Source organism: Pan paniscus, chromosome 6 (genome assembly GCF_029289425.2).
Source record: "Pan paniscus chromosome 6, NHGRI_mPanPan1-v2.0_pri, whole genome shotgun sequence".
NCBI classification, from domain to species: domain Eukaryota; kingdom Metazoa; phylum Chordata; class Mammalia; order Primates; family Hominidae; genus Pan; species Pan paniscus.
In genome coordinates this window covers 59,048,771-59,192,949 of record NC_073255.2, presented here as the reverse complement: position 1 = coordinate 59,192,949, position 144,179 = coordinate 59,048,771, and the positions used below count along the sequence as shown (strand labels likewise).

At 37.2% G+C, this 144,179-nt stretch overlaps 1 long non-coding RNA gene across 1 annotated transcript; it reads left to right on the top strand.

The window, feature by feature from the left end:
- Positions 1–54,721: 54,721 nt before the first annotated feature.
- On the top strand, positions 54,722–127,476 carry LOC129398422 (uncharacterized). The gene is made up of 3 exons (XR_008626250.1): positions 54,722–54,962; positions 125,395–126,837; positions 127,015–127,476. It is a non-coding gene; the product is annotated as an uncharacterized LOC129398422 (long non-coding RNA).
- The last annotated feature ends 16,703 nt before the right edge of the window (positions 127,477–144,179 follow it).

Below are 144,179 nucleotides of genomic sequence, written 5' to 3'. Positions count from 1 at the left end.
AAGCAGTTCTTGTCAGTTCTCTTCTCTGCATAGTAACATTTTAAAAACAATTAATTTTCTATATCGTACTCTTTCAAAGAAGTCACCATGGTCAGCCCACACTTAAGAAGAGGGAGTATGCATTTGGAATTTTTCTGCATAGAAGATTTCTCCAGGGGATGGAGCCAAGATGGTCGAATAGGAACAGCTCCAGTCTACAGCTCCCAGCATGAGCAACGCAGAAGATGAATGATTTCTGCATTTCCAACTGAGGTACTTGGTGCATCTCACTGGGGATTGTCAGACAGTGGGTGCAGGACAGTGGGTGCAGTGCACCGGGCCTGAACCAAAGCAGGGCGAGGCATCACCTCACCCAGGAAGTGCAAGGGGTCAGGGAATTCCCTTTCCTAGCCAAGGAAAGGGGTGACAGATGGCACCTGGAAAATTGGGTCACTCCCACCCTAATATTGCGCTTTTCCGACAGTCTTAGCAAACGGCACACCAGGAGATTATATCCTGCACCTGGCTCAGAGGGTCATACACCCACGGAGCCTCGCTCATTGCTAGCACAGCAGTCTGATTTCAAACTGCAAGGTGGCAGCGAGGCTAGGGGAGGGGCACCTGCTGTTGCCGAGGCTTGAGTAGGTAAAGAAAGCGGCCAGGAAGCTCGATCTGGGTGAAGCCCACCGCAGCTCAAGGAGGCCTGCCTGCCTCTGTAGACTCCACCTCTGGGGGCAGGGCATAGCCAAACAAAAGGCAGCAGAAACTTCTGCATACTTAAATGTCCCTGTCTGACAGCTTTGAAGAGAATAGTGGTTCTCCCAGCACACAGCTGGAGATCTGAGAACAGAAAGACTGCCTCCTCAAGTGGGTCCCTGACCCCCGAGTAGCCTAACTGGGAGGCACTCCCCAGTAGGGGCAGACTGACACCTCACATGGCCGGGTACTCCTCTGAGACAAAACTTCCAGAGGAACGATCAGACAGCAACATTTGCTGTTCACCAATATCTGCTGTTCCGCAACCTCTGCTGCTGATACCAAGGCAAACAGGGTCTGGAGTGGACCTCTAGCAAACTCCAACAGACCTGCAGCTGAGGGTCCTGACTGTTAGAAGGAAAACTAACAAACGGAAAGGACATACACACCAAAACCCCATCTGTACGTCACCATTATCAAAGACCAAAGGTAGATGTAACCACAAAGATGGGGAAAAAATGAGCAGAAAAACTGAAAATTCTAAAAATCAGAGAGCCTCTCCTGCTCCAAAGGAATGCACAAAGCTGGACAGGGAATGACTTTGATGAATTGAGAGAAGAAGGCTTCAGATGATCAAACTACTCCAAGCTAAAGGAGGAAGTTCAAACCCATGGCAAAGAAGTTGAAAACCTTGAAAAAAGATTAGACGAATGGCTAACTAGAATAACCAATGCAGAGAAGTCCTTAAAGGACCTGATGGAGTTGAAAACCATGGCACAAGAACTACGTGATGAATGCACAAGACTCAGTAGCCGATTTGATCAACTGGAAGAAAGGGTATCAGTGATGGAAGATGAAATGAATGAAATGAAGTGAGAAGAGAAGTTTAGAGAAAAAAGAATAGAAAGAAACGAACAAAGCCTCCAAGAAATATGGGACTGTGTGAAAAGACCAAATCTATGCCTGATTGGTGTACCTGAAAGCGATGGGGAGAATGGAACCAAGTTGGGAAACACTCTGCAGGATATTATCCAGGAGAACTTCCCCAATCTAGCAAGGCAGGCCAACATTCAAATTCAGGAAATACAGAGAATGCCACAAAGACGCTCCTTGAGAAGAGCAACTCCCAGACACATAGTTGTCAGGTTCACCAAAGTTGAAATGAAGGAAAAAATGTTAAGGGCAGCCAGAGAGAAAGGTTGGGTTATCCGCAAAGGGAAGCCCATCAGACTAACAGCTGATCTCTACGCAGAAACTCTACAAGCCAGAAGAGAGTGGGGGCCAATATTCAACATTCTTACAGAAAAGAATTTTCAACCAAGAATTTCATATCCAGCCAAACTAAGCTTCATAAGTGAAGGAGAAATAAAATCCTTTACAGACAAGCAAATGCTGAGAGATTTTGTCACCATCAGACCTGCCCTAAAAGAGCTCCTGAAGGAAGCACTAAACATAGAAAGGAAAAACCGGTACCAGCCACTGCAAAAACATGCCAAATTGTAAAGACCATCGAGGCTAGGAAGAAACTGCATCAATTAATGGGCAAAATAACCAGCTAAGATCATAATGACAGGATCAAATTCACACATAACAACATTAACCTTAAATGTAAATGGGCTAAATGCTCCAGTTAAAAGACACAGACTGGCAAATTGGATAAAGAGTCAAGACCCATCAATGTGCTGCATTCAGGAAACCCATCTCATGGGCAGAGACACACATAGGCTCAAAATAAAGGGATGGAGGAAGATCTGCCAAGCAAATGGAAAACAAAAAAAGGCAGGGCTTGCAATCCTAGTCTCTGATAAAACAGACTTTAAACCAACAAAGATCAAAAGAGACAAAGAAGGCCATTACATAATGGTAAAGGGATCAATTCAACAAGAAGAGCCAACTATCCTAAATGTATATGCACCCAATACAGGAGCACCCAGATTCATAAAGCAAGTCTTTAGAGACCTAGAAAGAGACTTAGACTCCCACACAATAATAATGGGAGAATTTAACACACCACTGTCAACATTAGACAGATCAATGAGACAGAAAGTTAACAAGGATATCCAGGAATTGAACTCAGCTGTGCACCAAGTGGACCTAATAGACATCTACAGAGCTCTCCACCCCAAATCAACAGAATATACATTTTTTTCAGCACCACACCACACCTGTTCCAAAACTGACCACATAGTTGGAAGTAAAGCACTCCTCAGCAAATTAAAAGAACAGAAATTATAACAAATTGTCTCTCAGACCACAGTGCAATCAGACTAGAACTCAGGTTTAAGAAATTCACTCAAAACCACTCAACTACATGGAAACTGAACAACCTGCTCCTGAATGACTACTGGGTACATAACAAAATGAAGGCAGAAATAAAGATGTTCTTTGAAATCACCGAGAACAGAGACACAACATACCAGAATCTCTGGGCCACATTCAAAGCAGTGTGTAGAGGGGAATTTATACCACTAAATGCCCACAAGAGAAAGCAGGAAAGATCTAAAATTGACACCCTAATGTCACAATTAAAAGAAATAGAGAAGCAAGAGCAAACACATTCAAAAGCTAGCAGAAGGCAAGAAATAACTAAGATCAGAGCAGAACTGAAGGAAATAGAGACATAAAAAAACCCTTCAAAAAATCAATGAATCCAGGAGCCAGTTTTTTGAAAAGATCAACAAAATTGATAGACCACTAGCAAGACTAATAAAGAAAAGAGAGAAGAATGAAATAGACTCAATAAAAAATGATAAAGAGGATATCATCACTGATCCCACAGAAATACAAGCTACCATCAGAGAATACTGTAAACACCTCTATGCAAATAAACTAGAAAATCTAGAAGAAATGGATAAATTCCTTGACACGTACACTCTCCCAAGACTAAACCAGGAAGAAGTTGAATCTCTGAATAGACCGATAACATGCTCTGGAATTGTGGCAATAAATAATAGCTTACCAACCAAAAAAAGTCCAGGACCAGATGGATTCACAGCCGAATTCTACCAGAGGTAAAAGGAGGAGCTGGTACCATTCCTTCTGAAACTATTCCAATCAATAGAAAAAGAGGGAATCCTCCCTAACGCATTTTGTGAGGCCAGCATCATCCTGATACCAAAGCCTGGCAGAGACACAACAAAAAAAGAGAATTCTAGAAAAATAACCCTGATGAACATTGATGCAAAGATCCTCAATAAAATACTGGCAAACCGAAACCAGCAACACATCAAAAAGCTTATCCACCATGATCAAGTGGGCTTCATCCCTGGGATGCAAGGGTGGCTGAACATATAGAAATCAATAAATGTAATCCAGCATATAAACAGAACCAACGACAAAAACCACATGATTATCTCAATAGATAAAGAAAAGGCCTTCAACAAAATTCAACAACCCTTCATGCTAAAAACTCTCAATAAATTAGGTATTGATGGGATGTATCTCAACATAATAAGAGCTATTTATAACAAACCCACAGCCAATATCATACTGAATGGGCAAAAACTGGAAGCATTGCCTTTGAAAACTGGCACAAGACAGGGATGCCCTCTCTCACCACGCCTATTCAACATAGTGTTAGAAGTTCTGGCCAGGGCAATCAGGCAGGAGAAGGAAATAAGGGTATTCAATTAGGAAAAGAGGAAGTCAAATTGTCCCTGTGTGCAGATGACATGATTGTATACCTAGAAAACCCCATCGTCTCAGCCCAAAATCTCCTCAAGCTGATAGGCAACTTCAGCAAAGTCTCAGGATACAAAATCAATGTGCAAAACTCACAAGCATTCTTATACACCAATAACAGACAAACAGAGAGCCAAATCATGAGTGAACTCCCATTCACAACTGCTTCAAAGAGAATGAAATATCTACGAATCCAACTTACAAGGGGTGTGAAGGACCTCTTCAGGGAGAACTACAAACCACTGCTCAATGAAATAAAAGTGGACACAAACAAATGGAAGAACATTCCATGGTCATGGGTAGGAAGAATCAATATCGTGAAAATGGCCATACTGCCCAAGGTAATTTATAGATTCAATGCCATCCCCATGAGGCTACCAATGACTTTCTTCACAGAATTCGAAAAAACTACTTTAAACTTCATATTGATCCAGAAAAGAGTCCGCATTACCAAGTCAATCCTAAGCCAGAAGAACAATGCTGGAGGCATCACGCTACCTGACTTCAAACTATACTACAAGGGTACAGTAAGCAAAACAGCATGGTACTGGTACCAAAACAGAGATTTAGATCAATGGAACAGAACAGAGCCCTCAGAAATAACGCCGCTTACCTACAACTATCTGATCTTTGACAAACCTGACAAAAACAAGCAATGGGGAAAGGATTCCCTATTTAATAAATGGTGCTGGGAAAACTGGCTAGCCATATGTAGAAAGCTGAAACTGGATCCCTTCCTTACACCTTATACAAAAATTAATTCAAGATGGATTAAAGACTTACATGTTACACCTAAAACCATAAAAACCCTAGAAGAAAACCTAGGCAATACCATTCAGGACATAGGCATGGGCAAGGACTTCCTGTCTAAAACACCAAAAGCAATGGCAACAAAAGCCAAAATTGACAAATGGGATCTAATTAAACTCAAGAGCTTCTGCACAGCAAAAGAAACTACCATCAGAGTGAACAGGCAATCTGCAGAATGGGAGAAAATTTTTGCAATCTACTCATCTGACAAAGGGGTAATATCCAGAATCTACAATGACCACAAACAAATTTACAAGAAAAAAACAAACAACCCTATCAAAAAGTGGGCGAAGGATATGAACAGACACTTCTCAAAAGAAGACATTTATGCAGCCAAAAGGCACATGAAAAAATGCTCATCATCACTGGCCATCAGAAAAATGCAAATCAAAACCGCAATGAGATACCATCTCACAGCAGTTAGAATGGCGATCATTAAAAAGGCAGGAAACAACAGGAGCTGGAGAGGATGTGGAGAAATAGGAACACTTTTACACTGTTGGTGGGACTGTAAACTAGTTCAACCATTGTGGAAGTCAGTGTGGCAATTCCTCAGGGATCTAGAACTAGAAATACCATTTGACCCAGCCATCCCATTACCGGGTATATACCCAAAGGATTATAAATCATGCTGCTATAAAGACACATGCACACGTATGTTTATTGCGGCGCTATTCACAATAGCAAAGACTTGGAACCAACTCAAATGTCCAACAACGATAGACTGGATTAAGAAAATGTGGCACATATACACCATGGAATACTGTGCAGCCATAAAAAAGGATGAGTTCATGTCCTTTGTAGGGACATGGATGAAGCTGGAAACCATCATTCTCAGCCAACTATCGCAAGGACAAAAAACCAAACACTGCATGTTCTCACTCATAGATGGGAATTGAACAATGAGAACACATGGACACAGGAAGGGGAACATCACACACCAGGGACTGTTGTGGGGTGGGGGGAGAGGGGAGGGATAGCATTTGGAGATATACCTAATGTTAAATGATGATTTAATGGGTGCAGCACAGCAACATGGCACATGTATATATATGTAAGAAACCTGCACTTTGTGCACATGTACCCTAAACTTAAAGTATAATAAAAAAGAAAGATTTCTCCTTTCTCCATTTTGTTTGTTTTTATTTATTCAACCATTTATTTATATCTATATTGACATATGGATACTTAATTTATATTTAACGTTATTCTTCAAATAGTGCTTCGTTTTCTTGCTCCAATTGTTTCAAATTTGGCCCCTTGGAGCTCTCCAGCTTGCTTCTGAGTTCCTTTGATATGCTTGTATCTTTGTGGGCCTTTTCTGTTTGTTTGTTAGCACTATTTTACTTTCTGGCACAACAAGGTAATCCAGATTCATCTTGTGGATTTCCTACCACAGTACTAGAATCAGCCATTTCTCCAAGGATTCCTGATATTTTTTATTGGAGAAATATGTTAGAAACCAAGATCAAGGCACTAGACTGTCTCCAGGGTATTGTTTCCAGGCCCTGTCCACTGACAGAATAAAGAAATGTATGTGTGTATACATATCTGAAAAGATGTAGACAAACATATATCTTGGAAAGATATCTGCACTCCCATGTTCACTGCAAAATTATTCACAATAGTCGAGATATGGCAACAACATAAATGTTCCCTGATGTATGAATGGAGAAAAAAATGTCATACACAGATACAATGGAATAATATTCAGTCTTAAAAAGAGTAAGAGCCTGTAATCCCAGCACTTTGGGAGGCCAAGGCAGGGAGATCACGAGGTCAGGAGATCGAGACCATCCAGGCTAACACGGTGAAACCCCGTCTCTACTAAAAATACAAAAAATTAGCCGGGTGCGGTGGTGTGAGCCTGTAGTCCCAGCTACTCATGAGGCTGAGGCAGGAGAATGGCGTAAACCCGGGAGGCGGAGCTTGCAGTAAGCCGACATCGCGCCACTGCACTCCAGCCTGGGCGACAGAGCGAGACTCCGTCTCAAAAAAAAAAAAAAAGAAAAAGAGAAAGAAATTCTGCCATATGCAATGCCATGGATGAACCTGGAAGACATCATTCCAAGTGAAATAAACTAGTTACAGAAGGACAAATACTGCATGATTTAACTTGTATGAGATATCTTAAATAGTCAGACTCATAGAAACAGAGTAGGATGGTAGTAGCCAGGAACAGGTAAGAGGGGAAATGGGGAGTTGATGTTCGATGGGTATGAAGATGAATAAGTTCTAGAGAACTGTATGACACTGGGCCTAGATTCAACAATATTATATTGTGTACTTAAAAATTTGTTAAGTGTGTAGAGTTCATGTTATGTGTTTATACAATGAAAAATGAAATAATACAAACAAATAAAATATTTAAATATATCTATATTTAAATATAAATAAATAAAAATAAATGATAGTGAAGAAAACAAACAAAAAAATTTATGGATTTTGACACATACTTAATGTATTATACTCATCATTATATCATATAGAATAGTTTTACAATCTCAAAGAATCTCCTGTCCTTCACATATTTAACTTCACCCTCCCAAATCCCTTGAAACAACTGATCTATTTACTGTCTCTGTAATTTTGTGTTTTCCAGAATGTCATAGAGTTGTAATCACACAGTGTGTAGCCTTTTCAGACTGGCTGTTTCACTAAGCAATATGCATTTAAGATTCATCCATGTCTTTTCATGACTTATTTATTATAAAATTATTAATATTATTTCTTATATAAGTTTTTTAGCCCAGTTTTAGGTTCACAACAAAATTGAGCAGAAGTACAGAGGTTTCCCATATCCCTCTAACTTCTCTATGCATAGCCTATGCCATTATCAACATCCCCCACCAGAGTGCGCATTTGTCAGAATTGATGAGCCTACATTGACACACCATAATTGCCTAAGCTATGTACCATACTTTAGGGTTCACTCTTGGTAATATACATTCTAGAGGTCTGGACAAATGTATAATGACATGTATCCACCATTGTATCATACAGAATAGTTTCATTCCTCTATAAATTCTCCGTGTTTCACCTACACATCCCCCACCCAGTACCTGACACCATTGATCCTTGTAATATCGCCATAGTTTTCCTCTTCCACAGTTGCATATAATTGAAATTATACAGTATGTAGCCTTTTCAGATTTGCTTCTTTCACTTAACAATACATATTTAAGTTTCCTCCATGTGTTTTCATGACTTCATAGCTCGTATCTCCTTAGCACTGAATAATATTCCATTGTCTGGATGTACCACGCTTTATCCATTCACCTACTGAAGGGTATCTTGGCACATATGAATAAAGCTGCTATAAACATTCATATGCAGGTTTTTGCATGGACATAAATTTCAGCTAATTTTGGTAAGTGCCAAGGAGCATGATTGCTGGGTTGTATAGTAAGAGTATGTAATTTGTGTAAGAAACTGCCAATTCTCTCATTCTGTAGGCTGTTTACTCTGTTGATGGTTTCTTTTGCTGTGCAGAAGCTCTTTAGTTTTATAAGATCCCATTTGTCAAATTTTATTTTTCTTGCAATTGCTATTGGCATCTTTGCCTGTTCCTGTTTCCAGAATGGTATTTTCTAGGTTATCTTCTTGTGTTTCTGTATTAGGTTGATGCAAAAGTAACTGCTGTTTTGCCATTTCACTCTGTTGACCAGGCTGGAGTGCAGTGGCATGATCTTGGCTCACTGCAGCCTCTGCCACCCAGGTTCAAGTGATTCTCCTGCCTCAGCCTCCTCAGTAGCTGGGATTACAGGCACCTGCCACTGCACATGGCTAATTTTTGTAGTTTTAGTAGAGAGGGGGATTTCACCATCTTGGCCAGGCTGGTCTTGAACTCCTGACCTTGTGATCCACCCGTCTCAGACTCCCAAAGTGCTGGGATTACAAGCGTGAACCACCAGGCCCGGCCCAGCAATTACTTTTGCACCAACCTAATAGTTTTAGGTTTTAAATTTAAGCCTTTAATTCATCTTGAATTGATTTTTGTAGGTGATATAAGGAAGATGCCCAGTTGTAATCTTCTGCATATGGCTATCCAGTTATACCAGCACTATTTATTGAATAGGGAGTTTTTTTCTCTATTGCTTCTTTGTACTGACTTTTTCAAATATCAGATAGTTGTAAGTATGTGGCTTTATTTCTGGGCTCTGTATTGTGTTCTATTGGTCTATGTGTCTGTTTTTATACTAATACTATGCTGTTGTGGTCACTGCAGCCTTGTATTAACATTATAATTTGAAGCTGAGTGATGTGATGTATCCAGCTTTTTTGTTGTTGTTGTTGTTTTGCTCAGGATTGGGTATTTGGGCTCTTTTTATGTTTGATATGAATTTTAAAATAGCTTTTTTTTTCTAATTCTGTGGAGAAATGTCATTTGTAGTTTGATAGGAATAGCATTGAATCTGTGAAGTGCTTTGGGCAGTATGGTCATTTATCAATATTGATTCTATCATTGAGCATGGAATGTTTTTTCATTTGTTTGTATCATGTCTAATTTCTTTCAGCAGTGTTTTGAAATTATTGTTGTAGAGATCTCTCACCTTCCTGGTCAGCTGTATTCCTAGGTATTTTATTATTTTTGTAGCTATTGTGAATGGCATTGTGTCCTTGATTTGGCTTTCAGCTTGGATGTTGTTCTATAGAAATGTTACTGATTTTTGTGTACTGATTTTATATCCTGAAACTTTGCTGAAGTTATTCAGATCTAGGAGCTTTTAGGCAGAGTATGCAGTTTTCTAGGTATAAAATCATGTTTTCTCCAAACATAAATAGTTTAACTTCATCTCTTCCTGTTTGGATGCCTTTTATTTCTTTCTCTTGCCTGTCTGCTCTGGCTAGGATTTCTAGTACTATGTTGAATATGAGTGGTGATCAGGGGCATCCTTGTCTTATTCTCAAGGCAAATGCTTCAAACTTTTGCTTATTCCATATAAGGTTGGCTGTGGGTTTGTCATAGATGGATCTTATTATTTTGCGGTATGTTCCTTTAATGCCTGGTTTGTTGAGGGCTTTTAACATGAAGCATGCTGAATTTTATTGAAAGCCTTTTCTGTATCTGTTGAGACAATCATATGGTTTTGTTTTTAGTTCTGTTTATGTGATGAATCACTTGTAAAATTTTTGAGAGGACCTTATACTTAAAAGCAATAATACACTGTTAAAAAGAAACTGAGAGGGAAAAACATGTTTTACATGTGTTGAACCAACCTTCATTCCAGGCATAAAGCCTACTTGATTGCATTAGATTAGCTTTTTGATGTGCTGTTGGATTCAGTTTGACAGTATTTTGTTGAGGGTTTTTGCTTCTATGTTCATCAGGGATATTGGCCTGAAGTTTTATTTTTTTGTTGTGTGTCTGCCAGGTTTTGGTACTGGGATGATGCTGGCCTCATAGAATGAGTTAGAGAGGAGTTCCTTCTCATCAAGTTTTTGAAATAGTTTCAGTAGAAATGGAACCAGCTCTGCTTTATACATCTGGTAGACTTCGGCTGTGAATCCATTTGGCCCTGGCCTTTTTTTGGTTGGTAGGCTTTTTATTACTGATTCAATTTCAGAGCTCATTACTGTTTATTCAGGAATTCAGTTTCTTCCTGGTTAAATCTTGGGAGGTTGTATGTTTCCAGGAATTTATCCATTTCTCCTACGTTTTCTAGTATGGGTGAATAGGTGCTTCTGAGGGATATTTTGTATCTCTGTGGGGTCAGTGGTAATGTCTCCTTTGTCATTTCTGATAGTGTTTATTTGGATCTTCTCTTTTTTCTTTGTTATTATAACTAATGGGCTATTAATCTTATTATTCCTTCAAAGAACAAACTACTAGATTCATTGATCTTTTGTATGTTTTTTCTCATCCTTCAAGAAGAAGTTTTTAATTTTAATTCCAGCCAAATTTGTTTTTCATGAATTGTACCTTCATTATTGTAACCAAAATGTCAGCACAATACCCAAGGGCGGTAGGTTGCCTCATGTTATCTTCTAGATAGTATTTTCAGAAAAAAATTTGAGAGGACATTATACTTAAAAGCAATAATACACTGTTAAAAAGAAACTGAGAGGGAAAAACATCTTAAATATTAGGAACACAAATTCAAAAACATAATAAAAATTATATTTCTGAAAATTGGATTAGATATAAAGAATATCAAACATGGCCATTCTACCATACCTTAAAATAACAGAAAGAGTTCAAAATTAGGAGACAAAATTTGAAGGGAAATATAGGATACATGCAAGATATAGAACAGTACTCTATATTGTAAGAACATATGAGAAAATATAAAGAAGACAAAAGAAAAGGATGCTATCAAAGAAGCCAGGGAAGAAAACTTCACTGAACTAAGAATAGATGCAGTACTCAGATGGAATATGTTAATTGAATATTGAGGAAATTCTCACTTGATAGGATAAGGAAAACCAAGAGAACCTCCTATAAACTTTCAGAGAGGAAAGAAAATAAACAAGCACTTGCAAAAAAACAGTAACTAGCTTGGCACAGGATAAATGCAATAAGGCAATGAAAACATTATATAGAACTCATAGAAAAAATATATAATTTTAATTTATTATTCTACATTCCCAGCCAAACTTCCATTAAAGTATAAGTTTAAGTCATATTGTGACTCAATAGGAACACCACAATGCACAAATTTTGGAATCAGAAATAGATTTCTCAGTTTAGTAATAATGTAAATAATGTAATAATGAAAAATTTTAAAAATAATAAAATAGGAAAGTCTTGAGGTACAATTTTAATAATGAGAAAGAAATACACACTGATCATACTTACCTCTTACGTATAGCAGTAGAGGGTTGTGTTGATGAGTTATGACATACATCCTACAATTTTTTCTCGTACATACTAGACTGGAAAGAGAAGGGGAACATAAAAACTTTTAAGGGTCCGCTTGTGTGTTTCTTCTCCTGTAGGATAAGACTTGTTATAAATTACTTAGGAAGTGCATTTATAAGACACTTAGGTAAATGAAGCCTGGAGCCAAGCAGAGGTTATGCAAGGAGGGCAAGAGGGAGAAGGTGAGTAGATGTGAGTGTTAGAAGAGCTGTATTTTGTGGCTACTTTAAGCTGATTATCAACCCAAACAATTAGCAAAGTATGCTCAGATAACAATACCTCATGTGGGAGATTCTGAGGGATTGATGTTTGACATGATATAGAACTGCACTGCACCTAGACTGACCAGATGAATCCTACATTGGACGAATCTGGCAATCAACTAAAGTGGAGTTTTGATCCAAAAGTTGCAGGGCAGCTGTGAGGCACTACCACTGCCTTTAACACCCCCGCACCGTCCTTTTACCACACCTGGGAGAGGTCATCTAGGTTTAATCTGAACCACAAGTTGCAGTATACATCAGCTAACATATGAGTTGATTTTTTTTAAGTATAAGAAACATACTTTTGATCATATAAGTGTGATGCTTAATGCATTTGTCAAGCATATTTATAAAGTGAAAGAGGCATGATGCACAAATTGCTGACATAAACACAAGTAATAATCTGGAACTCAAATTTCAGAAGATTAAAAAAACCTCAAATGAAATAAGGGAAGGAAATAATTCTACATTCTTCTGTTCTTGCTTGCCTGGACTAATTTTCGAGATTGTTAGAAAAATAAAGACTGATAACAATTTGTAAAACATGGAGGGTATCCATTAGGAGAAAAAAATAACATCCAGAGCAGGCAAAGATTAGTTGTAGTCTAGCAAAAGCTGAGAGATGGGAAAAGTAAAAGTGTAAAATATATGTAAAACAAACTAAGAGCAGAATTAAGAAGTACATAATTACTTTGTTTAAAGGCAAATTATTTCTGATTGAATAGTTTTTTTAAAAGAGACACACACTACATGCAATGATTATATTTAAACCATAGAAAGACTAGTGTGAGAAGGTGATACGGTTTGGATATGTGTCCCCTCCAAATCTCATGTTGAAATGTGATCCCATTGTTGCAGGTGGGGCCTGCTAAGGGGGGGTGATTGCATCACAGGGACGGATCTCCCATGAATGGTTTAGTGCCATATCCTTGGTGATACCTGAATTCTCACTCAGTTTACGTGAGATCTGGTTGTTCAAAAGCCTAGGACTACCCCCCTCACCACTCACTCTCCATGTGACATGCCTGCTCCCCCTTCACCTTCCACGATCATTGTGAGTTCCCTGAAGTCCTCACCAGAAGCAGATGCTGGCATCATACTTCCTATACAGCCTGCAGAACAGTGAACCAATTCAACCTTTTTTTAAAAGTAAATTACTCAGCCTCAGATATTTCTTTATATATAGCAAAAATGGCTATAGGCAAAAGGACATATTCGGGATGTAATGGCCCAGAAAATAAACCACCTGTATTATTTTTTCCCATAAAATTAAACAAACAAACAAAAAATACCAAAGCAAAACAAAATGAACCATTATAGTTTAGCTCCAAAATTTTGGGAGAAGTTTTCTGTGTTTTGTCAGAATATAGAAATGTGTCTTCTATTTTGACTTAAAATATTTTGTACTCTGAAAACTTAAACTGCATAAGTATATATTTTCATTTCCAAAATGAAAAAAATAAAGAGGAAAAGGAGAGAAATAGAGAGTGAGGGAGAGAGTGCAGAAATGTCTCAATTACCCTGGTGTGCGGGTGGAGAAGCATTCCCAGAAGCCTACTTTTCAAAATTCAGCATTAATTTAATGGTAGATCAAAAGAGCAAGAGAAATGGAGCAAAGACAGCCAATTTGCTGCAATGTCTAGTCCCATAACTTGGAGCTAAATTTGCTTAAATCCTGAGCTTCGAGGAAAGATGGGCTTAAGGCCCTGTGAACCTATGTGTAAGGAGCACCTGGCACATCAGAACCAGCCTTGCATGCAATTTCTGTAAATGGCACCACTCAGTTCTGTTAGAATTAAATCTAGTTAAAAATCTATGAAATATCAGACTTGTTTCACCTCTTAGCTTTATCATTACAGAATCCTGGGTTATTTCTTTTCTATCCCACACTTTCTCAATAAAATCCCTTAATATCTGACTCTAATTTTGTTCTAATCTTTTATATTAAACCAATTAGATAATCCATTAAACAAATGGGAGGAAATAGCATTAATGATATGTTGCACTTGCATTATGAAGTTAATTGGATTAACTAAATTAGCTCTTTTATATTCAAGCTTGCATATGTTTTTAATGTCGAAAGCAAGAAATCATCAAGAAAACTCCCATTTCTGTGATTTTTTCTCTTCACTATAAAGCAGAGGTCAGTGACACCACATACTGCCAACAAGCCTAAGGTTTAAAGAAAAGAGAGAGAGAAAAAAATAAAGTTAAGGAGAATACAAAATAAACAAGAAAAGAATCACAGAAATTTAAATAAGATATAGGATCTGTAATTCCATCTAACCTTACTTAGGGAGTAAGAGTAGCAAAACCGTGCAGCAAAATGATTCTGGACATTTTCTCTGGCTTCAAAATAACATGACATTCCTGGATAAGACAGCATTGGGATCATGGATAAATTCAGGGTCCATAGTTTTCTATGGTGTGAAAGGGCTTTGCTTGAAAGTAAAACCCTACTCAGGAAATCTTGGATACCTTGCCTCAAGGACTGAATCAACCTTAAATTCAAGTTATCCAGACACTAACAACTGTGGTTGTTTCATGACACAGCCCAAGTTTTCCAGTCAGAGTTAATGCTGGAAATCTCGAGTCCAGGTGGAAGGTGATGTGTCCTGACTACCCGCTGGAGAAGCCTGATTATTCACCTTCACATCAAAGAGCACATTGCACTTGGAAATTGTACTTTCTAAAGTAGGTAGATGATCCATTACGTGGAGTGTTCTAAAATAATAGTCTGATTCTAAAATTTGTATTATAATATTCAATTATTTTATATTTAGAAGCAAAAATTGTTTTTGGATTGTATTAATTAAAATTTTCTGTTAAGAGGCAAACTTGGAATGTCTGTGAATATACAGTTCTTGATTCAGAGCAATGCTAGTCATCACTAAGGTGCACAAATATTCATTAAAAGGTAAAAACAGGTAAGACCTTATGATGTGCAATACTTTCATTTTATTATTATTGGTATAGTGAATAAAGCTTGGTGTTCTTAGTCAAAGAATGAATCTGACTTTTATAGAGGAAGGTAGTAAAATTAAGTGTCTAATTATGTATAATACTTTCAATAATTTGCCTAAAAATTCAGAAATTAAGATGTAAGTCTGAGTTATAAATAATAAAAGACTTCAGAAATTCAGAATTAAGTGTATTTCTATATTGTAGATAATTATTGGCTTTTTGTTCCGTAATTGTCAGACAGTATACATACATGTCTATTAGCATATACAGTTATATTGGAACACTTATTTTATTTACATAACATATAGGATATGTACATCTTAAAACAAATCCGGGATATCAATTATAATTTTTTTATCCAAATGATTACAATTCATAACAAATTACTTTTTTCCTCCCATTTTTTCACGTAAATAAAACCTAGGTTATGGCTACATAAAAATATAGTAGGTTGCCCAGATAATAGTAGAGTAAAATACTAATTCTGCTTCTTTTCGTTCTCTCAAACTAATCACGTGCAACAAAGATCACAAGAATCAGTAAACTCCTTTTACTCTGGAACCAGGAAACATTCATAAGCAGAATTCCATTTATAAGAGAGCTCTGACAAGTGCTTTGGAAATAGGCTAAATTGCAGAAATGCTGAGAGAAGACGGAAGCCTCCTGGGTCACAGACAGACTAGGCAGAGTGCAGTTTCCACATGCAGTGGGAATGTTCTGTGAGGCAGGATCAGTGACCCCCCACACCCCGAAGTTGCACTCATGTGGATAAGTGACAGGAGCTGCCTGAACCTCCTGTGCCATTGCTGATAGATGGATGTGTTAGCAGACACCATAAATGAAGAGTTTTATGAGTGCAATATTAAATTCTGGCAAGAGTGGCTTGAGGTTAGTCCTCCCATACACTTGAATTCTGAATAAACTATTCTAGTAAAGTGCAATTTGGTGAGGACTGAACTCTGATCATTTTTTCTCGCTCAAATTCCTTTCTAAGGGACCTGGGGAGTCACGTCTTACATACCATAAAATCTCATTAAGCAGATTTTTGTTGTTGTTGTTGTTGTTTGTTTGTTTGTTTGTTTTTTGACTTGGAATATTGTGGACGACTTTCTAACCTGACTCTGCTATGGCAGCACATGACAGATAGCAGACTCCCTTTACTCAACTTACGCATTCCTTTCTACTGAGCCCAAGTCTTTTTTTTTTTTTTTATTATACTTTAAGTTTTAGGGTACCTGTGCACAACGTGCAGGTTTGTTACATATGTATACATGTGCCACGCTGGTGTGCTGCACCCATTAACTCGTCATTTAGCATTAGGTATATCTCCTAATGCTATCCGTCCCCCCACCCCCCACCCCACAACAGCCCCCGGTGTGTGATGTTCCCCTTCCTGTGTCCATGTGTCCTCATTGTTCAATTCCCACCTATGAGTGAGAACATGCGGTGTTTGGTTTTTCCCTTGCGATAGTTTGCTGAGAATGATGGTTTCCAGTTTCATCCATCTCCCTACAAAGGACATGAACTCATCCTTTTTTATGGCTGCACAGTATTCCATGGTGTATATGTGCCACATTTTCTTAATCCAGTCTATCGTTGTTGGACATTTAGGTTGGTTCCAAGTCTTTGCTATTGTGAATAGTGCCGCTATAAACATATGTGTGCATGTGTCTTTATAGCAGCATGATTTATAGTCCTTTGGGTATATACCCAGTAATGGGATGGCTGGGTCAAATGGTATTTCTAGTTCTAGATCCCTGAGGAATTGCCACACCGACTTCCACAATGGTTGAACTAGTTTACAGTCCCACCAACAGTGTAAAAGTGTTCCTATTTCTCCACATCCTCTCCAGCACCTGTTGTTTCCTGACTTTTTAATGATCGCCATTCTAACTGGTGTGAGATGGTATCTCATTGTGGTTTTGACTTGCATTTCTCTGACGGCCAGTGATGATGAGCATTTTTTCATGTGTCTTTTGGCTGCATAAATATCTTCTTTTGAGAAGTGTCTGTTCATATCCTTCACCCACTTTTTGATGGGTTTTTTTTTTTTTTCTTGTAAATTTGTTTGAGTTCATTGTAGATTCTGGATATTAGCCCTTTGTCAGATGAGCAGATTGCAAAAATTTTCTCCCATTCTGTAGATTGCCTGTTCACTCTGATGGTAGTTTCTTTTGCTGTGCAGAAGCTCTTGAGTTTAATTAGATCCCATTTGTCAATTTTAGCTTTTGTTGCCATTGCTTTTGGTGTTTTAGACATGATGTCCTTGCCCATGCCTATGTCCTGAATGGTATTGCCTAGGTTTTCTTCTAGGGTTTTTATGGTTTTAGGTCTAACATGTAAGTCTTTAATCCATCTCGAATTAATTTTTGTATAAGGTGTAAGGAAGGGATCCAGTTTCAGCTTTCTACATATGGCTAGCCAGTTTTCCCAGCACCATTTATTAAATAGGGAATCCTTTCCCCATTGCTTGTTTTTCTCAGGTTTGTCAAAGATCAGATAGTTGTAGACATGCGACATTATTTCTGAGGGCTCTGTTCTGTTCCATTTGTCTATATCTCTGTTTTGGTACCAGTACCATCTGTTTTGGTTACTGTAGCCTTGTAGTATAGTTTGAAGTCAGGTAGCGTGATGCCTCCAGCTTTGTTCTTTTGGCTTAGGATTGACTTGGTGATGTGGGCTCTTTTTTGGTTCCATATGAACTTTAAAGTAGTTTTTTCGAATTCTGTGAAGAAAGTCATTGGTAGCTTGATGGGGATGGCATTGAATCTATAAATTACCTTGGGCAGTATGGCCATTTTCACAATATTGATTCTTCCTACCCATGAGCATGGAATGTTCTTCCATTTGTTTGTGTCCTCTTTTATTTCATTGAGCAGTGGTTTGTAGCTCTCCTTGAAGAGGTCCTTCACATCCCTTGTAGGTTGGATTCCTAGGTATTTTATTCTCTTTGAAGCAGTTGTGAATGGGGGTTCACTCATGATTTGGCTCTCTGTTTGTCTGTTATTGGTGTATAAGAATGCTTGTGATTTTTGTACATTGATTTTGTATCCTGAGACTTTGCTGAAGTTGCTTATCAGCTTGAGGAGATTTTGGGCTGAGATGATGGGGTTTTCTAGATACACAATCATGTCATCTGCAAACAGGGACGATTTGACTTCCTCTTTTCCTAATTGAATACCCTTTATTTCCTTCTCCTGCCTGATTGCCCTGGCCAGAACTTCCAACACTATGTTGAGTAGGAGTGGTGAGAGGGGCATCCCTGTCTTGTGCCCGTTTTCAAAGGGAATGCTTCCAGTTTTTGCCCATTCAGCATGATATTGGCTGTGGGTTTGTCATAGATAGCTCTTATTATTTTGAGATACGACCCATCAATACCTAATTTATTGAGAGTTTTTAGCATGAAGCGTTGTTGAATTTTGTCAAAGGCCTTTTCTGCATCTGTTGAGATAATCATGTGGTTTTTGTCTTTGGTTCTGTTTACATGCTGGATTACATTTATTGATTTGCGTATGTTGAACCAGCCTTGCATCCCAGGGATGAAGCCCACTTGATCATGGTGGATAAGCTTTTTGATGTGCTGCTGGATTCGGTTTGCCAGTATTTTATTGAGGATTTTTGTGTTGATGTTCATCAAGGATATTGGTCTAAAATTCTCTTTTTTGTTTGTGTCTCTGCCAGACTTTGGTATCAGGATGATCCTGGCCTCATGAAATGCGTTAGGGAGGATTCCCTCTTTTTCTATTGTTTGGAATAGTTTCAGAAGGAATGGTACCAAGTCTTTAGACAAAGCTGAACTCTTTCAACCAATTGCCAAATAAGAATTCTAAAACCCACCTATGACTTGTAAATTCCCACTTCAAGATGTCCCACCTTTTCAAGTTGAACCAATGTATACCTTCCATATATTGATTTATGATTTTGCCTGCAAATCCCGTCTCCCTGAAATGTATAAAACTAAACTGTAACCCCACCACTTGGGTGCTCTTTCTTAGGACCTCTTGAGACTGTGTTACCTGAACCACAGTCACTCATATTGGCTCAGAGTAAAAATCTTAAAATATTTTGGCAGAATTTGGTTTTTCCTTCGTCATTGGCAATCTGACCTTAAAATGTGAATCCAGCTGAGGATACGCACTGGGTGTTCTCATTTTGTTCATTTTGCTCCATTCTCTATCCTTTACCCCAAGCCCAGCCCTGGGAGGCTGACTTCTGTATGCTGTGTTCTCCCTTCTTGCTTCCAGTTGAATTTGGTCAGCAGCAACATAGGCAGAAGATTAGAACGTGAGAGAAAATTAAAGCTGCGCTCCTCCGGGGAAAGGGAAGCACCCGGGTCAGCTATGCGGTATGTGTGCCTTGTGTGAGAATGTTTAAAGGATACCTCCTTCCTCCAAGTGGAATTATTTGATGGTGTTTTCTCCCCACTTTGCCAAATTATAAGCAAGTAGTTCTTAAGAAATATAAACATATTGATACAAAATCTGCTTTTGAACAAATTGTTTTTGAAAATCTTAAAAAATCTTAAAAAATGTGGAAAACATGCTTTTACCTTCAACCTGTTTACAAGTTGCTTTTGTAATGTAAAGCAGCACAACTAAGCGGCTTGTGTTTGAGACAGCTGAAGCACTGACAAGGATCTGTGAGAAGACTCCAGGGGGCTCCTTAGCCAAGTTTCAGCACAAAGGCTTCATGACCATCACCGAATGCTGACCAAGCATCAGTCTCAGTACATCTCACAGAGAATAGAGTTTTCAGTGGCTCATCACACAGACTGGAAGAAATTCCAAACCCTTCCTGCAGACTAGAGAAAAATGTTATACAATGAATTCATGCATCAAAACATCAAATTGTACCACATAAATGTGTACAATTACAAAGTATCAATTCAAAAAACTAAAAAAGAATAAAGAAATGTTGTTAACAGAGGTCAGTGGAACACAGCTGAGGTCAGCAGCTGGGGCAGTGAAAGACTGATTTCCCTGACAGCATAGTGTTATCACCTATCCTCATCTCCTTCCGTCTCCCTTATTAGCTCACTCCATGCTTATCAAGAACATAGTCATTGTACTAACGAAGTGTGTATGTTATTAGCAACATAGCTATGTATTGCCTATATTTTACAGCCCAAAGCCAAGGATTTTACATTTAATTTTGCAAAAATAATAAAAATAAAACAGTCAAAGAGAAATTTGGTTTCAGACCAGGTGTGGTGGCCCGCATCTGTAATCCCAACATTTTGGGAGGCTGAGGCGGGAGGATCACTTGAGCCCAGGAGATTGAGACCAGTTTGGAAAACACAGAGAGTTCTCACCTCTATAATATTTATAAATAAGTAAATAAATTTGGTTCAACATCCAAATAAGGTGCATAAAGTTAAATTCATAATATAATTTTATTTTTTTTGAGACGGAGTCTCACTCTGTCACCCAGGCTGGAGTGCAGTGGCGTGATCTCGGCTCACTGCAAGCTCCTCCTTCTGGGTTCACGCCATTCTCCTGCCTCAGCTTCCTGAGTACAAAATTTTGTTTTTAAATGACTTTTTAATTACATAATTAACATATGAAGAGACACAAGCAAATAAGCACAAAATCCATTACAGAGGATGATTAATTCTCTCTGTTGGCTTCCAATCTAATTCCAGTCCCATATTTATTTTCTGGAGCTGATCATATATGTTAGCTTCATGTGATACATTTAGACACATATCTATGTGTATGTGTACTGATATAAATATATGTTACTGTGTTTAGGTGTCTTTTTAAAGGATATATTATATGTTGTAACATATACATATTTTTTATAATATATCTTGGGAAGCTATCCAAGGAACTTTAATATGGATCTAGCTATCTATTGTCAACTGTGAAAAAGTATTCCATAGTACAAATATAGCAAAATTTAATAGCCAAAAATTAGTATTTAGCATACATTGTATATTTTGAGTACATATATATATACATACACACAAATGTATTCTCAAAATATTTCATTTGTTTTGAATTTTGTGAAGTCCTTCTTCCATAAATTTGTTGTTTAATTTAGGTAAGTTAATAATAATAATTCATTTTCATTATGGCATTTTTGCTATTTGAGAAAGACTTTTCCTACCCCCAAGATTCTATATCTATGTGCTATGTAAATTGCATTTTTTGTTTCATTCATTGTATTCTTCGGTATTTAAATTATATAAATACTTTCTATACATTAATATAAATAATTAACAATGGAGCTACAAAAAATTAAAAATAATAATAAACATAAATGATCAATTTATATAAATCTCAACCTCATTAGAAAGTAGGATAAAAATTAGAACAACAAAGAAATAATAGTTTTCATTGATAAAAACAAGACACTTTAAACTTTGATCGTATTAAGTTTTGATTTACGAGAGATTAAACTGGTACAACCTCTCTCAAGAGCAATTTAGAAGTAATAAATTATTTTTCTCTGCAATATAATTTCTAGTTTGATACCTAGAAATATAACTACACAAAAAAGCACAAACAATGCTATCTATTTAACAATTTTTAATAGCCAAATTTTAGAAGCAATGTAATACTTTTAACAAGAGAATGTTAAACCTCTTGTGTGATTATACAGTATTTGTCTTTCTGTGACTAACTTATTTCACTTACCATAATGTTCTCTGGGTTCATCCATATTGATACAATGGCAGAATTTTCTTCTTATGTCATATTTTCTTTAACCATTCATCAGTGGATATTTAAGTTGTTGCCATATCTTGGCTATTATGAAAAATACCACAATGAACATGGAAGTTCAGGTATCTCTTTAAGATAATGAATTTACTTCCTTTGGATAAATATCCAAACTGGGGTTACTAGATTATACGGTGATCCTGTTTTTAATTTTTTGTGTAGCCTTCTTATTGTTTCCATAATGGCTTTACACATTTACATTCCTGTCAACAGCATTTAAGAGTTCTTCTTTATATCCTTGTTAACAGTTGTTGTCTTTCATAAAAATATTTTTATTTTTGATACATTACATTTGTATGTATCAATGGGGTACATGTGAAATTTTGTTACATGCATCGAATGTGCAATGATAAAGTCAGGGTATTTAGGGCATCAATCACCTGATTATTTATCATTTCTATGTGTTGGGAACATTTCAAGACCCCTCTTCTAGCTATTTAGAAAAATGCATCGTTGCTAACTACAGTTACCCTACTCTGCTATCAAACATTAAAACTTATTCGTTTTATCCAACTATGTTTGTACCCATAAACCAACTGCTCTTCATCAACCCTCCCTTCAAAACCATACACCTCTCCCAGCCTCTGGTATCTATCATTCTACTCTCCACCTCCAAGGGATCGTTTTTTTATTTCCCACATATGAATGAGAACATGGGATATTTGTTTGTCTGTGTTTGGCTTATTTCACTTAACACAATAATCTCTAGTTTCATCCATGTTGCTGCAAATGACAAAATTTCATTCTTTTTTATTATGGCCAAATGGTATTTCATCAGGTTATATACACGTCATATTTTCTTTATCCATTCGTGCATTGATAGACACTTAGATTGATTCCATATTTTTTATATTGTGACTAGTGCTGTAATAAACAAGGAAGTGCATGTATCTCTTTGATATATTAATCCCTCTTTGTTTGGATAAATACCCAGCAGTGGGATTGCTGGATCCTATAGAAGTTCTAGTTTTAATTTTTTGAGATATCTCCATACTGTTTTTGATAGTGACTGTACTAATTTAAATTCCCAGAGTTTTCTTTTCTCCTCATCCTTGCCAAAACTTGTTATGTTTTTTCTCTTTGAAAGTAGTCATTCTAACGATCAGTGATATTTAGTGTTTTCTCACATATCTGTTGGCCATTTCTATGTCTTCTTTTGAGAAATGTCTATATATGTCCTTTGACTTTTTAAAATTTATTTTTATTTTTTTGCTGTTGAGTTATTTTTATATTCTGGATGTCAGTTTCCTGTCAAGTGAGTAGTTTGCAAATGTTTTCTCCCATTCAAAACATTGTCTCTTTAATCTGTTGTGTCTTTAGCTGTGCAAAGTATTTTTAGTTTAGTCTCATTTGTCTATTTTGTTGTTGTTGTTGCCTGTGCTTTTGAGTTCTTAGCAATAAAATCCTTGCCTAGACTAATACCCTGAAAGGTCTTACCAGTAAAATCCTTGCTTAGACTAATACCCTGAAGAATTTCCACTATGTTTTCTTCTAGTAGTTTTATAGTTTTAGACTTATGTCTAAGTCTTTACATCATCTTGAGTTGATTTTGTATATGGTGAGAGATAGGGGTCCAGTTTCATTCTTCTGCACATGGCTATCAAGTTTTCTCAGAAGCATTAATGGAAGAGAGTTTTTCCCCCAATGTATATTCTTAATGACCTTGATGAAGATCAGTTAGCTTTAGTTTAGTGATTCTAACAGGTGAGGTGATATTTCATTTTGGCTTTAATTATCCCTTGGCCATTTGTTTGTCTTCTTCTAAGAAATACCTATTTAGGACCTTTGCTTATTTTTAATCAATTATTTGTCTCTTTTTCTATTAAGTTGTATGAGTTCTTTATTATATTTTCATATTAACACCTTATTGGATACATGGTTTGAAAATATTTTCTCCCTTTTCATAGGTTGCCTTTTCATTTTATTGTATGTTTCGTTTGACATACAAAAACATTTTAGTTTGATGTAGTCCCACTTGTTCATTTTTGCTTCTGTTGCCTTTGTTTCGATGTCATATCCAAAAGACATTTTTTGAGACTAATATCAAGAAGTTTTTCTATTTTGTTTTCTTCTAGGAGTTTCACAGTTTCAGGTCTTACCTTTATGTCTTTAACCCACTTTGAGTTTATGTTTGTGTGTGGTTTAAGACAAGGGTCCAATTTTATTCTTTTGCACGTGAATATCCTGTTTTCCCAACCCCATATATTGAAGGGACTAGCTGTTCCACATTGTATATATTCTTGGAAACTTTTCAAAGAGTCATTGACCATACATGAGTGGGTTTATTTCTGGGCTTTCTATTCTGTTTCATTGGTCTGTTTTTATGCCAGTACCATACTGTTTTAATTACTATAGTTTTGTAATATAATTTGAAATCAGGAAATGTGATGACTATAGCTTGGTTGTTGCTCAAGATTGTTTTAGCTATTCAGGGTCTTTGGGGTTCCATTCAAATTTTAATTTTTTTCTATTTCTGTGAAAAACGTCACTGGAATTTTGATAGGAATTGCATTGAATATGTAGATCACTTTAGGTACTATGGATATTTTGCCAATATGTATTCTTCCAATCTATTAGCATGAGGTATCTTTCTATTTATTTGTGTCTTCTTCAGTCTTGTAATCTATATTGTAAAGTTTTCAGTGGACAGATTTTTACCATCTTGGTTAAATTTCTAAGCATTTTATAATTTTTTATGTTGTGAGTTTGTTTTCTTACCTTATTTTTCAGATAGTTCTTTGTACATGTATAGAAACACAACTAGTTTATGTATGTTGATTTTGCTAAATCAACTAAATTACCAAATTAACTTTACTAAATTTGTGGATCTAATAGTTTTTTGGTGGAGTTTTTAGTGCTTTCTGTACATAAGTTAATGCCATCTGCAAACACAGAATATTTTACTTATTGACTTCCAATGCGGTTGTCTTTTATTTCTTTTTTTCTCCCTTTTTGCCTAATTGCTTTGGCTATGATTTCTAGTATTTTACTGAGTAGAGGTAATGAGAGTGGACATCTTGTCTTGTTGATAATTTTAGAGAAAAAAATTTAGTTTTTCTTCACTGAGTATATTGCTAGCTATAGTCATATATGTTCTTTATTATTTTGTAGTACATTTCCATCTATACCTAATTTGTTGAGAGTTTGTATAATGAAAGGATGATGAGTTTTATCAGATGCTTTTTATGCATCTATTAAGATGATCATATGACATAATCCTTCATTATATTAATGTAGTGTATTACATTTATTAATTTGCACAGATCAAACCATCCCTGCATCCCAGGGGTAAATCACTTTTTACTTATCATAATGTACGATCCCTTTAATGTAGCTTTGAATTTGGCTTAGCAGTGTTTTGTTGAGAATTTATGCATCCATGTTCCCAGGCTGGAGTGCAGTGGTGTGATCTCCACTCACTGCAACCTCTGCCTCCCAGGTTCAAGCGATTCTCCTGCCTCAGCTTCCTGAATAGCTGGAATTACAGGCAGGTGCTAACTTATTGTATTTTTAGTAGAGATGGGGTTTTGCCATGTTGGCCAGGCTGGTCTTGAACCCCTGACCTCAAGTGATTCACCTGTCTTGTCCTCTCAAAGTGCTGGGATTACAGACATGAGCCACCCCACACCTGGCCACTTTGTCTGGTTTTGATGTCTAGGTAATATTGGTCTTGTAAAAGGAGTTTGGATGTGTTTCCTCCTTGACAACATTTCAGAAGAGTTGAGGACTGCTTTTAATTATTTAAATGTTTAGTAGAACTCACCAGTAAAGCAGTCAGGTCCTGAGTTTTTCTTTGTTGTGGGTTTTTGATTACTGATTCAATCTCTATATTTATTATTGCCCTCTTTGGACTTTTTTCTTCATGATTCACTGTTGGTAGTTTGCATATTTCTAATAATTTACCCATTTATTCTAGGTTATCCAATTATTGGGTTATAATTGTACATAATAGTCCCTTATATTTGTGATTTCTGTGCTATTAGTTGCAATGTTTTTCTTTTTTTTCTGAGTTTATTTATTTGAGTCTTCTCTCTTTTACTCCTGGGACTTCCATAATTCACATATCAGGCCTCTCAATAATCTAATAAATTCCATAGGCTTTTATTTTCATCCTTGTCATTCTTTTATCTTTTTCTACATTGACTGGATAATTTTATTCATAGGGTTCCATGTATTCCATAGGCTTCCCAAATTCTTTCTATTTCTTTTATTTTTTTTGTCCTCTGGATTATTTCATGTGACCTGTCTTTGAATGTATACATTCTCTCTTCTGCTCTATCCAGTCTGCTGTTGAAACTCTCAATTGCATATTTTATTTCTTCCAATGTATTCTTCAGCTCCAGAGTTTCTGTTTGATTCTTTTTATAATTTCTATCTCTTTGTTGAATATCCTGTTTGTTCATATACTATTTTTCTGCTTTTTGTTGAGTTGTTTATCTGTATTCTTTTGTAACTCATTGAACTTCTTTAAAATTGTTTTGAATTCTGTGTAAGGCAATTTATAGGTCTCAAATTTTTGTGTTTGGTTATTAGAAATTTGTGCTCCTTTGGTGGTGTCATGGTTCCTTAATTTTTTTGTATTCCTTTCAGTCTTGCCTTGCTGTCCTTGCATTTGAAGAACAAGTAATCTTCTCTCCTCTTTACTGACTGGCTTCAGGACAGAGACACCTTCATATCTCAGCCTGGCTAGAGATTCTTAGGCTCTTTCTGACCTTTTCTATGGATTATCTTCTCCATACTTTTTGATCCCTTTTGAAAAATAATTTTTATGATTATATGCCTTCTCTCAATCCTGAAAAGCCAGGGTAGTTGCTTGATGTTTTCTGTCTGTTTTTCCCTGGAGTGGTGCCCTGCAATACATAACTTTGTGTCCTCCTTCGCATCTCACAATGTTAAGCCCACTGTCTAAGCATGCTCGGGAGCTATATGTAGAGACTCACAATTGCTCTCTGCTGCACTGTGTGGGGAGCCAGTCATGGGGTGACAGGGAGTGAGGTGTGTGATGCATTGGGTATGCCTGTGAGGCCTTGGCAGGTCCAAGGTAAGTTTTTTTGAAGTGGCTCATGTGTGGACTTAACTGATGTAGTAAACTAAGTGGTTAGTAGGATCCAGCTTTGGTTGACTTCTGAGCCTCTGTTGCTATGTCTTCTCTGTTCTCTGCTCCCAGCCCCTCCCAACCATGCTGATTACCTCAGCATTCTGGGTGGGGTGGGAAAAAGTGGGTTTTTCGGGCAGCATCTCGCATAGCTGGAAAAGCTGAGTGCTCACTCAGCTTTATCCTGTGCTCACACTTTATCCTGTGAAGGAAATCGTGTGTCAAGAGTGTTCGTTGACACCGAGCTGTGCCGCCTGTGGGAGGGGTGACAGGAATAAAGTATCCTCTTCAATCCATCTGTTCTCAGACTTTTTGCTCCATAGTGTGTTGAATTTTCCGGATTTGACTCCTGGACTTTCACATAGGGACTCTCATCTGCCAGTGGCTGTCAAAATTGATGCTTCTGTGCAGAGATAACAGCAAAATGCTCCTATTCTGTCATCTTGCTGATATCACCACCACTAGCAGTGGTTTTAAGCATCTTCATTTTATTGATTTAATATGATTTTAATTTTGTTTGCATTAATTTACTAAATTGCTTTAACTCTATATTTTCACAGAAATCCAAAGCCTGAGAAATTTGCAGTTTATGTTGTGTATATTCAAGTAACACTGAAATAAAGATAATTTAATATGTACGTTCCACAATAATTTAATATATTTTTTAAACACACTGCTCAGAATAGAGAAATATTTTACTCTGAGGGTTATAGACACCTGAATTTGGATCTCAGACCTAATAAATTTGTTGTTCATTCTTATTAATAAAAAACTATGTGGGAGAGGAAGTCACTATAAATTACTCATCAAGGAACGGCAAAATTAAGAAAACACACTAGGAAGAATTAACACATATGCTATGAATGTGGAAGAAACTTGGCAGGAAGTCAGCTACAAGCTAGCTAGACTGTCTCAGGTACAAGGGGCAAAAACTAGGATTCAGTATTTGAGAATGAAGAAGTAGTTAAGACACTGGAAGCTATGGTTAAATGTTTCTGACTGATTAAATTTGAAAGTGACATAGAATATAGGAGAACATGCCCCATGTCTTCTTTAAAAGCATTGAAATTAAAAAATTTCATTATTTTATTAAGAATTAATACCATTTTGGCAGTCCTCTGCTTTGATATGACATCACTTGATTTCTCTTCAGCTTACCCACAACACACAACAAAGGAAGGCGCAGATAGTGAGAATGAGGGAAATCCTAATGAAAAATAAAGTAGATGACATACATGAACAAAATAGTTCACATTGCCACAGCAAAAATTTAATACTGGACCCAATAATAGACTATATTGATAGCAAGAGGATCTATTTTACTTTCCACTTCATTCTGTGTTGCTGTAGCACAATTTAATAGAAAGAAATACATTTAACTTTTTAACCATAAATGTCTATGTATTTGAAAATGTTTCTGAACTGCTCAATATAGTCACGTCTAGGTAGTTACAATAATTGTAAAATAAGTAATATAAGATAAATTTTTAAATAGTTTAACATTAAAATAACCTATTTTATTTATAGTATTTTAATATTAAAATAACCAATCATAATAAACAAAAAATATTAGCCACACTAAAATTCACCTTAATAAACACTGAAGAATTTAGAAGTTTAAAAAAATCTCAGGACAGGCTGGGCACGGTGGTTCATGCCTGTAATCCCAGCACTTTGCAATGCTGAGGTAGGCAGATCACGTAAGGTCGGGAGTTCGAGACCAGCCTGACCAACATGGAGAAGCCCCGTCTCTACCAAAAATACAAAAATAAGCCGGGCATGGTGGCACATGCCTGTAATCCCAGCTACTTGGGAGGTTGAGGCAGGAGAATCACTTGAACCCAGGAGGTGGAGGTTGTGGTGAGGCAAGATTGTGCCATTGCACTCCAGCCTGGGCAACAAAAGCAAAACTCAGTCAAAAAAAAAAAAATCTCAGAACAAAAAGTTGTTATATGACTATAAAAGCTGTATTTTATGTTCAAATTCCAAAGATAGTATGAACTTTTTTATTCCTTCTAAAAAAACCAAATATACTTGTTTTTATAAATGCTTGTAATAGAGTTATTTTGGAAGTCGGGATTGTTATATATTTTACCTTGGATATTTAAACCCTTTTCTGTGGCTTTCTCATTTAGTAATGATAAAAAGCATTCATTTCTTGTTTCTGTGTGCGAAGCTTTTAAAAATTTCCTGGTATATTGTTGGCAAGGGACCATTAGAATACTAATAATGGTGGAATAGTAACTTTGATTTTGAAATTCTATTGCTTTAGATTTTGTTGCATTCCTTTAACATGCTGAATATTGAAGCATGTTAGTACAATAATTACAAACATTTCCTTGAAGTCATTTTATCTGTCCATATTTCAAATAGGGAATTGGTTTCTGAATATAGAGCACTAGTTCTTTTGATTATCCTCTGAGTGCTAAATTTTAAAGCAACTTTTATGAAAGCCAGTGGAAGTTTTTTCTGGTACCAATTCATGTTTATTTTGACTTGATAATGAATGCTTAAGATCTTGATATGAACTTGAAGCATAATACCTGAATGCATAGTATTTGATGAATTAACAGCAAGGATAAGAATGCATTATTATGTTGTATGGATTTACATTTAAAATAAATCAGTAAGTATTTAAAGCAGATAATTATTTTTATTAAAATGCAATAGTATTGTATTAGTCAATTTTCTAGGAATCATTCTGAATTGCTCTTTTTGTCATTGTGCCAAATTATTTGTGACATAGTAAAAGTAATTATAGGAAATCATTCATTTTGCCATTTTACTATTAAAAATCACACCATATTAAAAATTTGGTGCCACAGTTCATCTCATCCAGCCAAATGAATATTTTCTCCCCACATACAAAAAATGTGATTTAAACTTCCAGGATAAAATAGATCCAGACAGCAGTGGATTCTCAAAATATTCTTCCACGTGGGCTGGACGTGGTGGCAAGCACATGTAATCCCAGTGCTTTGGGAGGCTGAGACAAGAGGACTGTTTGATGCCAGGAGTTCCAGATCAGCCTGGGCAATGTAGTGAGCCCCCCTACCCCTCATCTCTACAACAACAACAAAATGCAGCATCTGTAGTCTTCGCTACTCCAGAGGTTTAGGTGGGAGGGTCGCTTGAGCCTGTGAGGTCCAGGCTGCAGTGAGCTATGATTGCGTCACTTGCTTTGCAGCCTGGGCAAGAGACTGGGACCCCATCTCAAAGAAAAGTGCTACCACTTGGTAAGGGATAGGAAAAAAAAGCTGAGAGTCACAACAAAGAAGGTAAAGGTTACCAGAGGTTACCAGTGCACTTATTTCTAGATTTTGGAAAGGATTTCCACCAAAAAAAGGGACAGCGAAGGAGGAAGCAAACACACAATTAGCTGCTGAGGGTCTAGTCCTGTACATAGGTGGGATTTAGGCCTCCCTGTTTCCAGCACTCCAACTTAAAGATTCATAAAACCAGGCAGCCACAGCTTCTCTGCATTTGGGATGCCCACAGTCCTGAGTCCAGTGTTACCCATCATGGTTCAGCGTCCCACATCTATGAGGAACTCATGCTCAGGGCCAGAGCACAGGACAGGTAGAGGAAAATAAGCCTGCCCCTTGCATTCTGGGACCCATAGCAGGGGCTCCTGGAGCTCCCCGAATATTTTAGACCACATGAGCCCCTGGAGAGAACAGATAAATCAGGAACAGCCTGGTTCCATAGAAAGTGAGTCAGCAGCAGAGACATTGTTGTTAATCTTAATGGGGGAGCTGAGTGCTGGAGGGTTTGGGGTAACGTGGGAAGGAAGGAGGATCAGGATAGAGACCCATGATGCTGCCCTTCAAGGAAGAACGAGGTTGTATTTGTGTGTGTGTGTCTTCATGAAGCATTTTCCCACTACCTGTAGTCTCCTATCCGCATCAACAGTGAGTCCAGGCAGCAGGGAGGAATTGGGTTCTGGTACAGTTTAGATTTTACCCTCTAAACCTCATGTTGAAATGTGATCCCCAGTGTTGAAGGTGGGGCCTAGTGTGAGGTGTTTGGCTCATGGCGGTGGGTCTCTCATAAATGGATTGGTGCTGTCCCTGCAGTGGTGACTGAGCTCTTACTCTATTTGTTCCTGAGAGAGTTACTTGGAGAGCTGGTTGTTAAAAAGGGCCTGGCATCTTCACTCTCTCTCTTGCTTCCTCTCTCACCATGTGATTTCTACAGATGTGCGTTCCCCTTCACCTTCCGTGGTGCCTGGAAGCAGCCTGAGTGCCTCATCTGAAGCAGATGCTGGCGCCATGCAGTACAGCCTGCCAAACCGTGAGCCGAATACATGTGTTTTCTTTATAAATGACCCAGCCTCAGGTATTCCTTTTTAACAACACAAGTGCTGAAACAGGTGCTTATAGGAATATATTTTTCCATTAATCAGTAACCAGGTAACCAGGAGCCCTAAGGAGAACAGAGGCTGGAACAAGAAACGGTGGGCTAAGGTCAAAAAAAAGGTGTCTGAGATTTGAACTAAAATGAGAGAGCACTGGTATTGAAAATACAAAAATTAGCTGTTTGCTTAGGATCTTGACGATGTGTAGACAGATGTTTAAAAAGTCAGAAAAAAAGCTAAATAGTATGTGCGTGTGAAAAAAATGCATATAAATTGTGGGCAGCTTCAGTATGCTAAATCAGTATTAGTTATAAATGCTTTCTATTTTCTTATGTAAATTTTTTGTATCTTTTGTGTTCTCTTCAAAGAACAATTATTTTAAAAATGAAACGGTTTATTTAAAATATGGAGGATTAAATGGTGCTTAAGGTGTTTAAAAATGCAATCCATATTTAATCTAGAGAAAACATTTGGTGTCTTCTTCTTCTAATATAATCTTTCACAGCTGCATGTTTGTCATGCTGTGTGATTGACTGTCTTTACTACAAATCTATTTTTCCTTTTTATTCATCTGCTCTATATAATGATGCCATTGTAGAAAAAAACAGGTCCTTGCCACACAACCAGGATAATTTAGGCACCTGGACACACCGTAGGGTGAATAGGGCAGGGTTTATTGGGTGAAAAGGAAAAAAAAAGGAAACAGGGACTCTTAGCAAAGCGAGAGAGAGTCCTGCCTAACATATTGAATCCTAGGTTCCCATACAGGAACAGGAGAGACCACACTCTTCCCCACTGCAAACAGCATGAACTTTCTGAGGCTCCACGTCGTCATCCCGGTATGCTGGCGGGTTGGAGATTCTCCAGGGACCCCTTTTTACTTGGCTGTCTTGATACCTAATGTTGGAAAGACTCCCCTAGTTCACAAGGCAGTATGTATAACTTCTTATTTAGTCTTTACAACTGTCCTGAGACATAGGTAAAGTGGGACTGACTCTCAATGCTTTAGACATGAGGAAGCCAATCAAGAGATAGAGGAGGAGATTGCCTGGTAACTTAAAAACTTCACTTAAAAAAAAAGCTGACTCAGAGAGCTTCATGAGTGAACTCTACCATGCATTTAAAGAAAACCAGTCCTTAACAATCTTTTCAAAAAAAAGAATAATACTGTACACTTCCCAACTCATTCTATGAAGTCCTCATTACCCCGATAACAAAACCAAAGGCATCACAAAGGAAAAAAAGGAAAATGAAATAAAAATAAGAAACAAAGCTACACCCCAATATCTTTTATTAATACAGATGCAAAAATATTCAATAGACTACTACTAGCAAATAAATTCCAGCAACATATAAAAATCATTATATAACAATGGAGTGGGATTTATCCTAGGAATGCAAAATTGGTTTAATATCCAAAAGTCAACTAATGTAGTATACTATATTAACAGAATGTAGGGTATATTAAATGTGTCTTTTTATTTTTCTGTTTGTTTGTTTCTTCTTTTTGATGCTTTCACATGTGGGCCTTATAGACACTGGAGGAACTGGTCCTTCCAGGGCTAGCCACTCCCTAGAGATAGCAAACCACCCACCTCCAAGAACACATTTTCTGTGGAAAAAACCCACCCAGCACCCACACATCCACCCACCTTTTCTCTTGGTCTATCACTATTCCCCAGGGGCAGGTGTCCAACAACTAGATTACTAAGACAGTTCCTAAGCGTCAGAGCCCGGTAAAATGATTCAAACCATTCAATTCCAAGCCTGCTTAACCTTCCTTGCCTGATTTTTGTGGGAACCAGAACAAAAGTCCCCACCCACTTTTCTCCTCCATCCCTCTGTCTTCCTACAGACCCCACTGCTTCCCCGGGTGCCCTGCATGGCTGGCCATCCATCCTGCTTCTAGGGAACTCTGAGTAAACTAAACTTCTTGCTTCATGAAAGTCATTTTCATGTTTGTGTATCCTACTTGTGAAAGGAAAATATCTTGGGCCCCTTTAAGCTGGGAACTGCTCAGGGCAAACCTGCCTCCCATTCTATTCAAAGTCACCCCTCTGTTCACTGAGGTAGATGCATATCTGATTGCCTCCTTTGGAAAGGCTAATAAGAAACTCAAAAGAATGCAACTGTTTGTGTCTCACCTATCTGTGACCTGGAAGCTCCCTCCCGGCTTCCAGTCTTCCTGCCTTTGCTTCAAGTTGTCAAGCCTTTCCTGACCCAACCAATATGCTTCTTACATATATTGATTGATATCTCATGTCTCCCTAAAATGTATAAAACTAAGCTGTGCCCAACTACCTTGAGCACGTGTCAGGACTTTCTGAGGCTGTGTCATGGGAATGCGTCCTCAACAATGGCAAAATAAACTTTCTAAATTAACTGAGACCTGTCTCAAATTTTCAGGATTCACACACTATACATGATTTTTAAAATTGTAGGTATCCATAAGACATAGGAGGGAAAAACCACGTGATTATCTGAGTAGACACAGAAAAAGCATTTGACAAAATCCAAGGTCATGATAAAAATACTCAACAAACTACAAATAAAGGGAATTCTTTCACTATTATAAAGAAAAAACACCCACGGCTAACACCAGGCTTAATGTTGAAAGACTGAATGTTCATCCCCTCAGAGCAGAAACACAAGGATGTCCATTCCTACCACTTGATTCAAAATTGAATAGGGGATTCCAGACAGGACAATTCATCAAGAAGAAGTAAGAGACATTCAGATTAAAAACAAGGAGGTAAAATTATCTCTATTTGCAGAAGTCATGATCGTATCCATAGAAAGTGTTAAGAAATTTGCCAAAAAAAATTTTTAAATATGAGTTCAGCAAGCTGCACCATCAGTGTACAAAAGTCATTTTTCTCTGTACCCTAGTCTATTAGTTTCCTACTATTGCTATAACAAATTATTACAAGTTTGATGGCTTAAAAATAACTTAAATTTATCATCTTTTAGTTCTGTAGTCAGAAGTACGGCATGAATTTCACTGGGCTAAAATCACAGTGGCATCAGGGCTGTCAGCCTTCCTGGAGGCGCTGTAGGATAATTTGTTTCCTGGCTTCTTTCAATGGTTATGGGCTGCCTATATGCCCTGCCTCATGGTTTTTTCCTTGCAACACTCCAACCTCTGCTTCCATTGTCCATCTCCTTCTCTCGCTCTAGGAGTTGGCCGGAAAATGGGAGTAATTAGTCCTGGGTATGAGGTTTCTTTTTAGAGTGATACATGTATTCTCAAATTGATTATGATGATGATTGTGTAACTCTGTGGATACACTAAAATCTATTGAATTGTACACTTTAAATGGATGAATAGTATGATACATGAAATTATATCTCAAAAAAGCTGCTAAAAACAAAGAAAAAATAAGGACATAAGCATGAACAGTATCTTCAGATAAAGAAATACAAATGAATATCAATTTCCACAAATTGATAATTTTCACAAAACTGATTTTTATTCACAATTGTATTATTCTTTTATAAATATTTTAAATTCACAGTAAAAATTAAAGGAATGATGAAAGAAGACAGATGAAAATGTAGAAATCACTGAGAAAAAAATACCACCAAGAAATAGCTATAGTTCATATATTAGGATATAACTAGGATTTTCCATTAAGATTTTTTTGTAATCTTATATATATTTTGAGGAAATCTTATATAAGTTGTACAGATACAATTGTTCAAAATTCAGTATAAATATGTTTACTTTGGTTATTTTAAGCATAATTTAACACCTAAATGAACAAGTATTGGAATAATCTCATGTGTTAGTAGGCTTAAACAAGATGTGCAGAATATGACAAAAAAGATCCATGATATTGCAAGCACTTATGAAGAAGAAAGAGATAAGCATCATGAATTGATGAAATATTTTAATTGTGGTTTTAAAATTTGGCATTTAAACCTGCTAAGGTCTAGGGCAGCTCTCAGCAATTGGTGAGAGCATAAATGTTATTATGGTTTTTAAATGAGTTATGAGCAACAGGATAAATGAGTGTGGCTTTCCAAATACCTGGGTATAAAGTTTCTCATGGAGACACTGAAGGAAATTAAGAGGGTAGTAAATTTAGAGCATAGTAAGATAAATATTATTTTATGCAACAGATAGTCACCTTGTAAAATTCATAGCCACAGTAAGATATCTAAATACATATTTAGTCTTGGTAATTTTATGAGTAATAATAAAGGTTTATGTTAACTAAGACATTGATAAAAGTGCTGGCAAACAGATTGTAATAAGTGAGCTGTGATAAAAATATAAACAGAAGCTAATATATTCATGAAAAGACATTTGGTCCTGAAACATACCAAAGGGAGAGATTTGAGATTGAGATGTGCTTTCGGCTATACTGAGTGATAAGGTTATTAACCTATGAGTGTTCATTTACCTGTGTCCTATCCTAGACATTCCAGGCTAGAAATGTTTATTTTCTTGGTGCCATTCCTTAATATATACGGGTGACTTTCTCACCTGGAAATTATGTGGAAAGGACTTGGCTTAACTGATTAACTGTTACATGGCAGAACAAGAGGTTCTTTATTGTTAAGAGAAGATTATTTATCCAAATGATGTTTCGGGAAAAATATTTAAAGGAGGGAGTAGTATAAGAACATTATAAAGACAAGTATTTTCTACTTAATGGTTTTGCTGAAAACTTGACTGGGAAGGTTTGGATTAACAGAATATAGTATCAGACAATATATTTTTAATTTACTCTTTCCAAATGTTCCATTAGAATATTCATGAAAATATAATAATCATTATCATTACTGTAAAGGTAGTCTCCAAAATAGTACCAAAATGTATAGAGAATATTTTAGGCCAGAGCCCATCTGTAATATTTACTAATTTTAACACTGATGGTAACAGAATACTAAAATTAGTAGACTAATAACTATATGTTTTTCCATCTGAAACAGAATAACAGTGCCCCCAAAATCATAAGAGCTAACATTTATTTACTACTTACTATGCACCAGCAGTGTTATAATTATTTTTACAAGTATTAATACATAGAATTCAATAAGGTGCATAGCAGTATATCACCATTGCAAATTAGGAACCAGGATATCAGCAAAACGGTAAAAGAGGAAGCTTTACTACTCATTGCATAAATTTCAACTAGCAATGACATACAGATAAGAACATCTTGGTGAAATTGGGAATAAGCCTGAGTCGCCTCCATGGTCCACAGAGTTGTATATATATAAAAAAATGCATGGAAAGGGTAAGAGAAATAATCCCACTTTCATCACATTATACCTCTCTCTCCCCCAAGAAGGCACAGCACCACAGAGAGAATTTCCTAGGATCATGATTACTATGGAGGAACAAGAGAACTGGAAGTGGAAATCCAGACTCTATTATTCTGAGATGCTTCCCAGGAAGCCCACTTCAGTCTCATCTGAAGAGAAACACAGTGAGGAACGGCACAGATAGGCCACCTGGGGTCAAGTAGAAACAAACTGAGAAGGTAGAGCCTGCAGCAACAACCACCATGAAGATCTCGGTGGTAAGTCTTTGTAGTTGGCAGCAGTGATTCCTGATCAGAGGTACCAGCTAACAGCATGGCCCACTTGCAAAGCTGAGCTGGTCACTCTCAGAAGTAGAGGGATGTACTACGTGGCTTACAATCTTAGATAGCTAGTCTCCAGGACCAGCTCTGACCCTGTCCTGGGGCCCTAGCCAGGGAGGGAGATGGCCAGTGCAGCAATTTTTGGCAAAGATTAGGAGCTAGATCTGCCACACCTGGAAGTTTAAACAACCCTCAGATAAGCCTCAAAGCCCACTCCATGGTCCAGCCCAGACAGAGAGGCAAAACTCAAACATGCATTTCCAATGTGCATAGAAACTGGTCCCATCCATTCTGATCAGCAACTCCACCTAACCTCAGGGCCCCTCTTGCAATCCTGTCCAGCTGCTGAACCCAAAGAATAGTGCCACCTGGCCAGGGAATACACCCTATGGCCAGCTTAATCAGAGGTGATTGTAGGGCTCATCCAGCAACTCAGCCTGATTGCAGAGCTCAGCCAGTAGTTTTGCTGAATAGCAGATCTCAGCCATGTCTCCCGCCCAAACCCAAAGCAAAGACAGCAGTCCAGGCATCTACAGAAACTAAAAGCAACCTCTTCCTGCCTAGGGCCTACCAGCTGGCTTATCCAGAATCATAGGCTAGACTAAATAGTGAAGGACTATCCCTGCCAAAGAACACTTGTAAAAGCTGCAAAAGGAGCCTCCTCAAATGTGTAGATGTCAAAGCAACAACACAGGCATTACAAAGACTCAGAAAATCATGACACCTCTAAGAGAAACTAACAAAGATCCAAGAATGAACTCTAAAGAAAGGGAGATCTATGAAACAACAGAAACATAATTTGAATAATACTTATAAATAAGTTCAGTGAACTACAAGAAAGTATGGGTTAATAAATTAAATAAAATTTGGAAAACAATGCATTTATAAAATGAGTTTGACAAAAAATAGAAACAATAAATAGAAATCCTAAAGATGAAGAATACAATGACTGAACTGAGAAATGTAATAATAGAAAGCTTCAACAGTAGCCTTGATGAAGCTGAAGAAAAAATTAGTACATGTAAAATTATTCTGGCAGAGGAGCAAAAAGAAAAAAGAATGAAAAAGGCTATGAGAATTATGGGAAACCATCAAGAGACCTAACTAACCCATAATGGATCTTTAAGAAGCAGAAGAAAGAGAAAATGGGCCAGAAAACATATTTAAAGAAACAATGGCTCACAACTTTTCTAATCTGGAGAAAGCACAGAGGTTTCCAATCAAATTCGATGCAAAGAGAAGGTTATCAAGACATATAATAAACTATCAAAGACAAAGAAAAAATTCTGAAAGCAGTAAAAGATAATACACAACATAAAAAGAGGGTCCCAATATGACTATCTGCAGATTTCTCAATGGAAATCCTGCAGGGCAGGAGAGAGTGGGATCATATATTTAATGTGGTGTGGTGAAGGAACAAAACCTGCCAACCAGTAATATTTTATCCAGCAAAGCTGTCTTTTTGGAATGAAAGAGAAATAAAAACTTTCCCAGACAAATAAAAGCTAAGGGAATTCATTATCATTAGGTCTGCCTTAAAGGAATTGCTATTATATATATGCATATATATGCACCCAATATCTAAGTACCTAAATATATAAAGAAAATATTAAAAGATCTGAAGAGGGTGGTAAACTGCAATACAATAATAGTAGTGCAATATCCCTCTTTCAGTAGTGGACCGATCATCTAGGTAGAATATCAATAGAGAAACGTTGGACTTGAACACTTTAGATCAATGGACGTAACAGACATATGTAGAACTTTCTACCCAATAGCAACAACATACACATGCTTCTGAAGTGCACATGGAACATTCTCTAGGATAGATCATGTCAGGTCACAAGTAAAGTCTTAGTGCATTTAAGAAGATTGACATCATATTAAGTACAAAGGAGGAAACAGAGGGACAAAGAAGAAAAGGAACCTGCCCACGGCCTTCACACATAATAACTGGGGGAACTTTAGTTCAAACCCTGGAAGCCACAGCCTGTGTTTTCAACCACTCCTCTCTACTGCCTTTTTTCCTTTTTTTGTATTTTTTTTAAATTATACTTTAAATTTTAGGGTACATGTGCACAACCTGCGGGTTAGTTACATACGTATACATGTGCCATGTTGGTGTGCTGAACCCAGTAACTCGTCATTTAACATTAGGTATATCTCCAAATGCTATCCCTCCCCCCTCCCCCCACCCCACAACAAGCCCCGGTGTGTGATGTTCCCCTTCCTGGGTCCATGTGTTCTCACTGTTCAATTCCCACCAATGAGTGAGAACATGCGGCGTTTGGTTTTTTGTCCTTGCGACAGTTTGCTGAGAGTGATGGTTTCCAGCTTCATCCATGTCCCTACAAAGGACATGAACTCATTAATTTTTATGGCTGCATAGCATTCCATGGTGTATATATGCCACATTTTCTTAATCCAATCTATCATTGTTGGACATTTGAGTTGGTTCCAAGTCTTTGCTATTGTGAATAGTGCCGCAATGAACATACATGTGCATGTGTCTTTATAGCAGCATGATTTATAATCCTTCGAGTATATAGCCAGTAATGGGATTGCTGGGTCAAATGGTATTTCTAGTTCTAGATCCCTGAGGAATCACCACACTGACTTGCACAATGGTTGAACTAGTTTACAGTCCCAAATCATGAGTGAACTCCCATTCACAATTGCTTCAAAGAGAATAAAATACCTAGGAATCCAACTTACAAGGGATGTGAAGGACATCTTCAAGGAGAACTACAAACCACTGCTCAATGAAATAAAAGAGGATACAAACAAATGGAAGAACATTCCATGCTCATGGGTAGGAAGAATTAATATCGTGAAAATGGCCATACTGCCCAAGGTAATTTATAGATTCAATGCCATCCCCATCAAGCTACCAATGACTTTCTTCACAGAATTGGAAAAACTACTTTAAAGTTCATATGGAACCAAAAAAGAGCCCACATTGCCACGTCAATCCTAAGCCAAAAGAACAAAGCTGGAGGCATCATGCTACCTGACTTCAAACTATACTACAAGGCTACAGTAAGCAAAACAGCATGGTACTGGTACCAAAACAGAGATATAGACCAATGGAACAGAACAGAGCTCTCAGAAATAATGCCACATATCTACAACCATCTGATCTTTGACAAACCTGAGAAAAACAAGCAATGGGGAAATGATTCCCTATTTAATAAATGGTGCTGGGAAAACTGGCTAGCCATATGTAGAAAGCTGAAACTGGATCCCTTCCTTACACCTCATACAAAAATTAATTCAAGATGGATTAAAGACTTAAATGTTAGACCTAAAACCATAAAAACCCTAGAAGAAAACCTAGGCAATACCATTCAGGACATAGGCATGGGCAAGGACTTCATGTCTACTGCCTTTTTGAAGGCATTCACCCCACCCCACCACACTTTAGCTCCTTGTTCTCCACATTTTCTCAGAAATTCAGCTTCTGTGCATCTAACCTGACAAGAAGTTGGGGCGAGGCAGCTCGTCAGGCAGGGAGCAAGCAGATGCACGGCACATGGGAGCCCTTTTAATCTACAGATTCAGACCTATCTGTTTCAGACATAAAAATGTTTTAAATTTAACTATTGTTTCTAATTGATTTATTCATGTTTCTTTTTTGTGAAGTGCTACTACTGCATAGGTTTCATATTTTCTATTTCCTTTATCATCTTTGCATTAAAAAAATTATTATCATTGTGAACCTTGATTCACATGTCTTCTGTCACAAGGCTGATTAGAGATACTCTATGCTGTAAGCTACTTCTAATTTGGATTTGACTTTCTAAAATTATGTTTTTAGTTTACTACTATTTCTCCTTAATTCAGCTCCTCATGTTTCTTTCTGGCTTGCACTTCGGTTTGTTGTCTTGCCGTACAATACCCAACTTGTTTCTGACAGACCTCTTCATCCTCCTTATGCCACTGAGTAGCTGCTTTGCTGTCTGGTTATCTGGGATATCTCCTTCAGCTGAGTACACATCTCTGATTCTCCTGGGCAGGGTTTGGTTTCTCCTGCGCTGCTCATGGTATTGTGCTATTAAATTTCAGTTTTCAGCCATCTGTGGATATAAGAACTAAGTGGCCCAGAGACACAAAGAAATACTGTGAGGAATTCTTTGGTGCTGCTCACTGCCCATCTAGATGTAGAAAAAGTCCTGCTTTCACATCAAAATCTCTCAGTTCTCATGGGACTGTATCATTCTCAGCCCAACTTTGTGTTCCTGGAGCAGAGTCCCTGGTGGAGCAAGCAAGATGGTCTCAAGACAATTTCTAACTTCTTTAGCCATGAACAAGCTGAGATGAGAGCAACCCTTCTTCACATATTTCCATGGGACAATATTCCTAAAATCTACAGGGATAAGCAGTTGATGCTTCCCACCCACATCTCCTTAGCAGTTGCAGTTCCTGTTCATGCCAGTCGTACTATGCCACCTATGACCATGAGTACTTTTTTCTTTCTGAGGCAAGCCAACATCCTAGAGAGGTAATCTCCCAGGTCGCATCCCCACCCAATGACCAATGGCAGTTGGTTGAAGAATTACTTCACTTACTATTTCCCAGTTAGATAATACTGAGGCATGTTCAACTCTGTCTGCCAGAGTTCTCCAGAAGACCAAGCTTCAGTTACACACAGCAGGAAAGGAAAGTGCTCACCAATGCCCACTTCACTGGCCTCTTTCCCTCTCCAGTTCTACTTTCCCACCCCCAGGCCCCCAACTACTGCTTCCTTATATCACCTCCTGGATCAGTTAACTCTTACTATGCAACACATGACCCCAATACTTAATGGCCTTAAGCAATTTCTCATATCTGTGGGTTTGCTGGGCTCTGCTGGGCAGTGTTTCTGGACATGTGGTGTCAACTAGGCTTAATCACACAACTGTCTCCATTGGAGTGCTCAGCCAGGGCTGGAATACTAGGTAGCTGGAATGGCCGGGCCTTTTCCTTGTAATCTCTTAGCACACTGTGGTCTAACCCAAGCTTCTTCACCTGTCAGCTTGAGTCCAAATGGATGCAAAGAGAAGGTAAGTGACCCAAGAGTACAAAGAAGAAAGAAATTCTGTCGTTTGAAACAACATGGATGAAACTGCAGGCCATTATGTTCAGTGAATTAAGCCAGGCACAGAAAGACAAATACTGTAATTCACATATAGTCTCACTTATATGTGAAATCTTACAAAGTATAAACTCGTATACGTGGAGAGGAGAAGGATGGTTAGCAGGGGTGTGACGGGAGGTTGGGGAGGGTTCACCAAAGGATACACAATTTCATTTAGACAGGAGAAATACTTTCAAAAGATCCATTATACATCATGGTGACTGTAGTTACTAACATTTTATTTTCGAAAAATGCTGAGAGTAGATTTTAAGTGTTCTCACCAGAAAAAAATGATAACTATGTGAGGTAATGTATATGTTAATTATATTGCTTTAATGTATACATATTTAAAAACATTATGTTGTACATGAAAAATATATACAATTTTTATATGTCAACCAAACAAACAAACAAAAAAAACCCAAAATGTTTTAAAAAAATGCTGTGAGAAATCCTTCTGGACCTGCTCTTAAAGCTTGGGCCAGAAACTTTTAGAACACCACCTCTGCCATTTGTTATTGGTCAAAACAGGTCACAGAGCCAGCCCAGATTCAAAGAGAGCTGAAACAGGCTCCATCTTTTGGTGATAAGAGTGGCGTGTCTGCACAGGGATTCAAAGAATTATTGGTGGCCATGTGGCTGGCAATCTACCATGCCTCCCAAGTAAGTTATTGGATGGATCTGAATGCCTGTGTCAAGGCTCTGCTTGTGAGGGAGCCCAGCTGAAGGAGGCCTCTTAAACAGGTGGTGCTGGGCCCAAAGTGCTCAGCACTGGAGACTCACATGCTTATTTCATCCATGATAGTCACTCCCAGGCTTATCCCATGTCGTCGTGGTTTATCTGCTGTAGCACAGCACCAAGACTTCTCTACTTCGCCCTAGACCATACTCACCTCTTCACAAGCAGCTGGCATGACAAAGATTCCTGCCTCCTCTCACCTTAGAATCAGGAGTCTAGGCAGCACCAAATGATGCCATGAGAGTTTTCCTGAGCCAGCTGCTGGAGAGAGCCATGAGACGTGTAGGGTGGATAACACAATCCTGAGTAATGGGTTATCACAGGAGTGGGGGAGAGCACCCCTGGGACATATTAGAGGTCACTAAATCTGAGAATGGATGGGTCATTGGTGACAATCTGGCTCCAAGGTCTCCCTGTGGAGCCCTTATAACCCTGAGGGAATAGACCTTAGAAATCCCAAAGCAGTATATTTACTGAGAAGGGGGACACAGAATTGCCTTCCTGTTCTTATCTGTTAATTCCTTCTCATGTTTTGGAAACCCCCTTTTTTGACTTTCCTACTAAGAAAAAGGAAGAAGGCACAAAAGACTCCCAACCTCTAGGATGCCAGGCAAGGGGTTGAAGCAGCAGCCTTTTTTGATACCATCTGGGCTTTGGGGAGATCTGGAGAGGGCACTGGCCTCCCTCACAGTCCTGTGCTGTCACATCAAGGCTTGAGTTGTTTGTTTATAAAATTTCTCCTAGGAAAGAGTGTAGACAGTCAGTGGTGGTTAGTGCAGAGTTAATAAAGGGCAGCCTACTAAAAATGAATAATCTAACTGGAAATAATGACGGGGCAGGCATAGCTGCTCCAGTAAGGCAATTATAATGAGATTGCAAAGAGGCAGCTTTGTGTGTGAGTGTGGAAGTCTAAACATTCCAAGCATCTGGAAAAATCGGACAGGGAAAAAAGGAGGAGGTAAAGCAAGACAAGAGAAGAGCCTGTTCAAATTCTCAGATTTAAGAGTGCACCTCTGCTTCTTAAATGGAGGATTTGCTCAGAAGGAAAGAAATGGAATAAACACAGAAAGCCCAGATGGGAAAGCAGGCTTAGCAGAGCCTGGGGATATGGCAGTACACTGTCTAGTAGTGCCTCGAGCTCCGTCAGCCTGGCTTGTTACAAGAATGAATCACTAGCCATGCTCACTAGGTCAAGTTCCTCAGAGGTGGGTGAAAAGACAGAATCAAGAGAGATGTAAGGATGGGCAAAAGAGGATCAGCAAAAGAATGATGAGTCTCATCTAGAGATTAGCCAGTACTTCTTTTCTTGTAGCAGGCAAGCAGGCATCTTCCCCATTCTCTTAAAATGTATGCATTCCTGCTAAGCCATAAAATGCATGAAAGGAAGCCATCAGGTCAGACTACTCTCCATTCCTTGAGATTCTGCCCTCCTTGATTTCAGTTCTGGGGTCCAGCCCACTCTCTGACCTGACAGAACTCTCGTGCCCTTTGTTCCAAGGGTGAGATGGGAGAACGTAATCTCCTGTGTCATAGCTGATTGTGTCCCTCAAAGTTCAGTTGCCTTGTATTTGCATGAATTCTTGGGACTTTTCCATGGTGGAAAATCCTGTTCCATTAGCAGAATCCTGGCCTTCAAAGTTGTGAAGTGCCTTTTAGGTAGGGTGAAAATGAATGCTTCAGCCAATACTCTACCCTCTGCTACTATTGTGACCCTAAATGATAGAGCACTGACCTAGGTTACTGTGGAGATTGATGTGGGTACCTGGGGCTCAGATTTCTCTGCATGGACCATAGGATCCTGAGGGCAAGGGAAAGGAGGTGATGTGGCTTCCCAGCAGGGCTGAACTTACCTTGGCCCCACCTCCACCCATCATCTGGAGCTTCCTCTCCTCTGGGTGGAACCTATCTTTTGACCATTGCTCAGGCAGAAGCTGACCTAGGTCTAGCCTGCTCAACAACTGGAAAAGTGCTGTTTGCATTAGGACACAAATTCAGTTAGAGCCCACTTGGTTTATGCAGAAAACAAAGGTGGGTTGAGGCAACTAGCCCTCCCTCCTTTACTTTAGATAAAGAGAGGTCAACAAATTTGTGGCTCCAGTAGAAAGAATCATGTTTGACAATGATATGGATTGATGGTAAAAAGTGGTGTTTGGTCAATTACATCAAAAGACTCATCTGGGGTTGCATAGAAATGAGCTTGATGAGACAGACCCTGTTCCTATAACTTCCTGTGCTACTAGGGGACACCTAAAGTCATACAGCTTTGCATCTGACCCTGGAATGACTAGTGTATCTCTGCAGGTGACTATCAGGTGTGCCCCTCCAAAAGAGAAGGCACAGGGGTGAAGTGTCCCTCTGACGAGGTACAAATCCACAGTGAGTCCTGACGGGCTGTGGCCAAGCACATCTCCACAGAACACAAAGAGAACGGGGACTGCACACTTGAAGACATCTGCTCTCTGTCCCATTATTTCAGCCTGTAACAAATTAGTCCCACCTTTTTTTTTAAAAAACTGAATCTTGCTGTTTTGCCCAGGCTGGAGTTCAGTGGTGTGATCTCAGTTCATTGCAACCTCCATCACCCAGGTTCAAGCTATTCTTGGGCTTCAGCCTCCCGAGTAGCTGGGATTACGGGTGTGCACCACCACACCTGGCTAATTTTTGTATTTTTAGTAGATATGGGGTTTCATCATGTTGGCCAGCCTGTTCTCGAACTCCTGACCTCAAGTGATCCACCCGCCTTGGCCTCCCAAAGTTCTGGGATTAGAGGCGTGAGCCATCAAGCCTGGACAGTTCCACTTTCATCTCAGGTGTAGAATACAGCTCTGCCCAACCTTATGATAAAATCTTCCCTTGTTCACTACCTGTTTCATCAATAAGAAATAAAGCTAATCTACTCAAACTATGAGGGATTCTCTAATTTTTCAACAAAATTCAGTGCATGAAAATCTACATATAATGTGTATGCACTCCTCCCAGTCTTCTAGACTATATATCTCATGGTGGACTAAATAACCACCGATCTCTTTCTTTCTGGTGTCCTGTGGCCTGGACAGGACATTTCCAGCAAGATGCGAGAGAGGCAGTACTCCTAAATTTTCAGGTGGCTGCCTGTTCTTTGAGTGGCTTAGAACTGAGGTTTCCAAGCTGTGATAAAATACTTGACATAGTCCTATGTTTTCCTGCTTTATTCCCACAATGTTGCTATTATATTTCAGAGTATGAGAAATGTAGGCCACTGGTTATTATTTTGGTTTTTAAAATCTTGTCTGTATTGCAGTTAGGAAAAAAAGATCCTCCCCAACTCTGGAAAATCCTGACTTCTTATCCTCATTTTCCATAGCAGTTGTGGTTGTGTGCTCCTTGAGACTGCTGTGTGGGGGTGGTGGAGGCCCAGCACCAATAGGGTCTTCACTGACATGGAGTTGGGGTCTGGGGGCAACAAGGATGGACTGGGGGCCTCTTTTGGGAAAGTTCAGGCTCCTGAATCAGTCTTTAGTGATGTTACCCCATAAGTCAAGTTAGTGAAAATGAAGGTGTAATGTTTTTGTGACCAGGTTGGTGAGCCAGCTAGGTTCTCTTGACATGGCCCCTTGGGTTGAGAAGCCCTCTCTCACTGCATGATGTGGGGACATGGGAAGATTGGGGGTCAGATCAGGAAAAGCCCAGCCAGAAACACCAATCCCCTTAGCAATGCCCTACCAGGAGGTCTTGGATTTGAAATACCAGTTCTTTTGCTGGGAAATAACAAGAAGAACTGTAACTTTGGCAGACACACCCCAGGATGTGATTCCAGGAAGAAATGCACCCTAAAGAGAAAATTTTGCTGCATGCCTGTTATTGTAGGTTATAAAGAAGGATTCGGTGTTGGTGGTCCTTGTCATTCTTATCTTTTCATCCTCTACACTAATCTCTCTTCCCCTTTTCCTTCTCAACCCTCAGCTTCCAGGGACTGGGTTCTTGGTTCGATTCCCAGGCTTGTAAGTGCGAACACCCCTTCCTGCCTCTTCCCCTCTCCTGCTCTTGTCTTTCCCCTGCTGGTTTCTCTTTCCCTTTCTCTTTTTCTCTGCAGCTGTCTTGTCCTGTCCCATACCCTCTCTATTTTTAATGTTTCCTCAGGGCACATTTCAAAGGTTGCCCTCTTTGTGTGAACATAAATATCAGAGACTTTTATAATTACAGTATAGGAACAGCAGTGTCTATTGATCACTATATCATTCCTCTTCTCTCTTGGGTAAACTTGAGCAAGGAGAAAATCCTGGAAGGAAATTGGCTTTTCCTTTTCTAATGTAGATAAGAAGTGAAAAAGAAGGCACAGAATTCAAAGATTCGGGAAATGGTTCTAATATACTTATTTAGTCACTTCAAAAATAAAACTTAAAGTGCTATTAGAAGGATACATGTCAAAATTAATTCAAATTGCAATCACATATAAGCTACTGCATCTCTGTTTATATTAATGCTTTAGAGAACTTGGTTAAGTATTGATGTTTATTCACTGACATTAACATGCCATTTTGTATTGAGAGACATTTCCTTATCTTTTCGCACTTACTCAAATCATAATTTCATTAAAAGATAAGTATCTGTGTTGAAAAATTATAACATTAGCTACAATTACAATGATTTTTTAAAAAAGGTAATGTAGTTCCCTGATAACATCAGGTTTATATTGTAAGGATTCAATGGCAACACTGAATAAGAATCAAGATATATGTTGTTATGCTGACTGAAAGATTAACCCAGAAGCCTATTCCTGATTTACACAAACCCTAAAGTGACCAAATTCTGTTTTCATTATTATGCTTTTAAATCCAACTGCCTTTTACCTATAAATTTTATAAATTCAAATTATCAAACATTTTCTTATGTAATATTAGAAAGAATAATATTTACGTAAAAACACATTTCATGGATTTTTAATCTTTTTTTTGTTGTCGTTGTTTTGTTTTGTTTTGTTTTGTTTGAGACAGCGCCACGCTCTGTTGCCCAGGCTGGAGTGCAGTGGCGCGATCTCCGCTCACTGCAAGCTCTGCCTTCTGGATTCACGCCATTCTCCTGCCACAGCCTCCTGAGTAGCTGGGACTACAGGCGCCCGCCACCATGCCCGGCTAATTTTTTGTATTTTTAGTAGAGAGGGGGTTTCACCATGTTAGTCAGGATGGTCTCGATCTCCTGACCTCATGATCCGCCCTCTTTGGCCTCCCAAAGTCCTGGGATTACAGGCGTGAGCCACCGCGCCTGGCCGATTTTTAATCTTTAAATAAACACTTTCTGAAATGCTTTGTTCTCAGAATATAATAGGTATGGATGATAAAGAACATTAATCAATTCTCACTTGCACAAAATGATCTCACCACATTATTTGCTAAATGAGTATTTTACTTGGTCTCATTTTTGAAAACAAGGAATGAGGAAATAAATATCTGATAATATCTTCAAAATATCCTCAACTCTGAGACCTCCCCTCCTGGAAGATGAAGTAGACACACGTTTTCTTATTCCTTCCCACTCTGTTCCCACAGAAGCCCTGGGGTATACATATATAAAACAAGCCATGACATACCAATCCACAGAGACCTGTAGAAGATTCTGAAAGGCTGAGACTGGCTAGGGACCTCAGGACACACGGAATGACATGAGCCTGTGTTCTCTGGATTTTCTTGTTGCCTCTGTGCTGAACAAGCTGGTAACTGGCACAGAGAGAAAACCCCCTACCCCTCAACAAAGCTGATTGTCTTTAGCCAGTGGATGAAGAAAGGAGCAGCCTAGCAAGACAGAGTGCTTTTAGATGATAATGGCTACTCCAGCCAAACATCACAGAACACACAGTGGCTCCACTCCTACCTCCTACCTGGGCCACAAAGGCTGAGTGGGGAGAATAGTCCCCCACCCTAAAGAGGCTGCAATAAGGTACCTTTCAGCCTCCTTCTGGGTGGTGCCAAGGGAGACCTCATGGTGAGAGTCAAGACTAGAGTTCTAACCCAGGCAGTAGGTCAAGAAAAAAGTCACACAGATTCAACAGAAAGAAACTGTCTCTACAGATGACATGGTCATCTACAGAGAAAATACCAAGGAATCTGTACAATAAATCCTAGAACTATTGAGTTCAGCAAAGCCACAAAATCCAAGTTCAACAACGTTTCTATACAGCAGCTGTGAACATGTGGACCCTGAAATTATAATAATATCATTCAACATAGTTTAAAACATGAAATAGGTGTAATAGAGTTTGGCTATTTGTCCCTGTCCAAATCTCATGTTGAAATGTAATCCTCAGTGTTGGAAGTGGGCCTGGTGGGAGGTGTTTGGATGACGCGGGTGGATCCCTCATGAGTGGCTTGGGCTTTCCACTTAGTGTTAAGTGAGTTCTCACTCTGTTCACACGAAATCTGGTTGTTTTCAAGTATATGGCATTAACCACACCCATGTGTACTTTCTGTCCTTTGCTCCTGTTTTGGCCATGTAACATGCCTGTTCCTGGTTCACCTTCTGCCATGATTGTGAGCTTCCTGAGACCTCCCCAGAAGCTGATGCTGCTATGCTTCCTGTACAGCCTGCAGAACTGTGAGCCATTAAACCTCTTTTATTATAAATTACCCAGTCTCTGGTCTTTGTTTATAATAATGCAATTTTGCAACAGCCTAATACAAGGTGCAAATCCAACAATACTTATACACAAATTATATGCTGAAAACTATAAAACACTGATAAAAGAAATTCAAGATTTAATTAAATGTAGACTATTCCATGATTATGTAATGGAAGATTTAGCATAGTAAAGATGTCAACTCGTTAAAAAAAGATATACCGATTTAACACAGTTCCTGTCCAAATACCAGAAATATTTTTTATAAAACAAGTTATTATGAAATATATATGAAGAAGCAAAGAAACTAGGATAGCTAAAACAATTTTGAAAAAGGTATTAGGATAGCTAAAAAAATAAAAAAGTAAAATAAAGTGGGAGGAATCAGTCTACCCAATGTGAAAATATACAGTAATAAAGATTGTGTGTATTTGTGGAAGGAGACATACACAGATCAAGGGAACGGAATAGAGAATCCAGAAGTAGGCCCAAGCAAACATACCCAAACCAAGTTTGGCAAAAATTCAAAAGCAATTCAAAGGAAGCACCTTAGCTTTTTCAATAAATGGAGCTGGGGTAATTGTACATCCAGAGGCAAATAAAGGAATAAATGAAGAATTAGTGGCAGCTCCACCTAGGTCACATCAGAAATTATATAAAAATTAATACTTTACAAAACTATTATACAAAGATTAACTCAAAATGAATCACAGACTTAAGTGTAAAATGTAAAACTATAAAACATTTAGGGGAAAAATCATGAGAGAAAACCTTCAGGATCTACTACTTGGCATAGAATTCTTAGATTTAACACCAAAAACATGATCCATAAAAGAAAAACTAATAAATAGAATTTCATTAAAATTAAAAAGTTTTACTGGGTAAAAGATCATGTTTGAAGGATGAAAGGACAAGCTACAGACAGAGAAATATTTGTGGACCACATGTCCAACAGAGAACTAGTATCTAGAATATATAAAATAAATTATCTAAACTCAACAGTAAAAATAAAACAATCCAATTAGAAGATGGGCAAAATACATGAACAAGTATTTCAGTGATAAGAATATAGAGATGACAAATAAGCACATGAAATGATGTCGAATATTATTAGCCATTAGAAAAATGCTAGTTAAAACCACAATGAGATATTGTTACATAACTTTTAGCCTGGTTAAAATAAAAACTGTGACTACAGCAAATGGTGATGGAGATGAAGGAAAACTAGTGATATTGCTTGGATTTGTGTTCCTGCTCAAATCTCATGTTGAATTGGAGGAAGGGCCAGGTGGGAGGTGGATGGATCATGGGGATGGATTTCCCCCTTGCTGTTCTTGTGATAGTGAGTGAGTTCTCACGAGATCTGAGGGTTTAAAAGTGTGTGGCACTTCGCCCTCATTTCTCTCTCTCTCCTGCTTTGCCATGGTAAGACATGTTTGCTTCTCCTTTGCCTTCCACCATGACTGTGTTTCCTGAGGCCTCCCAGCCATGCTTCCTGTGGAACTGTGAGTCAATTAAACCTGTTTCATTCATGAATTACCCAGTCTCAGGTAATTCTATATAGCACTGTGAGAACGGACTAATACAACTATATTACTCATAAATTGCTGTTGGAAATGGAAAGTAAAACAGCCACTCTGGAAAAAAATTTGGCAGTTTCTAAAAACTGTGATTTTCATATGTGATTATCATATGACTCATCAGTTCACAGAAAGCCTGTACACTAATGTTTTTAGCAGTTTTATTCATCATAGCAAAACTCTGGAAGCAGTCCAGATGTTCTTCAAAGCACACTGTGGTACACCCATAACATTGACTAATAGTCAGCAATAAAAAGGGACAAACCATTAGTTCATACACAACCTGATGAGTCTCCAGAAAACTATGTCAAGTGAAAATAGCTGATCCCAAAATGTTACAGTCCACTTACATAATATTCTTAAAATGGCATTTTATAGAAAGGGAGAATATTTGTGGTTGTGAAATATTCTGCATCTTGACCTCATTGTCAATGTCTTGGCTGTGATATTGTGCTATAGTTTTGCAAGATGTTACCATTGGGGGGAACTGGGCAAAGGGTATATGGGGTCTCTCTATATTACTTCTAGCATCTGCATGTAAATGTACAATTATTTTAAAAGAAATGGCTTAATTGAAAATTTGTCTCTATGCCTGCATGAGGCTGAATTTTCTTCTCAGTGCAGAAGTTATATATACTTTTGTTTTAGAAAGTATGCTTATTTTTTAAAATATGCTTTTTATGGTAACATGTAATGATAATTAATTTTCAGTAATTTATAAATAAATATTTAGAAAATGTGTTTATTTTCACTTCTGGTACAGTAAAATAATAATAGATACAATCTAACAATTCAAAGGACTCAGAAAAGCATAAACTTTGAGAACTATTGAATTAGGCACTGGTCAATGCTCATAAACATATTCAACCTGTAGTTCATTTTGATTCTGTGAACATATTAAAATATATTGTCCTCTCCAAAATGTAATATGAAACGGGACGATCAAAGGCTTCAACACTAGAGCCCCATTTAATTTAAACACAGATGACCAAATATTCCTGTACAGAAACCATAACAAGACTTTTTAAAAAGATGTCATGTTAACTCTGCCTAATTTTCTGATTGGAATTTGCAGACTTCATAAGCACTTATTTATCTCAGCATTTTACAGTCAAAGGCCCCCAAATAGCAACAAATTGCCCCAGAGTCAGCAGAGATATTCATGTTACTCAGTGATACATCTTTCTGATGAGGTCTTAAATATTGAGTTTTAAAAATTTATTATGCATGAAGATGACATTTTTACCCCTGAAGGCAATTAGCAAGGAAATTGCAATTATTAGACCCCCTGAGCACCAGTTTTTCTTCCTGTGTGTTCCTCTGAGTATTACAAAATATTCTCATTTGTGATTTTTCTATCCTCATCTTGCCCCCTTACCACAGATAAATTAGTTCACAACAAACATAACAAATTCAGGGGTCAGCACTTTGTTAGCAAGTGTTTAAAGCGAAGTTTTGCTTTTGTGGTAAGTTACCATGAAGAGAAGTCCAGAACTGAGACTGGGCTGACATTGACAAATAGGACTTGTCTCTGATGCATCTGTGTCCACAGTGCTCTCTGCGTGCAGTGCCACTGTGGTGGCCCCTTCCCTTGTGCATATCTTTCTGGCTTTCAGGCATATTCTACCCTCTGTAATAGCACTGGGGTGTGCCATCCAGATTTTACCTCCCCTCTAGGACCCAGATTTCTTGGGTCTAGGCACTGGGGGTGTTGACAGCTATGAACTTGGGGATTTCCTTTTTGGAGGATTATTCTACAGTGAAAAGAACCACCACGGCCAAGGTGACACCCTCTCTCCAGAGGCAGCCCACCTCCAGTGACAGGTCAGTGGGGGCTGGAGAAAGGCCTGGCCCCTTCACCCCATTCAGGACAACTGGAAGGAGGCAAGCATCCAGGCTGCGACCTCCGCGGGACAGGCTGAGGCTCCCTTTGGGAACGCCTCACGGCTCAACCTCTCCCTCTGCCCGTCCTCCTCCTACATCTTGGTATGTGCATGTCCCCATCTCAGAATCTGCTTCCCAAGTCTCTTGACCTTCACGCAGCACCTGGGTGAATGTTGGATGAGGAACACGATGTTGACATAGCTTCAAAGTACTGACTCACAGATAATTAATACTGATTAATTATGACATACTTATTAATAACTTTACAGTGAGGAAATCTGACTGACACTACCTTAACTAGGAGGAGAAAGGTGCGTCTGGATAAGACGTGCTGAGCAGAATGCATCTCCGATAGGAATGCCTGTGGTATTCCTATCGGAAACACAAACCTGCATTAAAACTTTAGTATTAATGTTAATATGGAAAAAGTGTTTCCAATTATTTATTATTTTCTGTGCTTTATAACAGGGTTCCATTACACAACCATTTTTTTTCAACTAAACTACTTAATTTCTCAGCATAAAACACCAGCTACACCTGAATTGAGGCACATTATACACGGGAACCAGCCTGTGTTCTTCAAAGATGCTCCAGTTATTAAAGACATGGAAAGACAAGGAAACTGTTCCAAATGAAAGAAGACAAGAGAGGCACTAATGGGGTCAAACGCTCAGACCGACGTTTACTACTTACCACTATTTTTACAATGCTGTTTATTTTAGTATTAATATTAATATGGAAAATAGCAAACAAAATAAGACACATTCCCAAATGTTATTTTTTGTCTTTGGTAACAGGGTTCCATTATACAACCATTTTCCTTCAACTAAAATGCTTGATTCAAGTCTTAGGTTGTTTAATTGTAACATCTTTCACTCTAAAGCTTTATTACTTTGTCACTCGTTACTCTTCACCTTGGTTTTCTCCTCATATGGTGTTGTGTCTGTTTTTGTAACTTATTTTTTCAGGAAGCTTTTCTGAGGGACTTTTTTTCTCAGGAAGATTCATTAGCTAGTTGTCCTGAGTTTATATCTTTGATTTTGGACACGTTTTCCCATCAAGTAATATCTACCTGGCTATATAATTATAGGGCCACAAGAATTCACGTATCTCTGTATTTGGATCTTAGTGTGATTTGTGTTAGGCGTGCTGTCATTCTGACTTTAACTTCATTCATTCATTCATTCATTCATTCAATTAAGAAATATTCAAAATATTTATTAGGCACCAACTATTGTTTGATGCTGTGTTGTTCTGGCAATATGATGGTGAAAAAAATAAGACACCATGTTTTCTGATTATATGCTTTAAAAAATTTTCATTTTATTCTTGAAATTGCAAATTTTCACCAAGTTGTGTGTTCATGTTAGTATACTTAATATTGATTGCTCATCTCTTTCAAACTGCAAATTTACTGTTTCCTCCTGCTCCGTAAAGTTGTTACTAGTTTTATTCTTCTTTTAAATTTCTAGTTTATGCAGAATAGATGTTCTTGTTTTAACTATGCTCTCATTAATTTATTATACTTTTTATTCTAACATATTTAACTTTTAAACTTTTTTCTCTGATCTGTTTCTTAGCATCCAGCTTAATGTCCATTGGTCCTACATAGTTTTATATAAAGCCATTGTGTAATTTTTCTGTTCTTAGACTGTTTCCTTTTTTATAGTAGTCAGCTGTTCTCCATTATGGCAAAATTTCTAAAAATTTCTTATTTTGCTGAAGAAATTGTTATAAAAGAAGAACCTAGTCTGATTTCTTAAAGTAATACAGCTCTCCATAACTGCAATCTCTTTATTTATATATGACTTTTTAATTACTTTTATCTGACCTTTACATAGAGTCATTTGTCTTCATCCCATATTTGAAATGTAGATGGTCTTGACTAGTGTGAATCCAAGCTAAGGAGATCTGAATACGTAAAGGATATTTTCAGTTTACTTCTGCTCTTTGCTGTCCCACAGTTCCAGCAGTGCAGGTGCTTGGGGGAAGGAATTCCTCTACAATCAAGGGGCTCATGGCAAGGCTCAGGTAAGTGGTATTCCTATACATTTGCTGTGGCATTCAGAATTAGCCAGGGAAGTGCTAACTTCTGGCTAAGATATGGTCATAGCACCTATTCTTCAACAGATGTAGGTTTAGCCTAATTTTTACTTTGGAATTTTTAAGCTTTAAAAATAATTATAATAAATACCCCCTTAGCAAAAATGCTATAATCAAGAGAATATACTTTGAAAACAAAAAGAAGCAGATAACTAAGAATGTGTGCTCAAATCTGGATAAGACAAAATCAATATTAAATATACTATAGCCAAAATAACAAAAAAAATCAAATTCAAAATTTGAAGATATCATCATCAAATGATGATAAGAAGCAACATGCAGCCTGTCCTCACATGCTCAGTTTGAAGGCCAGGTAATGTCTGCCACTTTTCCCTTTTGTAATAATAAGTGGTTCATTTAGTCTACCCTTGTAGAATTACAAGGGGTCTCAAATAGCAAAAACAATACTGAAAAAGATAAATAAAGTTGCAGGACTCACATTTTCTGACTTTAAATTGTACTACAAAACTACAATAATCAATATCAAGTGGTACTGAATAGACATACAGACTAGTGAGAAAGAATTGAGTCAAAAAATAAATCTAAAAGTCTATGGCCAACAGAGTGCAAAGACTATACAATGAGGTAAAGAATGTAAAATAATGAAAGTGAACCACTAACCTCGCTTCATCTACAAAAATTATTTCAAAATGGATCAACAACCTAAATATAAAAACTAACACTATAAAACCTTTAGAAGAGAACACAGGAGTAAATCTTTATGGTCTCTACTTAGCAATAGATTCCAAAATTTGACCCCAAGTCATGAGCAATAAAAGAAAACATGATAGATTATTGCACTTCATAAAAATTAAAAGCTGTCGAGCATCAAAGGACATTATCAGGAAAGTGAAAAGACAACCTACAGACAGGGAGGAAAAATACTTGTAAATCGTGTACCTTATATGGGTTTAGTATCCAGAATATACAAAGAACTCTTTCAATAACAAAAAGACAAGCAATCCAACTTATAAAATATGAACAAATGACTTGAATAGACAACTGTCTAAAGAAAATATCCAAATGGCCAAAAAGCATATGAAAAGATGTTCAGTTAGCCAGGCATGGTGGTGCATGCCTGTGGTTCCAGCTACTTGGGAAGGTGACGTGGGAGAATCACTTGAGCCTGTGAGGCGGAGGTTGCAGTGAGCTAGCCTGGGTGACAGAGTGAGACCCCGGGTAAAAGAACAAAAAAACAAAAAACCAAAACCAAAACCAAAACAAAACAAAACAAAAGGCCATGTTCGACATCATTGTTGATGAAGGAAAAGCAAGTCAAAACCACAATGAGATACTACTCCATACCTAGTAGAGTGTGTTAAAATCAAAATAAGGTAAAATGATAAGTGTTTGGGAGGACATGGAGAAACAGGAACTCTCACATACTGCTGTTGAGAATGTAAAATGAAATAGCCATTATGAAAGAGATTTGGGCAATTCCTCAAAAAGTTAAACATAGAACTGCTGTACAACTCAGCTATTCCACTCCTAGGCATATACTTGAGAAAGATGAAAACTTACATCTGTATGAAAGTTATACACAAATTTTATAGCAGCATTATTTATAACAGCCAAAAGGTGCCTGTCCCAGAGGTCCATCAACAGATGAGTGGATAGACATATCATGGTATATAAATACAATGGAATATTTTCATCTTTCAAAAATAATGAAGTACTGACACATGCTACAATTTGGATGAACCTCAAAAGCATATGCTAAGTAAAATAAGCCAGACACAAAAGGTCAGATAGTGAATGATTCCTTTTACATGAATATAAATATCCAGGATGGGCAAACCCTTTAGAAATGAGGCAGCATGTTAGAAGTTGCCAGGAGATAGGGTGAGGCAGAAATGTGTATGGGATGTTCTCGTGAGTGATGAAAATATTTGACATTAGAGAGAGGTGGAGGCTGCACAGCATTTTGAATGCAGTGACTGCCACTGAATTGTACACTTTATGATGGTTAACTGTATGCTATGTGAATTTCATCTAAATTAAAAAAGTGCAAGAAATCAGCAAAAGTAGTTCAAAAGAAACTTTGTTTTCTTACAGTCTCCTATATGTTACTGAGTAGTACGTACATACAGAGACATTCTGAACATCATTAATTTTGAAAAAGAAAATGATTTCTTTCATTATAATGGTTACCATTATAATACAGAAATTGTGTTATTAACATCAAATTATTTTCAATCAATTTTTAAAGCAATAAATAATTTCTCTATCAAATTAAGAGTTTTTCTCTGCCTAAATAGTTCGAGGTGTTATGATCTATGAATGTTTGTAAATAGTTTTAATATTTGAGATGATATAATAATGCAAAATTATCAGTAACTTTTCCTCTCAAATGTTTAGAATGTAGGATAAAGCTGAAGAAACTGAACTTTTAAAGTAATTTTAAATAAAAAAAAACAGTATGCAAGTGCCCATTCATTAATTCTAAAGATATTATTGCACACTAATTACCACAACTGATGTACCAAGTGGTAGAAAATCATCCAATCGCATTAGTCTTCTGAATCTCCATATAATTTGGGAAGATATCAAAAGGTGAAAAAGAAAAAAATAACATTCTGTTGCTGTTTTTAAGAATACAAAAAAATTGAACTCTCTGCTCTGACTAGAGTTACTTCACATATGTACTGCCAAGTAGAATATTCCTTTTGATGAAGCTCTGCTTACCCAGTCCTTTGTAATCCAGAGATTCTCCTGGTATTTGCACAAAGGGAAAGAATTCAATGTGGAAACTGCTATCTACATGGGTCATTGGAACTCGGCAGCCTTCAGGACGTTTTAGAAGAGAAACTATTATGCATGAGCAACTTTATAGACCCAAACTGTGATTGCATTTAGAGTTGAATGTACACATTTTATTTCAGGTACAAAAACAACAAATATATCCAACCAATATAGAAGTAGAGTTTCAGATTAAGTATCTTTATTTCTTAAAAATAAAGTTAAGAAAACTAACAAGTGTTTCTAAGGCTATCTTTAGAAATGTGCTTAAGAGTATAAATGAGATTGTTAAATAGAAAATACAGAAGCCTGTTAATTTGGACTAAGCTCCTGCACTAGGCCCCAATGTGCCAAACCAAAATGGAGTCACTAATGCTAAAGACCCACATCACCAAAGCAAAACCAAGTTGTTTATTTGACCTTCTGAGAAATCAAGAGAGACGGTAGTCAAATCCCCAAACAGGCCACTTTTAAACAGGCATGATAAGGAATCCCCTCTGCTTTAGCTCTTACAAAGAAAATGTCCTGAAGTGATCTGATAGTAACCCACTTTTTGTTTTGTGCTGTTTCCTGGTTCTTGCTCAAGCTACCTTATGAAAGCCACCTGTCTGTCATGCCCACTATAGCACCTCTCTATTTTTAGATGAGATGCTACCTGATTAATGAATAAAAAATCAAAGCCACCTAGGTCATTTAACTAAATTTGTTATAATTGTGTCTTGACAATATCATATGATGAAAATAAAAATAAATTATTTGGTGGCCTCAAGTGCTTTAGAGATTTCCTAGTAATAAATGCACACATTTAATAGTTATCATTTTTGAGGAAGAGTCTCTTTTTACTCTGCTACAAATTCTTTGACCTTGAAAATAAAGTCACCCTATTGAAAGTAATTTAATCAACAAATGTGTTGAACTACTTGGAAACGAATTTCTCCCTTTAATTTGTGAAACATTTCTCTTTTGCTATTAAATCTTATAACATGGCATTTGCATGAAAATCAATTGTAGCATCTTAGAGGTGACTTTGAACAAGTCTTCATTGAATAACTCTGAATGTGAGCTTCAGTGAGTAATCCACAAATGTTATCTTTATTACAAAGTACATGCAATTATTTTTTAAGATAGCATTGCCCTTAATTCTACAAAATTATTTTATTTTTGTAAGGCGAGGACAGTATCTTAAAATTTTAATGAACTTGCCCATACAAACGTTCTAGGATAATAACAGATGGTGCAAATATTTTTACATAATCAGACCCAAGATAGGATAAACTAGTCATGTGTAACCAACAGATGTGTGCTTATAACAAACATACTTTGGAAACCGCTTCTTCTCTGCTAGATGCACATGGATTAAATATTTGTAGACACTTGGCTTGAATTTGTAATGGTTCTCCGGACTGTAATCATGGTAGATAGAATGTTTTTAAATAACCTAATCTTTGTTAAATATCAAACTTGCCTTTTTATACATTTAGCAGCTATGTTCCAACTTTCTACAATATTTAAGTGGCTGAAGTTGAATAAGGTAAGAAATAAGATTCCAACCTAAAATAGGCTGTCAGGATCATCCCCTTGCTTATTGGGAAATGTTATCAATGTTTGCTCAGTTGTCAACTTTGACCTTAATCTAGCAGCAATGGCAAATCTGACAGATACCCGAAACAAGCAATTGCTTGACATATTAGGAAGCATTTTAATTTGACAGAAATGAACACAAAACATTTTCTTTAATAATATGAACTGTCAGAGAACACGGACCAGCACCGACCCCTGAGGATTCATTGTTCATTCAAGATGGTTTAGGGCAGTGCTGGGTTCTGGCAGAGCTATACTTCTATAAGCCAACTACTCAGATTTAAATAGTAAAACTGGTATGTTTGTGAGAAAAAAAAAGCTAGTGTTGTCATATAAAATGTTAGGGAAGTTGTTGCCTAGTAGATTTCCTGATGCCATATGTATACCAAGCCTGCCGATGCAAAGCCACCAGGAACCTAGATTCCTGAGACCACAGACAGGAGTGACTAATCCTATAAAAGAGGACTAGCCCTCCACCCGCCCCACACATTGCCATACTGTGAACTGCTGGTTCTACAGAAAAAAAAAAAAACAAAAAAAACAGTTGCCAAGCAAAGGCCGTCCCTTGCACTCCAGTCTTGAAGACAGAGTGGTGCATAATTACCGAAACATTTGCCTCACCATGAAGAAAACTAAGAATTGTCTGACATTGAAAATCAAGATCCTAAAAGAAGAAATTTATATCTGAGTTTCATTGTGAGAAGCTAAAAGGAAAGAAATTCAGGATAAGTAAAATTCTAGCCATTGTGATGAAGAAATATCATTAGTTCCTTAATGAGAAGGAACAGAAGACACATATTTGAATAGACCTTAAATGCTTCACAGTCCATTGTATGAGTCTTTATCACCAATTGTCTGTAGTTTTCATTGCAGAATAGGTGTTCCATCACTACTTGTTTTTGTAAAATTGGAAGTGAAAGAACTCTACACATTTCTGTAAGTACAGACAAATATTGGATAAAATATGCCTCTTTGATTAATAAAATCAACCTTCTAGCTCCCACCCTGGGCAAATCAGTTAGAAATTACCTTTTCATTGTCAGTTAATCATAATGGCTCCTGAGATCTGTGCAGATAGAGCGTCATTCACAAGGTAAGTCAAGGTGCCAACTCTGTTTATTTATCCATTTACTTGTTTTCATCACACTGCCAGTGAGCTAAAGAACACAGTGAGTATTTTGTTATGTTACACATGTTAAGGGTACTTTAAGTACCCTTAAATACATAAAATTGATCAATATGTATGTGATTTCTTTTTATATCATGAAGAATGTGTTTATGAACAGGGAGAAACTCAAAACAGTATATTCAATATTCAAACAGCAGTCCTATTTTAAAAGGTTGCTTGAAAAAGGAGAAGCAAAAATAGTTAAATAACTTCACCTTTCAAATATAGAAAATGAATTAAAAGGAAATAATGAGAAATCATAAACAGCAAAGTGAAATTCTGATACTTTTATTATCTTAAAGCAAGAAGGCTTTTCTAAGAATATCAAAAGTGAAACCATATCTAGGAGGGAGAAAATCACCATTAGCACAATATAAAGTTAGGTGACAACTTGTACCAGATACAGCACATTTAACAAGAATGGCATGCTTAATGGAAATGTTCTTACGACTCATTTAGAGAACATAACCCCCCCCATATAAAAATAAATATTCAAATGCCTTAGTAATTGAAGAAAGCAACTTAAAGCAGCAGTGAAATGCTGTTGAGGTACAACTAAATCAAATTAGCAAATACACCTGAAAAAGGACAGAGTCAGCATTGACAGAGAAAGGACAATGGATTCTCAGACATTGCTAATGGCCTTGAATATTGGTCAATTTTCCACGAGTTATGTGACACTGTGAACAAAATTAACATTATAAGCTGCTTCTAGGAATTTGTTTTAATGTACTCTTGTAGCTACTAGAAGCTTAGTAAATCTTGCTATGTCCAGGCAATTGAATAATTGGGATTACTAGAAACATTTATAACATCATAATAATAGCTTTTTTTTCCTTAGGAACTAATGATTTTTATTTTATATTTTTCCTTTTTCCATTACTATGAATTTATCTTAAGAAAATGACTTGGTATTTTTATGTGTAACAATCCAAAGCTTCCTATAGGTCTCACATTTGGAATCAGTTAATAGGTTATGATGCACTGCTGTAAAACAGCCTTTGGAAGAGAGGTTTCAACTTTCTCTTAGTACATCATTATTGTAAAGTGTATGCACACATTTTTGCGCAATAGTCACATTCAGTTACCTATTATACAGAGAAAAATGGCTGTGAAATGTACAAGACAATTTTATTTGGGGATATGTTTAAGTAGCATTAATTGGGTTCTTTCTGTCTACTTTTAAGTAGTTTCTAACTTTCATAAATAAAAATGTTATTCCTGACAAATATGTATTAAAATTATGTTTAATGTTGTACTAATACGCATGTTAAAAGGTTAGTTTTGAAAGACAGACTAGAATTTTTTTCTGTACAATATGAACAAATTTATACACAACTTTGCCCATAGATTGAAATACAGCATAATTATTAAAGATTAATTTCTTTATATTTGTTCACATTTTTAATATAAAATTAGGAACACATGAACTAAAACTCACAAGAAAATTTTTCTTCAGAATTAAACTGGAACAAAAGCTCAATGCAAAAGCCCGTATTTTATCTGAAATCCATACAGCATTTCACTGTACCCACATTTATTTCAAAGTAGATACATAACAAACTTTGTGATGTTTTAGAAACGTTGCCAGATATCGGTTTCTAGAGTCACAGATGAGAAATCTTGCTGGCATGATTTTTATCTTTTTATTACAAGAAGATCATTATGTGGATTCCTGACCCTTAGAATTACCAACAATTGTATTGGGCTGTCCATTACATATTTACATTATTCCAGAGATTTGCTGAAAACATACAGCAGAAGAAACCAAGCAACATATTTCCAACAGTGCTGTCTGACTATTTAAATGAATATAAAGCAGATAAATTTCAAACAAGAAGTCTCATTAGCCACAGCAACACATGGTGATGGGTCTGCTTTAGCTCATTGTAGTTCTGTGATGCATATTGTGATAATGAACTGAAACACAGCCCTTAACTTAATTACAAGGTCTTTGGTGGAAAATAGCACTCTCGTGTCATTGGACAAGTTAAATTGACCTATTTAAAACACTTATAGTATTCGTTAGACACCCCAGCATTATTCAGCCTTGATGACTTTGGACAGCATTGCATATAGCTTCATTTGGGATAGTAATAATAAAGATTTTCTATGACATTCTGGAAGGGGGAAACAATAATATAAAACTCACAGAATACTCTGAACAATTTTTCTTTGTCATGATTTCTTGAACAATAATGTTTCTTTCTTCTGCGTCTTGTTTTAATATATGCCAGTTAGAATATATGTTTATATAAAACAGGTTACGATACACAACATTGCATCCCTTCTTACTTTCTTCATTTTATTTCAAGCTATATGAATCATGCTATAGTTTGGATGTGTATTCATGCCCAAATCTTATGCTGAATTGTAATCCTCAGCGTTGGAGTTGGGGCCTGGTGGAAGGTGATTGCATCATGGGGGCAGATTTCTCATGAATGGTTTAGCACCATTTCTCTTGGCGCTGTCCTTGCCATAGTGAATGAGTTCTCATGAGATCTGGTCCTTTAAAAATATGTAGCACCTCCCCGCCTCGCTCTCTTGCTCCTGCTTTTGCCGTGTAGCGTGCCTGCTCCTGCTTCACCTTCCGCCATGATTGTAAGCTTCCTGAAGGTTGCCCAGAAACAGTGCCAGTGTTATGCTTCCTGTAGAGCCTGCAGAACTGTGAGCCAATTAAATCTGTTTTCTTTATAAATTACCCAGTCCCAGGCATTTCTTTATAGCAATGCAAGAATGGCTCAATACACATCATTTACTTATTAATTTCTTTTTAAAAATATTTGTTGATGGTATATTCTTAAACATTTAAACTGGATAATGTAATTTTTAGATGCTACTTAAAATTGGTAATATAAGCAGTGTGATTTCATGTGGGTTTGCTTGCACATTGGCCTTTGCACTTAAGTAGTGGTTCCATGTAAATTGAGTGTCTGAACTTGAAGACAGTAATTGGGAGTAAGCCGGTATCCGTCAACCTCCCTGCAATGATGAAGTGCTGGCCACACCATTCTTGATGCAACTGGTACTTGCAGAAGCCACTCCATAGCAAATTTATTATTCTAAAGACATTTTCTTACATTTGATAGCTGAATATTATTTAGTGGGAAAATGTGTACTTTTATAATGATTTTACTAAGAAAATTGGTTAACCAGTTAGGGAAAATATTGTATTTCAGCTTAACAATTTAGAACAAACTAGAGATGAATTTTATAAACTTTAAAAGATACTTGCTGGTATAAAGAAATGGTTGACTTTTGCATATTTGTCCTACAATTAAGTACCTTTACGGATTCTTACCTGTTGTATTACTTTTCATTCTATGTTTTATTTGGTTTTGCAATCATATCATGTACCAGCAATGACCAATTTGTTTCCTTGCTTTCAATAGATAAACCTCTTCCTTTTTGTCATAATGCTTTGCTACAACCTCCAGAAAATTACACAGTACAAAGAAACTTTTTCTACCTTTTATTTGGAAAAAAAAATTCTTTGGGGATTTTTGAGGTTAACTGTGAGGCCAACTACAGTTTGGGATTTGTGTTTTACACTTAAAGAAAACATATTTTGAATCATTGGATACTACATGTACTTCGCTCAGAAACTGACTTAGAATTTTACTTGTACATAAATAATTTAAATATCCATTTCATCCTATTTTAACAAAATGCTTTTTTTCACCTCTAATTTGAAAAATAATTCATGTTTATTGGAAAATAATTCAAGTATTACAAGAACCTAGTTAGAAGTAAGCAATATTACTTAACAAGCTCCCTAAAAACATATTGACATAATAATGTGTAGGTTTCATATTGTTTGCTATGAGATGTTTATAAACACGAGATCCTTTAAAATGGGATTATATTACCCAAGTCATTTTGTATACTGCTGTTTTAATGTAAATATAGGTTGTGGACACATCGTCTTAACAAATAAAATATAGACTTACCTCATTATTTAAATTGCTGAGTAATTTTCATTTGTGTGGATATATCTTGCTTATTTGTTTTAGCCCACAATTTAAATATTCAAGTCATTACCAAATGTTGGCTTAGGCTATAAGGAAATATATATTAAAATGTGTATATATATATATAGAGAGAGAGAGAGCTATATATATAGTTATATACATACATAACTATACATGTGTATGTATACAATTATATACATCTATGTATATGTTATATATAGTTGTTTACATATATGTTATAAATTGTTATATACATATGTATATGTTATATACATGCATATATTAGTTACATATACAGCTATGTAACATGTTACATATAGTTATATACATACATAGTTATATACATACATATACATCTACATATGTATATATGTATATACATATACATACGTATATACTTATGAGTAACTATTATATAACATTTATACATATATGTACATAATTACATATAACATCTACATATACATGTATATAACTATATATGTTTATATACAGTATATATAGTATATAACATATATAACTATGTGTGTATGTGTATATATATGCATATATATAAATCCTCTGTCTCTAGCTCTTTTTCTCTCTGTTTCCCACTCTCTAGACACACACATGATGAAAGGAAAATCCCCCAAGATCAGAAAGAACACAAGTCGTAATGGCTTACCCTGCAGTGGCCAGCGTAAGGGAGCAGAGACTGAGATTTACTATTCACATAGGCTTACAGAAAAAAGACTCATACATTCATGCAAAAAACAAGAAAGAATGATAACTGAATATAACTTAGAACAAATGAGTGCATTTAGTAAAAATAAAAATTAATTAATTACCCTAATGGCTGGAAAATTCACCTCAAACTATGAACATCTAAAAGATGTAGGGTTATCTTTTAAAATGATGGCTACAATCCCACTACTTGATTGTGCAATGAAAATTATTGGCATAATTATATATCTTAAATTCAGCTTCTTTGGGTTGAACCTATTAGAAAAATATTGAGGAATTAAATAATTTACACAACAGAATATACTCATTACAATTATTCATAATATGAAATTACTCATGCATAATTAAAGCAAAAATTCTGATGATTGATATTGGTGAAGAAGTAGGTATAGAAGTATATTTTTTTACCAGATGCTTCTTAAAATCAGTGTTAGTTCATAGCAGTAAGCAGTAAGTGTAAAGACTAATAATGGAAAACAAAATAACAAGGTTTTTAAGAAAGAAAATTCGTGGAAAGAGAGCAGGAATGTATTGAAAAAAAATAATTCTATGATATTAAACAAGGTGAGAGAAAAATGTTAGAAGTTTACATGGAGCTTATGATAATATAAACAGAAGATAAAGTAAACTTAGGTAAAGAAAGAAAGGCAGCTGTTTATTATACAAACTTTCTAGAGTGTCTACTCCACTCTGGTGGATTCAACTGTTGATTAAGGATTAAACAGTGAGCAAAACAAAGTATTTTCCCCTAAGAATTTACAACACAGTGAGGGAGACCCCCAAGAAGCATATATTACATAATGCTTCAAGTGAAGACAAAGGCTATTGATAAAATGAAGTCAGCCCCAGGGGTGGGGAGACCCCTGGGGGCAGCAGGTGAGGAGAGGGCTGCTTTGTACAGAATGGTCAGAAGTCCTCTGCTAAAGTGACACTTGAGTAGAGGTCCTGAGGAAGTGAGGGTCTTGCTGACAGAGTCTATGGTAAATGCAAGAACCCTGGGGTGAGAAGATGCTTGCTGTGTCTGAGGCATGGCTTGAAGCCCAGTGGCTAAAGAGGAGTAGCCAGTGGGAAGAAGGACAGGAGATGAGATCAGAGAGGCTGTGGCCAGTGGATAGCACTTCTGATGGCACTTGGACATCAATTCCTTTGCCTAACAGTGATTCCTAACTTCAGCTGCACATTGGAATCATCTGGGGGAGTTTGTAAAACTATGGATGCTTTGGTCTCCTTCTCAAGGATGGGTCTTGGGTATGGCCTGGGCATTGAGAATTATTTTTTTGATTCCCCAGGTGATTATAATTTGCAGCCAAGATTAAGACCACTAGTTGAAAGGGAGGGAAAATGAGAGAGATCTGACAAAAGGAAGCCAGGTGAAATAAGAGGCAAATCAAAGGAGAGTGATTTCTGAATGTCAGGTGAGGACAGGAGTTTGAAAGGAAGAGGGGTTAGCTGTGTCAAATGCTGCCTCTCTTAGATCCAGCCGGATGAAAGCTGATTTGATCACTGAAGCTGACAATGTAGTGATCATTAGTGATTCTGATAAGAGGTGTTTGTTAGAGTGGTAAGAATGAAATCCTGATTGGTGTGGGTTCAAGAGAAAAAATAGGGGCAGAGAAGGTGATACACTATCTTTTCAAAGACATTTCTGTGGAGCTGAACAGAAGAATCTCCCATTGCTGAAGCAGAATGTTTGCTTGTGAATGCTTCTTGAAGATGTACCATGTTTTCAATAGTAAGAATGCAGTAGGCAGAAAAATCTGATTATCAACCTGAGTTAATAATTGTAAATTACTTTAGAACATTTCCTGGCTTACAGTAAATGTTTTACAAATATTCTTCAAGTGAATAAATTATTCAAGAGAATGCGTAGGGAGGGGGAAATTCCAAGGGAGAAAATCATTGAGTAGCTTAAAAGATGTGACCTAGCTCAGTGTCAGGAAACCGTCCTCAGATGGGTGCTCAGAGACTTTTCCTTTTTAATAGAGTATTAGTTATGCTACATTTGGTGGTAGGACTATAAAGACGCTTTCTTCAGAATTTTTAAATCTGAGTGAAATAAAAGGCAAAATCATCAGTTGGAATATGGGGGTGGAGTTTTGGAGTTCTGAGAGCATGGAGAAAACATGAAATAGTTTCAAACTCTAAGAGGGCAAATTGATTTGGATAATGCAGTAGGATTCCCAGGAGGCAGTGAAGACCCATTGGAGGATTTTGTCAGGAGTCAATGTGAAACCATGCAGCAAGGTTGTGTGTCTCTCTCCAAAGGCATTGGTTTGCCTCTCTCCATAGGTGTTGGTTTGCGTGTTTTATTTTTAAAATACATTATAGAGCTCTCCCTAATTCCATTTTAATAACCTGTATACCTTTCTATTGTATGAGTATATTAAAATTTATTCCACCTGTGTCAAATGGCAGATATTTGTACTGTTTCAGTATTCTCACATTAAAAAGAATGCCAAACTAATAGCTTGACTCATGTCATTTTACATTTTGCCAGTTTTTATTTGGGAGCATGCTGGGTCAAAACATAAATGCATCTGTTATTTTCCTAGTTGCTTTTTACTTGATATTTGGACAATATCAAAGCATGAAACACTGTCCTAGAAAATCATATAAAAATAGAGACAAATACTTCCAAAAATTTATGATAATTAAGCTCACATAGGCCCTCAACACTACTCAGCAAGCCTACTAGTTTTCTCTGCCTCTCTCCTCTCTTCACACCTACTACACCCACCCCTTACAGGACCCCCTCATGCTCATGGAGGGACCACAGCCTATTCTCCTGATTCATGGGGAGAGTCTGAGCCTGCAGATGGAGACTGTCTACTGCTGCATCTCCAAATGCACCTGCATTTGCACACTTCTCTTTGTGGCTGTTCTATAACAGGAGAGGTACATCGCCTCCAAATAAAGTCCAATTAGGCTCTCATCTGCTTTATGAGAAACCATTCATTATCAATGACCAATTCTCTCTCTGGTATCTAGTAAACTTATTTTTCAATTGAATCATTCATCAGCATCTAAGTTCTTAGAGTTTTTCACATCTGAAAAATGATCTCCATGAACTTCCGTGATACCATATTCCTACTGTGTTTATACCCCTTCTCTTCTAGCTCTTTTAGTACTATTTTTAGGCTTCTCTTCCTCTAGTAGACCATTATGTATTAGAGTTTCTCAAGGCTCAGTCACCGTCTCTCTTCTCTTTTCATTCTTTGTCTACCTAGGCCAATTCATCTATATCCACAGCCTCACTTACTCCCTAAGCACTGATGATACCTGAACCTAAACATTCATGTTTCTGGCTCAGAAGTCCTTCTCCTCACTCCTGACACTCTTACTGACTTCTTAGGACACAGTCCAAATCCTGCCCCTGTTCTTCTACTTCCCAGTAGCTAAGAATAATTTTTATGTTGTAAAGAGTTTCCATATGCATAATAAATAAGTAAATAAATAAATAGAAAAATATGCAATAGTGACCATTCGTGGCATGCACAGCCCCAAATATTTACTACCTGGCCTTTACGAATCTTGCCAAACCCTGTTTTAGGTGACTCAAACTCTCATAAAAATCAGTACACTAAGTCTGGATTCATAGTCTGGATCCTCCACCTTCCTACAGCATATTTCCTCATGAATGACATCATTATTATTGATGGATATAAATCTCAAACCTAGTGCTTATACCTGCACACCTCACTCTCCATTACCTCCATTACCTCCTATATCCAATCTATCATCATGCTTTATATTTTAAATAATTCTTTAATACATCTACCAGTATTTATTTCAATGTCATCATCCTTTACACATTTACATTTCTAGCTTTCCCATAGCCACTGCTCACCCCTTCATGCTCACCCCTCACCTCTTCGTCTGCCCTTCATGATCCTTCTAGGAACACCTTTCCTCCACAAATTGCTGATCATTTAACTCTTCTTTAATACTTCTCAGTGGATTCCAGTTGATTACAGGACCAAGAAGTGGTCATGATCCAGTTCTCCAGGCTTAACCCCCACCTCCCTGCCCCTCCCCGTCTCACGCTGGCCTCACCTGTTTTCTTTCCCAAGCTTCATCAGGTTATTTCCCGCCAAACGCAGGGCATTTCTGTAGTGATTCACTGTGGTTGGAACGTTTCACCAGCAATATTCCTCTTTGTTTAATTCCTAGTCATCACCTAGATTGCACCTAAACGTCATTTCTTCGAAGACTTTCTTGACTTTCTATTTAGGTCAGGTTCATTTAGAAAGCTCTTCTTCAATATTCCGCATATGTGAATCTGGGCTAACATATCTTCCTTCTTGATGTGATGAAGTTTATGAGGGCGCATAAGTCTGTTTGCTTACCATTGTGTTCCCTGAACTTAGCACAGTGCCTGATAACTATAGCACTGAAAATAAACATGTCATCAATGAATGGATTGAGTCTCTGACAAAAATTTATTATAGAAAATCAGTTGAGAAATAATAATTCAATAAGCAATTATGTACAATGGACTAATGATTTTTTAAAAAACACAATTAGGTATTTGTCTCATACCATCATTCAAAATAAATCCAGGAGGGTAAGATAGTTCATACAAAGTAAGGTACTAGGAGGCAATGTGTTTGTGGATGACTTTCTAAGCATGATCGCAGAGGCTGAAATCAAAAAAGAAATAATGACAAGATTTGACTGCATTAAAAATTTCAGAAAACCACACATAAGCCCTGTATTAGTCTGTTTTCATGCTGTTGATAAAGACATGCTCCTGATAAAGACTGGGCAATTTACAAAAGAAAGAGGTTTAATTGGACTCACAGTTCCACCATGTGGCTGGGGAGGAATCACAATCATGGCAGAAGGCAAGGAGGAGTAAGTTACATCTTATGCGGATGGCGGCAGGCAAAGAGAGAGCTCGTGCAGGGAAACTCCCATTTTTAAAACCATCAGAACTCGAGAGACCCATTCACTATCACAAGAATAGCATGAGAAAGACCTGCCTCCATGATTCAATCATCTCTCACCAGGTTCCTTCACAATATGTGGGAATTATGGGAACCACAACATGAGTTTTGGGTGGGGACACAGAGCCAAACCATATCAACCACATACAAACTTCTGCATAGAAAAGATGATTAAAATGCAAATTGAAAAACAATTTATATTACAGGATATTAATAGTCTTTAAACATGTAGAACTCACTCCATTGCCTTATTTGTTACAGGATTTCAGGTAAAATCCTAGAAAATACAGATTGCTGTGTTTACCTATGTGGCTTCATGCCTCTATAACTTTCACTTGGAACTCATTTTATATTAAATCTATCAATGAATTTTTAAGAATCAATTCAGACTGATAACCCAGTAGTAATCATGAATGTGGGGAGGAATTTAGAAGTTACTTTCTCAGCTCCTTCTGAAATGCATTATTTTTTCTGAGATTGTATGAACCGCAGATGGAAACAGAAAAATTCACTCTAGTCAATGGATAATATTCAACTAAGACTTCTTAAATGAATAGAGTGCTTTGAGAAACACCCAGTGAGGCCTGCCTGTTCTGTTTCCCAAGAGACCATTCTTTTCCTACAGAGAAATGATGCCATCTTTTGAACCATGGATCATTAAATTTTCTGTGTTCTGTATCTTAAATTCGCCAAATATTTTTTTCTTTTCCCTTCTGTGTATAAGTGACTCTAGATTAATTGGTTGAAAAGTTAAAGCTCCATTCATTCCTTTAAACATTTTCCCCAGAATTTAAGCTTTCATTGACTCTTCAGTATTTTATAGCTAATCAAACATTGATTTAAACATAAAATAATTGTATTATAAGGATGATGAAATACATAAAATATCATCTTCCTTTTATATAAATATGAGTAGATTTAGGATTAAGATACATTTTGAGGATAGATTTTTATCCTATAATAGTCATACTTTTAAAAGGAATCATTGGGGCTATATTTATTTTTCAGTGACCAGTGTTTAAATTTTTTTATAACTATATTTATTTTTAGCTTTTGTTTTTCTACAATTTTTAGATCAAAGCAAAACTAAAGGTAGTAGCAAATAACACAGGGGAATGCATGAGCATTGAAACAAATTTCATGGACTGCTGTTACCCAAATGTCATATTATATTGGGATTTGGGAGATTTATGTTCAGCCTTCTTAAAGCTATAATTATTTAGAATAACATATGCCCTCTTGAGTTAAGTCCATGTTTTGTTAACCAGATTAAATTTAGGGCACACGTTATAGAAGTCAAAACCTATCATCACTTCATTAAATTTATATTTTAACTGATAATCTGAAAACCAGGGAATTGAATAAAATAGCCCAGGGCAAGTAGATAGATAAATCAGATTCAGTACAAAATTATTAAGCATATTAGGAAAAAATTTAACTTATTCAGTAGTTCAGGAGAATATTCTTCTCATCATATTTCTTTATTATACTTAAATAAAAGCTTTATGTTAATAAGGAATCCTCCCTCACAAAAATATTTTACAGGAAAATGGCTCCTATTATTGTATAATTAAAAACATGGTGTTACAATGGATTTTTTATTGTCATGAATTCATAGCATAGTTCATTGCACTGAGGGAACCTTGGATGAGGGCTTGAGGTAGCAGTGTTTTGGTTTCACCAACCCAGTTTGTAGAATGACAAGCTTAACTACAGCATGGTCTGCTCCCAGTGATCTCTTCTCAGTCAGCCTTAAGTTAGCAACCCCCTTTCCATACCTAAATGCTTAGGCCAGGAATCTATTTGTCCACGTTTAAACAATAGAGATGGCGATTTTATATCATTCAATCTAATGAGAATGTGGACAACAGGAGAATTTCTTAATTTACTATCTTCATAGATACAAATGTATCTATTTGACATATTAATATAGAGTACCGAGATTTTCCTTGAATTCCCTTGTCTTTTCAAATGATTGATTTCATAAATTGATGACTACAAAATCTGAGGTGGAAAGGACTTTGAAATATACATAAGCCAAAATCTCTAGTTCTGTACCTGAGGCAGTATTGCTGTGAAAAACAGTGATTTTTTCTTGAATATAGTAAACACTCAATAGTTTACAAAATGCTTTGTATAAAATATCTCCTTTAATTTTCATTAAAACCCCATGATCTAGAATATTGACATTGTCCACATTGTACAGATGGAGCTGTACAGTGTGGACAATGCGGTGACCCCGGCTCACGGCAACCTTCGACTCCCGCGTTCAAGTGATTCTCTGCCTCAGCTTGCTGAGTAGCTGGGACTACAGACGCCCGTCACAATGCCCGGCTCATTTTTGTATTTTTAGTAGAGATGGGGTTTCACCGTATTAGCCAGGGTGCTCTCGGACTCCTGACCTCGGGTGATCCACCCACCTCAGCCTCCCAAAGTGCTGGGATTACAGGCGTGAGCCACCGCGCCCAGCCTAAAATTCAACTTTATTCATCTTCTTTGTTCATGCTCTTAACTGCTGAACCATAATGCCGCCATTTGAAAACCTAAGAGGCAGCTTTCTAATCTTAACCTCATTTCCTAGATGAAAAAACTAAAGCCAAGAGAGATATGCTCTTACCCTAGGTCACATTTCATACTCTGTTCCAACTCTTTTCACAGGTGGGTCTAAAATAGCTTTAAATGTCAGAGCAGTGTTCTTTGCCACAGATACATATTTAATTCAAAACAACATTCTGTTTATTCTTTCAATTACATTAGATGACAGTATCTTAATTATATGCCATTTTGTGGATCCCATTTGCTAATTAGGGCTTTTTAATGTTACAAGTATTTTAAGTAAATGCAACAATGTAAACAGGTTTAAAAGATATAAAATTAATGTAATTATTCACAAAACTGTGAAGTCCATAGGCAGGGCAAGTGTTGAGTTTACTTTGATTTCATAGCTGTAGCTTGGCAAATACCCAGTTTCTTTGTCTCTCCAATTGAAAGGAATTTTTTTGTTTTTTTTTTCTATCTCTCTCTCTCTCTCTTAAGGCTAGATCCTCACACGTGTTGGGAAAATGTGTTCTAGCAGTTCCAAGCTTCTAATTCATGACTGTAGGTAATTCTTCCAAATGATTAAAAAGTGCTATTTCTCAAAAGACTCAACGAATTTCACTTCATGGTTAGGTTTAATTGGATCAGATTCCAACTCCTGATTTAGATTTTTAGTCATAGCAATTCTGTGGGTAGAATGGCTTAGTCCTGATGGATTAGTTCAGATTCTAACTAAGGGTATTTCCTTAAGTTGATTTAGCAATAAGTGCTCAATCATGGAACTAGATCAATGACCCTCCCAAATCCACCCACCAAACATAAAAACAAATAAAAAACAGAGACCGCCACGTAACAGGAGAGGAATAGCATGATTGTTATGAGAGACACAAATACCAGCAAACCTAATGGCCTAGAAAATTCACAATGCAAGAGTAATCCTTTACCTTGGGTGCCCTGTGGAATATTTATGTTTTGTTCTTATATTTTAAACTTTTTAAATTGTGACATATAACTGGCATGCTGAAAAGTCAGTTAAATATAAATGGGTGACATCATTAATCATTATAAGTGGAACATTGGTGTAATCTTTACCTAGGTCAAATGAAAGCACAGCCAGCCAGAAAAAGGTCTCAGTATTCCCCTATATAATTGCAATCCCTTCCAATCTCGCTAAAACTTTACCCTTAGTATAAATATTATGGTAACATTTCCTTGCTTTTAAGTATAATTTTACCACCAAAACATGAATCCATAAGCAATGTATTTCAGTTTTTCCCACTTGTGGGACTTTATAGAAATTGAATTGTACAACACAAGTGACTGGCTTCAAAAACCTGTGAAGTTTCTTGTTGTCATTGTGTATTTTATTTGCATGCACTGAATGAAAATATTACATGTTATTTATACATATTACTGTTAACAGACATTTGGGCTGTCATGAACATTCTCGAATATATTTCTTGGCACATACTGGCCTTGAGTTCTGTTGGATGTATGCCTGTGGATTTGTTGAGTCATGGAAAATATATCTGTTTAACATATTAGATACTGCCAAATGGTTTTCTAATATAGTACCGAATTATAGCCCCACTAGCAGGGGGATAGTTTCTCTCCTTCCACACCATTGCAAAACCATTCCCTTATCAATCATGTTAATGTTGGACATTCTGGTGGAGTGGATGTCTACCAGTGATATCTCATTGCAGCTTTACTTTGTCCATCACTGGCTAGAAATGAAATTGAGTATCATTTCATGTATTTTATTGGCCTTTATGTATATTCTCTTTTGTGACGTGACTGATGAAGTCTCTCATATTTTTTTTTTAATTAGGTTGCCTGATTTCTTACTTTTGGTCAGTCTCTATGCCTTCCAGTACTGGCCACTTGACAATTTTTGTTCTGCATTTCAAATATCTTCTTCTACTCTCTAAATTCATCTTCACTTTCTGAATCATGTCCTTTGGCAAAGAGTTTCTTTTTTAATAAAAAAAATGATAGCTTTCGGGGTACAAGTAGCTTTTGGTTACATGGATGAATTATATAGTGGTGAATTCTGAGATGTTATTGCGTCTGTCACCTGAGTAGTGTACATTGTGCCTAATATGTAGTTTTAATCCCACATCTGTTTCCTATCCTTCCCCTTTTGAGACTCTATATTAGTCCATTCTAAAACTGTTATAAAGACATACCCGAGACTGGGTAATTTATTAAAAAAAAAAAAAGGTTTAATTGGCTCGGAGATCTGTAGGCTGTACAGGAAGCATGGCGGCATCTGCTTCCAGGGAGGCCTTAGGAAGAATTTACTCATGGCATAAGGCAAAGCAGGAGCAGGTGTCTTCACATGGCTGGGCAAAAGGAAAAGAGACAGGGGAAGAACTACAAACTTTTAAAACAACCAGATCTTGTGATAACTCATTCACTATCATGAGAACAGCACTGAGGAGATGGTGCTAAACCATTCATGAGAACTCCGCCCCCATGATCCAATCACCTCTCATCAGGCCCCACCTCCAACACTGGGATTACAATTTGACCTGAGATTTGGGTGGGGACACAGATCCAAACCATATCAATCTCCAAAGTCCATTTTATCATTCTGTATGCCTTTGCATATTCATAATGTAGCTCCCACTTATAAATGAGAACATTTGTAAATAAATGAGAACATTGTACTTGGTTTTCCATTCCTGAGTTACTTCACTTAGAATAATGGCATCCAGCTCTGTCCAAGTTGATGCAAAAGACATTATTTTATCACTTTTTATGGTTGAGTAGTATTCCACGGTATAAATGTACTACATTTTCTTTATTCACTTATTGGTCAGTGGGCACTTAGGTTCATCACATCTTTGCAACGGTGAATTAGGCTGCAATAAACATGCATGTGCAAGTATCTTTTTTGTATAACGACTTCTTTTCCTTTGAATAAAGACCCAGTAGTGAGATGGCTGGATTGAATGGTAGATCTACTTTTAGTTCTTTAAGGAATCTTCATACTGTTTTCCATAAAGGTTGTACTAATTTACATTACCACCAGTAGTGTAAAAGCATTCCTCTTTCATAATATCCATGCCAACATCGATTGTTTTTTGACTTTTTAATAATAAGCCATCCTTGTAAGAGTAGGGTGATGTCTCATTGTGGTTTTAATTTGCATTTCCCGAATGATTAGTGATGTTGAGCATTTCTATCATATATTTGGTGACATTTGTATATCTTCTTTTGAATAAAGTCTCTTTATGTCATTTGCCCACATTTTGATGGGATTATTATTTTCTGGGTGATTTCTTTGTGTTTCTTGTAGAATCTGGATAGTCATCCTTTGTCAGATGCATAATTTGTAAATATTTTCTCTCATTCTGTGGGTTATCTGTTTACTCTGATGATTATTTCTTTTGTACTAAAGAAGCTTTTAATTTTAATCAGTTTCCATTTATTTATTTTTGTTTTTGTTGCATTTGTTTTTTGAGTTTTAGTCACAAATTCTTTGCCTAGGCCAAGGTCCAGAAAAGTTATTTTCAAGGTTATCTTCTAGAATTTTTATAGTTTCAGGTCTTAAAGTCTTTCATCCATCTTGAGTTGATTTTTGTATAGGATGAGAGACAGGGATCCAGTTTCATGCTTCTGCATGTGGCTAGTGAGTTTTTCCAGCACCATTTATTAAATAGGATGTCCTTTCTCCACTGTATGTTTTTGTATCCTTTGTCAAATATCAGTTAGTTGTAAGTATTTATGTATTTGGCTTTATTTCTGGGTTCGCTATTCTGTTCCATTGCTCTTTGCACCTACTTTTATACCAGTACCATGCTGTTTAGATAACAATGGCCTTGTAGTATAACTTGAAGTCTTGTAATGTGATGCCTCCAGATTTGTTCATTCTGTTTAGGATTGCTTTGGCTATTCAGGCTCTTGTTTGGTTCCATATGAATTTTAGATTTTTTTCTAATTCTGTGAAAAATAATTTTGGTCTTTTAATGGAAATTGTATTGAATCTATAGATTGCTTTGGGCAGTATGATCATTTTTACAGCATTGGTTCCTCCAAGCCATTAGTATGGGATGTTTTTCTGTTTGTGTCATCTGTGATTTCTTTCAGCAGTGATTTATAGCTCTTGTAAAGGACTTTCACCTCCTTGGTTATATATATTTCTAGGTATTTTATTTTATTTTATTTTATTTTTCACAGCTGTTGTAAAAGGGATTGAATTCTTGATTTGATTCTCAACTTGGTCATTGGTGTATAGCAATGCTACTGATTTGTGTACATTGAATTTGAAACTTGAGTATTTACTGAATTATTGATCAAATCTAGGAGTCTTTTGGATGAATCTTTAGGGTTTTCTAGGCATATGATCATATCATCAACAAACAGTAATAGTTCAACTTCCACTTTTCTAATATGAATGCCCTTTTTTTTTTCTTTCTCTTGCCTGATTGCTCTAGCTAGGACTTCAAGTACTATGTTAAACAGAAATGATGAAAGTGGGCATCCTTGTCTTGTTCCAATTCTCTGGGGAAATGCTTTCAACTTTTCCCCATTCTGTATGATGTTGGCTGTGGGTTTGTCATATATGGCTTTTATTAATTTGAAGTAAACCCCTTCTATGTCTAGTTTGTTGAGAGTTTTTATCATAAGGAGATGCTGGATATTATCACATGCTTTTTCGCAACCATTAAGATGATCATATGGTTTTTGTTGTTAATTCTGTTTATGTGATATATCACATTAATTCACTTGCATATGTCAAGCCATTCCTGCATCCCTGGAATAAAACCCACTTCATCATGATATATTATCTTTCTGATATACTGTTGGATTCGATTAGCTAGTATTTTGCTGGGAATTTTTGCATCTATGTTCATCAGGGATATTGGGCTGTAGTTTTATTTTTATGTTACATCATTTCCTGGTTTTGGTATCAAGATGGTACTGGCTTCATAGAATGATTTATAGAGTCCCTCTTTCTTAATCTTTTGGAATAATTTCATTAGGATTGACATCAATTCTTCTTTCCATGTCTGACAGAGTTCAGCTGTGAATCCATCTGATCCTGGGACTTTTTTTGTTGTTGTTGACAATTTATTTATTTATTTTTATTACTGATTCAGTGTTGCTGCTTTTTGTTGGTCTGTTCAGGGTTTCTATTTCTTCCTGATTTAATCTAGGAGAGTTGTATGTTTCTAGGAATTTATCTATTTCCTCTAGGTCTTCTGGTTTGTGTTTCAAACTAGGAGTCTCAAATGATCTTTTGTATTTCTGTGGTGTTGGTTGTAAAGTCTCTAGTTTAATCTATAATTGAGTTTATTTGTATATTCTCTCTTGTTTCCTTGGTTAATCTGGCTAATGGTTTATCAATCTTTTTTGTCTTTTCAAAGAACCAGTTTTTTGTTTCATTGATCTTTTGTATTTTTTTGTTTCAATTTCATTTAATTCTGCTCTGATATTTCTTATTTCTTTCCTTCTGCTAGATTTGGGTTTAGTGTGTTCTTACTTCTCTAGTTCCTTGAAGTTTGAGAGTAGGTTGTCAATTTGTGATCTTTCAGACTTTTTGATGTACGCACTTAGTACTATAAAATTTCCTCTTAGCAGATAAGCTTTTTGATGTGCTGCTGGATTCGGTTTACCAGTATTTTATTGAGGATTTTTGCATCGATGTTCATCAAGGATATTGGTCTAAAATTCTCTTTTTTGGTTGTGTCTCTGCCAGGCTTTGGTATCAGGATGATGCTGGCCTCATAAAACGAGTTAGGGAGGATCCCCTCTTTTTCTATTGATTGGAATAATTTCAGAAGGAATGGTACCAGCTCCTCCTTGTACCTCTGGTAGAATTCGGCTGTGAATCCAACTGGTCCTGGAATTTTTTTGGTTGGTAAGCTATTGATTATTGCCACAATTTCAGAGCGTGTTATTGGTCTATTCAGAGATTCAACTTCTTCCTAGTTTAGTCTTGGGAGGGTGTATGTGTCGAGGAATTTATCCATTTCTTCTAGATTTTCTAGTTTATTTGCGTAGAGGTGTTTGTAGTATTCTCTGATGGTATTTTGTATTTCTGTGGGATCGGTGGTGATATCCCTTTTATCATTTTTTATTGTATCTATTTCATTCTTCTCTCATTTCTTCTTTATTAGTCTTGCTAGCAGTCTATCAATTTTATTGATCTTTTCAAAAAACCAGCTCCTGGATTCATTAATTTTTTGAAGGGTTTTTTTGTGTCTCTATTTCCTTCAGTTCTGCTCTGATTTTAGTTATTTCTTGCCTTCTGCTAGCTTTTGAATGTGTTTGCTCTTGCTTTTCTAGTTCTTTTAATTGTGATTTTAGGGTGTCAATTTTGGATCTTTCCTGCTTTCTCTGTGGGCATTTAGTGCTATAAATTTCCCTCTACACACTGCTTTGAATGTGTCCCAGAGATTCTGGTATGTTGTGTCTTTGTTCTCGCTGGTTTCAAAGAACATCATTATTTCTGCCTTCATTTCGTTAGGTACCCAGTAGTCATTCAGGAGCAGGTTGTTCAGTTTCCATGTAATTGAGTGGTTTTTAGTGAATTTCTTAATCTTGAGTTCTAGTTTGGTTGCACTGTGGTCTGAGAGACAGTTTGTTATAATTTCTGTTCTTTTACATTTGCTGAGGAGTGCTTTGCTTCCAACTATGTGGTCAGTTTTGGAATAGGTGTGGTGTGGTGCTGAAAAGAATGTATATTCTGTTGATTTGGGGTGGAGAGTTCTGTAGATGTCTATTAGGTCCGCTTGGTGCAGAGCTGAGTTCAGTTCCTGGGTATCGTTGTTAACTTTCTGTCTCGTTGATCTGTCTAATGTTGACAGTGGTGTGTTAAAGTCTCCCATTATTATTGTGTGGGAGTCTAAGTCTCTTTGTAGGTCACTAAGGACTTGCTTTATGAATCTGGGTGCTCCTGTATTCGGTGCATATATATTTAGGATAGTTAGCTCTTCTTGTTGAATTGATCCCTTTACCATTAGGTAATGGCCTTCTTTGTCTCTTTTGATCTTTGTTGGTTTAAAGTCTGTTTTATCAGAGACTAGGATTGCAAGCCCTACCTTTTTTTGTTTTCCATTTGCTTGGTAGATCTTCCTCCATCCCTTTATTTTGAGCCATGATCAAGTGGGCTTCATCCCTGGGATGCAAGGCTGGTTCAACATACACAAATCAATAAATGTAATCCAGCATATAAACAGAACCAAAGACAAAAACCACATGATTATCTCAACAGATGCAGAAAAGGCTTTTGATTAAATTCAACAATCCTTCATGCTAAAAACTCTCAATAAATTAGGTATTGATGGGACTTATCTCAAAATAATAAGAGCTATCTATGACAAACCCACAGCCAATATCATACTGAATGGGCAAAAACTGGAAGCATTCCCTTTGAAAACTGGCACAAGACAGGGATGCCCTCTCTCACCACTCCTATTCAACATAGTGTTGGAAGTTCTGGCCAGGGCAATTAGGCAGGAGAAGGAAATAAAGGGTATTCAATTAGGAAAAGAGGAAGTCAAATTGTCCCTGTTTGCAGATGATATGATTGTATATCTAGAAAACCACATTGTCTCAGCCCAAAATCTCCTTAAGCTGATAAGAAACTTCAGCAAAGTCTCAGGATACAAAATCAATGTACAAAAATCACAAGCATTCTTATACACCAATAACAGGCAAACAGAGAGCCAAATCATGAGTGAACTCCCATTCACAATTGCTTCAAGCAGAATAAAATACCTAGGAATCCAGCTTACAAGGAATGTGAAGGACCTCTTCAAGGAGAGCTACAAACCACTGCTCAATGAAATAAAAGAGGATAAAAACAAATGGAAGAACATTCCATGATTATGGGTAGGAAGAATCAATATTGTGAAAATGGCCATACTGCCCAAGGTAATTTATAGATTCAATGCCATCCCCATCAAGCTACCAATGCCTTTCTTCACAGAATTGGAAAAAACTACTTTAAAGTTCATATGGAACCAAAAAAGAGCCCGCATCACCAAGTCAATCTTAAGCCAAAAGAACAAAGCTGGAGGCATCATGCTACCCGACTTCAAACTATACTACAAGGCTACAGTAACCAAAGCAGCATGGTACTGGTACCAAAACAGAGATATAGATCAATGGAACAGAACAGAGCTCTCAGAAATAATGCCGCATACCTAAAACCATATGATCTTTGACAAACCTGACAAAAACAAGCAACGGGGAAAGGATTTTCTATTTAATAAATGGTGCTGGGAAAACAGGCTAGCCATATGTAGAAAGCTGAAACTGGATCCCTTCCTTACACCTTATACAAAAATTAATTCAAGATTGATTAAAGACTTAAATGTTACACCTAAAATCATAAAAACCCTAGAAGAAAACCTAGGCAATACCATTCCAGTCATAGGCATGGCAAGGACTTCATGTCTAAAACACCAAAAGCAATGGCAACAAAAGCCAAAATTGACAGATGGGATCTGATTAAACTCAAGAGCTTCTGCACAGCAAAAGAAATTACCATCAGAGTGAACAGGCAACATATAGAATGGGAGAACATTTTTGCAATCTACTCATCTGACAAAGGGCTAATATCCAGAATCTACAATGAACTCAAACAAATTTACAAGAAGAAAACAAACAACCCCATCAAAAAGTGGGTGAAGGATATGAACATACACTTCTCAAAAGAAGACATTTATGCAGCCAAAAGACACATGAAAAAATGCTCATCATCACTGGCCATCAGAGAAATGCAAATCAAAACCACAATGAGATACCATCTCACACCAGTTAGAATGGCAATCATTAAAAAGGCAGGAAACAACAGGTGCTGGAGAGGACGTGGAGAAATAGGAACACTTTTACACTGTTGGTGGGACTGTAAACTAGTTCAACCATTGTGGAAGTCAGTGTAGCAATTCCTCAGGGATCTAGAACTAGAAATACCATTTGACCCAGCCATCCCATTACTGGGTATATCCCCAAAGGGTTATAAATCATGCTGGTATAAAGACATATGCACACGTATGTTTATTGCAGCAGTATTCACAATAGCAAAGACTTGGAACCTACCCAAATGTCCAACAATGATAGACTGGATCAAGAAAATGTGACACATATACACCATGGAATACTATGCAGCCATAAAAAATGATGAGTTCATGTCCTTTGTAGGGAGATGGATGAAACTGGAAACCATCATTCTCAGCAAACTATTGCAAGGACAAAAAAACCAAACTCCGCATGTTCTCAATCATAGGTGGGAATTGAACAATGAGAACACATGGACACAGGAAGGGGAACATCACACACCGGGGACTGTTGTGGAGTTGGGGGAGGAGGGAGGGATAGCATTAGGAGATATACCTAATGCTAAATGACGAGTTAATGGGTGCAGCACACCAACATGGCACATGTATACATATGTAACAAACCTGCACATTGTGCACATGTACCCTAAAACTTAAAGTATAATAAAAAAAAATTTCCTCTTTTTTTATAATAAAAAAAATTCCTGCTTTTGCTGTATACCAGAGGTTTTGATTACTTGTATCACTATTATCATTCATTTCAAATAACTTTTGAATTTCCACCTTGATTTCATCATGAAACCAAAAATCATCAAGGAGAAGTTTCTTTAATTTTCCTGTATATGTATAGTTTTGAGGGTTCCTTTTGGGGTTGATTTCTAGTTTTATTCCACTCTTGTGTGAGAAGACACTTGATATGAGTTTAATTTTTAAAAGTTTATTGAGATTTGTTTTGTGACCTATCATATAGTCTGTCTTGGAGAATGTTCTACGTTCTGATGAGAAGAATGTATATTCTGCAGTTCTTGGGTAGAATGTTCTGTAAATATCTATTAGGTCCATTTGTTCTGGAATGTAGTTGAAGCCCATTATTTCTTTGCTAACTTTCTGTCTTGATGGTCTGTCTAGTGGTATTTAAGATTGTGATGTCTTCTTGTTGGACTGATCCTTTTATCATTATATAATGACTTTCTTTGTCTTTTTTTACTGTTGTTGTTTTAAAGTTTGTTTTATCTGATAAAAGAATAGCTACTCCTGCTCACTTTTGGTCTCCGTTTGTGAGCGGGAGTAGCTATTTTCCTGCTTTTTCCACCCTTTTACCTTGAGTTTATAGGAATTCTTACATGTTAGTTGAGTCTCTTGAAGACGGCAGATATTTGGTTTGTGATTCTTTATCCATTCTGTCAGTCTACACCTTTTAAGTGGAGCATTTAGGTCATTTATATTTAACATTAATATTGACATGTGAGATATTGTTCCATTTATCATGTTAAATTTTGTCTAGATGCTTTGTTTTTTTTATCATGTCTTTTTTTATAGGCATTGTGAGTTTAATGCTTTCAAGAGATTCCATTTTTGTGTATATCAAGCTTTTGTTTCAAGATTTAGAACTCCTCTTATCATTCCTTGTAGGAATGACCTGGTAATAAATTTCCTCAGCATTTCTTTGTCTGAAAATGACTTTAGATATCCTTTGTTTATGAAAGTTGGTTTGGCTGGCTGCAAAATTCCTGGCTGACAGTTATTCTGTTTAGGGAGGCTAACAATAGGACTCCTATCCCTTCTGGCTTGTAAGGTTTCTGCTGAGAAGTCTGCTGTTAGTCTCTGATATGTTTTACTTTATAGGTTACCTGATGCTTTTGTCTCATGGCTTTTAGACTTATTTCCCTCATGTTGACTTTTGATAGCCTGTTGACTATGTCTTGGTGATGATCTTTTTCTAATGAGTCTCACAGGAGTTCTTTGAGCTTCTTACATTTGAATATCTAAATCTCTAGCAAGATCAGGGAAGTTTTCCTCAATTATTCACTCAAATAAGTTTTCCAAACTTTTTGCTTTTTCTTCTCCCTCAGTAACACCAATTAATTTTAGGTTTAACCATTTTACATAATCTCACATTTTTTGGAAACTTTTCTCCTTTCTTTTGATTCTTTTACTTTTAATTTTTGTCTGATTGGGTCAATTCAAAAGTCTTTTCTTCTAGCTCAGAAATTCTTTCTTCTACTTGTTTTAGTTTATTGTTGAAACTTTCCACTGCATTTTGTAATTTCCTATGTCTTTCATTTCTGGAATTTCTGATTGGTTTTGCTTTAAGATATCTATCTCTTTTGCAAATTTTTCATTCATATCTTGAATTTTTTTTAAAAAAAGTAGGTTTTCACTTTCTTTTGTTATCCCCTTGAGTAGCTTAACAATCAACCTTAAAAATTCTTTATCTGGTATTTCAAATATTTCATTTTGGTTTGTATTTATTGCTGGAGGGCTGGTGTAATCTTTTGGGGGTTGTTATAGAACCCTTTCTTGTCATATTACTAAAATTATTTTTTCTGATTTCTTCTTACTTGTGTAGACTATTTCTTCTAATTAGTCTGAATGTATTTTGTATTTAATTGCGGGTTTTAAAAATTTTCTTGTCCCCCCCCCAAGAATGTGACTTTCATATTTATAGTTTATTGTAGCCTAATTTGGCTCTTGGTTCCTTCAGGGGTGAAGACTCTATATAAGTTCCTTGGTTATAGAGAGTTTTCGTATGATGGATGATGATTGTAGTAACAATGTGCTCAGTGTATGAACAAGTTCACTGTTTTCTATAGGGTTGCAATGGCAGAAATCTCTTGAAGCTTAACTCATTCCCCTATTTTGTGTACTTATTAATTTATTTATTTGTTCCCCAGTATTTTATTTACTGGGTTGAATATTTCAGGCCAATAAGGGGTATGTCCATGGGTAAAAACTGGCTATGGCTAAAGTAGATGGGTAAATGCAATACCCAATGGTGGGCAGAGGTCCCAGCCTTGACAGAGGTGGCTAGGGAAGCTCTCAGCAAAATGCACTGAGGTCTTTTAAGAGGGAAGGACTGGATGTACCTCAGCTTCCCTACCAGGGCAGCAGAAAAGCTATCCATCACCTAGACACACTCTTCACCTAGTGTTCCAGCTATTCAGATTAGACAGTCACATATTTTTATCTGCAGGAATGTTGATGTTCCAAGTAGAGAGGAATTGTGACTCTACCTCTCATGCAAAGCAACCTGCATTTGGAGGTTGCTCCTTCTGTGGGGATGATGTCACCCTGAAGGGTTCCAGAAAGGCTGTCTCTAAGTGCACCCATGCTGAGCTCTTGGAAAAAACCACAGCTGTGTCCACAGTGGTGGACAAGGGAGAAAAAAGTTTCCTTCTCCAAGACCCTTCACAAGCACCAGGACTGCCTGAGTGTTGGGGTAGAGCTCCTGGGCTGCAGACATTCCCCACTGAGCCTGGCACTGCAACTATGCCTCTCCTGAAAGAAACTTCCCACCAGGAGAAAGATCTGGGACTCAAGTCCTGCTGTTTGGATTATTTTGTCCCAGGCATGTTCCCTTGATGTGGTACCCTCCCCATTCCTCTAGGAGTGGGAATCCCTGAGAGCCCTACTACTGTGAATGCCATTGCTCCCCTGAGTCTAGCTACCCAGTGAAGTTGCCATACTCCAGGCTAGTCCTGGGGAATGTCTACAAGGGATGTGGTGATGTACATGTCCTTAATATCCCCCAGCAACTGGTACCAGCACCAGCCCTAATGGTGGTGGCAGGGGAGTGACAGAGACTGTGAGACTCCTTGGTTATAGGTAGCCTTAGTGTGCTGGCTTTCTCAATTGTGGGTTGTAGTGGTGATGAACTGGTCATGTGGACAGACTCAGGACCTCCTGGTTGGCCAGGGTGATGCAGGCAATGGCGATAGCAGAAGTTGCACATGAGTTTTCTTCTTTCTGTGAACAGTGTTATTCTACTTGAAGATGCTATAATGGACTACACAGTCCATTTGGTTGGCTGGTTGGCCTCCAGCCAGGAGGTGGCACTTACAAAAGAACACAAGCTACAATGATAGTTATGGGATTTCTGGTTGCCTTATGTTACCCTGGGGAGGTACTCTGGTTTCTCAGGTGATGAGCAGGGCTATAAAGCTCCCGAAAGATTCTATCCTTTGTGTTAAGCTACCATGGTGGTTAGAGGGGCAAAGCCAGATGGGGGCTGGGTCAGGCAGGTTTGTGCCCTGGCTCTCTGCCTGTGGGGCAATCAGCAAATCCTATGGGAGTTACAAGGCAGTTATCTGACCACTGTCGTAATGTTTTATAGAGGAACATAGCTGCTTCTGCTGAACAGAAGAGTTCATGCAGGCAGTTTGTAGTAGCAGGTGGCAGTAAGCGTCACCCAGCTCCCAGATACTTGACAAGGCAGGTCTCACACCAGTAGTTTTCCACCTGCAGCAGAAAGCTAAGTTGCAGGCTGTCTACACTCATAATTCACAACTGCCCAGGCCATAAACTTTCTTCACAGAGATAGCAACCACAGGTTTCAGGCCATGCCCCTCCCAATCCACCCACACAGCTAGGACACCCAGCTCCTGGCTGCAGCATACTTCCCTCCCACTCATTCCTTGGTTCTGGCCAAGGGAGTGCTCTCCATTCAAGGCTACACTGTGGAATTCAGCTGGGGACTTCTTTCAACCTGTGATTGCTGTCTGAGTTAGTTGGGAGACATTTATGAGGTTCCTGTGAGGCATAATAAGGAATGGCTTCTCTTGGTCTATGTTGGACACTGGAAATGCATGTGAGGCTCTTCCTGCTGCCACTTCCACGTTTAGATTCCTCACCACTCTCTAAATCAGTTCTAGTGCTGGGTAGGGCTTTCCCCCATGGCCTGGTTTTCCAGGTTGTCCTTTGAGGGTGTATATCCTGGAGGCAGTCTCTCCCTCTCTCAAACTCTGGGGACTTACAGTTTTTCTCCTGGCTCAAGATATAGGCCAAGCCTGCAACTTCTTTCAAAGTGTTTCTGGATTTCAGTTTTCCTGTTATGTTCCTGCATTGCTTCTTGGAACAAAAGTTCACAGTTAAATATCTAAAACCTACTTTTTCTTCCCAAGTGGGAGAGGCCTGCTAACGCTCCCTCTAATCCAACATCTTGGACTGGCAAAGAGTTAAGGCCTTAATGATGTAGATAAATGTAACAATCTTTTAATTTGTGTTTATTTCTTGTTAAGTTCTTTCAAAATATTTACCTACTGATTGATCAAAAACTATTCTACATTACTTGTTAAGCTTTATTATTTTTTCTTTACTATATTGCTGTAACCAATGTGGAATTGCAATTTGTGTATGGTGTGTGATAAAGAGCATTTTATACTCATCTATATATATATAGATATCCAACATGACAGCATCATTTAATGAAAAAATGTCTTTTTTTTACTGCTCTGCAGTGACTTTTTTTACACAAATCTATATTTATACATAAATGTAAATTTTCTTTTTTTATTATACTTTAAGTTTTAGGGTACATGTGCACAATGTGCAGGTTAGTTACATATGTATACATGTGCCATGTTGGTGTGCTGAACTCATTAACTTGTCATTTAATATTAGGTGTATCTCCCAATGCTATCCCTCCCCTCTCCCCCGACCCCAGAACAGGCCCCAGTGTGTGATGTTCCCCTTCCTGGGTCCATGTGTTCTCATTGTTCAATTCCCACCTATGAGTGAGAACATGCAGCATTTGGTTTTTTGTCCTTGCGATAGTTTGCTGAGAATGATGGTTTCCAGCTTCATCCATGTCCCTACAAAGGACATGAACTCATCATTTTTTATGGCTGCATAGTATTCCATGCTGTATATGTGTCACATTTTCTTAATCCAGTCTGTCATTGTTGGACTTTTGGGTTGGTTCCAAGTCTTTGCTATTGTGAATAGTGCTGCAATAAACATACATGTGCATGTGTCTTTATAGCAGCATGATTTATAATCCTTTGGGGATATACCCAGTAATGGGATTGCTAGGTCAAATGGTATTTCCATTTCTAGATCCCTGAGGAATCACCACACTGACTACCACAATGGTTGAACTAGTTTACAGTCCCACCAACAGTGTAAAAGTGTTCCTATTTCTCCACATCCTCTCTAGCACCTGTTGTTTCCTGCCTTTTTAATGATTGCCATTCTAACTGGTGTGAGATGGTATCTCATTGTGGTTTTGATTTGCATTTCTCTGACAGCCAGTGATGATGAGCATTTTTTCATGTGTCTTCTGGCTGCATAGATGTCTTCTACTGAGAAGCATCTGTTCGTATCCTTCACCCACTTTTTGATGGGGTTGTTTGTTTTCTTCTTGTAAATTTGTTTGAGTTCATTGTAGATTCTGGATATTAGCCCTTTGTCAGATGAGTAGATTGCAAAAATGTTCTCCCATTCTATATGTTGCCTGTTCACTCTGATGGTAATTTATTTTGCTGTGCAGAAGCTCTTGAGTTTAATTAGATCCCATTTGTCAATTTTGGCTTTTGTTGCCATTGCTTTTGGTGTTTTAGACATGAAGTCCTTGCCCATGCCTATGTCCTGAATGGTATTGCCTAGGTTTTCTTCTAGGGTTTTTATGGTTTTAGGTGTAACATTTAAGTCTTTAATCCATCTTGAATTAATTTTTGTATAAGGTGTAAGGAAGGGATCCAGTTTCAGCTTTCTACATATGGCTAGCCAGTTTTCCCAGCACAATTTATTAAATAGGGAATCCTTTCCCCATTTCTTGTTTTTGCCAGGTTTGTCAAAGATCATATGGTTGTAGATATGCGGCATTATTTCTGAGGGCTCTGTTCTGTTCCATTGATCTATATCTCTGTTTTGATACCAGTATCATACTGTTTTGGATTCTGTAGCCTTGTAGTATAGTTTGAAGTCAGGTAGCATGATGCCTCCAGCTTTGTTCTTTTGGCTTAGGATTGACTTGGCTGTTACGGAAAGTCAGGGACCCCAAACGGAGGGACCGGCTGAAGCCATGACAGAAGCATGTGGATTGTGAAGATTGTATGGACATTTATTAGTTCCCCAAATTAATACTTTTGTAATTTCTTATGCCTGTCTTTACTGCAATCTCTAAACATAAATTGTAAAGATTTCATGGACAATTATCACTTCCCCAATCAATATCCTTGTGATTTCCTATGCCTGTCTTTACTTTAATCTCTTAATCCTGTCAGCCGAGAAGGATGTATATCATTTCAGGACCCTGTAATAATTGCGTTAACTACACAAATTGTACAGCATGTGTGTTTGAGCAATATGAAATATGGGCACCCTGAAAAAAGAACAGGATAACAGCAATTGTTCAGGGAATAACAGAGATAACCTTAAACTCTGACCGCCAGTGAGCCGGGCAGAACAGAGCCATATTTCTCTTCTTTCAAAAGCAAATGGGAGAAATATCACTGAATTCTTTTTCTCAGCATGGGATATCCCTGAGAAAGAGAATGTGCACCTAGAGGTAGGTCTCTGAACTGGCTCCCTGGGGCGTACCTGTCTCTTATGGTCGAGATTGCAGAGGTGAAATAAACTCCAGTCTCCCATAGTGCTCCCAGGCTTATTAGGAAGAGAAAATTCCCGCCTAATGAATTTTGGTCAGACCAGTTGATCTCAAAACCCTGTCTCCTGATAAGATGTTATCAATGACAATGGTGCCCAAAACTTCATTAGCAATTTTAATTTCGCCTCCATCCTGTGGTCCTGTGATCTCGCCCTGCCTCCACTTGCCTTGTGAGATTCTATTACCCTGTTAAGTACTTGATGTCTGTCACCCACACCTATTCGTATACTCCCTCGCCTTTTGAAACTCCCTAATAAAAACTTGCTGGTTTTTGTGGCTTGTGGAGCATCACGGATCCTACCAATGTGTGATGTCTCCCCTGGATGCCCAGCTTTAAAATTTATCTCTTTTATACTCTGTCCTTTTATTTCTCAAGCCAGCCGATGCTTAGGAAAATAGAAAAGAACCTACGTGATTATCAGGGCAGGTCCCCCGATACTTGGCAATGCAGGCTCTTTTTTGGTTCCATATGAACTTTAAAGTAGTTTTTTCCAATTCTGTGAAGAAAGTCATTGGTAGCTTGATGGGGATGGCATTGAATCTATAAATTACCTTGTGCAGTATGGCCATTTTCATGATATTAATTCTTCGTACCCATCAGCATGGAATGTTCTTCCATTTGCTTGTATCCTCTTTTATTTCACTGAGCAGTGGTTTGTAGTTCTCCTTGAAGAGGTCCTTCACGTCCCTTGTAAGTTGGATTCCTAGGTATTTTATTCTCTTTGAAGCAATTGTGAATGGGAGTTCACTCATGATTTGTCTCTGTGTTTGTCTGTTATTGGTGTATAAGAATGCTTGTGATTTCTGCACATTGATTTTGTATCCTGAGACTTTGCTGAAGTTACCTATCAGCTTAAGGGGATTTTGGGCTGAGACGATGGGTTTTTCTAGATATACAATCATGTTATCTGCAAACAGGGACAATTTGACTTCCTCTTTTCCTAATTGAATACTCTTTATTTCCTTCTCCTGCCTGATTTCCCTGGCGAGAACTTCCAACACTATGTTGAATAGGAGTGGTGAGAGAGGGCATCCCTGTCTTGGGCCAGTTTTCAAAGGGAATGCTTCCATTTTTGCCCATTCAGTATGATATTGGCTGTGGGTTTGTCATAGATAGCTCCTATTTTGTTGAGATACGTCCCATCAATACCTAATTTATTGAGAGTTTTTAGCAGGAAGGTTGTTGAATTTTGTCAAAGGCTTTTTCTGCATCTATTGAGATAATCATTTGGTTTTTGTTGTAGGCTCTGTTTATATGCTGGATTACATTTATTGATTTGCATATGTTGAACCAGCCTTGCATCCCAGGGATGAAGCCCATTTGATCATGGTGGATAAGCTTTTCGATGTGCTGCTCATTCAGTTTGCCAGTATTTTATTGAGGATTTTTGTATCAATTTTCATCATGGATATTCGTCTAAAATCCTTTTTTTTTGTTGTGTCTCTGCCAGTCTTTTGTATCAAGATGATGCTGGCCTCATAAAATGAGTTAGGGAGGATTCCCTCTTTTTCTATTGATTGAAATAGTTTCAGAAGGAATGGTACCAGCTCCTCCTTGTACATCTGGTACAATTCGGCTGTGAATCCATCTGGTCCTGGACTTTTTTTGGTTGGTAGGCTACTAATTATTGCCTCAATTTCAGAGCCTGTTATTGGTCTTTTCAGAGATTCAACTTCTTCCTGGTTTAGTCTTGGAAGGGTGTATGTGTCGAGGAATTTATCCATTTCTTCTAGATTTTTTAGTTTATTTGTGTAGAGGTGTTTCTAGTATTCTCTGATGGTAGTTTGTATTTCTGTGGGATCAGTGGTGATATCCCCTTTATCATTTTTTATTACGTCTATTTGATTCTTCTCTCTTTTCTTCTTTATTAGTCTTGCTAGTGGTCTATCAATTTTGTTGATCTTTTCAAAAAACCAGCTCCTGGATTCATTGATTTTTTGAGGGGTTTTTTGTGTCTCCATTTCCTTCAGTTCTGCTCTGATCTTAGTTATTTCTTGCCTTCTGCTAGCTTTTGAATGTGTTTGCTCTTGCTTTTCTAGTTCTTTTAATTGTGATGTTAGGGTGTCAAATTTAGATCTTTCCTGCTTTCTCTTGTGAGCATTTAGTGCTGTAAATTTCCCTCTACACACTGCTTTGAATGTGTCCCAGAGATTCTGGTATGTTGTCTCTGTTCTCCGTGATTTCAAAGAACATCTTTATTTCTGCCTTCATTTTGTTATGTACCCAGTAGTCATTCAGGAGCAGGTTGTTCAGTTTCCATGTAGTTGAGTGGTTTTGAGTGAATTTCTTAATCCTGAGTTCTAGTTTGATTGCACTGTGGTCTGAGAGACAGTTTGTCATAATTCTGTGCTTTTACATTTGCTGAGGAGTGTTTTACTTCCAACTATGTGGTCAATTTTGGAATAGGTGAGGTGTGGTGCTGAAAAGAATGTATATTCTGTTGATTTGGGGTGGAGAGTTCTGTAGATATCTATTAGGTCTGCTTGGTCCAGAGCTGAGTTCAATTCCTGGATATCCTTGTTAACTTTCTGTCACGTTGATCTGTCTAATGTTCACAGTGGGGTGTTAAAGTCTCCCATTATTATTGTGTGGGAGTCTAAGTCTCTTAATAGGTCTCTAAGGACTTGCTCTATGAATCTGGGTGCTCCTGTATTGGGTGCATATATACTTAGGATAGTTAGCTCTTCTTGTTGAATTGATCCCTTTACCATTATGTAATGGCCTTCTTTGTCTCTTTTGATCTTTGTTGGTTTAAAGTCTGTTTTATCAGAGACTAGGATTGCAAGCCCTGCCGTTTTTTGTTTTCATTTGCTTTGTAGATCTTCCTCCATCCCTTTATTTTGAGCCTATGTGTGTCTCCGCATGTGAGATGGGTTTCCTGAGTACAGCACATTGATGGGTCTTACTCTTTATCCAATTTGCCAGTCTGTGTCTTTTAATTGGGACATTTAGCCCATTTACATTTAAGATTAATACTGTTATGTGTGAATTTGATCCTGTCATTATGATCTTAGCTGGTTATTTTGCCCATTAATTGATTCAGTTTCTTCCTAGCCTCGATGGTCTTTACAATTTGGCATGTTTTTGCAGTGGCTGGTACCGGTTATTCCTTTCCATGTTTAGTGCTTCCTTCAGGAGCTCTTTTAGGGCAGGCCTGGTGGTGACAAAATCTCTCAGCATTTGCTTGTCTGTAAAGGATTTTATTTCTCCTTCACTTATGAAGCTTAGTTTGGCTGGATATGAGATTCTGGGTTGAAAATTCTTTTCTTTAAGAATGTTGTATATTGGCCACCACTCTCTTCTGGCTTGTAGAGTTTCTACCTAGAGATCCGCTGTTAGTCTGATGCACTTCCCTTTGTGGATAACCCGACCTTTCTCTCTGGCTGCCCTTAACATTTTTTCCCTCATTTCAACTTTGGTGAATCTGACAATTATGTGTCTTGGAGTTGCTCTTCTTGAGGAGTATCTTGTGGCATTCTCTGTATTTCCTGAATTTGAATGTTGGCCTGCCTTGCTAGATTGGGGAAGTCCTCCTGGATAATATCCTGCAGAGTGCTTTCTAACTTGGTTCAATTCTCCCCGTCACTTTGAGGTACACCAATCAGACATAGATTTGGTGTTTTCACGTAGTCCCATATTTCTTGGAGGCTTTGTTAGTTTCTTTTTATTCTTTTTTCTCTAAACTTCTCTTCTCACTCCATTTCATTCATTTGATCTTCCATCACTGATACCCTTTCTTCCAGTTGATTGAATCAGCTACTGAGGCTTATGCATTTGTCACGTAGTTCTTATGCCTTGGTTTTCAGCTCCATCAGGTCCTTTAAGGACTTCTCTGCATTGGTTTTTCTAGTTAGCCATTTGTCTAATTTTTTTTCAAAGTTTTTAACTTCTTTGCTATGGGTTGGAACTTCCTCCTTTAGCTCGGAGTAGTTTGATCATCTGAATCCTTTTTCTCTCAGCTCGTCGAAGTCATTCTCTGTCCAGCTTTGTTCCATTGCTGGTGAGGAGCTGCATTCCTTTGGAGGAGGAAAGGCACTCTGATTTTTAGAGTTTCCAGTTTTTCTGCTCTGCTTTTTCCCCATCTTTGTGTTTTTATCTACCTTTGGTCTTTGATGATGGTGATGTACAGGTGGGTTTTTGGTGCAGATTTCCTTTCTGTTTGTTTTCCTTCTAACAGTCAGGACCCTCAGCTGCAGGTCTGTTGGATTTTGCTGGAGGTCCACTCCAGACCCTGTTTGCCTGGCTATCAGCAGCAGAGGCTGCAGAACAGTGGATATTGGTGAACAGCAGATGTTACTGCCTGATCGTTCCTCTGGAAGTTTTGTCTCAGAAGAGTACCCGGCCATGTGAGGTGTCAGTCTGCCCCTACTGGGGGGTGCCTCCCAGTTAGGCTATTCAGGGTTCAAGGACCCACTTGAGGAGGCAGTCTGTCCGTTCTCAGATCTCCAGCTGCATGCTGGGAGAACCACTAGTCTCTTCAAAGCTGTCAGACAGGGACATTTAAGTCTGCAGAGGATTCTGCTGCCTTTTGTTTAGCTGTGTCCTGTCCCCAGAGGTGGAGTCTACAGAGGCAGGCAGGCCTCCTTGAGCTGCAGTGGGCTTCACCCAGATGGAGATTCCTGGCCGCTTTGTTTACCTACTCAAGCCTCGGCAATGGCGGGTGCCCCTCCCCCAGCCTTGCTGCTGCCTTGCAGTTTGATCTCAGACTGCTGTGCAGCAATGAGTGAGGCTCCGTGGGCATAAGACCCCTCCTAGACTTGCGTGGGATATAATCTCCTGGTGTGCCATTTACTAAGACCGTTGGAAAAGTGCAATATTAGGGTATGAGTGACCCTATTTTCCCGGTGCCATCTGTCACCTTTTTCTTGGACTAGAAAAGGGAATTCCCTGAACCCTTGTGCTTCCCACGTGAGATGATGCTTCGCCCTGCTTCAGCTCATGCTGGGTGAGCTGCACCCGCTGTCCTGCACCCACTTTCCGACACTCTCCAGTGAGATGAACCCAATACCTTAGTTGGAAATGCAGAAATCTCCTGTCTTCTGCGTCACTCAGGCTGGGAGCTGTAGACTGGAGCTGTTCCTATTCGGCCATCTTGGCTCCACCCTCCATAGGAATGTAAATTTTCTTTACATCCTTGCCAGCATGTGTTCTTGCCTGTCTTTTGAATACAAGCCATTTTAACTAGGGGGAGATGACATACCATTGTCACTTTAATTTGCATTTCTCTGATTATTAATGATATTGAGCACCTTTTCATATGCCTGTTTACTATTTATATGTCATTTTTGAGAAATGTTTATTTGAATATTTTGCCTATTTTTTATTAGATTATTAGATTTCTTTCTGTAGGGTTATTTGGGCTCCTTATATATTCTGATTATGAATCCTTTGTCTGATAGGCAGTTTTCAAATATTTTCTCCTGTGGGTTGTGGTCTGTGGGTTGTGTCTTCACTTTGATGATTGTATCCTTTGCTCTGGACAAGCTTTTTAACTTGATGTGATCCTATTTGTCCATTTTTGCTTTGGTTGCCTGCGCTTGTGGGCTATCGCTCAAGAAATTTTTGCCCAGACAAATTCCTAGAGATTTTCCCCAATGTTTTCTTGTAGTTGTTTCACAGTTTGATATCTTAGATTTAAGTCTTTAATCCATTTGGATTTGATTTTTGTACATAGTGAGAGATAGAGGTCTAGTTTTACTCTGCAAATGGATATCTGGTTTTCCTATTGTCATTTACTGAAGTGACTGTCTTTTACTGAGTGTATGTTCTTGGCAACTTTGTCAAAAATGAATTCTCTGTAGGTATGTGGCTTTGATTCTAGGTTCTCTTTTCTGTTCCGTTGGTCTACATGTCTCCTTTTATGCCAGAACTGTGCTGTTTTGGTTACTATCACTTTGTAGCAGAAGTTGAAGACAGGTAATGTAATTCCTTAAGCTTTTAAAAAAATTTTTATTTGCATCAGGTAGATTTGTCTATTCTGGGTGTTTTTGGTTCCATATAGATTTTAGGATCAAATTTTTCTATTTCTGTGAAAAACATCATTGAATCTGTAGATTGCTTTGGGTAGTATGAACATTTTAAAAATATTGATTCTTCCAATTTATGAACATGAAGTGTTTTTTTCCTTACATTTTGTCGTCTTCAATTTATTTTATCAATATTTTATAGTTTTCATAGTGGAGATCTTTCACTTCTTAGGTGAAGTTAATTCCTAGGTATTTAATTTTATGTGTGGCTATTGTAAATGGAATTACTTTTTAAATTTCATTTTCACATTGTTCACTGTTAGCATTTAGAAATACTACTGATTTTTGTTTGTTGATTTTGTATCCTGCAAATTTACTGAATTTATCAGTTCTAATAGTTTTTTGGTGGCATCTTTAAGTTTTTCCAAATATATAATATTATCTATAAACAAAGATAATTTGACTTATTTCTTTCCAATTTGGATGCCCTTTATTTCTTTTCTTTTTGTTTTTGAGATGGAGTCTTGCTCCGTTGCCAGGCTGGAGTGCAGTGGTGCAATCTTGGCTCACTGCAGTCTCTGCCTCCCAGGTTCAAGCAATCCTTCTGCCTCAACCTCCCAAGTAGCTGGGACTACAGGCATGTGCCACCACACTCTGCTAATTTTTGTATTTTTAGTAAAGATGGAGTTTCACCATGTTGGCCAGGATGGTCTTGATCTCTTGACCTCGTGATCTTCCAACCTTGGCCTCCCAAAATGCCTGGATTACAGGCCTGAGCCACCATGCCCAGCCTTGCATACCCTTTATTTCTTTCTGTTGGCTGACTGCTCCTGCTAGGACTTTCAGTACTAGGTTGAATAACTATGACAGTGGGCCTCCTTGTGGTGTTCCAAATCTAAGAGGAAAGGTTTTTCATTTTTTTCCCCATATTCAGTATTATACTAGCTATGGGTCTATCATATATGGCTTTCATTATGTTGAGCTATGTTCCTTTTATATTCAGTTTTTCAATGTTTTTACCATAAAGGGATGTTGAGCTTTATCAAATGCTTTTCCAGCATTAATTGAAATGATCTTATGGTTTTTGTCCTTCACTCTGTTGATTCACTGTATCACATTGATTGATTTGTGTATGTTGAACTATCCTTGTATTCTAGGGGTAAATCTCGCTCTGTCATGATGAATGATCTTTTTAATGTATTGTTGAATTGGTTTGCTAGTATTTTGTTGAGGATTTTTGCGTCAATATTTATCAGAGATATTTGCTTGTGGTTTACTTTTTTTCAATGTCTTTGGTATCAGAGTAATGCTGACCTCATGTAATTAGTTTGAAAGTATTCCATCCTCCTCTACTTTAAAAAATAGTTTAATTAGGATTTGTATTAATTCTTCTTAAAATGTTTGGTAGAATTCAATAGTGAAGGCATCAGTCCCTGGGTTTTTTTTTTAACTGAAAGATTTTTATTATTTATTATGGCTTCAATCTTGTTACTTGTATTTGGTCTGTTCTGGTTTTAAATTTCTTCCTATTTCAACCTTGGTAGATTGTATATATCTAGGAATTTGTTCATTTCTTCTAGATTTTCCGATTAATTAGCATGTAGTTGTTTATAGTAGCCACTAGTGATCCTTTGAATTTCTGCAGTATCAGTTGCAGCATCTCCTTTTTCATTTCTGATTTTATTTATTTGGATCATCTCTCTCTATCTCTGTTTTCTTTTGTTGTTGTTGTTTGTTTTTTGTTTTGTAGTTAGCCTGGTTAAAGGTTTGAAAATTCTGTCTAACTTTTCAAAAACCTATCTTTTTGTTTTATTCTTCTTTTGTATTTTTTTCAATTTCAGTTTTATTTGTTTCTCCTTTGATCTTTATTATTTCTTTTCTTCTACTAATTTTGGATTTGGTTTGCTCTTGCTTTTCTCATTCTTTCAGATGCATTATTAGATTGTTCATTTGAAGTTTTTCCTCTTTTTTCATGCAGGCACTTTTAGCTATAAACTTTCCTATTAGTACTGCTTTTTCTGTATCCCATAGGTTTTGGTATGTTGTGTTTCCATTTTCATTTGTTTTAAGAAAGTTTTTGATTTTCTTTTTAATTTCTTCATTGACTAACTGGTCATTTAGGAGCATATAGTTTAATTTTCATGTATTTGTGTAGTTTCCAAAATTCCTCTGTTATTAATTTCTAGTTTAAACCATTATAATCAGAGAAGATGCTTTATGTTATTTCAATTTTTTGAGTGTTTTAAGACATTTTGTTACCTAACACATGGTCTGTCCCTGAAAATAATCTATGTGCTGAGGAAAAGAATGCATATTCTACAGATTTTGGATAAAATCTTCTGTAAATATCTATTAGATCCATTTAATCTACAGTGCAGATTAAGTCAATGTTTCTTTGTTGATTTTCTCTCTGGAAGATCTGTTCAATCCTGAAAGTGAGATGTTGAAGTCTTCAGCCATCATTGTATTGAGGAATATATCTCTCTTTAGCTCTAATAACTTTTGTAATTTTGGCTTTATATATCTGGGTGGTTCAGTGTTGAGTGCATATGTATTTTAAATTGTTATATTCTGTTACTGAATTGACTCCTTTATCATTATATAGTGACCTTCTTTGTCTCTTCTTATAGTTTTGGTCTTTAAATCTGTTTGCCTGATAGAAATATAGTGACTCCTGCTCTTTTTGATTTCCCTTGGCATGAAATATTTTTCTATTCCTATATTTTCAGTCTAAGTGTGTCTTTATAGGTGAAGTATGTTTCTTCTAGGCAGCAGATCAATGGGTTTTGTTTTTTCATCCATTCAGCTAGTCTATGTCTTTTCATTTAAGAATTTAGATTATTTACATTCAATGTTGTTATTGATAAGAAAGGACTTACTTCTCTCAAATTTTTGTTATTTGTTTTCTGGTCTTCTTTCTTTCTTTCCTTCCTGTCTTCCTCTAGTAAATATGATTTTGTCTGGTGATATGATTTAGTTTCTTGCTTTTTATTTTTCGTGAATTCATTGTATAGTTTGAGTTTGAGGTTAACATGAGGCTTGCAAATACTATCTTATAACCCATTATTTTAACCTGATAACAACTTAAAATTGTTTGCATAAACAAACAGGCAAAAAGAACACTAATAAAAACTCTAGGCCTTAACTTTGTCCCCAGACTTTTTAACTTTTTGTTTCTATTTATATTTTGTTGTACTGACCATATCTTAAAAAGTTTTTGTAATTATTATTTTTGATTGATTCATCATTTAGTCTTCCTACTTAGGATAAGAGTAGTTTACAGATTATTGTGGGAAGTCAGGGGCCCCGAATGGAGGGACTGGCTGAAGCCGTGGCAGAAGAAAATAAATTGTGAAGATTTCATGGACATTTATTAGTTCCCTAAATTAATACTTTTATAATTTCTTACACCTGTCTTTACTGCAATCTCTGAACATAAATTGTGAAGATTTCATGGACATTTATCACTTCCCCAGTCAATACTCTTGTGATTTCCTATGCCTGTCTTTAATCTCTTAATCCCATCATCTTCATAAGCTGAGGATGAATGTCACCTCAGGACCCTGTGATGATTGTGTTAATTGCACAAATTGTTTAAACAATATGAAATCTGGGCACCTTGAAAAAAGAACAGGATAACAGCAATGTTCAGGGAACAAGGGAGATAACCTTAAAGTCTGGCTGCCTGTGGGCCGGGCAGGACAGAGCCGTATTTCTCTTATTACTGTAAATGGGTAGGATAAGTATTGCTGAATTCTTTCCCCAGTAAGAATGATTAATAATTAACAGCCCTGGGAAAAGAATGCATTCCCAGGGCAGGGCCTCTAAAATGGCCACCCTGGGAGTGTCTGCCTTATGCAGATGTAGATAGGGATGAAACACACCCTAGTCTCCTGCAGCACCCCCAGGCTTGCTAGGATTAGGAAATTTCAGCCTGGCAAATTCTAGTCAGACCAGTTCTCTGCTCTTGAACCCTGACACTGCGTGCACAGCGGGATATAGAAGTTCATTAGTGATTCTAGTTTCGCCTTGACCTTCTGCCTTGTGATATTTTGTTGCCCTTGAAGCATGTGATCTCTGTGACCCACACCCTATTCGTGCACTCCCTCCCCTTTGAAAATTGCTAATAAAAACTTGCTGGTTTTACGGCTCAGGGGGCATCATGGGACCTGCCCACATGTGATGTCTCCCATGGACACCCAGCCTCAAAATTTCTCTCTTTGTACTCTTTCCCTTTATTTCTCAGACCGGCTGACACTTAGGGAAAATAGAAAAGAACCTACGTGAAATATCAGGGGTGAATTTCCCCCAATAACATACTACAGTTACAGTGTCATTATATTCTGTGTTTTTCCGTCTACTTACTGCTACCAGTAAATTTTGTATTTCAGGTGGTTACATGTTGCTCCTTAGCACCCTTTTCATTGTGATCGAGGGACTCTTCAGCATTTCTTGTAGGACAGGTCTGGAATTGATGAAATCCCTAGCTTTTGTTTGTCTGGGAAAGTCTCTATTTCTTCTTCACGTTTGAAGGGTATATATTTTTACTGGATACACTATCTAGGGTAAGAGCTTTTTTTTTTTTTTCCTTCAATACATTACATATGTCATGCCACTTTCTCCTAGCCTGTAAGGTTTCCACTGAGAATTCTGCTGCCAAATGTATTGAAGCTCCATTTTATGTTACTTACTTTTATTTTTTTTTCTCTTGCTGCTTTTAGGATCCTTTCTTAATTCTTGACTTTTGGGAGTTGGCTTATTGAATGCCTTGAGGTAATCTTCTTTGGGTTAAATCTGCTTGGTGTTCTGGAACCCTCCTGTGCTTGGTATTGATACCTTTCTTTAGGATTGGAACATTCTTTGTTATTATCCCTTTGAATAAGGTTTTTATCCCTATCTCTTTCTCTACCTCCCCATTAAGGTCAATAACTTTCAGATTTGCTGTTTTGAGGCGATTTTCCAGATCCTGTAGGCATGCTTCATTGTTTTTTCTTTTTCTTTTTCTCCTCTTACTATGTATTTCCAAATAGCCTGTCTTCAAGCTCACTACTTCCAGAATGTCTGCTTAATTCTTTTTAATTATTTTAATCTCTTTGTTAGATTTATCTGATAGACTTCTGAATTCCTTCTCCATGTTGTTTTGAATTTCTTTGAGTTTCCTCACCACAGCTGTTTTGAATTCTCTGTATGAAAGGCCACATGTCTTTGTTTTCCTAGGATTGGTCCCTGGTGCCTTATTTAGTTCATTTGTTGAGGCCATGTTTTCTTGGATGGTATTGATGCTAATAGATGTTCTTCAGTGTCTGGGCATTGAAGAGTTAGGTATTTATTGTAGTCTTCACTGTCTGGGCTTATTTGTAGCTGCCCTTCTTGGGAAGGTTTTCCAGATATTTGAAAGGACTTGAGTGTTGTGATCTAAGCTGCATCTGGTTTGGGGAGCACCCCAAGCCCAGTAATGCTGTGGTTCTTGCAGACTTGTAGAAGTACTGCCTTGATGTTCTTGAACAAGATCCAGGAGAATTCTCTGGATTACCAGGCAGAGACTCTTGCTCTCTTCCCTTACATTCTCTCAAACATACACAGTCTTTCTCTGTGTTCTGAACCATCTAAAGCTGGGGGTGGAGTGACACAAGCACTCTTGTGGCCACCATCAATGTGACTACACTGGGTAAGACTTAAAGCTAGCACAGCACTGGGTCTCACCCAAGGCCTGATGTAACTACTCCCTGGCTACTACCTATGTTCACTGAATGCCCTGAGGCTTTACAGTCAGATGGTGTCAAAGTCAGAGAGGCCAGTACCCTTCCCTTCATTGCAGCAAGGTCCCCCAGGCCCTGGATCAGTCTGGAAGTGCCATCCAGGAGTCAGGGACTGCAGTCAAAAACTTTAGAAGTCTACCTGGTGTTCTATTGTATTGTGGCTGAGCCAGCGCTCAAACCACAAGATGCAGTCCTTCCCATTCTTCCCTCCCCTTTCAAAGGCAGAGGATCCTCACTCTGTAGGCCCTGAGGAGCACTGCCAGACTATTGCTGATGTTCCATTAAGGCCCAAGGTTTATTAAGTCAGCCTGTGGTGAATGCTGCCTCACTTGGGACTCCCGCTTCAGGGCAATGGGCTCCCCTCTGGCCCAGGAAAGTCCAGAAATGCCTTCCAAGAGTCAAGTCTTGGAAATGGGGACTCCAAGAACCCACTTGGTACTCTATCTCCCTGTGGCTATGCTGGTATTAAAGGTGTAATAAAAAGTCCCCTTTACTTTTTCTTCTGCTCTTCTCAAGCAGGAGTTTTGTCCCATAAGCACCACAGCTGATAAAGTGCTGAGTCTCACCTGAAGCCAGCAAGTCTCAGAGGCTCACCCAAGGCCCTTAATGTAGTACCTGGGTATCACTGTTGGTTATTCAGGGCCCAAGGGTTCTTCAGTTAGCAGGTGATAAATCTTGCCAGGACTGGGCTGTTTTCTTCAAGGCAATCGGTTCCCTTCTGTCCCAGGTTGTGTCTAAAAATGTCATCTGGGAGCTAAGACCTGGAATGGGGGCCTCATTACTCCTATTAGTGTCCTATTCTGCTGTGACTGAGCTGGTATCCTCAATGCAAGATAAAGTCCTCTCCACTTTTCCCTCTTCTCTCTTCAAGCAGAGGGCAGGGGTCTCTTTTGGAGCCATGAGCTGTGCAGCCAGGGGGTAGGGAAGGGGCAATGCCAGCACCCCCTTGGCTGCCCCAGCTGGTGTCTCATTATGTCACATGTCTCCCCAGTCCACTGTCTCTGGGTCTATTTTGGCACCAGGACTCATCTAAGAGTTGCAGTCCTTATGGCCTAGAGTGCCCTTCAGGTTTATTTGGGGAGACACAGAGTTCTGTAGCTATTGGTAGTGAGGTTTGTGGGCACTCAAGTTTGTACCACTGGCATCAGTGATTCCCCTCTTGTTAGGGCTGGTTTAAATGCTCCTCCATGGGTGGGCATCAGCTGAGTTTAGTCTGATTTTCCTTTCTTCTCCAGCAGGACAGCACTGAGTTCAAGGCCTCACAACTGCTGTGTTCTTCCTTCCCCAGGTCCCAGACTCACTGTCTGTACCCCACTGTGGCTGGGAGGTGGGTGAGAGGTGGCAATGGTGATTCAGGACTGTTTTTTTCTATTTTTCCAGTGCCTCTTTCAGTGATCTGAAGTTAAAGCCAGGTACTATGAGTGCTCACCTGATTTTTAGTTTGTATGAAGGTATTTCTTCTGCATAAATAGTTGTTAACTTGGTGTCCTAACAGTGGGAACCATCTGTGAAGCTGTCTATTCTGCCATCTTGGTCTGCCTCCCCTCTGCTAATATTTTCATTAGAATATTTGCATTTATGTTTATAAGAAAGAATGAACTTCCATTTTTTTATGTACTTTTAAAATGTTTGTATCAAGATTGTGAAGCGTAATGAACATAATATATATTGGGCAGTTTCCACTTAACCCACTATTGATAGAGTTGGAAATATTTTGTCCTTGAATGTTTGGTATAATTTCTTAGAGAAGCCAGTGGAAACTAGAGAGCATTAGAGAGCATGTGTATGTGTGTGTGTATATGTGTGCACACCTCCAAAGGGTTACTAATTCAAATAAATAAATATAAGCAAATTAATTTGCTAACTTATCACATGACTTGATAAGTTACATTTTTGAAAATATTTTCATATTTCATACATATTTCAATTCATTGAGGTAAAAGCATAAATTTGTTCATATTATTATCTTATATTATCATTTTTTACTTTATGATGGTTGAAGGGTTGGAAGTGATATACCCTTATTCATTTCAGCTATTGGCTATTTGTACCTCATTCAATGCTCTTTGGATTTAATTTGTTATTGCCACCTGCAACAATCTCTTGAGACTTCTCAGCCTGCATTATTTTCTAATATATACATCCAAGGTTACAAATTTCCCTCTAAACAATGTCCACACACCACACTGTTTGATGTGTGACCCTTTTCTTATTCCTTTCAGTTTTCTTTGACTTAAGGCTTATTTGGAGGTATACATTTTAATTTTGAAACCCCTGTATTTTTTATTTATAATTTAATTAAATTGTGGCCAAAGAAAGTACTGTTTATTGTTTCAATCTTTTCAATGTTTTAAGACTTGTTTATGACTAAATATATTTCAAAAATTTCACATGATTGAACAGGAAGTGTATTCGCCTTTGTAAGCTCAGCACTTTATATATGTTAATGAGATTGAATTTTGCTAAATTGCTTAGATATTACATATTTCAGCAATATTTGTGATTACTTTTTTAATGAGTTACTTGGGCTGGGCATGGTGGCTCACGCTTGTTATCCCAGCACTTCAGGAGGCCAAGGCAGATGGATCACGAGGTCAGGAGATCGAGACCATCCTGGCTAACATGGTGAAGCACCATTTCTATTAAAAATACAAGAATTAGCCAGGCATGGTGGCACGCGCCTGTAGTCCCGGCTACTCGGGAGGCTGAGGCAGGAGAATGGCATGAACCCGTGAGGCAGAGATTGCAGTGAGCCAAGATTGCACCACTGCACTCCAGCCTGGGCGACAGAGTGAGACAGTGCCTCAAAAAAAAAAAAAAAAAAGATCTTGTGGATTTGTCTTTATCTGCTGATATTTGGTCAATTCTGAGCTTTCTATATTTTGATGCCATGTGTTTGGGTACATACTTATTTAGAATTGCAAAATATTTCTGGTAAATCCATTCTGACGAATATATTTTTTTCATTTTAAATCTCTGTTATACCTTCTGTTAAATATGTCTTTTATTCTCAAATGATTTTAGGTACTTGTGGGTGAAGCTTAAATGATATATACCTTTTATCATCTTTTGACTTTTAAGCTTCCTGCATCCTTGTGATTTAGACATGTTTTATTGCAATATAGTACTTCGTTTTGTTTTGCTTTATAATTCAGTCTGACAATATTGTCTTTTCATTAGAATTTTGAGTTCACTTTACATTCAATGTAAACATTTTGATACTTTACTTTAAATCTATTGTCTTAATCTGTGATTGTTCTCTCTTTTTCTGTCAGATGACTTTAAAGTGAGATATAGTATAGGTGAGTGGTGGTTTTATTTTCAGTTCTTCCAGATCATACTGCTTAAACTTTTGGCATTTTCCTTCAAAACATACAAACCCATCTCCTCCCACTGGCAGCCCCTGGAATTCAACCTGTGTATCTCTAGCACATCATGCTGAGAGAGACACTACACAACCTCTAAGGTGTCCCCGTGGAGACACAGTGTTTTCAGTTGCTCGGTTTATTAATCTGAGTTTTTGCTTTCTGTTGCATCTGGATTAAACAATTGCTCACTAATTAGTGAGCTGCCTGATGCCTTTGATGCTTCTGCAAACATTTTATTTTTATTTTCTCAAGTTTACTATTTATCCTCAGGGGAGGGATTATTCTGATTTACCCAGTATAACATTACTGGATGTACAAGTATTCACAGAATCTTTAAAATATATAAATATGCTCCATTTGATTAATTTATCTTCTGATAGACTGAGGGAAGCTGATATAGCCAAGGTAATCTTTAAATGTACAGTAGGAATTAAATAAATATGTCATTAAAATTTATCCTTAAAGCATTCTATGCAGTAAATATTTTTTTCTCTCACAGTGTTCCATTGAAGGGAAGAATTTCTCAAATTTGAGCTATAATTATTGTTTGTAACATTTCTGATTAAAATAGACCAATATAATTTTTCAATTTTTGAAGACTGACAGGCAAAGCTCCATGTAAAAAAAGAAGCATTATATTTTAGTACATGTTTTTTCTCAAAAAAATGATACCACCCTCTTAAGTTTGAATTATCTCATAATGTCTCTAATGAAACTATGTCATTTTGGTGTACTTTAAACACAGATAACATTATTCTTTAACAAGTAACATTAAAAAATAATTTGCTCCTTGATCTCAGATACATTCATTGGTCCTTAATGTTGTTCCAGCAATTATTTTGAATATCTACTGGGTTATCATTACTCACCACCTGAATGCTTCCTATCAACTTTGCTGTACCTGTGCACATAGGAGTTTTGCAAGGCAAGTCAAATTTACAGTCATGAAATTGTAATTAAACTATATCAGTATAGGATGGACCCAGTGGCTCCTGCCTGTAATCCCAGCACTTTGGGAGGCTGAAGTGGGTGGATCACGAGGTCAGGAGTTCAAGAACAGCCTGGCCAAGATAGTGAAATCCCATCTCTACTAAAAATACAAAAATTAGCTGGGTGTGGTGGTGTGTGCCTGTAAACCCAGCTACTCAGGAGGCTAAGACAGGAGAATCACTTGAACCAGGGAGGTGGAGGTAGCAGTGAGCCAAGATTGTGCCACTGCACTCCAGCCTGGGCAACAGAGCAAGACTCCACCTCAAAAAAAAAATTGTACATCAGTATAGACAAGAAAGTAAATAAATGTCTAATTTACATGTCTTAAATATTAATGGAGATGTGCAGTGGAACGAAGTTCTGTAGCTTCAAAATGAATCCTAAGTAGTCTTCTTTTAAATCTTTTAGGCAATCTTTGTAAAGTATCTCATAATCTAATTATAAAAATTTAGTTCTGTGAACACATTATAATTCACTATGGGAATACCTCTCCATTGATTGTCATTTTAAGTACTTAAAAATGCTGGACTGTGTATAAATATATAGATTCACATATTTGGAATGGGTAAGAAAATGTTTAAAGTATAAAAATTTAATGTATTTTCAGAAACATATGCATCTCCATATAAAATATGTAACATGTTTTTAACAATATTCTGTGGACCATTTTCCTCTCAGTATGTTGTGTATCAGTAATTCATAATGGGAGAAAAAAAGTATCCATCTTTGTAAATCATTGCTACCTTGCACCACTTTATACTGATATATGTGGGTCCTAGCCACCAAATTTGTTATTGCTGGTAAAGAAAAAGTAAAGACTTAGAACCACTGGTAACAATTGCACTGTTAATAATTGCACTGTTAAATTTTGGGGGAGGTGATTTAAGATGAAAAATTTAAGTTGACCAAGATGGATATCTCTTTAGAATTATATAATGCAAACTGACTTGAACATAGACAATCAGAATTACAGTTGGGTAAATGTTTTCTTGGATCATTTCAACAATACATAAAAAACTAGATAATGTTGCACAGTGGCTGAACCGGCTGCATAGCAGCAGCTTAGGGATCCTCAGTGCAGAAGTGTGAGTGCTTGGGCTGAAGAGTTTGCATAGTTTGGTCCCTCGCCTGCTGACCAGAAGAGCCTCTTGGTAATTGCTACCCTGGCTCAGTGGCCTTCTGTTAAGTTTACCTCAATGGAAATCTTTTTCAGAAGTGTTGGTTCATTGCTAAATTTCATCAAGGAATACAAACTGACCTAAGTTTTACCAGGCGAAACAGGCCACCTTACTTCGGGCAACTCCATTCTAATTAAATTGCATTTAATATATAAAGCCATCAAGGACTTGAGGTTTTTTTGATGTAGTAAATACTACTTTTGTTCAATGAGAAAATACCTATTTACTTCTTTGATTAAAAAGAAAAGACCTTTGAATTGTCCTTCGAGGCAAAGCATTTCATCCGGATACTGCCCCATAGATTTTTGCGTGAAAAGTTTGTATCTGGATATTAGGTGTCCATTTGTACTTGGGAAGCTTTGGTGTATATATATATGAGATATACATATATATACACACACATATATATCATAGATATACATAGATATATAAGATATATATATAGGATATCTATGTGTATCTATGATACATATGTGTATACATATAGTATATCTATGTATATATATGATACGTATGTATATATGTGTGTGTATATATATATATATCTTTTTTTTGAGACGGAATCTCACTCTGTTGCCCAGGTTGGAGTGCAGTGGCACGATCTTGGCTCACTGCAACCTCCGCCTCCCTGGTTCAAACAATTCTCTTTTCTCAGCCTCTTGAGTAGCTGGGATTACAGGCACCCACCACCACACCCAGCTAATTTTTTGTATTTTTAGTAGAGAACTGGGTTTCACCATGTTGGTCAGGCTGGTCTTGAACTCTTGACCTTGTGATCCGCCCACCTCGGCCTCCCAAAGTGCTGGGATTAGAGGCGTGAGCTACCACGCCTGGCCTAGCTTTGGTATATTTTTAAGATATTTCTGAATATCTCTACTCTGCATATTGAGATTTTTCTTCATTCCTGAGAAGTCTGATAAAAAAAAGATTTTTGTTCTTTGATGCCACCCATGGTCCCACATAATATTATTTATTGTTCCCTTTCATCTTTGGGTATCCTGTGAATGATTGCTAAATAGTATAATAAAATATATTTAGTTTTAACTAAAATGATGTGACAAAATTATAAAAAGCACCAAATATTTTTCCTTACAAAAACGGCTCAGTGATTTCACTCAGAAAGAATGTCCCCGGACCATTCCTATCATTCACCCTCACTCCTTAATAAGCAATAAATTATCTATGAGATATAGCTGTGTTCAAAAACTTGATGTACCTTATGAAGAAAAAAATGACCAGATGTTCCTAGCAGAAGGCTGGGGCTGTAACAATAGGCCTCTGGGACAGTGGGACTGACACGAAAATTAAATGAAAGCTCAGCTCTTGGGAGAGAATAATTTACAAAAAAAAAGAGGAGAAGTGCCAGACCTGGGTGCTGTGTACAAGAGGAGGCTGGAGGAGACCCTCTTGCCTTTCAATGAGGGTTGAACATGACCATGGCTGCAGTTCAGCACAGCCTGTCATGAGAAGCAGCTACCCTGAAAGGCAGTAGTAAGAAAGAAATCAGATGGACAGCCCCCAAATTGGAAACCAGGCCAACCCAGGCTGATGAGAGCTCTCTGATGCCATCATAACATCTGGAACCTCATCCAGGAGCTTGAGAATTTGGGTAGAGGTAACAGCAAAACCTGCAGAAATGAAGGGATGAGCAAAAGAAAAAAATGAAACTCACACTTCAAGCTAAACTTTTTAAACAAAATTTTATATATATAAAAATCATACATGTGTTACATATACATGTTAAAATTTTATCTATCATTGTATGTATATACATATATTTATATTTATATACAAAAACCAAACCAGGAGAAATCACACTAGAAATAATGACACAAAACCCAAAAAAGTACCCTAAACAAATGAGTTTAATAATCCTTAAGGAAATAAAGGCAAGGGAAACATCCATAAAAAATTAGTAAAAAATGAATAGGCGAGGTGATGGACAAGGCAGCAGCAGCAACAGCGTAGTTTTAAAATCATTCCTGATCCACCCCCTGCCCCGCTACACACACACATTATATTAGGAAAACCATCTTCACTATCTACAGGACATCAGAGCCAATGGCCTATAGACAATATCTACAATAATATGTGGTGACCAGGTAGCCCTACCTTTCTCAAAACACATGAGGGTTGACACAAACCTCAGACCACACCAGGATCATTTCAACAACTGTGAATAAAGATGGGGAGGGAAAGTAAAGCAATTTCGAATGTCCTTGTAAACCAGAGAACATAACATTCATCCACACACAAATTTCTACTAGTGAAAGAGAGGGATAGCAGAGGACAACAGAACTGGCCATGAATGGTGCAGGCTGCATTTGCAGGTGCGTGAAGGATGCTGTAGAAACAATCAGTGCTGGGGCAGTCTGAGTCCCAGGACTTCTCTAAATTCATCAGCCAAAGAACCCTCCAAGGAAAAGCCCCACACAGAGGGGAAGTTTCTGGGAGTAGAATCCACGGTAAGAAGGACAGGAACACTGAAAAGCAAAAGAGAGAAAGGATTCAGACAAAGGGTGGAGAGGGAGCTGAGTTTGAATATCTGAGTTTGAAGCCATATTTTTGAAAACAATTATAACAATAGGTGGGAGTTCAGAACTTGAGAGTTCTAGAGTGATGAGTCTAGAAGGTTATCAAGTTCCAGTCTCCCTCTAAGAACAGAGAAAAACCCACATCACTGAAACATGGGCAATAGAAAATATTACAGTCAGATTCCATAAAGATTTTATAAAAACGGTATGAAGAGTAAACAGAGTAACGACAGTCCTACAAAATGATACCATACCAGAAAGACATGGCCTCAGAGGAGATACAATCTGTAATCTAATAGTTCAAAATGAGGTAAAATAAATTAAGAAAGCAATGAATTTTATGAAAGCAATACATTTTCTGAAAGCAGCAATGGAGTCACAAATACAAGTAAGAGGAATACAGAAAGGGGGAATTTGAAAAAAAGAGCTGACAGAACTAAGGAAATGTTGCTAATGAAATAAATAAAAAATTTTTTAAAAAATAAAGTAGAAGGAACACAAGAGTGAATTAACAGCAGGGATAGTGCCAAAAGAGAAATAAAATAGAGATTAAAACACAAGCAATCAAGATTTGATAGAAAGTGGTAGCTGTACAAGACACCTGTACTGACCTAACATACATGTGGAAGGACACACTAAAGAAATGGAGCAAAAGGCAAAAACTATAACTGAAGAACACAGCCCTGAAAAAAGTCAGACTTGAAAGTATATATTTGAAGAACTCATTATATACTTGGGAAAATCAGCTCTGTGTGGCTAATAAGAAGGATTTTAGTAACATTTTCAACTCTTAAAAAAAAAAGAATTAAAATCTTTTAGTAACTCCTGATCTTGTCCTTAAATCTAAAATCATTCTCATGCTTGCTTTGCTTCTTGCATCTTATTTCTTCCCAATTTGAAGAGATCCATTTCAAGTTTCTTGAATAATATTTGTACTTATGATTTTTTCCAAATTAATGATCTGTGTAAAGTAAATTCAGCCTCTCTCTAAAGTACCTTTAGTTCACCTTTTGTCATGAATCTGATTCATATGGATATAGAATTTTAGTTTTATCATTATTCTCCTCCACCAATTTCAACACATAAAATACACTGTCTACTGGCATCTCTCATTGCTAATGAGAGTCTGATGTAATATATTATCTTATGATTTTGGGAATATTTATTTTCTCTCTGATGGTATTGAAAATTCTGTGGCATTTGATGCTAAGAAAATTCACTATACTGTGTCCATAACAAATAAAGCTTGTTTCTGATTCTACTCAAGATTTTGTATTACACAATTGTCTTCAATTTTGGGCATCTATTTTCCCATTATAAATTATCAATTTAAATATACTACCTACTTCTCCATCCATCTTCTTTTCTAATAAATCTTCTTTTCTAATAAATATCCATTGTCCTCCTTTCCACCCATAACGACTGTGTGTGTGCCCAAGCATTCTCGTGTGTATGCATGTGTCCTGCTATGTATGTGTCTGTGTGTTCCTGTCTGTGCCTGTATGTGTGTCTATGTGTATGCCTGTGTGTGTCTGTGTGTATACCTGTGTGTGTGTGCGCCTGTGTATTCCTGTGTGTCTATGTGTGTGTCTGTGTGTATGCCTGTGTGTGCCTGTGTATGTCAGTGTGTATGCCTGTTTGTGTGTGCCTGTGCATGCCAGTGTGTCTGTGTGTGTGTTTGTGTGTATGTCTGTGTGTGCTTGTGGGTGTGTCTGCATGTGTGTCTGTGTGTATGACTGTGTGTGTCTGCCTGTGTGTGCCTCTGTGTGTCACTGTGTATGTGTTGGTGCGAGTTTTCCTGCATAGGAAGCTAAAGCTTATTTTTCTAGATTTAAGTTCCACCTTCATTTTTAGGATATAAGGACAACCTTTCCTAGTTTTGAGCTTGGATATGAATTTTTTAGTATTACATATTTGTAGATGTTCCACCTCTCTGTAGTAGAAGCATAGCTGAGAAAAGTGAACTGGTTTCCCTCAATATCATATTAGTCCTAGAACATACCTAACAGTAAGTCCCTTAGTTAATACTTTCTAGTTTTTTTTTTACATTGAAATATTTTACTTCTGTGATTTTTGTTTTTATGAAATGATTGATTCTCCAAGTGGTCATATTATCCCTAGAATAAAATTTGAAAAATCACTTGACTCTTTCACGTCCCAGTGACTGAAAGGGGCCAGCGCATTTAGTGGGTATGGATGTGGCTTCTAAGTGCCCCCATGACACTGGAGAAAGTCTTGCTTATGAATTGTCATGCATCCCACATGACAATTAAATGTCTCCTGGAATATTCATATAGGACAAAAACTGTCTACAATTACCTAATCCCAGACTATCTGTCCATTTTAGTTATCAGTAAATTTTATTTTGAATCATTTATTATACACCGAATTGTCCAGATATACAACTCCTGGCTGTACTGGGGAAATATATTTTTGCTTGGAACACTTTCAATAATTTGCTATTTTGGGAAAATATGTCAATAACCATTAGTATTTGTGCCACTGACTCAACACATCTGTATTGGTGTTCAATATTTTGAGATTATTCTGTATATATGTGTAGATATTTTTTGAAAACCTTTCTTTATAGTAAAGTTTAAACATTTACATTCAGTTGAATAATTAAAATTATTTTTATATCATTTTGCACAGTTTGTACTCTTCTAAATCATTTTTTCAATGAATCAAAACAGTTGTCAAGATTAAGTAAATATTTTGCTAACGTGTTGATAAATATGGGAAAGGTATATCTTAGTTCTGACATGAAGAGACAAACCATGGAATATTTGGAATGTTTAAAAGCCTTCTAACTAGAAGGAAAAAAGCATCAATTTTATGTAAAAATAACATAAAAAGTAGTAACACTCATAAGTCATGGCATATTGGAGGAAACTAATCTTATGAAGTGTGATAGAAGTTATTAATGTGATAATAAAAATTCAAATAATATCTTCTGTCCAATCGAGCAAAGATACTGTTTTAATTTTTTTTTAATTTTTAGTTTTTATGAATACATAGTAGGTGCATATATTTATGTGTACATAAGATGTCTGGATACAGGCATATAATGTGCAATAATCACACCATGGAGAATGGGGCATCCATCCCCTTAAACATTTATTCTTTGTGTTACAAACAATCCAAAAATCAATGAGATGTTAATAAGTTTCAAAAAAAAAGCCACATGACAGACTACAGTCCAACAAATTTTTATTACAAGTCAATAAAATCATTCTGTGCGACAAATGAAGTTTAACTACTAATATATGTAAGTTGCTTAAGGAGTAAAACAGTCATGGAAGAAATGCCATCTTATAATTACCAGTGATGGATACAGGGATTACCAGTATGCATATCCTTAAAAATTATTTTGTAGAAAAAATTTTTTTTCAGTTAATGACATTGCTCCTGTAATAGAGAAAAAATAGTTAGGATTGGTCCACAGTATGGATTCATAGCACTTTTAGAGATCTCATCAAGTATTTAAGCTATTTATTTTATCACTACTGACAACAGTTATCTATTAACAATTTTAATAAAAATCTTGTAAAATTATGAATAATAATATCTGTGTTATCAATTGACTTAACACCAACCCTTTGAATAAACTGCAGCAATGCTGACAAAGAATTATAACATGTGATCTACATAGAAGTAATGTATGTCTCTAAAGAAAATTTTTAAAGATATAAAGTTAATTATTTTCATAATATTAATAATACCTTATAGGATTAATTAAAAATCAAGGATAAGACTTCTGCTTCTAGATAGAGTATAAAATATATTAATAATCTTCACTTCCACTAAAAAAGCAAAATAAAGTTAATGGATAAAATAAAATCATATTTTTCTATAAGGCTTTTGAAGAGCAATAGGTACAAAAAAGTCTTGTTGATTAAATTCAGATTAGTACATATCCTTCAAGACTACCCCCATGACACTCACTTCAAGAGTGACTAGTGGGCCATGGCAACTTTCATACCTTGAGAAAGCAGAAGTGTGGGCCGCTCACAGACTGGTAGACTGAAAACTTTGCAACACTGAGGAGAAACAAGTCAAGCTTTGGGTGATATTATGAGCTAATAGAATGGGTTGGTATCTGAAATTTCCAAATGGAAAAAGATGTTGCTAAACCCCACAATTCTCCGTCGCTTTTTCATCAGACTGTAACCAAGAAAGCAGAAGTAGAGAAGAAGTGTAAATAAAAGAAAATTTATGTAATGCCATGCATTCTCAATGTGTTTGGATTCCGAGGTTCCTGCAGAATTGAATCCAAAGTTTCAATTCAACTTTCTGAAACTGGAATAACTCCTTCTCAACTCAAATCATACAAAGTCAAAAGCTTAGTCCTTTGCTGATGGTGGCATAGAATTTAAAGATATTGTTAACCTGAAGTGAACTCAATCTAAATAAGTATATGTCCCATTCTCAGCTCAAATTAGCCTTGGAGGAATCGAAATGATCAGCCCTTCATTGTAACTTCCAGTTACAGGAGAGGACTTGCACTGTCCAGGAAAGCAATGAATAAACATTATAAAATATATTACATTCTTCACTATCCTTTTAAAAAACAGTACCTGGAATAAAATACAAAATTAAAACACATAGAAAGAAACAAAAAAATTCACTCCATAGTCAAGAGAAAAAAGAGATAATAGGAGCAGACCCATGGGTATCCAGCTGTTCAAATTAATATTAAAGAACTTTAAAATAACTATTTAAAATGTTTTTAAATACAGAAAAAACAGGTGAAGAGCTACAGAATTTTATCAATAAAATGGAAACTTTTTAAAGAATCAAGTGCAAATCAAAGAAGATAACAAATTAAATAAAAAATATTGGATGGGGAAGTACTATTTACAATAGCAAAAATGTAGAATCAACATAAATGCCCATCAACAGAGGATTGGATAAAGAAAATGGGGCACATATATACCATGGAATACTATGAAGCCATGAAAAAGAATAAAATTATGTCCATGGATACAGCTGGAGATTATTATCCCAATCAAACTAACACAAAAATAGAAAATCAAATACTGCATGTTCTCACAAGTGGGAGCTAAACATAGGGTACATATGGACATAAAGATGGGAACAATAATCACTGAGGTCTAGTAGAGGGGTGAGAGAGGGAGGGAGGCAAGGGCTGAAAAATTAACTACTGGGTACTATGCTCACTACCTAAGTGACAGGTTGAATCATACAGAAATCTCCAGCATTACCCAATATATTCATGTAACAAACCTGCACATGTAACTTTGATTCTAAAATAGAAGTTGCAAAAGAAAATAGAAAAGAAGTATTTTAACCCCTACTCCCCCTGTTAGAACATATTACCAAATAGTTCTTTTCTCCCCAAGTGTGGTCTCTTCTGTGATCTTTAACCATAATTTCCAAAAATAAAATAAAATAAAACTTTTTTAAAATTGGATAGGCTTAACTGTGCAGAAAAAAGGATCAGTGAATTTAAAGACAGATTAAGAGAAAATCAATTGAATGTACCCAACTTGAAGCTCACAAGAAAAATAAAAACTAAAAAAAATAAGCAGAGTTAGTAACCTTTGAAATAATATCAGACAGCCTAACATATGTGCAATTGGAGGCCCCAAAAATAGGAGGAAAAAATGAAACAGAAAAATATACTTTAAAAACAATAGACATGATTTTTACAATTCTGATGAAAAAAAAACTCACTGGGGTCCAAGAATCTCATTGTACTCCAAGAATGATGTATAAAAAAGAAATACCACTTAGGCAAGTCAACCTGATGAAAACTAAAGGTGAAGAGAAAAACCTTTTTAAAAGCCAGAAAGAAAACCCCAACACATTGCATACAGGAGAGAAAGAAACAACAGTATTATTTGGCTTCTCTTCATAAACGACTGAAGCCAGGAGACAATGAAATTACATCCTTAAAGTATTGAAAAAAAATACTCTAAATCTACTATTTTATCTCCAGGTAAAATATCTTGGAGAATGAAAACAAATAAGATTAACTAGTATTTCTAGATAAATAAAAGTTGAGAGAATGTGTTACCAATTGCCATATACTACAAGAACTTGGAATTTTTTAGATTGAAAGATGGCAATAGTTTCCTCATAATTTTTATTAAATGTCAAGTGACCTTTGAAATATGTTTTTCTATTTGAATTTTTTATTTTGAAAAAAATTCAAACCTATAAAACGTTACAAAAATATATTTTTTATATTCTCCTCCCATATCTACATACACCCATGCACATGATTATACATATTTTCATATCTATACATCTTTATGTATATTATAATTGTTTACCTGTGCGAAGATAACAAGTTATTATAAACTTGGTGGCTTAAAACAACAGGAACTTATTATCTCACAGTTCTGGAGGCCAGCAGTAAAAAATCAAGGTATTGGTGGACTTAGTTCCTTCCAGAGGCTCTGAGGGAGAATGTATTCCATGCCTTCCTCCCAGCATCTGTCAATTTTAGCTGTGCCTTAGATTTTGGCTGCCCTCCAATCTCTACCACCATCTTCACATGGTATTTTACTCTCTGTGTTTCAATCTGTCTCTTGTAATAATATACGTCATAGGATTTAGGGCCCATCTTAAATGTAAGATGATTTCATTTTAAGGTCCTTAAATTAGTTACATCTGATAATGCTATTTCCAAGTGAGGTTACAATAATAAGTACCAGTGGTTAGGACTTGGGCATATCTTTTTGGAACCACTATGCAACATACTACAGTATATAATTTAGCCCCTCAAAAATAACTTCTATACCAAGTACAAAATTCATGCACCCCATCTCAGCATCAATAAATGTCTCAACCCTTTAAGCACTAACTCTAAGTCCGATGTCTCATTTAACTACCATCAGCTCAAAAAGTCCGAAATTCCTTTTTCCAAGTCACCTTAATCAGGTATTGGTAAGGTTCTATGTATGACCCATCTGGGGCCAAATTCCACTCCATCCGTGGCCCCCTGAAACTAGAAAACAAGTTATCTGGCTCCAGAATAAAAGAGTGTAACAGGCACAGGATAGATATTGCCTAATCCCAAGGGATAGTCATTAGTCTCAAGCAGGTTTGAAACTTTGCATGCATATCTCCCTATAACTGAAGGCCTGCAAATAATTTTCTGTGGCTCAGTGCTCTGCTCTCTGGGCCAAGGAGGATCCCTGCCTCTGAGTTCCCCTTTCTGGCCTCTCTCTCTTATTCGCAGCTCTACCCTCTGAGCCATATTTTCTTTTTCTTGACAGGTAGTACATGTTTGCTCCCCAGTAGCTCTATCAAGTCTGCCTGTAGACTCCCAGAAGTGCAACAGCCTTCTTTTATTTTATCCCATCTCTGTCCCTTTCACTCAAGGCTGGCATTGTTTTCAGTAATATAGCATTGTCAAAACCCTTGTGAGTGTCCTGTGTATATCAAAGGGATTCATACCATTAGAAAAGACCTTTCCCAGACACAACTTTCTGGATAAGCCATCCCTATTCCTGGCTTCTGCTGAGATAATCAGTTTATTTCCCACATAGATAATCAGTTAGACTCCCACGTCTAACCTCTTCAGCAAAAGTTGTTCCAGCCTCACCCTTGAACTTCTCTCCAGAGCTCGCTTTCTGAACCATGAATGTCCTAATTTTGGCATCCTTTGCAAAGTATATAGGCTGAGAATTTCTAAAATCATGAAGTTTTGATTCCTCTTTGTGTAAAACATATTCTTCTTCAATCTTTCTCTGCCTTCTCATATTTTATCATAAGCATGAAGGAGAAACCAGGCTGCACCACCAACATTTTGCTTAGAAATCTCCACAGCTAAATATTAAGTTCATCACTGACAAGTTCTGTTTTCCACTCAAGTTTCTTTTTATAGCAAGGCTTACCTTTCCTTCAGTTCTGATAATATGATGCTCATTTCCTTCTGAGGCCTTGTCAGAAGCAGCTTTAATGTTTCTATCTCTACCAGCATTATGTTCATGGCAGTATATGCATCATCTAAGGAAACCAAAGCTTGCTTCATTGTGTTTATCACTTCCTTTTGAGCCCTCACTATAATCACCTTTAACATTCATATCTCTACTAACCATATGTTCAAGGCAACCTAGGTTTTTTCTACCATGCACCTCATTTCTTCCCATTTCTACCCATTTCCCAATTTCAAAGCTACATCTACATTTTTGGGAATTTGTTACAGCAGCTCCAGGTCCAGTACCAAACACTGTATAGGTTTCCTGGGCTGCCATAATAAATTACCACAAACTGGGTGGCTTAAAACAATTGAAATTTATTTGCTTACATTTCTTGAGGCCAGAAGCATAAAATCAAGTTGTGAGCAGGGTTGGTTCCTCCTGGAGACTCAAAGGGCCAATCCATTCTGTGCCTCTGGTGGGATCCTTGGCATTCCTTGGCTTTCATCTGTCCTTACACGATTGTCTCCATGTTGACATGGCTTTTTCTTCTGTGTGTTTCTATGTCTTTTCTACTGATACATGTTGTTGGAGTTAGGACCCATCCTTAGCTTACTTCCATCTGCTAAACCTCAATTTTTAAATGATATTCACAGGTCCTAGGGGTTAGCTCATGAACATAACTTCTAAAAGCCAGTATTCAAGTTACTATATAGATCTGCATATTTCTGTGTGTGTTATTATATTTTGTTAGAAATTCTCTCTCTGTTTTGCAACTACTCAAATCTGTCATTTTATCAATAAATGAATTCAGCCACAAGGAACATTTAGATAAGTGTGCTTGGCTTCTTCCAATAAACCTTTATTTACAAAAGCGATGATAGGCAATAGTTTATCATACATGTTTTAAAATATCAAGATTACTTGGCCTTTGGAGATGTGATAGAAATTCTAGAAAATCACCTGTAGTTCCTTAGTAAATTTTTTGATGTAATTAATAGAAAGTGTAGTTGTTTTAGTTTCTTTTTTCTCTAATGGCATTAATTGTCCTAGTCTATATTTCACCAGGAAATTGTCCATTTCATCGTAGTGTTCAAATGTGCAAAAAGGTCTTCAAAAAAGCTTCTTAAGGTTTCAAAAATGTTTCCTTTTATCCCCTTACCTATTGCTTATTTTTTGTTTTTGTGCTTTATTATTTAAGAACTTAAGCAAGTAGTTAGTAGTTTGTATATTTTATAACATTGTTTGCAAACCAGGGTTTTCTATTTATTCATTATGTCTTCTAGTTTTTTATTTTCTATCATTTTATTTATTCTTTTATTATTTCTTTTCTTTTGCTTTCTTTTGGTTTACTTTGTTGTTCGTGTTTTAAGTTTTTAGGTTGAGCACTAAATTCATTTATATTCATCCTGTAATTTTTGCTTATGAAAGTGTATAGTAGTATTGAATTTCTTCTGATCAATGCTTTTAATATGCTACATAGATTCTGATATATTGTTTTTCTATTACTTTTTAGTTAGAAATTAAATCATTTTAATTTGTTTACTTCCTGTCATATAAGCATTCTTTAGCAGAAGGAGCAACTGACATTTTTAAGCAAAAATTATAAACATGTATATGGGGTTATAAAATCTTTGGAAGTAAAGCATATAAAAATAGTAGCACAAAGTATGAGAGGGGGTGTAAATGGAAGTATAATATTGTAAGGCTTTTGCATAATACAGAGAGTAATATATTATTAAGGCAGATTGTGATAATTTAAGAATTTAAGGATTTGTATTGGAATCCCTAGTGTACTTGCTTTAAAAAAAATTGCCGTATAGCTAACAAAAAGAAAAGAGTATATAAAAAGGAATACTGAAAGAATAAAGCACTTGATTCACCAGAACAAGGCAGGAAAAGAGGAGAAAACACACAAAATATGGAACAAGTTGAAAACAAACTGTAAGATGGTAGAGTTAAATTAAACCACAACGTAATTTTATTAAATAAAACTGAACTAAATACTCCAATTAAAAGGCTGATTATCAATCTGGGCTGCAAAAAAAGAAAAGAAAATCATGTCTCAAGTAATGCTATTTAAAAGAGAGATCTTTAAACTCTAAGGACATAAGTTGAAAGTTAAATGATTGAAAAATATATACCATGCAAATTTCAGGCATAAGAAACTCTGTCAAGAAGATAAATAATTCTAAATATATATGCATCTAGGAACAGTTCTTCAAAATAAAAGAAGCCAAGTTAACATAGTTTAAAATTCTGTACAAGGAAATTACTTAATGTGGCATTTCCCAATTACATGTTTGGTTGAAAAAGGTTTCAGTGCAGTTATGCAGTAAATGCAGAGACAACAAAATCAACTTGAAAGTCCTTGTAAGATATTTCCCCATAATATCATTATAGTAACATCACATTAATAAAGGGATTATATTAATTTTGTTAATAACTTTAATCAAAATCATGTTATTTCCAATCCATACATTTTTAAATTTGTTGAAGCTGAATGAAAAAAATGTGTTTTGAAAATTGAATATTAAATGTGTTTATTTATTTTGGAGTTACTTATTGTTCTTCAGGATACTCTGATATTGTCCACCAAGGTTTACTGTTAAAGTGTATACTATCACTCCACTTCCTTATCATCTATTTAAAAATATAATCTGTAACATTAAGTGTATCTGTCTATATGTATAGGTCATTAGGTACAAAATATATTTTCTATAATATTTAGTTCCTACATAATCCCATTCTATGATGGAGAAATGTATTTTGATATTATGCTTTAAATAAGGGCTAGTTAATTTGCTAGAATATCTCCCTTTCTCTTCTTTAAATGTTATTTGTAATTTGTAAAATATAGATTGTTTTGGCTTATTATCTCTATTTAATTTATGGTTATTTACCGCTTTTCTTGTCATGCACAAAAATGAATGCTTATTCTTCCTTAATCTTAAACTAATCTTTATTCTAGCATCTGGTTTAAAATCTGCATCTGCTTCTTCATTTCTTTCTAATTTTTGTACAAAATGGCATATGGTATTTTTACTTCCCTTAAATCCAGTCTTACTCATTATAAATGGATATAAGCAGCTGATTGTTCATTATACCTTCTAGTTTAAAAATACACTTTTAAAATAGTTTTAAAGTACTTTTTTTTCTAGTTTTAAAATACATTTTAAAAATACGTTTTAGGGGGGCTGGGCATGGTAGCTCACGCCTGTAATCACAGCACTTTGGGAGGCAGAGGCGGAAGGATCACCTGAGGCCAGGAGTTGGAGACAAGCCTGGCCAACATGGCGAAACCCTGTCTCTACTAAAACCACAAAAATTAGCTGGGCATGGTGGTGCATGTCTGTAATCCCAGCTACTTGGGAAGCTGAGGCAGGAGAATTGCTTGAACCCAGGAGACAAAGATTGCAGTGAACTGAGATCGCACCACTGCACTCCAGCCTGGGCGACAGAGCGAGACTCTATCTTTCAAAAAAAAAAAAAAAAAGAAAAATCATTTTAGTTTTAAAATACACTTTTTCCAAAAAATATTTTCTGTAAGACCCTTATATTATGATGAGGGTACTATAAATTATTTTAGGATTGTAAAGATAGTTTATTATTAATGAATTCTCTTTCTATTTCAATGTCCAAACACATGTTATGAAATATTGGCTAAAATGGGAGAATGTGTTGGATCTGATAAAGCTGATAGCTGATTTGACTTTTTAGCAAAATTTATGGCTAAGTTATCATTGCTCCGAGTTTTATTTTCATAAATTTTCTTAAATGTGTTTCTCTAATCGTCTGCTGTTGCATATTTTAGTCTATATGGTAAATCCTGAGGGAGATGCATATTCATTGGGTTCTCATCTTCAACAGTACAATTTCAGTTTTTGACTGTAATTGTATTAGTTTTTCTTTCCACTATTTTGAAGCCCCATCATTGTTTTTGTTAAGCTTTATAACTATAATTGTGTAAATTATCTCCCAGTAGGTTTATTTTAATTATTTCTGCTTGAAATTCTTTTCAAAGCAATTAATTTTGCTACTTGTATTTTTTTCACGTATAATAATATGTCTTTTTTTGTTCAAAATGTCTTCAAGTTAGGATTTTTGTTTTGCTAGTGCCAATCGGTGAGAATTTTTTAAAATTAAGAAATGAAACATGTATATTTATTATAAATTTGAAAGTGAAAAATAATTTCAATATTTCAAAATGCTATGTCCTTGAAGGAACCAAGGTATAAGGGTTTTTTTAATTCGATAAACAGCAGAAAGGGAGTAGATGAAGAACCTGGCCCCCTCTCTCCACCCTGGTTAATTAGGAGAATAGAAGTGTTGCTTGGTAGAGATGAATAAGGGTGATGTCTGGTCGCTTGGAGAGACCTGTTTCTGCCACACCACCTGTCACATTTAGGGCTGGATAATAGAACCGACAGATATCTTTCGTGAAATCAGAGATAATTATATCTCTTTCCAGATAATTATGTCTTAAAGTAGCAAAGCTCATTAAAGAAGGTAGTGCCTAAAGGGTTACTCAAGTTTCCTTGACCCTTAGGATAATGTGGGTGGGCAACCCTGCCACTGAGAAGGACGTGGCAATTACTTGAGGGAAAATGTTGACGCCAAAATGCGCTCAGGTGAGAGGATACAGATAACAGCAAAGACTATGTGAGGTGAAATTCATCTGAGGACACGCCCATCTCAGCAGACGCTCGCGCAGGGAAGGACTAGCCACTTCAGGGACTGCAGATGGGCGAGGTGCCGCCAAATACGGATCAGAAGGCACCATTAAATATTGCGGATGAGGAAACCACAAGACGACCGTGCACCAGATGCATTCCCTGAGGCCATAAGACTCAAGACCCCCAGCATCGAGATGTCATTTGGAGGAAAAAAAAAAATGAAGAATTCCTAAATGTGGAATTAAAATAGAACAACTTTAAAAGCTCTTCCACTAGATTCAATTATTTGCTGTCAGGCAGAAATTGAGGCATAAACTGAAAAATTGGGACGTTTCTAAAACTTTGGAAGAAAAAAACGATATAACTTGTTTACTCAAATTTCTGGCCTAGGAATTGTACTCGATATTAGAAGAAAAAGCATCTTGCTGGAAATGTGTGCTTCTTTCACCATCACAGGTGGCTGTTTCTTCAATAAACTGTATTGGGTAACTCAACAAGTAGATGACACCAGAATGGTGGGCACCTGAGGAGAGCGGGGTGCTCTCCAGAAAAGGAATGATGGAGCAAGGGCAGGAAGACTAAAGGCTAATCAAGTGCTAGTAACACAGTCTTCCTCCTGTGAGACCCTTCTTGAATCAAATCCAATGGGAAACACGTCAACACATATTATTTTATATGTTTGTTACATATGTATTTTATATGTTATGTACACAGTGCATTTGATAAGTACATTCTCAGTTATGATAATTTCAGTCTTCTAAATTTTAATATTCTGCTTAACAACATGGCTTGCATAAATATTTTGAGATGTTTGCTTTCTAAGAAAGCTAATTTTCTCTTATCAGTTTGCAAATATGTAAATATATACAAAAAACTTTAAATACATATAAATATTCAATATGCAAATTAGAATTTTAAAATATGGTCAGTAGAGCTGATGGCAGTTTACATCATGTGAAATGAAAATGGTGATTTCACATTTGTCTCCTTTGGTGAAAGTCTCCAACAGAAAAGTCATCTATTCAAATACCTGTCTACTTTCCTTTGTGCTCTAGTTCTTACTCAGATTGGACTCTAACAGTGGATATTAAAATCTTGTCTGGAGAAAGCTTCCTGTGGCCTTTTTGAAGTCTCTAATCATGCATGACACTGCTAAAACTTTAAAGTGCATAGGAATCACCTGGGGCTATTGTGACAAAGCAGATTCCTGGGTCCCAGCCTCAGAGATTCTAATTCAGTGTAGCAGGGAATGCTGTTGCTGCAGGTCTGTGACCACCCATTGAGCAGTGCTGGTCTAATTCGCTTCATTCCTAAATGGTTATATCCAACTCAGATGCAGCATGCACTTGAATTCCACCTCTAAGACCTCACTTCATGAATTATATTTTCATTTCATCCTCTCCCTGTTTTAGCTCTTTCCGCCGATACTGGAAAGACCTTATTTAAAAAAACAACAGTAACAATATCCCCTCTTTCTATCTACCTCACCCTCCTTTCTTGCTACAGTTTCTCTTTGCCTCTCCCAGCTCCACTTTTTCCAACCAAACTAGTTGCTCGCATCCTCAGCCTCTACCTTGATCCTTTCTTGTCTGATAACTCATGGCATCCTACCTAATGCTGCACTGCAATGGCTCTAATGATAACATCCGGCCAAACACAATGGTTCTTGCTGTCCTTACTTCCCTGTACCTCAGTCTGATTAAGCTATTGTTTGTACTGTAGGTCTCTACTCATTCAAACTCTATCCTCTTGACTACCATTACCAAGCTCACTCATGCTTCTTATCTTTTAAGTTTCCATTGTTCTGCTTTTTTCTAAGTTAATCCTTTGATTGTGGATAACATGCCTATTTCACCAACCTTCTGTCTTTAGCCCACACTCTTCCTAATTTTGCAATGGCTGGCTCCTAGCTGTGTTCTTACATCCTTCCTGAGTTTCTCACTCAAATGCTTAAGTGTTACCTTTGGATTTCTTACAATCGAGCTTAGACTATCCAATAATTTCCTTTTCAGTCCTGTTTTTCCCATCTCAATATGTCAAATGATTCCACTCTGCCTCTAATCATGAAAGCCAAACGTGTCCCGTTAAGCACCACATCTAGCCATTTGTACTTAGATATTTTCCTCCGAGGCCTCCTCCTCACCAGTGCTGTTTATGTTCAAGTAAGCCTCATCTGTCATTGGGACTGTTACTGCATTCTCCTAATTGTTTTCTCTGCCTGCATCTTGCTTGACCTCTTTACCTTGTACATTGTAGCCAGGATAAATTATGTATAACAGGAATCATCATCCCTTACTTCAAATTCTTCAAAGAGCCATGCACCTCGGATTCATTAGCCTGACAGATGTTGACCTGATCCTATTTATTTCTCCAGTCTCATTTCCAAATACATCTTACTTTGCCCCATACCTGGCAGTGATAGTGAAAACACATTGCTGTCTTTTGCCTCTACAGCTCTGCCTACTTAGAATATGTTTTGCTTTATTTCTTATTGCTAAAATATGAATATAGAGATACTTATAGTTATATAACAGAAACATCTACCATTAAAATTAATCCTGCCATTTTCTTATATTTGCAACACAAACAGATATATTTAATGTGTAAATATTAAGAGCATAGACTTTGGAACTGGGTAATCCGTGTTTGCAACCTGCTAGTTATGTAACCTCAGGCTTGAGACTTGAAATTTCTGTGCCTCGATTTTCTTATCTATAAAATTGAGGTAACAGTAGATTCTTTGTGGGCATATTGCAAGGATTAAATAAGTTAATAAATTAAATTTTCCTGGATATTCTGAAAATAAACCTTCTATAAAAATTTCATAAATACTTTGCTCTATTGGGACATTTTATTGCAATTTCATTAAAATTTTAGCTTATGTAATTAAAAAACTTACACCCCACCTCTGCTCCTCACTTTCACTGTGACTATAAAAAATTGTTTAAACCCTGCTGGCCTTGGCTTCTCCATCTTCAAATGAGCATAATCATTTATAATATCCAAAATAATATTGTAAGAATTAAGTAAAATGATTTTTGTAAAGTACTTGGAAAAGATGCCTGGCCCATGGAAGATGTGCAATAAATGTTGGCTTTATTATTATCATCACTACTAATTTTATCAGAATTGAATTCCTTCATTCATGAAATGGACTATCTACTTTATTCAGTTTGTCTTTGATATACTTCAATGGCACTTTTATAAATAAAATTATTTTTTAAATCAAAATAGTTTCTTTTAATATAAAAGGTAAGATATTTTATTGCTGGTTTTGCTCTCCTAAGTAGCTACTGCTGTTAAAATTCTGTTGGTTTTCCACATTTTAATTTGTCCAGCAAATCTGCCTGAATATACATTTTCCTGTATATTTTTTATTTTCTGGATGGACAGTATTATTTTAAAACAGGAAAAATTAGGTTGCTATTTCCAAATATTTTACTAGATATGTACATACACATTTTGCTTGTTTCAATGTTTGTCTTGATTTCTAATAAAATGTGGCAGTAAGACACTCCTCCCTGACCAAGCTTTCATCAGGCTCCACTAAGCTTCTTTTCTCCTAGGCCTCAACCTTGGCTCCCATCCTTGCCAGACCTGCATTGCCCAGTTTTAGCAGGAATCCTGCTAAGTCAGTTTAGAGAGGGTCCCCTCTACCCTTCCATCTGAAACCCCGGCCTGTCTTCAGCAAGAATCCTGTGAGGTCGGTCTAGCAGGAATCCCCCCAACCCTTTATGACTGCTCTTAGGAGTGTTCCATCCATTGACTTCTCCCTACCCCTTGGCTGTAAAACTCTAGCAGCCTTTACTGTATTTGGAATTTATCCCAGCTCTATACTGAGGTTTCTTTTCCCCTGTTGCAATAGTTTCTGAATAAAATCTGTCTTTACTGCATTAACTAATGTTTGATGTTGGTTCTCTTTTTGACAGTTTCTTGCTGCTGAAGCTTGGATCTGGATCAGAACCACCACCAAACTCTTGGATAGGATCACTGGACCTCTCAGCTTGTGCATTAAGACTTTTTGTCTTCAGTCTACTTGCTTGTTTGGGTTTGCAGTGATGAGTCTGGCTCTAAAACCCAGTGCTATAGATAAATGTCTGTTTACAGACTTTGAGTCTTAGGATTCTCAGTATAGCTTGAGGCTGGATTACAGTCCCAAGCAAACAGAGGCTGGGACAGAGCCATAGACCCCACTGTGTGTAAGGGGCAAGTTTCTGTAAGAAGCAGAGGCTGGGATAGTGTCCCAAGTTTTTCTGTTCTAAGTTTAAAGAAACTGTGTGTTCTCACTCTACTGAAAGCTCTTATCCTCAGCCAAGTTGTGCTGCTGTAATGGAATGCCACAGACTGGGGAACTGATAGTGAACAGAAATTTATTGGCTCATGATTCTGTAGTCTGGGAAATCCAAGGTTGAGGGGCCAGCATCTCGAGAGGGACTTCTTGCTGTGTCACTCCCATTTTTGGGGGAGAATATGCTTTTATTTTCAAACTCAGGTGTGTGACACTCTACAGTTCAATGCTAGCACACGTGTGTGAGGCTTAACAACACAAGGAGCTGACAGCCAGTGATACACAAATTCAGCACCTCCCTCTCCATTTATTCTGTCAGGCTATACATGGGGAGCAACAAATATGGCTATGTGGCAGCAAGAAAGTGAAGGTCTTTTTAGGAGGTGACATCAACAATGACGCAAACACACCACTCTGCAACCGAAAGCAAGGAACCAGAATCCTAGGGCTACGCAGAGATGTCAGATTTCATAGGTGTTTCAGGACTTTTATTTCAGACCAACATCACCACTGGAAACCCAGGGCTTGTTTCTCTCCAGTTCACTACTGCTTGGGCAGCAGCTCCAACTGCTTGGAAGGACAAAGAGATGGTGAGAGAGAGAAAAAGGGGGACAAATTCATCCTTTGAAAAGGAGCTCACTCCTGTGATAATGGCATTCACCTCATCACGAAAGCAGAGCCCTCCTGGCCTAATCACAGCTCATTAGGCCCCACCTCTTAACATTGTCACATTGGAGATTGTTTCTAGCACATGAACTTTGGGGGACACATTTAAACCACAGTACCCTCTCTTCTCAAACTCCTGTGGACAATACCCTTTGCCACTGTGGCTGTGGCTGTAATACCATTGGCTTTCTTTCACCCTGGAAAACCTTTACTAAAAACCCTCTTGACCTACAATGGCCCTTCTGGGGATCCTTGTCTGTCTTGATATTGGTTCACCTAGAAGACACTTAGAGCAACAAGAAACAAAAATCTTGGATGCACAATTCACTTATTCTGCTTGGTATGAAGAAGCTGAAAAATGACTAAATAATTCAAGCTGTACTCAAAACTCTAAAACAAGAAGAACTTCTTAAACAAGGTATTCAGAAAACATTTTCTGACCCAGTTAGCCCTTTATACCCCTCCTATGATATTCCCGGAGTCCCCTCGCAGCCCTCCTCCGTATCTTTCTTTCTCAAAATGTCCCCTGCATGTCTCACCCCTAGTCCTTCAGCTCCCTAGAGCTGTCAGGCTCACTGGGCCCTCTCTCCTGTAGGTGAAGCCAGAGACGCAGCCTGTACTTGTTTCCAAGTGCGGACCACCGAAGAGATAATACTTAATTACTTGTTATCACCAAGGACTCTCCTGACCCCCAGGAGGTAAGGGAAAGGTTTACTGAACAATTAAAAATTTTTCTGAGAAAATACTCTCTGGAACTCTCTGACTCGTATCAACTTATCCTTATTCAAGGGGCCTGGAGATGCCTCCCATTGGTTTGAAAAAGCCAAATGTTTTATCAACCTTGAGAAACATTAAAAATCTCAGACTTCCCCTGATTCCCATCAGAAACTGAAGGAAGTAAGAGGAAAAAGTACTAGGTACTACCCCTCAGAACGATCTCACTAAAATTGATTGGTCATGCATTCAAAATTATAAACCAAAAAGGGCTGAAACTGTGGTTAACCACCACCATTGATTACAAACAACATGGAAGAACATTTGGGGCTGGAACTGACTTCCCAAGCAGCTTCTGCTCTGGCCACAAACTGAAAATGGTCTGAGACAAGAGCTGCATGACACAGCATAGAATAATAAAATTAATTGGTAAACACAAACATATCCAAACTGTAGGCATTAGCTCAGTATTATGAAAACAGTATTTTTTTTAATAAAAAGGAAAATAAACATCACGAGTTTATGGCATTTCAATTGAAATAGAAAAACCTGGAAAATGTAATCAATAGCAAGCTCTGAAACTGTGGGCTCCCACTGACTGGGACACTTGCTGGCATTATCATAAAAGGTGACACTGGGCCCGAGTTTGCCAGGACACCAAGAGGAGGGAAGAAGCCTGAGTCCCTGCCTCCCCAGGAAATGACTGACACCCCTCCAAGAAAGAAAATGTCCAATGCCCTCAACTGCCACTTACCTGTAATGGAACGGGAATAACCTCGTTTCCTCTTCCCTTCCTTGGGGCCACCGCAAATTACGAGTGGTGGGTTTTTATAATTTGCCTCATTGTTTGCCTCTGCCTCAATCTCTTAATATTCTTATGGGACTCCAGAAAGCTAAACCCAACTCTCTTCTCAGCTCTGCCCCCAGGAATCCTGTTAGGAAGAGATTGTCTCTCCACAGGGATATCAAATTCACTGTGCCCCAGGGGACTCCTTAAGTCTCCCTTCCCCAGTGGCTTTGTCTGACTTCTCTGAGTCCATTCTCGCCTTCAAACTACCATACATTTAGCTAAAAATTTAAATCAACTACTAAACAGATTTTTCTCTTCTCTATGGACAACAAACAAACAAACAAACTTCACTGATACTGGATTTGTATGGAATGTACAATCCCTTAAAGTAGAAATAGGTCCTTCCATGCCTGTCCTCAAGATTCTCTAATATCATTTAAAATCAGGACATGAGGGCTGTACTCAGTAGTCCCAGGTTTATTTGACAAAAACTTTTAGTCTCAGGCAGGGTGCGGTGGCTCACGTCTGTAATCCTAGCACTTTGGGAGGCTGAGGCAGTTGGATCACCTGAGGTCAAGAGTTCGAGACCAGCCTGACCAACATAGTGAAACCCCTTCTCTACTAAAAATACAAAAAATTAGCTGGGCATGATGGCACATGCTTGTAATCCCAGCTACACAGGAGGCTGAGGCAGGAAAATAGCTTGAACCTGAGAGGTGGAGGTTATAGTGAGCTGAGATCATGCCATTGCACTCCAGCCTGGGCAACAGAGAGAGACTCTGTCTCAAAAACCAAAAAAAGAAAAAAAAAATCAACTTCTAGTCTCCACTTGTAGTTTATGAATATTCCCATCTTAGTCATTAAAATCCTAAATGGGAAGGGTATCATTGAGTCCAAGATCTAAGACCTATCAATAAAATGGTCAAACCTGGGTTTCCCTGAGTGCTGACTCCTGCCACTGTACTGTCTGTTATCACTTACAACACTCAATATGTCACTGTCATCAATTTTTTTTCTGCCTTTTTTAGTATACCCCTTCATAAGGAATTCCAATACTTGGTTGCCTTCACCAGAAATATCCAACAATGTACGCAGACTAGTATGACCCAAGGATTTACAGAGGCCTCTACCTACCTCTTGAACACTCTAGGTGTCAATTTTTGTCTTCCCAAGTGATGCCATTTTACTCCAGTATGTGGATGACCTCCTTCTAGGTACTGAGAGTTAGGTCACTGAGCACCTTCTTAAGGCATGAGCAAGAGAGGATCACAGGGTGGCTAGAGACAAAATTCAGTGGCACTTACTATGTCTGTGGTATCTGGGCCACGGTAAAACTCACTCCACAGACCAAACCTCTACTATTTAATACTTTCCTTTTTTTGAAACAAAGTAATGCTGAGAAGTTTTTGGGCCTTGCGAGATGTTGTAGGATATGGTACCTAATTTCTCCATGATTGCTGCAGTGCTCTGTGCCCTGATTAAGGAGTCATCTCCAAACCAAGTAGTCTGAGACTTGCTATCCAAAAATGCTTTTGATAATTTTAAGGGCTCTGTACTTTCACACCCCTCCCCCGTGCTTGGACTCCCCAGTTACTTCCTGACTTTTCCCTTGTTCATGGATAAATGTGGAGGTCATGCCCTGGTATATTATTCTAGAAACATAATGGATACCAGAGACCTCTGTAATATTGTATTTTGGCCTTGACCCAGTAGCTTGACCCATTAGCTAAGGCCTTTGAGCCATGACTGTTGCCTTTGAGCCATGGCTAGAACTGCAAAGCATGTCCAAAATACCACTGATGTGGTATTAGGTCAACCAAATGGCACACATGTTCCCCTTGCTATACAGGCCCTTCTTGCTTAATGAAAACACATAGCACTTTTCTGCATCTTGACTTACCTCATGAAAGCTCACTACACTCTCCCTCTCAAATCACCATATATCATCATCAAAACCCTAACCTTGCCAACTTTGCTTTCTTTGCCCTTTGATGGGATGCCACCATGAACGTGTCATTAACACTAGATCTTGTCCTGGGCTAGATTTATTGGAGAGCCCCTCCGCCAAGTTGACCTCAACCTTTGTGTCTATGGCTCCCTCTTTAGAGGGAGAATGGAACCTTCTGGAATGGATATGTCATCACTTATCAACACAAACCTCTTGAATATCAAGCCCTGACAAATGTTAAATCAGCCAGGGTGGCCAAGTTATTGCTCTCATTCAGGCTTGCAAAAAAGCAGAGGAAACAAAGGTTAGGGTTTATAGTACTGTTATAGCCACTGTACCTTTGAGGTAGTACATGATGTGGATATGTTGTAAAAGAGGATACATGACAGCAGCTTGTGCACCAGGCAAAAGCAGACATCTAACAGCAGAACCTCCAGAAGGATTGTTAGCACCCTGGTAGATGGCTAGTGTTAAAACTGAGGGACACAGTAGGAAAAGCTCGGCTGATGCCTGGAGAAATAAATTGGCCACTTATGTGTGTTAAATTAACAGCCATTTTCCCAACCACTCAAGGCAGCCAGACCCTTTCCAAACTTTGGAACGATGAGTCTGGGTCCCACTTCAAGGCCCTAAACACCTGGTAGAAGTATTCATCCCCTCCTTGGCTGCTTGGCTCAGACAAATGCTTTAAGATGCACTTAGGACACAACAAGGCCGCCATTTGGCTGCTCTGAAGTCTACTGCCTGAGCCACTGTGTGGCCACACAACATGACTCAGTATGGAATGGACAAAATATGAGATATTTTAGACAAACAATAGTTTGGATTTTTTCATTTGTGTTTGGACCAAGCGATTGCCACTTGCCTCATCTGCCAGAAACATAACCCTGGAAAAAAACTGTGAAGTTAGGGCGAGGATGGCAAGCAACTTTCACTTCCTTCCACCAACCCGGACTCTTCCTGATGAAATCCCTCAGGAAGGTCAGTTGCCTCAGCATTCCTAGAATGAATTTTCTCCACTTGGGGTATCCCCTATACCATCTCTAGTGGCAAAGAATCATATGCTATTGACAGAATTATACAGGAAATTCAAATGACAATAAACATTAGACAAACACCCCACTTCTCTTACCAACCTCAGTCCCCAAGCACCATACAAAAAGCCAACAGCATCCTCAACACTAATCTGGCTAACCTATTTAAATAATTGGACTGACCGTGGCCACCAGTGCTGCCTGTCACTCTATGACTCTGAGATCCTCCCCACTGTCTCCACATAAGTTCCGGCCTTTTCAAATTATCACAGGTAAGGGCATGCAGATGCCTTAGTCATCTGGGCTAGCAGAAGATTCTAAGGGACTCATCTGACATTCTTAGATACTGTGGAGGGCAATGAAATATACTCAGGACTATGATTGCTGTGTCAAGGCTGCCTCTTTTAGAACTTCCTGATTGTCCCTTACACAGCTTTACCAGGGGATCTAGTGCTCTGGAAACACCACCATCAAAAAACTGGAATTTAGATAGAAGGAAACGTGTACAGTTTTACTTATTGCTAACACTGTTGTTAAATTACAGGGTGTTCAATTTTGTGTTCCAGTTTTTCCACTAAAGAAATGCAGAAGTTATTAAGACTGGAGAAGTTTTCCATTCAGAGACCTCAAACCAAGCTCTGTGGAGAGCCTCTAGAGGCAAATGATAGCGAGAAGCATCAATTGTCCTAATATCCATGGAACAAGCAGATGATGTTGTGAGGGGTCCAGTCAGCTTCTGCCCAGGACCAGGGAACAGCACACACCTAATTTGCCTTCCTACATCCTCCTGCTTTGTCCTTGCCCTTTGCCTAGGAGCCCCCTGCTCTTCCCAACTCATTTCTCAAGAGTCGTTTGTGCCCACAGTAACTCCCTGCCTTCAGCATAACTTTTCTCGCCTGACTTTAATATTCAACTTCATGTTTTTGCCCCTACATTTAGGAGTTTCTGCTCCTTCCCTGCCCTTTTCTTTTCTTACCTCTTAGTAAGACTTCTTCACCCACACAACCTTTGGAAAGCCTGGCCCCACTAGTCACTTCTTCCCACAACATCACAGAGTGTAATGCCGTGCCCCCTTTCCCATGGACACATCTAGAATTTCCCAGATTTCTTTGATCAATTGAAATGCTTTTTTTATTTTTTTATTTTTATTTTTTTGCTATGGCCCTTTCTTTCCCTTCACCTTCCTAAACCAGACTATAGTAATACATCGTGAGAAAACCTTGAATCTATGCCTTTCTATTTTCACAAAGGTCATGTCTGTATTATTTTAGTTACACCAGTGTCCCCTTTCTGGGGATGAGCATTTGCCATCACATTTACCTAGCATTACACTAAATCCAAAATAAAGCCTCCAAGCTACAGATTCCTGAGACATCCCTCATACAAATGGAATTCTCCTCAATGCCCCACCCAACCTAATTTACTGGACCAAAATGAACCACATGTGGACTAACCACCTCTGGCAAATTCTTTTCCATCCTCAAAATGTGAATTATCTTGGCAGCTTCAGCAATTGGATAATTATTTATATGACCCTGGCTAGCTCCTGATGGTTCTAACTTTTTCTGTGGAACTCATGCCTATTGGCTGTTTCCGGCCAACTGGGCAGATTCTTGTTATCTCTCCAATCTTACTATTCCCTTTATCATACTCAATTCCTCATAATGTTTTTATTTTTGAGACAGAGCAGAGACCTGTCTTAGGAGCCTGCCAGGACTCTCTCCCCTACCAGGAAAATCTTGAATTCCTTCAAGGGACACTCCAGGCATCTAGCTAGCCCTGAGAAGTAAATGAGCAGCTTGGTAGCAATTAGGCAATAGGAGCTTAAAACAACAGCCAAGGACGTTACAGTCATGAGATATTCCCTATAGCAACTAAAGATAGAATTTTAACATAGGTCTCTGAGTTGTTTTTCAGAAGCCCAGATCCCTACCGAGTGGATCCATGGACACATAGACCTTGGATAAGAGGGAACTGAAAACTGAACTCTGGCCATCATTCTTTGTTCTTCCTGAGGGCCTGGAGGAAATCACACCCATGAGCCAAAGCTAACATTCCTTTCTTCTTACCCTAAGTTTTAAGACAAATCTTTGCCTCCTTAACCAATCACAAATCAGAAACTCTACCTATGACCTGTAAGTTCCCACTTCAAGATGACTCACCTTTTAGGTCAAACCAATGTATAGTCTCCATGTATTGATGTATGACTTTGCCTATGCCCTCTGTCTCTATGCCTTTAAAAATCCTTACTTGCAAGCCATTGGGGAGATTGAGCCTTAAGAATGAACGGTGTGATTCTTCTTGCTTGGTGCCCTGCAAATAAATGCCCGTTCTTCCCCTGCAAACCTCAATGTGGGTGTTTGGCCTTACGGCACCAAGAGAGCTGACTCCAGTTCAGTTCAATAACCTTTTCTTGAATTATTTCTAAACGCATCAGTCACTGCCTTCTGTTCACGTTTCTCTCATCATGGAAACAAAAGAGGTGTCCAGGACATCACAAGTTCCCTTGTAGATGATCTCTGCTCTGGTAGGTTATTTATAGAAAGCAGCTACAGAACTGGGCCTACATTCCATCCATGACCTCCCTACTTTGTGGAAAAGAATTGCCACTTTTTGGAAACCATCCCAAGGAACCTATCACCTGGCTGAAAAAGTTCAATTCCACAACAGCACCGTCTACTCATTGCAGAAGCAACTCTCCTTGTGCCTGAACAATGCCACCAATGGCCTCCAATCCCTGGCTCACCCATGACAGGAAAACCCTGCATGCTGCCCTCTATAGCCACACTGTCTTCAACAGGATCCTGGCTGCAGAAGCGGGTGCTTGAGTGGTGGTTGGAAACAACTGGTGCATCTTCCTCCTGACAAACTGTCTTAAATCTTTCCTATAACCAAGAAGGTTGTAGAAGCAAACAAGAAATCTGTTTCATCACTGCCATTTTACTAACACCAAGGAAAGACTGTAGGTCCTGGGATGTTTTTGGTGATCCCTGAAGACCTGCAAAGTTGGGCTTATAGATTGACTCAGCCTGTTATCTTTGCTGTTTCTCTTCATAGCTATTCTTCTCTAAATGTCATAAGGCTCGCACGCATAGTACAGCAATTGAAAGCTTTCACCAAGTCTCAACAGGTGGTTCAGCTGCTCCCAATGAACAAAAGATGCTCGAATGAGAAAAGGACTTATATTATTCAAAGGAAAAAGAATTCATCTGATCAAGAGGAGGAACTGACAAGACACTCTCCATGACCAAACTTTTGTCCGGCTCCTCACAACCTTCTTTTCTCCTAGGCCTCAACTGGCCCCAATTCTTGCAGAACTGCATAGCCTAGTTTTAGCAAGAATCCTGCTAAGGCAGTTTAGAGAGGATCCCTGATCCCCTAGCCTGTCTTCAGCTGGAATTCTGTGAGATTAGTTTAGCAAGAATCTCCCTTACCTTTTTTGTCTGCTTTTAGCAATTTCCATCCACTGACTCCTACTGCACACACAAACACACACACAGACATACACACTTTAGTGTCTTTACTGTATTTAGAATTTAGCCCAATTCTATATCAAGGTGTATTTTCCTTTATTGCAATAGCTTATAAACAAAATCTTTTAAAAAAATTTTACTGAACTAGTGTCCAGCTCTGGTTTTCTTTGGCAACAGCGCACTAAGGGTTACAATGGCTGTGATTGTCTTCCATCTGACTTTAAACTATAATATTGTAAAAATTGAATTCCAACTGTGATATTACTAAGAGTTTGTAAAAAGTAGTTTTCATTTTAAAGCTATTTATTTTGTCTGCTTGGAACATTTTGTCACTAGCACGTGTTAAATGTCTCAGATTTTTCTGTTATTAATGTTCATTTTATCTTCATGTATTTCCTTGCATCCTTCTGATCATGGTTTTTTCCACATAAATCCATTAATGTGGTAATTTGCATTAATAGATTTATCACGTTGAAATATTTTTTCACACCTGAGACTAAATTTATCTCGTAATGACGTTTTGCTAGTTTTCATTTACCATTTTTTATTTAGGATTTTTCACTTTGCTCATAAGTTAGATGGGGCCTTAATTTTTTTTGGGGGGGGGAGGGCTCTAGTTGTCTTATTTTCTTATCAATGCTGCATTACACTCTTACGAAAAATAAAAGTTTTACTTTGTTCATATTCTCTAAATCACTTTGAATTTGGTAGGAATTGTTTTTTTTCTTGAAGATTAGTAGAACTTGTTTATAAAACCATCTGTAATTAGTTCCTTCGGTTAAGGAGTACAGGTGACTAACAATTTAAATTTTTCATTTTGTTGTTTTAATCAGATCTTCTTTTAAAACAAATAATTGTAATTTATAGCTATTTAACTTTATTCCTTTCATCTAAGTTCAAAATAAAATATTGACATAATTTGTTCAAAATATTTGTTAATCATTAGATACATTTTAGTTATAATCATGCCCACTTTTATTTCTTTAAGTGTTTATTCTGCTTCTTTCTTATTTAGTTATTCTTGTTTGCAGTTTTTTCTTTGGATGAATTTTGAATTTTGCTGCTACTGCCACTGCTGTTGTTGGAGGTTATTTTTAGAACTGGTTTTTGTTTGGGGATGGACATTGCTGCTTGCTAGTTAGTATCCATACTCCTCCATCTTTCCCCAAAAATCTCTAATTTGTTTAGCTATGTCTTCCTTTCTACTCCCTGGGACACAGAGAAGCCAACCATAGCATCACCTACAGCATGGACCTCAGCACCTTAGGAGTAGTTCTGCCTTCCTAGACAGTGATCAATTCTCAAATGGTTGTGTGAACACACCTGTCCTGACGTGATGCCAGTAGACATTTGTAAAATAATTTGGGAATATTATTTTTCTAAGTGAGTTATTGGAAGACATCTTTTCTTCTTCTAGGATTTATTCTGCAAAAATATAAGGCCTGGAAATACTGTGATATCTAATTGCCTCTCTAAAGATGAAGCCAAAATATGGAGGGACTGCTGAGAAATGGGCCTGAGATCACCGGCTGCAACACACTTGAATCCTGTTCTAACTCTGCCTTCACATGTGTGATGGTTCATTTTCTCTGTCAACTTGGCTAAAGTAAGGTAACCAGTTGTTTGGTCAAAACTAGTTTAGATGTTGCTGTAAAGATAGTTTTTATAAGTGATTAACATTTAAAATCAGTTGATTTTAAGTAAAGCTAATTACTCTCTATAATGTGGGTAGGTCTCATTCAATTAGTTGAAAGCTGAAGAGCCAGGCCTGAGGTTTTCCACAGAAGAAAGAACTCTGATTCTAAACTACAACATAGTAGGTCGGCCTGACTTGGCAGTCCCCATAATTGTGTGAACAAGTTCCTTAAAATAAAATAAATCTCTCTCTTTTTTTATATACATGTACATATATGTATGTGTGTGTATACAATGTCCACCTCCAAACAAAAACTGGCTTTAAAAATGTATATACACACACCCATGTATGTATATATATATCACACATACACATATATAATACATACACATATGTGTATATATGCAGTATATATACACACACATATATACTCATTATTCAATTCAATATTTAATATTTATATGTATGAAACTGTATTACATTTCTATATAACAATATGCAGTTATATATATTACATAAAATATAATAGAATATATATACTCTGGTTTTTTGGGAAAACCTAACTAATAGAGTGAGTTACGCAATTTTCTTAATTTTAAGCCAATTTGAGCTGAACTTTTACTTGAAGTAAAAGTATCCTAATATTTTATTATATCTATAGTTCCTCTTTTCCTGTTTTATTAATTTCTCCTCTTACCTTTATTATTATTATTTTAAATTTTATTTACAATAAATAAAAATTATTAATTTGTAATTTATTATTTAATTTTAATATTTAATTTTTACTATTAAATTTTTCTATTTCCTTTGGATTTACTCCCTTTTGTATCTTCTTGAATTAAATTTATCTCATTTAATTTCAATTATCTCTTTCTTCAATTATACTACAAAATATTTTATATTGTTACTTGCTTAGAATCTTGCTACAAACCTTGCCTGGATAAGTAAACTTTGACATTAACTTTGGATTTAAAGGGTATATTTATGCTCAAACTATTAGTTAGTGCCTTAGGTCTTCGACTTCAATGAAAATTTAATAACCAGTACTGAAATTTTAAAACAATATATAAGAGGGCACATCCAGAATAATCGTGTAATGCTTCCAAAAATTTATTTCTCTATAAAAGCAATGAGAATACTGGTTAAAAAAAAATTGTCAAAATCAACTTTTACAGAACCCTGGAAAGTAACCAAAGGCAGGCAATAATCTGAAAACTGCTTAATCAAGAAAAAAAGCTGAATCTTAATAAGATTGAGCTTTGTGTCATTTTAACTTGCCCTCTTCCCCTTCTGCTTTTCTCAGCTCCAAGGAAACCTTAAAAACCACCAGTCTTGTAATCACGTACGGATGAAAACCAGCAGCCAATCAGCCACTACTGGGGGAAGAATGGGTTGGGGCTTTTTCAACCATCTCATTTCCAGAGGACTGTCATTATTTGACCTGTCTGGCCGTTTTCTGAGAAGCCATTACATGGAGCTCATCTTTATTAGAACTGACTCAGAGCTTGTCCAATGCAAATAGCCCTCTCCCTCGGGTATTTATTGGAAAGAAATCAGTGACAATTGGTTTAACTTCACATCTGCCTAAGGCAGTGATGTAGGTAAGGCTAATAAGAAACTGAAAAAACTTGAAAGGCTGGGGAATGAGACAATCCTAAAGAGCTTTGAAAAGCCTAGAAATATCCTGGGAATCTAGAGGGCCACATCCATGTGCAGATCTGGGCACATGCTGAGAAATAATCTGATAAGTTCCCAATTTCTCATCTCTGACTGATTTTGAGGCTCTGTGAAAGTAGAAAGCAAAGAGTAAAGCAGTGTATATAAACTGCACATGCCCCAGCTCACACATTCTCTCAGCAAGATTGGGAGTCTTACTGGTTCAAAAAAATTAATGTCCACTCATTAGCTGACCACTGAACTACAAAAACAGAGACTTCAGTGGCCTTACGTAACAAAGAATGCACACATAGCAAAATTAGCTTAGGAAAGTCACTATACAAATAGCAATAACATCAATATGACAAACAGTAATAATAAAAATAAATTATAGGGAGTAGAAATCTGATTTTCATAGTTGCTACATTATATAATTATGAGATACAAAATGAAAAAAATGAGATACAAAATGAAACAAAAAATATGGTTCATATACAGAAAACAAAGCTCAATATAAACTATCCGGGGAGAATACCAGAAATTGAACTTACTAGATACAAATGTTAGATCAGCTATTTAAAATATGTCCAAATAGTTAAAGGAAACTATAAAAGTAAATCAAACAGAGAATATCAATGCAAGAGATACAAATTCTAAGTAAACCAAATAGAAATTCTGGAGTTGAAAAGAACAGTAAGTAAAATAACATATTTATTAAAATGTCTCGACAGGAGATTTCAACGGGCAATTAATGTATCTTTAAGTTTAGTGAACTTGAAGATACGTTAATTTAGATTATCTGGTCTGAGAAACAGAAAGAAGCAAATGAAAAACCAGAAAATTATGGGCCACCATGAAACACATGAACATCTAAATGTTGGCAGTTCCAGTAGGAGAGAAGAGAAGGAATGCTTGAGGAAATAATTGCCAAGAATTCCCAAATTCAATGAAAACTTTTAATTTACACATCAAAAAACCCTGAAATAATAGCAAGTAGAATAAACTCAAAGATTTTTCACACCTAGAAACATCATAATCGAAATGTCAAAAACCCAAATTAAAGAAAAAATCTTGAAAGAAGGAAGAGAGAAATGGCTTGTCATGTCCAAGGAATCCTCAATAAAATTAACAGCAGGTTTCTCACAAGAAATCATGGCGGGCAGAAGGGAGTGGATGACATGTTTACAGTGCTTAAAGAAGATGACTGTCAACAAAGAACTCAATACCCAGCACAATTTTGCTTCAAAAATGAAGCAGAAATTAAGACTTTCCTAGGTAAACAGAAACTGAGGGGATTTATCTCTAGCAGATTTGGTTTATCAGAAATACTAAAGAGAGTTCTTTAGGTTGAAATGAAAGGACTCTAGACAGTAATTCAAACCCATATGAAAAAATAGTAGTACCAGTAAAAATAACTATAAAATACAGTATAAATACATTGTTTATAAATAGCTATAAACAAACTTGTGAAGTTGTTACAAATTAAGATGCTCATTTTAATCTCATGCCAACTGCTAAGAAAATAACTAAAATATTATTTTTAAAAATGACAATGGAATTAAAATGATATACTAGAAAATATCTATTTAACATAAAAGACAGTAATAAAGAAATAGACCAACAAAAGAGAAATAAGAAGTAAAAAACAGCAAAATGGCAATCATAAATTTTATCCTAACAAAAATTATATTAAATACAAATGAACTGATTGGCAGATACAAAAACATAATCTAATTATATCCTGTCTATAAAATACACAATTTATATACAAAGACAAAAGTAGTTTAGAAATAATAGGATGAAAAAGATATACCATGTAAATGGTAAACAAAAGAGAGCTAGAATAGTTATGCTAATGGAAAACAATATGTATTTGCAGGCAAAAATTATTTCTAGAAACTGAGAGGGAAATTTTATAAGGATAAGTTCAATCCATGAGAAAAGCATAACAATTATATAAACATGTATGCCCTAACAACAGAAGCCTGAAATATATGAAGCAAAAACTGGTAAAAATAAAGGGAGAAATTACAATTTAAGAGAACTAGTTGGAGACTTCAATACCCTACTTTCAAAAATGGTTAAAACACCTAGACAAAAATTAATAAGGAAGACTCAAACAACTCTGCACATCATTTTGACCTCTGTAGATGACAGATGTTATCTATCATTATAGATGATAAGACATGTACAGAACGCTCCATCCAAAAAGAACAGAATATAAGTTCTACTCAATTGTATATGGAAATTGTCCAGGACAGAGCATATGTCAGGCCACAAAATAAGCCTCAATTAATTTAAAATAATTTAAGTAATACAGAGTATGTTCTCTTACTGCAATGAAATAAAACTGGAACTCAAAAATAGAAATAACTGGGGAATTTAAAAAATGTGGAAATTTTAAAAAGACCCCCACACAATGCTAAATTATCAGTGAGTGAAAGAATAAATCACATAGGGAATTATAAAAATATTTTGAGATGAATGAAAATCAAATAAAACATAGCAAAGCTTCTGTGAAGGAGCTAAAGCAGTGATAAGAGAGAAATATGTAGCGGTAAGCAACCTGTACTTTAAACTGTCTTAAAAAAAACTTTAACATTCCACTTAAAGAAACTAGAAAGAAAAGAACAAACTAAATACAAAGCAAGCAGAAAGAAGGCAGAAACAAAGATTGGAAAGGAAATAAATGAAATAGAGAGTAGATAAGCAATAGGGTACATTTAAAAAGCCAAGTTATTTATTGAAAGACCAATGAAATGGACAGACCTTTATCAAGATTAATTTTAAAATGTGAATGATGATAAGTTTTGGGGACTCAAATTGTTAAAATCAAGAATGAAATAAGAAGCATTATTACTTAACCTTATAAAAAGGATTAAAATGAAATACCATAAACAATTGTATTTCATCAAATTACATAACCAGGATAAAAGTCTAGAAATACATAAATGATCACAAATGAGTCAAGAAGAAATAAAAATCTGAATAGACTGAAAACAAATATATTTACTTAGTAATAAATTTTAAAACTTGCCAAAAAAAAAGATCAGGTCCAGATGGCTTAACTGATTAATTCACCCAAATGTTCATGGAATAATTCATACCAATTCTTCACAAAAATATTCCAAAACTAGAAGAGGAAGGAACACTTCTCAACCCATTCTATGAAGTCAATATTACTGTGACACCTGGCGAACACAACTACATTTCAATATCTCTTGTGAAAATGCACACAAAATCCTCAACAAAATAATAGCGAGTCAAATCTAGTACTGTGTCAAATGATTATAAATTGTGACCTAAGTAGGATTTATGCCAGGAATGCCAAGTTGTTTCAATATGAAAAGTTAATGAATGTAATATATCATATTAATAGAACAAAGGAAAAATAATAACCCCAGTTAATGCCAAATAAAACCCTTAGATAGAATACAGTACACTTTCATGATATAACTGTCAACAAACTAAGAAAAAAGGGGAACTTTCTAAACTTGACAAAGGAAATCTACAAAAACAACAACAACAACAGCACATAGATAACATTATACATGATGGTGAGATGCTGAGTGTTTTCTTCCTACATTCATAATTAAGACAAAGATATCAGTTCTGTCCATTTGTACTGAATATTATACTAGCAATTTTAGCCTAGGAAACTAGTCAAGAATTAAAAAGACATCAAGGTTGAAGAGGAAGTGGTAAAATTCTCTCTTTGCAGATGATCTGATCATGTATATATAAATTCTAAAGAAAACACAAACATTACTAGAGCTCATAAGGCTAGTAAGGCTGCAAGATATAATATAAATTTGTTTTTGTTTTGTTTTTTGTGACAAGGTCTTGCTCTGTCAACCAGGCTGGAGGGCAGTGATACTGGATTGTGGCTCACTGCAGCCTTGAACTTCTGGCCTCAATCAATCCTCCCAGCTTGGCCTCCCAAAGTTGTGAGTTTACAGGCATGAGCTACGATGCCTTACCTTGAATTTTTAAAAAAGTGTTGTATTTCTATATCCTATCCATAAACAATCCAAAAATGAAATTAGAGAACAATTCCATTTACAATAGCATACAAAACAATACTTAGGAATAAATTTAACAAACATAATTAGTAAATGGAAAGACATCCCATGTTCATAGATCAAAAGATTTAAAATTGTTAAGATGACAATACTTTCCAAATTGAATAGAATTGAGAGATTCAAGAAGCAAATTTCTACATTTATCCTCAATTGATTTTTGATAAATATCTATACAATTCAACAGAGAAAAGCATAATGTTTTGAAAAAGTGATGTTGGAACAACTGTAGCTCTACGAGTAAAATAATAAAATTGAACCCCTACTTCAGACAATATATGAAAATGAAATCAAAATGGATCATTGACCTAAAGGTAAGAGCTACCATTGTAAAGCTCTTGGAAGGAATCACAGAAGTAAAACGTGTCCTTGGATTAGACAATTTTGTCTTAGATATAATAGTGGAAGTTTTAGTTTTGTGAAAGAAAAAAACCAACCCTGATTGCTAACTCTTGTAAACAAAAACTTAAATTCTAAGGCCTTTCCTCTTGGCTAAGGGCATTCATTAAACATTAACATCAACACAGCATTAACTTCAACACAGACTTTAAGTCTGATAAGAAACATTTACAATCTATTCTGTCTGAAGTCTGCTACTTGGAGGCTTCATCTGCATGATAAAACCTTGGTCTCCACAACCCCTTATTGTTACCCAGACACTCCTTTCTACTGATAATAACTCTTTCAACCAATTATCAATCAGAAAATTTTTAATTCTACCTGTGACTTGGAAGCCCCCACTTCGAGTTGTCCTGCCCTTCCAGATTGAACCAATGTGAATCTTACAGGTATTGATTGACGTATTATGTCTCCCTAAAATGTATAAAAGCTAGCTGTGCCCCGACCACCTTGGGTACATGTCGTCAGGACCTCCTGAGGCTGTGTCATGGATGCGTCCTTAACCTTGGCAAAATGAACTTTCTAAATTGATTGAGACTTGTCGCAGATACTTTCTGTCTCACAAACTGGTAACCACAGAGGGATTCTGAGTGGAGGTTCTGAGATTTGGCAAATCTCCTATCAGTGCTTAGCATCAGCTTGAGCCATCCTTGTGGCTAAAACCAACAGGACAATTTGCTGAGGCCTAGGAGTTCCCCTCCCTCCAGAGAATCCCTAATCTCCCAAAATTTGGTTGAGATCCAATGTTTATTTTGCTGTGTGATTCTTTTTCTGGAGTTTTATTTGCTTCCAACAAAAAAGGCAAATTTTCCTGCTTCCCATGATGATGGAAGACAGGTAAATCCTTTTGGAGTTTCAGCTCACTTCCAACAGGGAAGGCGCGTTTCAGTTTTTTCCTGCTTCTAGGAAGGTAGAGAGCAGTCTTTAGCTGGGACCCCAATCCTAGGTAAGTAGCTGAATTGGGGCTTTTTTGGTCTTGGAAATTCTCCTAAATGGCTAAAGGTTGAAACTGACAACCAGCTGGTCTTAATTTCTCCTTACCTTTAGAGCACTCAGTAATCATATTGTTGGAGTTCTTTTTGTTGTTCTGGTCTTTCTCTCATTGGATTTGACCAACTGTACTTAACTTGGTCAAGTCCAAATGTGAATTCCAATTTATGGGGAACAAGACCTTTGAATTGGCAATATTCCTTGCAGCTGCAAAACAAAACAAAATGAAGCAAAAACCAAACAAACAAATGAACAAAAAACCATGTACTTGGTTTCTGTGTTTGTGTCCTGTCCTTAAAAAAAAGTGTTCTTTTGTTTACATTTATTTCACTCTATTCTTCCTTCCCTCTTCACTGTGTTTGGTACCAAGAAAAATCTGGAGAAGGCTTCTAATGTCTCAAACTCCAAACCAAAGGCACCATTCATTCCTTTTGGGGGTGTTCTCTTTTTTTATGGTGTTTCAAGTGTAATGGCATGAAAGCTTTGGTTTCCTGCATTGCATTACCTGACCTCTTTGGCTTTTCAGGGGACTAGAGATTACCCAGTACCATGAGAGGATTTGACTTTGGTGTGTGTTATGATGGATGAGAGAGCTACAAAATTAGGGGTGACTGAAGACAGTTTGCAGGAAGTGGTCTTATCTATTTTTTTTCCTTCTAGGAAGTTGTTTGGATCCTAATTCTACTTTGGAGGTGCATTTTAGAGTCTTCTCTATTGCTCTTTCTTCCAAAATTAATCTCAATTGGCTTGCCTGCACATTTGTGTGAGGAACTGAACTGTCATTTTCATAATTAAATGAGACACTGAGTTTCCTCAGCTTTGAAGAGGAAGGGCATTTCACTCCCCCCAGCCAAAAGGTGCCCCTGGGAGACTGGGAACCAAGTGGGAATGTTTGGGGGCTGACCCCCCCATGACGTGCAGTGGCCCTACAGGGAACCCCCAACAAAATTAGTTTAAAAGGTTCATCGAGGAAGCACACACAGGATCTTTGTCTCTCTGTGCTTTGAGCCCCCCAGAGGTGCTAGACCTCCAGAGAGAGAA